Source organism: Lampetra fluviatilis, chromosome 2, assembly GCF_964198595.1.
Source record: "Lampetra fluviatilis chromosome 2, kcLamFluv1.1, whole genome shotgun sequence".
Classification (NCBI taxonomy): domain Eukaryota; kingdom Metazoa; phylum Chordata; class Hyperoartia; order Petromyzontiformes; family Petromyzontidae; genus Lampetra; species Lampetra fluviatilis.
Window position 1 is genome coordinate 12975597 of NC_136276.1, and position 121896 is coordinate 13097492.

Below are 121896 nucleotides of genomic sequence, written 5' to 3' on the forward strand. Positions count from 1 at the left end.
CTCCGAGGGCAGACTGTAGGGGCAAGTGCTGTTAGCGAGCACCTATGAAGGTCGGAACGGTACACGAGGGGGTTGGTGGCAAGCACCACGCCCGAACGTCTTTGTCTCCCCAGTGGCGATGTTTACACACCGACTAATTTGAGGCTGAGTCGACCTAGGGGAGGCCCAGGACCGATTCGGATAATCGTCACTGGGTGTTGGCCGTGAGCGGGAATCGAACCCGGGTCGCCGGGTTCATAGCGCGGCGTAGCGCTAACCGCTACACTACAGCTCCCCCAATGCGATAAATTCCGAGGGCAAACACACACACCTGATGATGATTGCTTGTGTTACAATCGAAAGGTCGTATGCTATTATTTAATTAAATTTTTCTTTCTACGTGACTTTACCGAAAGAACCAAAGAGTATTTAGTCAGTGTCTGGTGGACAAATTCTTAAACACGGATGGAGGAATCAATGAGTGACGTTCATGGGAACGGTTACCATGGGAGTAGCGATACAAACGTGATCAGGTGGCAGCTAATCGTTGGACTGCTTTACATGACAACGGGATTACAACTTTGGCCAAATGTGTCTTTGGGTGACTTGTATTAAGAGTATGCTTTGAGGCAGAACTCAGGGCTTTGGTTCACTTGGTGGCTGAAAGTCACTTTACAATCACATTTGGTGGAAAAAAGCCAAAATCCAGTTTTTTAATTTCGTATTTTCCATCGATTTCTGCCAACACCATCCCAGAATTCTCCAACTGTGCCCGGCACAAAGCAGAAAAAGTGTGCGTGACCTGAAAATAACAACGAGGAGAAAAAAATGGTGGTAGTAGTGCTCACATGATGATGGCAATGATGACGATGATGTTGGAAACAACGCTTTCAGCTCCCAATCGTGAAACGAACCAAAGACAGACGCGAACGATGTTGAGGACTCAGTTCAATCGATGATGCAAGTCTGTCTGGGTTGTTGCAGCAGCCTACCTTCCTGCACAAGGTCACTTAAGGGGAAAATATCTGCCCGTAGTGTTTGCTCATGCGGGGGTATGTTGGCACATTGGCGTGTGGCTCACAGCACACGGTATTTATCAATGTCCTCACAAGAGAGGACATTTTTTTTTGTGAATTGTGCAAAATCACCGACTGTGCGAATTCAATGATTTTCGAACGCACGTCGGCAGGTGAACGTGTTCCGACATGAACGCGACACGCGCGCGCGGGCAGTCGACGACATGCCCACGGTGCTGTTGGCTCGACACATCCCCTCGCTGCAGGCACGGGCACGAGCCGCCACTCAATTATCTCCGTTCCGGTGGGGCGTTCCAGGGGTTTCGAGGCTCGGCCGAGCCCGCGAACCAACGTGCGCGACGGTGGTTAACTTTCACAGCTGTCACGAGGGGCGATGATGACCGACGGTTAAGAACAAGGGTTGAGCGCCAATGGAGGGCACGCATCGCCTTGGAGACCGTTCGCCGAGGGAGACGGAGCGATGAAATTGGCTTGTGTGCGGCTGCTAAGATGGATGTTACATCGCAGCATCGTGGGGGGGATGGGGGGGGACGGCTTGGAGAAGCCCTCATCCAGCAGTGGATTGATCATGGCTGATGAAGATTTTCTGTTCGGTGGAAACGGATGAACTTGAGTCGTCTTGCCCCTTGTCATCTCCCTGGCCGCTTAGCACCGTGGCCACATTGAGGGCTTCGTTCGGTCACATTTATTGTTGTTGTTTCGCACGTTGTAGACTTTAAATATGTTTTTTAATGAAGGCCCCACTGAGACGGGAGGGACACGTGCCAGCAGGACACACGTCTGAGTCTCTTGGATAATGACCCATGCTACAGAGAGCACCGTCTGTGTACGGAAACCAGTGCTGCATTCAAATCTGGTGCCAGAGCTTTGTTCACGTTACAGGTACGCTCTGTCTAAATTCTAACTTAAGGAAAGGTGCATTTTGTATGATAATTTGCAAATGGGCTGTGAGCATGATATTGAACAGAGAGTTGTACTTTAATAAAAGTTAGGAAAATATGCATTTATAATCTAAAGGTCCCAGACATCTCCATATAAGATATATCGCCAATAAGAACAGTACCGAACATTTTGGTATTGGTTCAAGCAAGCTTGATTGTTGCAACTGGTCTATAGTTTAATTGTGTTGAACCGTGCTCTCAGAAGGTCGTGTGGCTATTGCGACGTGTACCAAACATGTTCTACGTGGAGGGACAGATACGTGATGGAGGCGAATTGCCTGCTCAATAATTTGAATCCATCATTGGGTGATTAACCAGGCCATTGTCATGGATCCACCTCTAACAATCGCAGCAGAACTCTCCCAGCCACTCTGTGCTCTTCCTTCAGATTCCTGGCAAAACCAGAAACAGTAACAACCATCACGATTGTATGGATCGGTATGGGTTGGACTCAGGGATATCATAAGCGCTGCTTAGGACCTTGACAGAGACATCGGCCTCCTGAGTCACTCAGATAATGTGTAACGTTAGCCACGTCTATCTGACCTTCATCTGTTTGGCCTGGTCGTGATGCCACACATCATTTTCACTCATAATCGCAATATTTTGCGTTTGTATATCGAGTCACGGCCACCATCTCTCATCAGATGATAAAGTGAGTGCCACTTTGTGGCAGACTGGATTTCACTACGGCAAAGTTGATTTAAAAATAATACTGTCGTAATGATGCAATATATAACGTGCACAATATTTCACGAACTTAAATGACCATGACTGTGAGTTTGCAGACCACCTCCCAGTGCTTATTAGAGCATGGAGTCGTTTTCACTTAGACTGACGATCTTGATACTATGTATAGAAACACGCAAGGAAGCCACACACACATGAGTCACAGTGAGTGACTCTCTGTATGGTTAAAAATATATCACAGATCAAACAGTGCACTCATATGTTGTACTTTGCAATATCTTTGGTGACATGGGGCGGAGGTGGAGGGGGCAAAATCTAGTTCTTAAAATGAAATCGTCATCCATTTCTCCACTTCAGCAATTGATTTGGATGTCAACTGAGTGTATCACACACGCACACAAGATCGCAAATGAATTGCAAGCGTTACATTCATCAGAAAATATGTCATTGGGCCGGGATGGGGGGGGGGGACTTAAATTGCACTCGCAGTAAAAATGAATCTCATCAGGACCGCTGATAAATTAAAATACCGGCCGCCAGTCAAAGGTTGAAGACCCCACGACACACGATTGGTGACCCCGAGAGACAGGTGGCGGGAGCGTGGCTCTCAGCAAAGCGCGACGCTTCATGAAACGTTGGGTCGTTATTTTTAGGTTTGTTATTAAATCGTGACCCACGCTCTCCCCCCCCCCACCCCCCAATGTCACGTTTCTGTGGCAAAGGCAACGGTCACAAACCTCTTCACGTACCTCGCACAAAGCACGCGATATGCCGCGGGCTCTGAGCAAACAGTGATAGCCTGCTGCCTTGCTCTTGGCATGCCCTCGGCGATGGGAACGACTCGTTGCGAGTGCCATGTGGACACTCCGTGTTGCCATGAAACGTGAAAAGTTGCACGTGCACCATTGGAACGTCATTTGCCAGTAGGAAAATGTGATAATAGTTTTTTTTACCATTTTTTCTGGCAACAAAACTGACACCTTTTTTACAAGGAGTCATGTTTGCATAGACCACAATACCTGCAGTCGGAATGCAAACAAAAAACATAACTCTGATAGTGTATGCAGGGTAAAAAACCAATTATCATATTTTTCTACTGGCAAATGAGGTTCCAATGGTGTAAATGCTTACCCCGAGCTCTCATACTCTGATGGTGCATTGTCTTTCAGTTGTGCGCCTTTTGGCGTCATCTGGTCCAACACCATGTGAGACTAGGCTCTAAGGAAAGCTGTCTCGGGTGTGGACTAATCAACTTCAAGGACATTGCATACATTATCAGAGTTATGTTTTTTGTTTGCATTCCGACCGCAGGTATTGTGGTCAATGCAAACATGACTCCTTGTAAAAAAAGGTGTCAGTTTTGTTGCCAGATAGAAGGGTAAAAAAACAATGATCAAGTGGCACGTGGTTTGGAGGCAACTCTGTTGGAGTCCACCCGCTCTTCAACTTGACACACGCACGCACCGACTTTCGAATTTTATTCCCCCCCCCCCATACTCAAGTGAAACATCTATTGTTGAAAATGGTATACGTCGATTAACTCATCACAGTTAGCCCTTTGTCATTCCACTGCTGGATGAAGGTTTGTCTGCCTCCCGCCGTGTCGATCTTTCGCGAGTTTTTTTGGTTGGCCATAACTTTTCTGCACGAGGGTTACCGGGACCGTTTCAGGTATCACTCGCCACTGACGTCAGCCGTGGTCCGAAATCAAACTCGGGTCGCTGAGTTGATGTCGTGTGTATGTTGAACTTCTGTCGCACCGTACGTAACCAACAGTGCTCATTGGAGCACTACACCATTCTCACAATAGCGTTGCAATTAAAACACATTCCTGCGGAGGGAGCTGGTAGGAACGTTGGGTTGATCGGTCAATGGCCTGCAGGGTCAACGGCGGCGTGGTGTATTCCGCAAATATGCCCGACTGTGAGGGCGGGCACAAGCCGGCGTGAGTAGGTTAAACGTTGAGTTTTATAAGGGCACCACGGGGTGACCAGCCCCTCCCCACCCCGCCCCGCCCCACCACTCCCACCCCCCACCCAGCCCCTCCCCACCCTCCCCACCCAGCCCCTCCATCCCCACCCAGCCCCTCCGTGCACGACGGACGGACACAATAATCCCCTGTGGGCTGGTGGAACCAGTGGGTTCCTACCAGTACAAAGCATACCTTTAAAAACTGTTTGGCTGAAGACCACTACGCATATAATATTTGAAACACCCCCTGACTTTTTAGAATGCTGAAAATTACTTTCACCTGCGTAAGTGGAATAATTTCTCTTGTAACCCCTCTCAAGCATGGGGATGCGCGAAATCGTCGAACAAGCAAGAAAGTTACGTTCAGCGAGTATTGTCGATTTATAAGGCAACGAGTCTTCTTTAAAACCCTAACACAAGCGTCGCGGTGGGACTGCAGCTATGGTGGCCACATCTGAGGTATGGGGCATATCACGAGAAGCGGACGATCTCACAGTGGCAGAGGAGGGGTGAACTTCGTGAAAGCGCATTATCTGGAGTGATGGATTGTTACGCAGCTGACCAAAGCCGGAACGTTTCATGTGCCCCGGGAAGACTTACAGATTACCAAGGACAGCTTCCTCAAAGAGAGGACGATCCTGGGAAAACCATGACAGGTAGCAAATCTTAACTGCACATGTGACAATGCCTGAGGCTTGTTTATGGAAACAATTTTGTCTAAAACTCCGTATTTTGCTTTCAACCCGCATTGAGTAGAGCGGGCGGAATGCAGGCAAACACAAGGATGGCTTTGAAACGAGGGCGACCGTGACCTCACCTGACTCGCGACTCTGACAAACCCAGTGTGTCTATGTGCAATAAAGAAGGGCCGTTGCTCCAACCGTCTCCCATTTTATATTGCACATTTTAAGGCGGCGGTGTTTGTTGACGAATCGTCCTTGTGCACCACTGCCAATGCAGCAGCATTACCAAAATAATAACAGCATATGGAGCAGACGCCACTTTCTGTCTCCGCACCTAGGCCTCACTTCTGGAAGGCAGTCAGCAAGAACATGCAATTCATAATGTATAGAGTGTGCAATAAGCTGGCACACACACGCACAAAGACCCCCAGTATAGCCTGAACAGACTGCTGGGGTCAGCACTGCTAGCGAGCACTGCTGAAGGCTGGTACACGAGGGGGCATCACGCCCGGACGCCTTTATCTCCCCAGTGGCGATGTTTGCACACCTCACCAGGTACTAACTTGAGGCTGAGTCGACCTTGGGGAGGCCCAAGAACGGTTCAGATAATCGTCACCGATGGTGGCCGTGAGCGGGAATCGAACTCGGGTTCCAAGGTTCGCAGTGCAGCGCCCTAAGCGGTTGCACCACCGCTCCGCACGCAGACACACGCACACGCACTCATGTGCACACGGCACACAAAAAGAGCCAAAATAAATAAACATTGAATGTGTCAACAAAAGCCACCTTCAATGGACTGCTTGGACGAGCTTGTTAAACATTTGATGACCTAGAGTCCATAGGATGAGCCAGCACCACTCGTGCAACATTACATCACACCGGCAGGCATTCCTGCTGTGTCAGCAGTCCGATCGGACGCGCTATATATGGAAAAGCTCACTGCTGCTAGCCCAGCCGCCGTGGCCGTCACCACACTGACACCAGCGCTTCACTGCCTCTGCGGGATTAACTTCGATTGTCGCTTGCTTGTCCACGTGGCCTCCGAAACGCGATCACATAAAACCGACCAGGTCTTCGTGCCTTATTTGTATTAATATAAATCAAGAGACCGCTGCGACAGCTTAAATGGGTTTCACGAAATACGTGCGGGTTATTTTAAAACACATTGCATGTAAAAATGTTAAGCAGTTTTAGATTTCTAGATTTTTGTTGCTATGTTGTCATAATTAAGATATTGCTGGGAGACTTGCGACGATAGGCTGATTGGCAGGCCAGTTACTCGACAAGTAACTTTATAAAACACTTATAGGGATCCGTAGGCAAATGTGACTATGCTCAACCGATCCGTACACATTTCCCGTCCCACTCCTCGTGATACAGCAACCACTTCACTCTGATTCACTGCACATGTGGGTGAAAGTTCACTCACTGCGCGAGGAAAGTCGTACATTAATTCCCTTTCATCAGAGCCCAGGGTAGAGCGGCAGATGATCACAAACCACATCTGGTTTAAAGCCTCGCTGAAGTTTTTTTTTCCACTTGATAAGTTATCAATTTCCAGTGTTGGATCGCATGATCGCATCCCACCGTCAGCAGATAACTATGGGGGGTAAGGGTCGCTTAACACGCATTCCGTGAGTGCGGAGGCAGCTCTTGCCAACGCTGTGTTTGGGCCACACACTGACAATGTTATTCATTAATCCATGTATTTATCTAGCTCCTGTCTGTCTATGAAATCTAACAGATTTGGCGGTCGATAATAATTATTTTTACTGTCTCCCCACAGTTGTGGCAGAAGTGTCCCCTTCACTGTGCAATGGGTCATCGAGGATATTATAATATTGCTTACAAAGAGTCAGGCACCATCGTTATCATCATTAACCATAGTCATTCCACCGCTGGATGAAGGCCATCCCAAGCCACACGTCCACCTTTCGCGAACCTGTGACGTGGCAATACATCTTGGCACCTGCACAAGAGCGCTTTGTCAAAGTCCCAAAAATGGTAACAAAAGTCATTACCATCCCGACAGAACGGGTCACGTGTAATTTTGTTTCCAAAGGAGATATTAGTGGGTTCTTGTTTAGTTAAATGATGGATAATAATTTGGCATTGCACATGTGGTCCTCGTGCACTAAACTTGTTCTTTTTTTATTGCAGGATAGAGATGAGCTAAAAGTATCGATATATCGGTAACATAGATGTTTTGGGTCGGATATAAACGGCGTTTTGACATCAATTTTGATCCCTTCGATAAACATCGGAACGTCGATGTTTGCCTTGTGATGTTTTCCATTCGATGTATTTTTCATGCCGTCAAAAAAGTGGAGATATACAAAATATTCCGACGCCAGTCCAGCCAACTTAATGTTCGGCTCTTTGAACGTGAAAAAAGTCCCTCCACAAACGTCGTTGACACGCGCAGTAGGTTATGTACTGCAGATAGATCAACAGTTCATGTTCAGCAGAGTAGACCTACGTTTGCTGTTGGTTTAGTGTCCTGACATTTGGGCCACCCTGTATACACTTGGCAGGTGGGGTTGCCGATGTGGCGATGGGGACGGCGGGGGGTGACCACTTCAGGTCTGTTATGGAACAGGTCACGTTGCAATGCATAAGTTGATCAATCATTCAAGAGAGTTACCTTATCGCATCATTAATTTTGCATTGGCCATATAAATAAATGCATAAATCATGAGCACGATAATTTACCCAGAAAATGTGCACCGTTGGGCCAACATTGGCATGCGATTGAAACCGTTGGACCATCCTTGGCTCCACGATGGCCCAACGCTCCAGCACAGATGGAACTCACAAGTATTGCAACATTAGCTCAAGGATTCAAGGGAGATGCTTGCATTTTGTGTGGGCGGGGTGAGGCGTATGGGAAAGGGGGGGGGGTGTCACCTTGGCGGGGGGGGGTGGGCGATGTCGAGCCCCCCTATTCGCCAGGGGGCAATAGTGAGCTGGTGTCACTACAACGGAGACCGCTCACAAACGCCGCTACCATGGACAGCGCCCAGACGCGAACAGGCCCCATTCGTTGTCGAATCCTGCACCTCAGTACATCATCTCGTCGTCGTTATTTATTTATTCACCAGGCGGCGTTTCGTTGACCCTCGCGACGATTAACCCAAACCTATTCCATATGCAGTGCTAAGTTAAACCAAAGTGACCAATATACCACCGGCTCCTTGCTCAAAACAGCATTGGGGGCAGAGGTTGGGTGGCTGCTCCTCTGAGATGGCGTTCCTGAGCCACTGATGACGAAGTCACGTTCGTATAGCGGGGCTAGTAACTTCAATACGTGCTGCGGTTCATTTCTCATTTGCTGCATTGCTGACATTGGCTGAAGTTTATAAGCATCCAGAATTGAAAAGCGATTGGTAAGTAGCATAAAGCGTACATTCACCCGTAACAACGCGTGGGCTACGGTGAAACTATTTAAGGGAATACATGCATACTTACATCTCGAGAACGCACCGATGTAGTGTTGTATTGGTACAATCGCTCATTACGGCAGGGGTATCCAGCCATGGGTCGTTGGACTCTTGTTTGTATTTACGTTGAATGCATTGAACACCGTACTGTAAGTGCTAATCTTAGGTGCGATGGAAAGACATCACATTTAACACAAAAAGCAATTCTAAAGAAATTAGTTTTCAATATAAATGTATACGTGCATAGCTCCAGTGGCTTCCTGATGTCGGAAGGAAGAGCGTTCCAGACGGCCGCAGAAGCACGCAATGCAGCTTCGATGGTTAGCCAAAAGCCACAGCGAGGCTGACCGAAGTTTGCGTGATAGTTGATGCTCATTGGCCAGATCGGCAAGCTATTCTTCATTACGGCTGGGAGTATCCAGACGTGGGTCTTTGAGTAGCGAATACAAGCTTAGATGCACTGTTGAGGGAGTACACTCAGTGGTGAGGGGTCAAGAAATCAATATTATGAAAATGGACCGGTATTTTAATTACAAAAACAGTGGTCGTGGTAAAGACATATTTCACGAGTGGAACAGGCAAAAAGCATCGATCATTAAAAAAACTAAATATTTTAAGATTGTGGCAGTAGGCGTTGGAAAGTGTATCAATGGAAAAGCACGTGCATCTGTCGATGCGATTTTGCGTAAAAGTCATCCAAGGTGGCCCTAAATCAATTCGAGCAGTGCTCTGAGGTTTGCGTCGTAAGTAAGTTCTACGTATTCCCGTACATCGGAAGGGGTCACGATGCATACACATGTTCGGCTTACACCGACCAGGATGGCCTCATTCCCTGTGAACTCTGGTAACATCTCCTGGCCGCCTCACAGCCCTGCAGGTTATCATTCGTGTGTGATGCTCCAACGCCTCCACTCCGACATGCCGCACTACAGACGCATCACCACCGAGACTCCTCCACACCCTGACAAAGTCGACTTTCGTGATTGAGGCGTTCGGGAGGAATATAAGTTTTGATTCTCGATTTAAAGCTTTCGTGACTGCGGGGATTCATCTTCTTGGTTCTTTCGGTAAAGTCACGTAGAAGGGAAGCAATAAAATAATAAAAATAAAACATAATAAAATAATTCTCACGACGTTTCGGCCACAACGCAAGCAGCCGTCCTCAGGTGAAGAAACAGGTCTGTCGAGAAGACAGCATCTTCTCGACAGACCTGTTCATGGTAGCTACCGGGGGTACGATCTAAAAAAAAAACTACAGAGCAGACAGCGTCTTCTCGACAGACCTGTTTCTTCACCTGAGGACGGCTGCTTGCGTTGTGGCCGAAACGTCGTGAGAATTATTTTATTATGTTTTATTTTTATTATTTTATTGCTTCCCTTCTACGTGACTTTACCGAAAGAAACAAGAAGACTTTTAATTCTGTTTCTCTTTGACATTGTTTTTTACCTGAGCTTCATGGTAACTACCGGGGGTACGATCTAAAAAAAAACTACAGAGCAGACAGCACAGTCTCTCCCTGAAGACCACTCGAAATCGTCCACTGGCTGATGCCCATCCAAGATCCAAGGGAAACCTGCGAAGAGCAACCCTCTGAGTGAAAACGCACAAGGACAATCTTGAGGTCATGGTTTGGTCACGGTGTAGCCATCTGTGAAATTTAAAGATCAGAACTGGATTTCATTCCTGTTTGTTCTGCCAATGTGATGTTGACCTTGTGAAGACATCCAGAGGTATATGGATACCTAATTAAGGCTGTAAGTCACCTAAATGTTCGGTCCTTAACATTCTCGATTCACAGCGCAAGTCCAGGAGAGGAAATGAACACAATGCTAATTTGTTTTCCAAATTTAATTTTATTCTCATGTCATAAGTAAGTGGTGCACTTCACCTCCAGATGACCATCGAGATTTGTTTGGACAATTAAACAACTCTGATAGCATTTGCAAAGATCAGGGTTAGATTTGAAAGTGGCACGAGAAAATATTTTACAATCACTGGAATTGAGAAATGAGGGCATAATCATACATTGAGATCGCATTTTCATCTCTGATTTGCTGATGATATAGTCGTTATAGCAACCTATTACATCAATGAAACTTAACCCGAGGACATTATTACACTTTGCGCATTGAAGGTTGCAAAGATGGCCTCAAGATAAATAAGTACAAAAAGACAGTCACGTACAATGAGTTTGCGAAACCAAAATAAATAATTAGTGCAGTGGCACAAGAAGGAATATTTATACCGAGAGGGGGTTAATAGAGGCACTGGGTCTGTACAACAATTGGAAAAGGGTCAAATGACAGCGGGATGGAGTGCTTTTGGAAAACTAATTTTGATTATGAAAAGAAACGTAGCAATGTGCCTAAATAATACACATTTCACTTGCTACATATGACCCTTGGGTTTCGGCAGAAAGAGAGAGAGAGGGATGCACATATTAGAGATATACTGATGACTGTTAACGACATTAAGTGGGCTCGGGTGGGACACATGATAAGGGATGATGAATTATGGACAAACTGGTGACAGAATGACAGCTAAAGGAGAAAAAAAGACAAAGCTCCCCCGTATAGCATTTCCATACGTTTTGGGACAAGAGCTGTTAGCGAGCACCTGTGAACGCCTGCACGGCACACGAGGAGGTGAGTGGCCAGTACCACGCCCGGCTGCCTTTGTCTCCCTAGTGGCGATGTTTACCCATCGCACTCAGTACTCATTTGAGGCTCAGCCGACCTAATCGAGAACGCACCCAAGAGGACACCCACCGTGGAGATGAAGCAATAACATAAGCTGATGTGAAAGATGGTGATGGTGTGGGCAGGCCTTCATCCAGCAGCGGATTGACCATGGCTGATGACGACTCTGAATGATATTTGAGTTGACTTATATTCATTGAAACGTTTCAATGAACTTCACAAGAGCGTGGTTAAGAAAACATGATTCCTATAACAGAGTGGAAGGGTTGTGGAGTGGTTTGGCGGTTATTTATGGTGATGCATTATGGGCCGGGTTAACCTCAGTGGTAACTGGGAAACGAACCGGTCCTGTGCCCCCGCTTCGCCAACACGCACTGACCATTTTGGCAAAGTATGGTTAAACAAACCTCGTGACTAATATAGCGATGGGAGGCCTTCATCCAGCGGTCAATTGACAGATGGCTGAAAATTAAGTACTTGATACAGTTTAACAGAACAATTAAGAACTTAATTATTGCTTTACGCAACAGATCGGATTTTAGCACATTATTAACAATGTACAGTCCATTGACGAACCACTGCTGGCTGAAGGCACATTGGCAACCCAATAGTTGCCGCTGTATTTTGTATTTGGAAGTTTCCTGCTCGCTCTGCCATTTACCCATTTGCCCCGAGTGGAGACTATGATGACACACATGTGGATGTTTAATTTGGCCCGAAAGCAGCATTAAGTGAATACATCGTGTGCCTTAGCCTCCCCATCACTGCGACTGCTGCCTAACCACAGTGACCGTGCTGATCCACGGGCCCATCGAGAGTGAGTTTCAAGACGCAACGTTGGCTGGGCGCACCATCCCTTCCCAACCCCCAACGCAGTCGCCAAAGGGAACTTATCTCCCCTTGGCCCTACAAATATAGATAGTGTTTCTTAAAATTGCGACACAGACTTGACGGAAACTTATTTCATCAGTGAAATAGGTGGCTGAGGTTACAACCAGAATATCACACTTACATGTACCACGGGTACCCGTTCCCTACCCGAAATGAGTGACAAACGGTGACTCACCAGTGACTCACGGCCTACCCGTACCCGGCCGCACCAGGGTCGCAAACGGGTACCCGTACCCGTACCTGGCCGGGTACGGGTAGCCGGGTATCGGGTAGGGTACGGGTATCGGGTTACCCGGTTGCGACCTCTGGGCGTCACTCCCGACAAATCAACAGCAGTCACGTGACCGAATCTAAATACTTTTTTTCGAATAAAAAAAAGCTTAAATTTGCTGCTGGACAGCCCAAGTCACAACCTAGCTACAGATCTACAAAAGAGCTGTACGCGTGTGTCTGTGTTTTTTTTGGAGCTGCTTTCCTCGTGCTCCATAATAGCAGCGACTACAGATGAAGTCGTTTTCAGTATTGTAAGATCTTGCTGCATTTACGCTTCATTTCGTCCAGCCTTTGGATTTACTTCAACACGTTCATTCTTGTCCAAAAACAGAGGCCAAATCCCTCTCATGTGCTTTGGCTGTAGTGCTACGACGATGTTGTTGCTGTTGTTATGTGCACATTGGCTGTCATGACTTCACTGTGAGGGGAAAGATGTTGCGTTCGGACTCGGTATTTGTCATGCATGTAGTTGCTGTTAATAACCATAAAACACAACATGAGCAATTGACGACATGAGTGACAACATGTACGTGCTTACATTTGCAGCAACATCATTATCCTAGTGAAGAATGAGCGTCGTGGTTTTTACAAAAGCTTTCATTGCATCCTCTTCCAAATCACACTCTTTAAATTCTCCCTCGAAAATATCCTTGGCAGAAGGACCTTAAGAATATAAATACAATCCTTACAATCTCCGGAAATGGTTGTGCACGTTGATTTGACATTCGTTTATGTAAAATATGATGGAAAGAGAGATGAACCACTCAAACATATTTGATTATAAACTGCACATGGGCAGAGGACTAATTTTAACTTCAAAGCCCCTCAATTCAGCTCAAACTTGTATGCAGATATCTTCATCAAAGAAGGCGCTGCGACCAATTTTCCACCGGTGTGAAAAATGTCTAAATGTCTGCTTCTTAATGTCAGCTGTCTGGCTAAAAACGAAGATGAATCGGTGATATGCAATAACAAAACATCGTTTCCAGCGCTGCTAGGCATATCATAGTGCACACAAATCATTATCATCATTATCATCATCCATTCACTGCTGGATCAAGCTCATCAAAAGCTGTCACCATGCCGCACGTACTTATTATGCAACAATCCATCTAGCTCCTGTCCACGAGATGATGTCATCGCTGCATCCACCTTCGGTGGGCGTGGTCTCATGCGCGTCCCCTCCTGGGGCTGCCAATCACGACCATCGGACATTGTCCCTTCGAAGTGACGCGCCCTGCCGAAGCCAACTTTTCTCGACAGCCAATGTGATGTGATTGCAGCCGGCTCGTGGGTTCGATCCCGATCCTGACGCCTGTATATTTGGAGGTGGCATGTTCTCCCCGGGGTCGCGTGGATTCTTCTCTGGTCTTTCCCTCCACATTTAGAAAACGTGCGTTTAGAGTATTCGGCTGCTCTAAATATGCCATGATGAAGCCAATAATAATAATAGGGGTTTTCCTCTTTTTTAAAGGTTTCAGTTTTGTTGCCAGAAAAAAGGGAGAAAAAAAGGGGAAAAACCCTATTATTATATTTTGGTACTGGCAAAGGAGGTCTAATGACGATGAAGCCACTTCGTTGAGTTATACTTTTTTGACCAGGTCACTTTTGAACAAGAGCTGTATAGCCGAGTGGGTCCTAGTTTAGTTTTGATTTAGTTTCGTTTAGAGACGTCTCTAACATGTGTTTGTTTTACTTTGTTGTCCTGCCCCCACACCACCGATTAACACGGTTGGCTATGTACGGTGTGACAGAAGTTCAACATATATACATTTGTTAACTGATCCACGTGTTCCTCATTCTATATCCCGATGTAATTCCCGGCATGCAACTGCTCAGTGCTTCTTTGCGCACTCTTCAGCCTTTGTTACATCTTCTCTGCCAATGTCCACACACCACTTCAGGTAATGTACACTGGTTAACAACGAATTTGTTTTGGCAGACCGATGGGTTTTTTTTTTTATCACGATGTTCAGATTCATGGAAACACTCAAACCTTACCTGCCTCGCCGTGAAACGCCGTGATTTATTATTTATTTTCTACCCACGTGACTTGACCGAAAGAACCAAAGAGTATGAATCCCTGCAGTCACGAAAACTTCAAATCAAGATCTTACCTGCCTATTAATTGCACCCTACATGTAATAATCTGGTGTGTTTTTCCAGTTGTGTCCTTCCAAAATAATTCCTTCAATTGTTTTGCTTGTTGTACATGTTGGGTTTGTCTTTTAAATCTATGTTTTTCTGTAGTTCCATGCCGTTCATTTGCATTGGGTTGTCAGACATGGTTCATATTTTCTCTTGTGCTGATGACATTATTTCTCAATATTATGATAGAAAAAGTTGTCTGTCACTGAATGCATCTGGCGAAGGCACGCCTCTTTGTCCCACTCTATGTATCTATTATGCTACTTTCGTCATGAAATCTAAGTAGAGCTGTTCAATTTTTGTGAATTTCTTGTTTCCCCTGTGACTATAATTCCTTCGTTTTTTTTATTCCAACTTCAGATCATAAGAGCTTGGATGACTGCATCCATTTCCACTGAAGTAAAATGCATTTTCTTACCATACAACGTCTAGACCAAATGGTTTTTGATATTCATTTCTGTTTCCCAGAATCCGATTGATGGAATTGTACATTCAAAACAACAAAATATGAAAATAATTATTTAAAATAATTAATAATTATGATATAATCTCATTTGTGCTTGGCAGTTTTGTGCATGGGCTTAATCCCATCACATGTGCTGTGTTAGCAAATGTATTCTTACACTACTCACATGTGTGAGTGTGTGAGTGTGTGTGTATATATAGAGAGACTTGTGCTGTGAAGGACTCTTATAGATCAGCCACCAGGATTATTTTTGCTCATGGCAAAATGCACTTTAATGGGCCTGGCCTTTTGACAGCCCAAGAAGCTGGCAAATATGGTTTTAAATAAGTGTCTATTGCACGGCATGTGGAGCCATCGTTTTATAGATAAAACCAGGGAGAAATTCGAGAGACAACATTTTAAATCAAAGCCTTGACATGCCTTTCACCAGTCTCAATGCGCGTATTACATATATTAGCACTCTCTTGACACACGTTGTGCAACTAACAGTGCCATTTGCCTAAACTGTTAAAGCACCCGTTGCGTAGATCGTAATGGGAAGGGGGTAATTTGCATGTAAGATCGACACGTTCAACAGCGTTGATTCGAGGGAGGCTGATTGCTGGCGAGACGCTGTGTGTGGAAACCGGTCCAGAGTTTGCTTGTCCTGAAGCGATGTTGCTGAGACGACGGCCGTGCCGACGGTGGGTCGTGTCGTGCATATTTGTAATCACGTGGAGAGATGGTTGTGCGAAGTAGACATGTTGTCTGCATATTCTTGGCTCTTTCGGTAAAGTCACGTAGAAGGGAAATAATGAAATAATACAAATAGAAAACAATACAAATTCTCACGACGTTTCGACTGCAACACAAGCAATCGTCATCAGGTGTGAAATCCACAGCAAGAAAATTTGAAAAAAGTGGCGGTGTTTCAAATTTTCTTGCTGTGGATTTCACACCCGATGACGATTGCTTGTGTTGCAGTCGAAACGTCGTGAGAATTTCTATTGTTTTATATTTATATTATTTTATTATTTCCCTTCTACGTGACTTTACTGAAAGAACCAAGAATACGAATCCCTGCAGTCACGAAAGCTTTAAATAAAAATGTTGTCTGCGTGTTTATTTATTTTGCTTCGACGAGGGGCATTGGAATCCAGCGGGGCGCCTCAATATAGATCACCCTGTGTACATCTTGCGAGTGTACCATGGCACCGAAGGATCGTAACCTTATCGTGGTGGTGGGGTTCGCGGCTTCCAATGACCCTCAAAGCTATGTCGCCTGGAGTCTTGTACTCCTGGTAGGGTGTCCCTTGGCAAACAGGTCTGGGGGGAGGTTCCATACAAATGTAATAAAGGTCGTGGAAGAAACTTCTGGAATCAGGTTCTTTATTTCTCTTTCGTTCACAGCTCTCTTCGTATAACTCTATCACTGTCTTACTCCTTCACGCTGTTGACCGACAGCGTGAGAGGGAGGGAGAGAGAGAGAGAGAGAAACTCTTGCTGCCACGTGGCAGGCCTGGACCCCCACTCCCGCGTGGCCTCCTCCTTCGTTCGTTCCAGATCTGACCACGTGTTGCCCGTCTCTACCCCTTTTAATACCCGGGTCACGTGGTACCTTTCCACCAGTCCTGGGTAACCTCCATGGAATCTTCCAGATCCCATCCTACGATCCCAGGACCACGCCCCTAACTCGTCCCCCCATTGGTTGTGGCTAAAGCCAGCAGATCCAATCATCTACTTCCAGGTGTCACCTTCCCATTACGTCAGGGCCACACCCCATTGGCTATGGGCCAGGACCGGTAGAGCCAATCATCATAACGAGGTGTGATCAATCAACCACCCGGATATACCCTCACATTATATAAATAACGGTCCATAAAATAAAATCCCCTCATAAATGGTTCCTAAATACATAAAATCTGAGAAACCTCGCCTGGACAAGGGATACCGGGACACACCCCTGTAGCCAGGCCTTGGGGTGGTGCTCGCCGGAAAGCGCCTGCAGGTGGCCGGGTGACCCGGTCGGGCCCAGCGCGGAATGGTTACGTGGCACCGTCCTGTGTGCCCACCAACCGCAGGACGGAGGGTGAGGGGCGGGTGCAATGCCAGTATGGCAGGGAGAGCGATGGGCTCAGACGGACTGGACCTTGCCGATGGACACTAAGCTAATGGGACGTGGAATGTCACATCACTGGGGGGGGGGGGGGGGGGTGGAAGGAGCCCGAGCTCGTGGAGGAGGTGGAAAGGCACCGACTAGATGTTGTCGGTCTCAGCTCCACGCACAGCATTGGCACTGCACCCAAACTTCTCGATCGGAGGTGGTCTCTCTCCTATTCCTGAGTAACCCCTGGTGAGAGGCCCCTGGTGAGAGGCCCCGGGCGGGTGTGGGAATACAATCCCCGGCTGGGCGCTGGTCAGTTGGAGTTTGTCCCAGTGGATGAAAGGGTCGCCTCAATGAGACTTCGGGTCTCAGAAAGGAAAACTCTGACTGTTGTCTGTGCTTATGCACCAGACAGCAATTCAGAGTATTCGGCCTTCTTGGAGATGGTGGGGTGCATTGCTCGAGGGAGTGCCGCCTACCGACTCCACAGTCTTACTGGGCGACTTCAATGCTCACGTGGGAAACGATGGAAATACTTGGAGAGGTGTGATTGGGAGGAATGACCCCCCCCCCTGATCTGAACCCCAAGGGTGAGATGTTATTGGAAACCTGCGCTTGTCACGTAATGTCAATAACAAACACCGTGTTCGAACACAAGGATGATCATAAGTGTACGTGGTACCAGAGAAACTTTGGCTGAAGGTCAATGATTCACTTTATAGTTGTATCATCGGACCTAAGGCCGGATATTCTGGACACTCGGGTGAAGAGAGGGGCAGATCTGTCAACTGTTCACCACCTGGTGGTAAGTTGGTTCCAACAATTGGGGCACTGACCAGATAGGCGTGGAATGCCCAAAGGAATAGTGCGGGGTTTCTAGGAGCGTTTGGTGGAAGACCCAGTGCAGAAAGATTTCAACTTCCACCTCTGGGAAAACTTCCCCTGCACTCCCAGGGAGGTCGTGGACATTGAATTCGAGTGGACAATGTTCAGGACCTCGATTGTGGATGCAGCTGCGAGAGGCTGTGACCTGAAAGCAGTTGGTGCCTGTCATGGAGGCAACCCTAAGACCCGCTGGTGGACACCAGTGGTTAGGGAGGCTTTCCTCTGAGCTATGCTCGTAAAAAGGTCTCCTGACTCGATTGAGAGGTGCCGGCTTGCCAAGAGGGCGGCAGCTGCAGCAGTCGCTGAAGCGAAAGCCCCCGGGGGGCATGGGAGGAGTTTGGAGAGGTTATGGAGAGGAACTACTGAGCAGCCTCAAAGATGTTCTGGCAAACCATCCGACGCCCTTAGAAGGGGTCGACGGGACCTGGCCCAGGCTGTTCTCAGTAAGGGTGGCATAGCATTGAACTCAACTAAAGAGATACTCGAGACGTGGAAGGAACACTATGAGATGATAGGACAATAGTCTGAGTCCATAATTGGCAATAAGTAACGGCAAAGCGGTTATAAGTGACTCACAGCATTGTGCGCAGTTTCGTATACAGTTCACGACTTCCCTGAAAGCAAACACCTTCAGCGAGCGCGATGCCGATCACACAACGCGGTTCGAATTCGACCCTCGATCGATGGCTGCGCCATTGCCGCACACGCGTCGAATAAAAAGCAAGGGACAAGTCCTTACTTACTAACAACTCCCCCCAACCTGAAAAATCCTGGCTCCGCTATTAATGGAGAGTATCCACTACGGGGGCATGGAGATGCCATCGCTGCTTTTTGCAGACGATGTTGTCCTCTTTGCCTCGTCAGTCTGTGACCTCCAGAGTGCACTTGAAAGGTTTGATGCCGAGTGTGAAGCAGCGAGGATAAGGATCAGCACCTCCAAATCTTAGGTCATGGTCACTCCCGGGAGATGGTGGAATGTTCTCTCCAGGTGAGGGGGGAACAGCTGCCCTCAGGGTTTCTTTCGCGAGTGATGGTAATTGGGAGCCGGAGATCGGCCTGCGGATCGGTGTGGCATTCGCAGTGTTGCAGGCGCTGTACCGATCCGTGGTAGTAAAGCGGGGGCTGAGTTCTCGAACAAAGCTCGCGGTTTACAAGTCGATCTACATTCCCGCCCTCACTTATGGTCATGAGCTTTGGGTAATGACCGAAAGGATGAGATCGTTGGTATAAGGGGTTGAAATGAGGGTTCTCCGCAGGGTTGCTGGGCTCACTCTCCGAGATCGGGTGAGCAGCTCGGGAATCTGGGAGGGCCTCAGAATCAAGTTGCTGCTCCTCCGGTTCGAGAGGAGCCAGTTGAAGTGGTTCGGGCACCTGGCAAGGATGGCCCCCTGTAGACTCCCGGGAATGTCCCTCTGGGCGAAGACCCCGGGGCCGGCCCAGGACACGCTGGCGGGACGATGTCGCTCTGCTGGACTGGGAACGCCTAGGAATTCCCCAGGAAGAGCTAGAGTCTGTCACCAGGGAAAAGAGGTGTGGACCGCCCGACTCAACATGCTGACGCCACGACCCTCACAAGGACATCCGGACTGAGAAACGAACGAACGAGCATTGTATTGCAAATAAATTTAATACTGCTATGTAATGTCTGTTTTGAGAGATGCCTGTTAATTTTGTTTGGAGACATTTATAAACACAGCCTGCTCCATCTCCCCTAATATTCATTCAACACATTCCTAAACTTAATCACATGTCAGTACACTGCTGGATACATCAGAGTACCCCCCCCCCCCTCCACGTTACGCTGAATTGTTTCGTCCGTTCCTCACCACGCTTACAATCAATCAGGGCGGATCTGGTGAAAGGGGGAAGGGCCAGAAACAGCCCTGAGGGCTCTCGACACTGAAGTTAGCCGTGTCCAAGCATCGAACACCAAACCAGGTTCACCGGGTTCATGATGCACTGCGCGTCATTAGGCTAAGGGGAAATTTAACTAATTGTGTCTTTATGCAGCCATTCTCTCCTTCTGTCTGATCTCTGGAATGGCCAACAGACTCGATACGTGAGGTCGCTTTGCTCAGTATTGCTGAACCGACACGTGTTCCAGCAGATCCAGTTTGCCTATTGCACTGATCCAACACAGCGTGAGCGTGTGCATGTTCTACAGAGTACCCACATTGTGGTTTTCCTCATTTGACGTCAACGTCTCGGGAGTACGGTATGTTTAGGAACGTCAATGCATCGTGTTGGACACATGCCTTGTGAAAAGCATGCAGGGATCTTGTTGCAGCCTGAAATTCGCTTTCGATGTGTGTGCAAGGGATCTCATTGGACGAATAACGTATACGGCACTTAATTAAAGCATAATCTTAGGGTTTTTTCGGTAAAGTCACGTAGGTAAAATTTTTTAATTTAAATTAATAAAAGTAAAATAAAAATAAAATAAAAATCACGACGTTTCGGAGGCAACACAAGCTTCCGTCTTCAGGTGGAACCGTCACAGCATGATAGCTGTATCAGCATGACAGCTGTATCACTTGATACTGCTACGTGACTTTAACGAAAAAAACCTAAGAATATGAATCCTTGCAGTCACGAAAGCTTCAAATCTAGAATTAATTAAAGCAGGCGACGTGGTGGTCAATTTCATGTCTCGCAGTGATTCTTGGCCAAGGCGTGATGTAAGCGCTCAAAACTCGCCACGGGGCAAGACTAAATGGCATTAAGCACACGAAGCGACTGTAATTGCCAGTTGTCCGCCTTTTGCAATGACACGGATATCAACGCTTCTTCTGATCAAAATCATTATTAAGCTATACTCAGATTCTTTATTTAGACTGGAGGAATACAATGAGCTAATGCGCTCTCTCACCCGGGTGTCCAGTAAAGTACTGGGCTGATGTACCTGACTCATTCATTACTCCTACTTTGTTTAAGTTCAAAATCTTCCGAATCTTATTATAACATGGTTAGCCGAATTCGCTGTATGTTTTATGCAATCAAGAATTATTGCCTCTTTGGGGAGATGCTTTTTGAATCGCTTTTGCCAACGCACCGCAACAACAGATTGGATCCAGGTGGCATTCCCCATTCACTCCAGGGCCCATTTCTCCCTTCTCTTCTTTCACCCCTAAATTCCATCTTTTTTGGTCCATTCCCAGCAGCCGAACTCCTGACCCCCACCCCCCTCCTCCTCCTCCTCAAGATCTCTGCAGACTCAATCTCTCTCCGCCTTTCCCTCTATTCCTGGCCACTTCATGCACCCCCCCCCACCCTTGCCCTAGCCTGACTCTGCTCTCTCCCCACCCTCTCCTCTCCCCCCTCTCCCCCTTCCAGGCCCGGCCCTCCGCTGGCAATCCTGCAGGGCACGCGGGTGTCACCGCCTGAACACGCGGCGCCGCGTCACGCGCGGCGTGCGCTGCACGCGCCCAGCACGCAGCACGCCCAGCGGCGGAGAAGGCGAGGAGGGCGAGGAGGAGGAGGCGACCCGTCGGAGGCCGTCGGATTGCGAGAAGGGCTGCATGCAGAACGAGAGAGAGCGAGAGAGAGAGAGAGTGAGCGAGAGGTGGGGGTTTACATAAAGCAAAGTTTAAAAATGTAAAAAAAAAATACGAAATGACGAACGAAGCAAAGTGTCGAATACACCGAGCATCTTCTTGTTTCCACTGATTGTAAAAAAAAGGGAGGCGGGGAGACACTGACGGAGGCCGGGCTAGGGTTAGGGATGGGCCTACGGGTAGGGCAGGGGGTCTTCTAAAGACTGCTTCGTGACGTGAGTCATGAAGACCCGCCGTCTCGTATTCGCCACGTGCATTGCGGCGCTTGAATGTTTTTTTTTTTAAACCGAATCTGGAAAAAATGGATTTTCTTTTTATTTAGTTTGCCGACCCCTTGGCTAGGATTAGGGCTCTGGATGGGGCTACGGTTATGGTCTGATTTGCTTATGTGACCGCTGTAGTGTGGATTTAAAGCTTTCGTGACTGCAGGGATTCATCTTCTTGGTTTTTTCGGTAAAGTCACGTAGAAGGGAAATAATAAAATTAAAAAAATAAAACATCATAAAATACAATTCTCACGACGTTTCGGCCACAACACAAGCAGCCGTCCTTGGTGGTGCTCATTCAGACGCTGTCTTTCCGACAGACCTGTTCTTCACCTGAGGACGGCTGCTTGCGTTGTGGCCGAAACGTCGTGAGAATTGTATTTTATTATGTAGAATTTTTATTATTTCCCTTCTACGTGACTTTACCGAAAGAACCAAGAAGACGCTGTAGTGTGGTTAGCGTTACAAGTCTGGTTGGCTCGTGTTTGTTCGGGTTAAATATAAGGGTTAGGTCAGATAGACTAGTGTGGTCAGTGTTCTGGTTATGGATAGGGTCTACTTTCCCAGTGTCATTATGGTAAGGGATATGCCTATAAGGTCTGGCTAGTGCGGTTAGGGTCAGGGAGTACGGCTAGCGTCTGCTTGGCTAGTACTGAAAATTGGCAATGTTCTCGGCCTTGGTCAAAAATCCGAAGCCAAACAGACCGAAAAAATGCTACCTCTAGAGCAGGGGTGGGGAACGTCCGACCCACGGGCCGTGTGAGGCCCGCGAAATCATTTGGTCTGGCCCTGCCAATGCAACCGCAGGCGGGACTCGAAATTCAATAAATCTAGAAGCAAACCTGGAAAAGCAGTTGCGAGTGGCAGCAACATCATCAACACCAGATAACATCACACGCCTCGCCAAAGAGAAGCAGTTCCAGCCATCACATTAGGGGTGAGTTAATTAAACGTTTGACCAAATATAGCAGGCAAATCTTTAAGTTGATCATTTTGTATGGCCCGCAGATGATGTTATACATATCCAAATGGCCGTTGGCAGAAGAAATGCTCCTCGCCCCTGCTTTAGAGGCTCTTCTAGTTGCAAGGAGCAAGTGTTTCTACTCTGCCACCCTGCCACTTTTCATAAAGTCAAGTCTTATTTTGGCAGTGTAAGGGAACAGACTGGATACATATAAAATCATTGGCATGAATTTTCAATTCCAACAATATCTTCAGCCTATTCTGTTCACAAAACTCTTCATTTATAAAATAATAAAAATAAAACATAATAAAATAATTGTATTATATTTTTATTATTTTATTATTTCCCTTCTACGTGACTTTACCGAAAGAACCAAGAAGAGGAATCCCTGCAGTCACGAAAGCTTTAAATCGAAAAAAATATTCATTTATAATTATTCCAATGGCAATAGCCATCCACGGTAAGGAAACAGTCACAGAAATAAGTTGTTTTAATCGCTTACATCAGAATATGTCACGATACAGATGACGTCCACATGACAGTTTCCATAACTGGAAAAAACATTCCATAATTGGGAATGTTACCCCTGGCCCCTTAATCACCTCAACACTTAAAACGATTTAAACTATTTTTAAATCCTTTATATTAAGTTCACTTGCTTGCTTGCTTGCGTGCTTGCGTGCTTGCTTACTTGCTTGCTTACGACCGTGCAAATCTTTCGGTAGTTTTTTAACCCACTTCCCGTGATCCAATCGAGCTGACATTTTGCACACAGACTCGTTGTGCGTGACAATTAATTTTCGTGAAAAAAAAATTCCCAAATTTTACACTGTTTAGGAAAAATATAAATTTAATTACCAATTGCTTAATGCTGGCAGACAATCATCTGACCCATAGGTGGCAGCCATCTCAAGCCAGAGGACGAGAGGACTTTAGCCGCCCCGATGCCACGCATATAAAGGATTTATAGTGAAAAACTTTGTTTTTACGGGTTAATTTTTTACTTTACCAGGTAAGGCCCACTGAGTTGTATAGCTTTTTTTCAGAAGCGACCTGGTCACAAATGAAAGCTCAGCAAAGTGGCTTATCACGTGAGACGTTCTAGCAGCCAAATACTCTAAACACATGTTTCTAAATGTGGCGGGAAAAAACGGAGAACTCAGATAAAAATTCACGCAACCACGGGGAGAGAGACACACCAAACTTCGGTTTAATCTCCAAATGATGCAATTTTCTGTGCTGACTATAGACAAAGATGTAACATACCTTGGAGTTCAAATCACTCATAACCTTTTGCAACATAATATTTACGTTCATATTTATATTTCGGGAAACCGAGATTACTCTTTCAGCTCCCCTGATTACATCGTGCCAAGTTCGCAACGACTTCAGATGCAGATTGTCCCAGATGTTCCCAATGGACACAATAAACACATGGCCACGCTTGTTTGCTATACGAGTGTGGTTCAAGTCAAGTCCCAGGCTGTATGCTCACAGACAAGAGTTTTAATCCTGGGATCATACCAGCAGCTCGCCTATTTTTCAACACAGTCTCCATTCACAGCGCATCACTTTCTCTCAGTTATGCACACGTGCCTGAATGCCTGATGCAGCAACAGAAGGTGGGGTGAACCATTTCAGGACACGTCTTAAGGCACTGCGCTTTTTTTGGAAACCCATCTGACAGACGCCTTGTTCAAGTGCAGGTGGGAATGCATCCACAGTTTCAACACTGCCAACGCTCATTGATGTTTCTGCTGCAATGTATTGCAATTCTAGATTTGAAGCTTTCGTGACTGCAAGTATTCATATTCTTAGGTTTTTCGGTAAAGTCACGTAGGTAAATTTTTTAAATTAAAATTCATAAAAGTAAATATATACCCCCCCCCCCCCCTCAACCAGTATATATACGGGGTAGTACCTCTTGGAATCTCTCATTTACTTGATACAGCAAGCGTGCTGTGACGGTTCCACCTGAAGACGGAAGCTTGTGTTGCCTCCGAAACGTCGTGATTTTTTATTTTTATTTTACTTTTATTAATTTTATTTTTTTACCTACGTGACTTTACCGGAAAAACCTAAGAATTTATTGTAAATTGCACGCACGTCGAACAGCCAGATCCAGGCTTTCCACTCGCTTAATATTGGCATCCGTCAAAAAAAACACTCAGCTCGGACCGGCGGTACTCAACACGTGTCGCATACCAATCAGGCACTGCCGATTGTCTGAACTGCGTCCAAACTGTGAATCCCGGCTGGCTCGATGCCTTTCCCGACAGAGGCGTAGCTAGGGGGGGGGGGGCAGGGGGGTACATATGTCCCCGGGCGCCAAGGTAAAGGGGCGCCAAAATGAGGGTTACAACTTTACATTATAACTTATTGCGGCGGGCGCGGCAGCCTGAAACTACTGCACAAATCTACACCTCAACCTAAAAGTTCATATATCCCGCCACACACAGCCTACATGTCATGTAATTACATTTTGGTATGTGATTAAACGGTGGGGGGGGGCGCCAATTTTATAGTTCGTCCCCGGGCACAAATGATCCTAGCTACGCCACTGTTTCCCGAGCAAGCAACATCATAGCTCGGCTCTCCGTTGCGCGACTGGGGTAACCCCTCGCCACTCGTCATCCTTTCCCACACGCCACGTCGGTGCTCCAATGGACCTCTGCCGCCCGGTGCCACTTCTCTCCAATGCCCCTTGTGCGCTAGTTATCACTCCAGCCTTTTTGGACGCATCAGCTGCCAAGGAGGTCGTGTGACTCATCGCCCCACTCTGTCGCAAGATCTCCGCGAGGACGCAGCGTGGAGGCGTTTCACTCGCTGCTCTCTGGAAAACCACACCACCACCACCACCGCCGTGCACGGGCTGGCGGGGACGCGGGCAGAGATTGGCATGCCTGCTTGTACGAATGCGCTTATTGGCCCTTACATAATCGCCGTCTAAACTGCGCATGGTGAAATATGAATTCCAATTGCACAATACAATAAGAGAACACATTGCATGTGCTGTGTCTGCAGATGGGTGTCATAAAAACCGCACTGGATTACATTTGTCGGCTATGATTCACGCATTTGTAGCATTTGATAATGATAACAATAACACTGGTCTTTTTATTTGCCCTTACATTTATTCTGAAGGAATGCCTTGATTTGGCTTTTACAGAGGCAGGATTTCAATGTTGCATTTTCAGCACCACGAGCCAAGCAACGATGCATCTGCACCACACATCATTTGGGTCACGCTGCAGCCAGCACTTGTTCATATGCGTATGAATACACACATCAGGAAGTGTATTCACTGATTATAAATATCATTTGGTGCTTTGGCCAACTGGTCCACTCAACGTAGGTATTTTGAATTGGCACTTGTGTCACAGCTACGCTGTGGAGGCAGGGTGAGTGAATCACACAGAGGTGATCTCATGCTAACAGGTGGCCAGCATTTCATTAATTAATAACACTGAAATAATAAGCTAATTCCATAATACATTTAAATTGCATTTTATTATACTTCTTATATAATATAACTATATTCAGTAATACTTATTACTGAATAATTATTACCGAATACTTATATGGGTGTTCTCCCATGCGGTGAAAGTTTCTATAAATACATATGCACACACACGTACAATAATACATATAATTCGTATATAACTTTATAACTGCATGGCATGACTGTGTAGCGTGTGTTTCTGTGAGAATGGTTTTCACCTTTGCTCTATTTATGGGCGTCATTCATGATGTGACATTGCCGCTGGGCTGTTCTGCTGTGGTATTTGTGGCTTAATTCGGGAACCCGCACATGCTTCGTGACAGCGCGTCTCCATAATAGATGCCACATGTGAAACACTTCAATGATTGCAGGTTTACCACTTGGCCAGCCCTCTCAGTTGATCACTCAGCCAGCGACTGCATCATTTACCCAGCCAGCTACCCAGTCATTCAGCTAGCCATTCATCCAACCAGCCAGTAGTTCAATTATTCCACCAGCTGTTTAGCCAACCAGCCACCCATCCACTGAGCCAGCCAGCCGGCCACTTAGCCAATTCCACAGCCAGTCAAATCACTCGGTCAGCCACTCAGTAAACTATCCAGCCACCAGCCATGTAGCCCACAATGAGAGTAGAGTTACCGGTGACTGTAAACAAGGCAAGTTAGAGGACAAATCTTCAATTTCGATGTAAAGCTTTCGTGACTGCAGCAGGGATTCATCTTCTTGGTTCTTTCGGTAAAGTCACGTAGAAGGGAAGTAATAAAATAATAAAAATTAAACATAATAAAATAATTCTCACGACGTTTCTGCCACAACGCAAGCAGCCGTCCTCAGGTGACGCTGTCGCCTCGACAGACCTAATTTTCACCTGAGGACGGCTGCTTGCGTTGTGGCCGAAACGTCGTGAGAATTATTTTATTATGTTTTATTTTTATTATTTTATTACTTCCCTTCTACGCGACTTTACCGAAAGAACCAAGAAGACACATATTCAATTGCATATATTTTGTATGAATGGGATTGCCGTGTTCTATTCCAGCTATTTATTTGCATGTGGAAATAGCAATTTTGTATTGGCATATTTAACGTTGTCATAAACAGAAATAGCTAAGTAATAGATAGGTAATTAAACAAAATAGGACTTAGAGTAGGAATGCCTGATGTATTCTGAGAATACTTGAAAGTGTTTATTTGGCAAATAAGATTACAACATTAACTTCAACTAAAATATTTTCACAATTATCTACATTCACACGTAATGCTTTGTGATCTCAGCCAGTGTCTGCTTAAGGGAGCACACAGAGATGACAGGTTGGAGATTCCAGGAGTAGATGACACCAGATGGTTCTTCAACATTGGATCTGGCACGGAAAACTAAAAATATAAATATATAAACGATCGACATACAATTTAACACACGTTACAAGTTTTTTTTTTATTGTATTGTAATGGTTCTCACATATATGACAAATACTTATCCTTTCTATTGCCAATATCTTGCCTTATCAATGAACAAAGCCTAATTACTAACTTTTCCCAATGAGACATGGGTAAACTCGAATTTTCTATTCTCCTGCATCCAGTAGTGGATTGAGAAAGGATACAAAGTATGATTACAGTATTCTTATGTATGTGCGTGTGTGCCTCCACTTTTCGCCCCGCGATGCCTTTTGGTACGACGTCTTGAAACGAATTTTGCATCTATAAGCCACGCGAATCCCAACTGCATTGCAGCTGGATTGATTACTATTATAATTTTAGCAATATATCAATCACGCGGGCAGACGGGCGTGCAGCGGTCGCAGGAGACGGACGGGGTGATGTGGGTTTGTGTGTTTTACGATTTTAGCTCCAGGTGAGCGGCAAAGGGTGGGTGTGAGGAACCCAGCCACCTGTCACGCAGCGCACAGAGCCGCGGGGGAGGCGTCTCGCGAACACGGGAGTCTAACCGGGCACGCCCATGCTTCAGCGACATCTGATGCAATCGTGCAACAGGATTGAGCTATTGCACGATGCGACAAACTGCCCGTCTCGCTTCGGTAAAATCACCCACGCAACTGTCACGCTCGGCCCTTCCCAGCTGCCGGAGTGAACCTGGTGACACCGTCTCATTTCATGTGGTTTATTTTTAAATGTATGTATGTGTTAGTATTATCATCGTCGTCGCTATCATCACCGTTGTCGTCGTCGTCATCATCATAGTCACCTGTATTTCTGATGCACTTCCCCAGCATCGTTTGTGGAGGTATAATTGGCCCTCTGTGCTGGAAAGCGTAGAGGACAGTCTCAAGACTCATTTGAATGAGGGTCCTGCTACGTGATGTTTGGACAATTTAATCGCGAGTATCATCTAATCGCGAGTATAATCAGTCATCCAGAGTGACACTTTGTGGCACAGCAGCAGTTGTCGTATGGATAGACTGTCCACCGGCCATGGGAATGTGGAATTTACATTATTGGCTCAGGGCCGCCTATGGTGATGATTGCCAACCGTGTTGTGTTTCAGCAAGAAGGCCTCTCGAGCTTTGACTTCATCACGTGGCAAAGACACCAGAGTGCCCAGGGAAACCCCACAGACATGACGAGATAGCACTCGAAAGTCCGCTGTACTGCCATGCACTGGGCTACTCATTGGTGTCTCAGATAGATGATGACCTCTTCATGATCCACCAAGCTCTCATCCAAAGTACCGGATGCTGGGTGTGCGCCACCACTGCTGCCTGCGACAATGACCTTGCTTCTCTATTAGTCTGTTATATGACCCCCCCCCCCCTCCCGAGTTCACGGCCTGCACACTACAAAGACGAAGATACCGCTATAGCCTCAACAGACGTTTTGGGGCAAGTGCTGTGAGCTAGCACCTGTGAAGGCCGGCACATGTGGAAGCCCTATCCCTAAGCCTGAATATCCTTGCAAACGAGTTGGTCCATCTCCAAGGGATCATCCAAGTAAGATGTGTAAATAAATAACTATATATTTGGTAAACGTATCATATCACTTGTTCTATCCAACAGCCACCCTTGGTATGACTCTCTTGTTCAAGAAAATGCCTCTGCAAAATGATGTCTGCGTGTCTTAAACCATCCCATTGTGTTGGTCAACATGGGCACGAAACAACCAAACCAGATCCAGAAGAAGGTCAATTTGGAGCCATTAGAGCAGGATTGGTGATGAATGGGTGATGGATGGGTGATGGACAAGCACCGACAATGGGAATTTCTGGCTAAGTTTAGGCCCTTTTGATCCAGCAGTCCCACCAACAAGAAATTACCACAACTTGGAAGTGAATGTGGCTTCCAGATCAAAATTCTGAACGCGGGATTTTTGTTTTGTCGAGATTCCATATTAATAGATTTGTGGTGGTTTAATTTTTTTTAATAAACGACACAACAGTTATTTGACCTCAATATGACTATATTGACTAAATTACTTTACGTTCTATGTACTATGGTAAAATGAGCGTGACTCAAATGTGTGCCATTTTATAAATGTTGAACTGTTTTGCTTGCTATCAAAGGAAGCTTGCCTGTTAGAGTTTTGAGTTATGGTGCATTTTTAAACCATACTTTACCAGCATTCGCCCTCTAGTGGATAATGCCACATACACCTATTATAAAAGCCTCGCGTTCCGTTCATCCGTTTGTCCATCAACTAAATTGTGAGAGACTTTCAGAAGGCCTGAAACAAAAAGTTATAGAAAGTGGACTGCCCCAGGTGTGCGGGTTAAAAAAGTTGATTCAACAGGTTACCAAAAATCGTCGACCCCCCCCAAAAATGTGTTTTCACTCTCCCAGCCCCCCTAAAATACATTTATTTTGTAGGCAGATATGCCAACATCTGCCCCCCCCCTTCACCACTGTTCAGACATGTCTCAGTATAACTTGTCGGTTACTTTTGGTCAGGGCTGGTGGTAAGCAGGTGTTACTCTTTTTAAATAGTACTGTGCATAAGTACCAGCGAATAAAAAACTTCACAGAAAATTTAAATTTGCATCAGACGCTTCAAAATTTAAGGAAATCAAGAAGACCCATTTGGTGCTTGGGAGACTGACTAATTCCACAACAAGTACAATCAACCTCATGATTCTTGATTTGAAGCTTTCGTGACTGCAGGAATCCATACTATTTGGTTCTTTCGGTAAAGTCACGTAGGTAGAAAATAAAATAAATCACGACGTTTCGGGCGCAACACAAGTTTTTTCATTTCATTTCATTTATTAGGTATAGCCCTGTGAGCCATTCGGCTCTTGAATCGGGTGCAACCGCAACAAACAAAACAAAAACATGAACAAGAAAACATCTTAAAGTGACTACATCTTAAAGTGACTATGTGCAAACGTCCGTCAACCTTTTCAAACAGTCTGCCTCAGCAGCAGGCCGTGCTTTCCCACCTGATGATGGACGCTTGTGTTGCACCCGAAACGTCGTGAATTATTTTATTTTATACCTACGTGACTTTACCGAAAGAACCAAAGAGTATAACCTCATGATTGTTTCATCCATTATCCAGAATTACATATTTGACATTTATTGAGCATTTATTTAGAGTTTTGATAGTTGCGGTCATGGATGGAGGGTGAAATAAAAACATATCTAATTAACTTTGAGGTACACCCCAATAGTGTGTCTACACACATGGGGGGGGAGGGGGAGAGGACATCAGTGGTGGCGACGGGGGAGCCGTGAAGCGCAGAGAAGCCCTCCGCAAGAGTTAGAATAAGGTGGCCAGAGGCAGCCGTGATTTCAGCTTCATGAAAACGAGACTCTCATCCATACCACTGTGGCTTTCAAAGGAACACGATACAATAGGCAATGTTTTGGGCAATGGTCCTTCTTCATAAAACATGGCCCTTCGTCATAGCACATACAGTAGCACACATCACCGATGTGTATTCTGTTCTGTAAAATCCTTAGCGTTTTGCTGTTTAGCTACAAATATAATGCAGATGTATCAGCCTTAGCATGGCTTCCTTGAATAAGCTTGGTGTCGAACATTAACAGAACTTAAATTCCTGGTTACCCAAGAAATCTAAAAATGTTGATTCCTATGCAAATGACAGAGTGTACATTGCAAGTTTCAAGTTAATTTTGTTTAGGTGAGCACTAAATACACTAGGATGAGTCTCATTTGCAGGCATAACCTATAACAAGCAAAGGATGTGCTGCTCACAAACAGCAGGAAGCGACGACTCCCATCATGCCTTGCGTGTGCATGTCATGTGACCACCGTATTGCATGTACTATGCTCTAAGCCTTGTCTAGATCACCAACTCAAAAAAGAGCTGAGCATTTGGCCATATTATTGCTTAAATCGCCACCCTAAAATAGGTTAAAGGTTGACCGTCGCTTCAGGATTTGCCCTTGTTTGTTACAGGAGGAATATGGGCCTGTGTGGGAGGCATGGTGCGTTTTTATAGGGCTGTGAGCTTGTCAGCAAATGAACACATTCCTGCGGAGGGAGCTGGTAGGAACGTTGGGTTGCTCGGTCAATGACCAGGGTCAACGGCGGCATGGTGTATTCCGCAAATATGCCCGACTGTGAGGGTGGGCACAAGCCGGCGTGAGTAGGTTAAACGTTGAGTTTTATAAGGGCACCACGGGGTGACCTGCCCCTCCCCACCCAGGCCTACCCCTCCCACCCCCCACCCAGCCCCACCCTCCCAACCCAGCCCCTCCGCACCCTCCCCACCCAGCCCCTCCCCACCTCCCCTCCCCACCCAGCCCCACCCCACCCAGCCCCTCCCCACCCAGCCCCTCCCCACCCTCCCCCTCCCCACCCAGCCCCACCCTTCCACCCAGCCCCTCCCCACCCTCCCCTCCCCACCCAGCCCCTCCCTCCCCACCCAGCCCCTCCCCACCCTCCCCACCCAGCCCCACCCCTCCCATTTTTGGATGCACGACGGACGGACGGACACAATAATCCCCCGTGGGCTGGTGGAACCAGGAGGTTCCTACCAGTAATATTCAGCATCTGTATCCAAGCAATGAGAAGACGTGTAATATATCTGTGCGTACCAATAAACACAACCTCGCGTGAACAGTACATCTTTCTTTGTTTTTTATTAAAATATTGTGCGATACACGTGATCAAGTATAGACGCTTAAGTGTAAAATGCCCACAAAAGCAAAATAACAAACTTGCATTGTGTAGGCGGGCTTGCTGGTGTGAGCACGTGGTAAGATGTCTTACACATTGTTGTCACGCACAAGTGCCATGGTGTCAACGTTATGAACAAAGTTATTACATATATATAGTTATATAAAAACAATCTTGTACTTACGCATTTGAAGATTGTAATATATACTTAGCAAGAAATACAAAGTAGCGAAGTATGTGTTCATTTTCAATGAACCCAAACATTGCTCTCTTTTAAATACGGCCTGTACAAGGTGTCTTAAGTGAGCTAGCGCTCTGCTATAACGGAACAACTATAGTTACTAGAAGGACAAATGCATAAGTTACAAAAAAATCAACCATCTACAATATTCAACAGTTTCATCGGTGCCAAATGTTGCAAATTGCTTTCAAGTGTTATCAGCTCGAATGTGGCTCAGCCTAGACAGACAACACAACCCAAACAACGCGGCCCTTGGATTTGTTAAACGGCTACCCAAAGGCGACGCGTCGCTGGCTGTTCGACCGTGGCCTGCAACTATATTGATGATCAAAACGTAACTTATGGTAACGTTTACAGAGTGCTCTTCTCGTGTAGTGAATTCTAGACGTTTGATGACCCCACATCACTTCGGCGAAAAACGCTCGAGTGCTGTGAATGTGCTGCCGGAAAGTCACTTTGTCGGAATTTATTTCCGCGAACGAAACTTTGTGCTTGCGCTGGGGATGCGTGGCATGCAGCCTGGGTGTGCACTTGCGTCTACAATATAAGAGCCGTTTGCTTTACAGTTTGCGTCCTTCCTTTAAGTGATGCACGCAGCCAAAAACCCCTCGTTCAAAGCACAGTCCAGGTGCAGTGCCGGTGAGGTGGGGTTCATTCAGCCGGGTTCCACCCATCAGATCCCACCCGTAGGGTCCTAGGAGTAGGGGTCCCTGTTGTGAGATCCCACCCATGGGGGTCACTGCCACGGGGTGCGGGCACGCGTGGGTGCCCCACCACCCAACGTGATGAAGCCGCCGCTTCGCTCTCCACGTGCCCAGAGCGGCGTCGCAGTCTCTCGCGTCAAAGAAAAGAGTCGGCGCCGCTACGCGCAGCCGCATTCTTCCACCACCATGTCGGGCACGTCCTTCTTGATGATGTTGTTCTGCTTGTCCAGGTACAGCATCGACATGGAGGTGAGGCGAGTGGGCACGCAGCACGGGTTCTTGGAGGCCATGGGCTCCACTCCGCGCAGCCTGTACTGGTTGATGATGGCGTTGTGGAAGGACGCGGATGCCCCGGGCGTGCCGGCCATGTAGAGCGGGCACTTGCCCAGGCAGAAGTTGCTCTGGTAGCCGCTCGGCTGGATGATCCAGTCGTTCCAGCCGATCTTGTGGAAGTCCACGAAGAAGCGGTGCAGGCAGCACAGGTCGGAGCGGTCGTCGCACTGCAGGTCCCGCCTGCTCACGCGGTGTGCCGCGTCCGAGCCCATGTGCAGCAGCAGGAAGGGCCGGTAGTCCGAGTCGGGCGAGTCGCCCCACCGCGGACCCAGGGTGGCCCTCACCCCGCCGGCCCCCTCGCAGCCGTCGCACGTCACGCGCACGCTCAGGCCCGCCGCGCCCCGGGACAGCGCCGCCTGCACGGCCTTCGTGAGCGGGAAGGTGGTCCAGTGGCTCCGGCTGGAGACCGCCACGCGACGCTGCACGGCGGCCGTGCCGGCACCGTGGCGCTCCCGCACGTGGAAGGTGGCGGTGCCGTTGCCGCTTGAGCCGCTTGAGCCGCCGCCGTTGCCCGTGTGCACGTAGAGCCACAGGTCTGCGCGCAGCACAGGAGGCCTCTGCTCGCCCGACTTGGAGAGCGCAAAGTGGATCTCCGATGAGTGGCCGCCGTCTGCAGGGAAACGCACATCGCATGAAGTCAGACGCAACGCCGCAACGGAGCCACGTGTTGCTGTGACGTGCGTGTGGCTCGTTCGCCTGCGTGTGTTGTTTTGGTGATATTGCGCTCATGTCTCCATCACAACGGCGGTGTTTCACGGATGTAAGTTTGACCCAGAGCGTCTTTCATGGCTCAAATGAGCAATGGGGAGGCGCTCGTTGACTTTAGTGGTTCTGAATCAGTCGTGAAATGTCCACGTTGCTATGGCTGGGACCGATTCCTATTAAAGGACACCCATTTTCGGCTTCCGACGAAATGAACCTCGGTTTGTCAACCCTGAACAGGAGTTGACTTCGTGGACCTTCAGATTGTCATTCAAGCTGAGCTGGATACGTCAGTTGAAACACGATGATCGTGGTGGGTGACTTTTGTGCAACGCGACAAATTTCCCAGGGCGATGCCTTTGCTTGCACACAAACACATTACTTGTGCCAGGTGGTGTGTGGTCGAACACCTTACTCGTATTTGGAAAATCGTGATTTCCAATCACACTCAGGGGGTTGAATCAGCTCGTCGGCAGCCTTCCAGGGTGGATATCCTGAGCGGCGCCTTTTCAAGAGCTCACAGTGAGTTTTCTAGGGCCCTTGCCATAGGAATGTGGAATTTCCACCACTGGTTCATGACCGCCATCGGACATGAGCGCTGCGCTATGCTTGTTTGAGTGTGGACACTCTCTGAGTGTGTGTTACGGATTGTTTCTTCTGTCTGTGTTCTCGTTGGTTGAAGGTTTGAAGTCGCTACGTGAATGGTGATCCATGAGGATTGTAATAAAGATGCAAAACATTGTCAGTGTCTCTCAGCGATTCTATAACCTCTAAGAATGTTCCTCGACATTGCACAAGATAAATTATTAAATGTTGCAGTGTTCCACAAAAATGAAGAAAAAGTATTTAAGCAAGAACAAATCTGCTTAAAATACGGCTATTTTAAACGAAAGTCGCACAAAAAATGAACGCCCATTTGTTTGCATGCGGTATATCTTGGATGACTTCGCTCAGCCTCGTCAGAGACCACAGAGACGTCTGTCATCACTGCCACGACTGTGGGTTTATTGCTTACAGTAATGGAATTTGTGTCAGGCCACGTACCATGGGTAACTTTGGTGGAAGTGTATCCCCTAGTCTCACTCCCTTTCTAAAATGTATGCTGACCCTTCATGCAATTGGGGAGGCCTTCAGCCAGCCGTGGATAGATCCAGCACTCACTAATTCACTCCAGCTACTCGTTCACCGGCGGTCAGTTACATTCTATCGTTAATCCCATGGTCAATGCTCCCATGAACTTCACTCATTGACTCCTCCACCCGTGTTGAGGACTGGGTCGAGCAGACTGACTGCTTCATCCCATCCCGACTGTGTTCACACACCACACTGCAGGTCACAATTCCTTCTTTACTTGCACGTCTCGACTTGGCAATTCCCTCCCACTACCATCAACATCATCATCATCTCTTTTCTCAAGTTCTCACATTAATCTTCTTGGTTGTTTCGGTAAAGTCACGTAGAAGGGAAATAATAAAATAATAATAATACAACATAATCAAATAATATAATAACAAAATTGTACAATTTATTATATTATTTTATTATGTTTTATTGCTATTATTTTTATTATTTTATTATTTCCCTTCTACGTGACTTTACCGAAAGAACCAAGAAGATGAATCCCTGCAGTCACGAAAGCTTTAAATGGAAATTCTCACATTAACCTTGCTCGATTCAAGAAGCGTATCGACTCTCATCTGTTACAACCTGAATCGTGCTGGTTGTTGCTGGCTGCTTGGCATTCTTGGCCTCAGGTCCTGTTCTCAGCAACCGTGATGAACAAAATAAGATCACGGCTGATTTCTGGTGATGACATGTGATGGGAAGCTGCGCCTGTGCAGTGCATGATTCCTCGAGCCCCCAACCCACGCCCACAGCGGTTTTTATGTCAGTCCTGTCGAGATAATTTTATCGTAACTCGTGACCAGGCACCCCAAGGTACAAGGAAGTATGGTAATCGTGTTAATGACCGCAATTAATTAATTGCGAAATAAATACCAGCTTGGAAGTCATTCCACGAAACACACATTCAGCAAAATTAAAACTTCCACGAATGTGCCTTTCTCAGATGTGTCACAATTCGCTGGCATTGTGTAATAGGAAAATGCCACCAGAGAAATGCACAATAATTGCCACCAGGACACCCAGTCACGTCGCACGGGCATTTCCGTCTGTGCTCGTGACATCCGTTACATTGCAATCACACGGGTGTCAAGAGAATGATGTTTCTCTCCAAAATGTGATGTCTATTAGTGTAGCTATGTCAATTCGGGGTAGCTATTGTTCGATGCCGCGGATGCACATTTTTTCAATTAAAATCGTGATACTCAGCCGAGCGATATCATAATGCAGGAATGCAAGGCACATGGAGTTTTTTTTTTGCAATGCAACGCAGATTCTCAAGACTCATTTTCACGAGGGTTCCACTAGAAATGTGTGGCCAATTCATTGAAACTGGAGTGCCCAGAGGAAGAAAAAAACACTTTCTGAGATTAAAAAAAACCCTTTAAGGTTAAGGTGCATCCCTGCACTTGCTTGCTCACGTCACTGCCGACAAAAGGGCCTTCGCTTGAGAAAGCTCTACAATGTATATTTTTGGCCTACTCTTCCATGCTGGCCAGACGTCTTGGAAGAGGTTGGAGTCCCCACATTTTGCCGCACCAGCCACCATGTGCCGAACAACTAACTGTGCTATGCCCATTTATACGACCCTGCTGGAGGTGTGGAGGGGGGGGGGGAATTGAAAAACGGATCCTTGTGGCGGTACCCCGGGGTAGCAAATAATACAACATGTCCGAGGCAATGAAATCTTGTATTTTTGAGATACTTTTTTCCAGGGGTGTAATTAACTCCGCGACTGGGGTAACCAATTAATCCGAAATCAGTGCTACTCCGTGATGTCGAAACGCCAAACGTTCGCATAAAAAATCCGTTATCGAAAATTTCAACTCTGAATATTCCATCGTGTACAGCTCGTCGAGATGAGTCGATTGCAGCATCGCCGACCATCAGCAGACTAAAAATGACTGCATCACGGACATTATGAGGTTCAACTGTCACAATTGTTTTAACTGCAGCGGCAGAACATCGAACCGGTGACCTCGATTGGCATGTATGTGTACGTATGTTGAACTTCTACGTAGCCAACCGAGCTAATCGGAGTTTTGGGAGGGGGAGGACAACAAAACTAAAGACAAAAAGCAGTTCTAAAGAAATTAGTTTTCGGAAAAAAATTAGTTTACAGGTGCAGGGTGTTAAACATCACACCACGGCATCATCCCATACTCGAAGATAAAAATCGAGCACGCCTAATCGGCATTCATCCAATGGCCAGACTGGTTCCCGCCATGGTAAGGTGGAATTACAATGTCCTGTTCAGAGTAAACACCATACCCATTGCTCATATGAGCAGGTGCCCACTTGGACATAGCTTGACTTCAGGAGTATTCATCAGGAGTTGCCGAAGGGATAGACTGTCGCGGCTTTCGAAACGTGGAATTTGCAGCCTGCGATGGAAATTTATGAGCATTGCCCAATGAACGTTCGAGCGTGGAGACACTGATCGTGCAAACTAAAAGATGAATTACGTCATGTTTGTTTATTTATTTGCCAACAGCCCGTAATCCGCGGGTGCACGGATGTGAGAGGCGATGTACAGGTGTGAGTGGTCATGGGCAGGGACGAGAGCGCTTGCACGTGCGTGCTTGTGCATGCGCGTGTGGGAGAGTAAGTGTGAGAGCGCATGCACGCGCGTGAGATTACGCGAGAGCGCATGTACGTGCGTGAGAACAAGAGTGAGAGTGTATGAACGTGCGTGGAAGCACATGCACGCGCATGGGAGTAACAGTAAGAGTGCATGCGCGCGCGTGGGAGCGCACGCACGCGCGTGGGAGTAAGAGTAAGAGTGCATGCACGCGCGTGGGAGTAAGTGTGCATGCACGCGCGTGGGAGCGCACGCACGCGCGTGGGAGTAAGAGTGCATGCACGCGCGTGGAAGTAAGAATAAGAGTGCACGCATGTGTGTGGGAGTAAGAGTAAGAGTGCATGCACGCGCGTGGGAGTAAGTGTGCATGTACGCGCGTGGGAGCGCACGCACGCGCGTGGGAGTAAGAGTGCATGCACGCGCGTGGGATTAACAGTAAGAGTGCCTGCATGTGTGTGGGAGTAAGAGTAAGTATGCATGCACGTGCGTGGTAGCGCACGGACGCGCGTCGGAGTAAGCGTGAGAGTGGGTGAAAGCGCGCGCGCGCGCGAGTGAGAGAGAGTGCGCGCGCGAGTGAGCGAGTGAGTGAGAGAGAGTGCGCGCGCGCACCGAACTCGGCGAAGCTGATGATCTCCGAGGAGTCGTGCGCCGCCCTGTCGCCCTCGTTGCGCCGCTCGTCCCAGTTCTCCTCCTGCAAGCGCAGCCCGTTGAGCGCGGCGAGCAGCGCGGAGCGCGGCACGGGGTGCGTGATGTTGGGCCGCTCCTTGAGCCCCAGCTTGTCCAGGATGTGGCGCTTCACCGCCTCCACGAGGAGCTGCTCCCCTTGCTCCGAGTCGGAGAGGTGCAGCGACGCCGTGGCGCAGGCGGCGCACTCCGCCTTCCTGTGGCGCGCCTCGCCGCTCGACTTGCTCCGGTCGCCCTCGTGGTGCCTCGCGTGCGTTTCGCGTCCCAACCAAAACCTGGCCGGGTGGGATGGCGCTGCCACGGGAGATCCCTCGGCCAACGTGGTGGCCAGTGGCAGTAGCAGCAGCAGCCCCAGAGGCAGTCCCGCCGCGCACACGTGGATGCTCACCGCCCGCATGTCTGCCTGCGTGCTCTGCACGAAGTGTCTCTCTGCGAGGCTGCGGGCACTCTGTACGGCGGTGCGTAATGTGCACAGTTGGCTGCACCGATGAATTGTGCTGGGCATAGAGCGTGTACCCTTGCTGCTGCTGCTGTCTGCTGGAAATATATACTGTCAGAGCATGGGTCCAAATGCATGCTGAGAGAGGAGAGCAGCCCTATAAGTGCGTGCGGTTGTTGCGAAACACTTGGATGGTTTCCCATGTCGCATGCGCTGGCCCCGGTGTGCGCGCGCCGCATGCCGTGTCGGCAATGCGCGCTACGTCCCGACGCGGGTGGGGGCCGGCCTGGGGAAAGCCTACACACACACACCCGCACGCACACACACACACACCCACACGCACGCACACACACGCACACGCACACACACACGCACACACACACACACCCACACGCACGCACCCCCACACGCACACACACGCTCGCACACACACGCACACGCACACACACACACGCGCACAGCACTCCCCTGCCGCGGGCCAGGGAGGGGTGGGGCAGGGGGTGGGGAGATGAGGCTCATCTGAGTCCGGCTCCTCTTCCTCTCTGTCCCTGCCCCCCCCCAGGCCGTCCAAGAACAGCAAAACCGCTTCGAAGTGCAGGACATTTGTTTGACTTTCAGGATCAAGTCAAATGTCAGTGTGTCTCCCCTGCTCAGGTTAGTCTGGGGGTGTTGTCGTGATCCTTGTGTTTGAAACGCCACGTGTTCTCTATTCCTACAGTCGGGGTCAATTTATCGGCAACACAAGCGAGTCGCATTCGTTTTATTGACCCTCAGTGATCGACTTTAATATGCTGTATGGCCCAGTATATCTTAATTATTGCGCGAGTAATGCAGTTAAACCAGAGGACAATCACTCAGTGCTTTATTTATTTGATCGCCCTCACAAGGATGATGGTCTAAGCCGACCCCTAACCAGATTGCCCTGAGCTCAGAATGTCAAACTCACAGCGCTCTTGAGAACCGTCGATGCAGATGGATGTTTTTGCACAAAGTTCTAAAACGTATTTGTCTATGTGTGTTCGGTACAGTAACAGTGGCGAATAATTGAACTGGACCTGGGCCTCCCCTAGGTCGACTCAGCCTCAAATGAATACTTGGTGGGATGTTTAAACATCACCATGAGGGAGACAAAGGCGTGGCGCTGGCCATCCACCCTCCGTGTGTGACGTGCCGGCCTTCATAGGTGCTCGCAAACAGCACTTGCCCCGACAGTCTTTTTAGGCTATACGGGGGATCTTTAATAATAGTGTAGATAGTATGACTGTTGTATGCAATAGCAATTGGTGTGTGCAGGGTGGTTTATTTTACAATTCCCTTCCGAATTTGTGTTTGCTTTGATTGGGAGGGAGCCAGAGCACCTGGAGAAAAGCCACCGTGCATACGAGGGAGGAACACTCAAAGGTTAACACAAATCGGTTCAATTACCAATGTTTCGCACCGCTGTCCTCTGGCCACGTCACAAGTTAGTCGTCAATTCACGTCTGCATTTTTAACTGCGTGTAAGCCTCAAGGTATGGATGACATTCTGACACACTGAGAACCATTTCACCTGCGTAGCGTTCACAGGCTTCGTCACAATGTAGGTCAAAGTTAAGGGTCAATCGATTGGGTGCAGTTTGTGTTTGCCTGCGTGCATTATGCAAAACAACCCACGCCTCATTCTGGTGCCACATGGTAATACAGTACTGTGGTATGTTGTGAAAATGTACACTGGGGAAATAGCAGCAATACTTTTAGCTGCGCTCATTGCACGCTCATTTGTGCCACAGTGGCAAACGGGGCTCCAATACGGTGCGAGGTGATTGTAACACCTCCGCCTTACATTGAATCGCTAAAGGACCACGAAGAGAAGATCAAAGAGTGTGCCGAATGCCCCGAGGGTACACGCATCCTTGACGCACCCTAGACAACCCCTGTTTGGTGGTGGGGCTTCCAGAAACAACAACAACAGGGAGTTGCTATGGCTGGCCACACGGATTGCCTGAACGTCGCTGGAGAAGGAGATGCTGTCATTCCTCTGTCAGGAGCTGGACCAAAAGCACCTAGATTGTTGTGGGATGCAGAACATCAGAAAGGTTACTGTTAAGAGTGGACCATTCATCCCATCTGGCTCGTTCGGGTAGGAAACCAGATACAAGCTGGACCGCAGCCAGAATTTGGCGCCATCAATTGCCAATGCCCTGAGCTGGGCCAGTAGAGGGTGGGGGGTGTGGAGGATACTTGCGATGTATAATCCTAATTGAGTAATTTTTTTTTACTTGACTAATTTGACCCCATGACGCCGGCTCGCAAAGGCCTACTCTTGCGAAGAACGTCACGGCATCCTTAACGTCTGCTGTGATGCAGACGGTGCGCATTTTCACGGTTCATACGCCCACAGTATTAATCAGGGAGGCCTCTGGATTCGAACTGTGAACTGCTGCGACAAGCGGCGAACGCGATACCGTTAGGACACTTTACCGCCCCCGGGAGGTGTGATGGGCTGGTTACGGCCCCTGCCGCCGCGAGGGATGGACATTCTTCTACGCAGCGGAGGATAATGTTAAACAACAGGAAGTGGTTGTTATCTATCTTCTATCTATATGCAGTATATAAAAGGGAAATTTGTGAATATGTGTGTCTGTTCGAAATGTTTAGCATACTTCCCAACACAATGTAAAAAGTATCAAAATAGACTTTTATATTTTTGGGGGGGGGGGGAGGGGGGCGCAATAATGGATATATTTTGCACGGCAAGTGAGCTGTGACGTCACATCTGTCATGCCACCCGCATGCGGCAGCGTCACGCAGTGTGCCTGCTGACGTCACGCACCCCCTCCTCCACCCTCCACGTAGGCCGTGTATTCATCCAAGACAAGAATTCAAGACCCGGGCGAAGCCGGGTAGAAAAGCTAGTTTTAAATATAAGAATGAAGAGGGTGTGAGAACGTGGCGATGCGCTACGGGGAGGCTGTGAGTCCCAGCTTTTTGTGGGCTCGCCTCCCTTATTAACAGGAGGTGAGGAATAGTTAGTGGTGGTCGCAGGCTCAAGGGACCGCTCAGGATAGCCCTCTTACTGGGTGACTTTAATTCCTGAGTGGGTCATGATGCTCGCGCTTGAATGGGAGTACAGTACTTGGAAGGCATTGTTCAGATCAGCTCAGTAATATTGGCAGGAAGCTGCTCGATTTCTGAGGCCCGCAGATTTGTAATCACCAACACGTTCTGTCATACAACCTCCTTAAATGCATATCGAGTCAAGGCAAGAACATCTGGTGGACTATGTAGTGGTGGAACGGTGCATGTGAGCCCAGATCTTGACATCAGGCTGTACCATAGAGTTGAACCGCCCGCTAACCATTCATTCGCCTGCCATCTGTAACACACACTTGATGTTCTTAGGTGTCCACATAAGGCCCCATTGAAACCCATAATAGCCCGGTAAGTGTCGGTCTGGAATGATATCAAGAGCTTGGTATCAGCCAGCTGTCAAGTGGGATGCTGCGCATTGCTTGCAACTGGAATCACATCACCCCCCTCCCCCCCCAGACGTCCTGAGCCTATGAGCGACATTCAGGAATCTCATATTCTTTGCGTCTTTCGGTAAAGTCACGTAGATAGGTTCAAAGAAAATAACAAAAAAAAACTACGACGTCCACCGTTTGTGTTGCGATCGAAACGTCGTAGTTTTTTTTTGTTATATTCTTTGAAGAAAATGAATTCCCGCGGTCACGAAAGCTTTATAAGTCAATATTTATTCCGGAATCTTGTTTGGATTGGGCCAAGACGACAAAAGGATAATAATGCCCGGCCAGGCCGCTCTTGCAGACGTTCCCCCCTCTTTCAAATAAAGTCGCATCATATTGAAAAGTAAGTAAAAGTAAGTGAAATAAGGAAGAAAAAGCCGCGGCGGCAGCAGCCAAGTGCGGCTAACATATCCGCGGCATGCCCCCCCCCCCCCCCTGGCACGTGGGAGCCACGGCACGCGCTGAGCTGATGGCTGCCTTGCAGTCGCGTCGTGATGTCGGTCTCCTCCTATCCACTCCCACTCACCGCTCCCTCTCACCTCCATGCCCCCCCACTCCCTCTCTTTTCTCGCCCTCATTGTCCCTGCACATTTACCCCGCTGCCGTTCACACACAATCTCCCCCCCCCCACCTCTTCTTCTCCCATCGCACACCCCACCTCGCTGCTTGAGCTTTCCTTCTTTTAAGTTCACAACGAGCTGATCGTGTTCAGTCTTAAAGCGTCAACTGGGGGGGGGGCGGTGTTGTTAAACGACGATGGAACACATTCCTGCGGAGGGAGCTGGTAGGAACGTTGGGTTGCTCGGTCAATGGCCAGGGTCAACGGCGGCGTGGTGTATTCCGCAAATATGCCCGACTGTGAGGGCGGGCACAAGCCGGCGTGAGTAGGTTAAACGTTGAGTTTTATAAGGGCACCACGGGGTGACCAGCCCCTCCCCACCCAGCCCCACCCCTCCCACCCCCACCCAACCCCACCCTCCCCACCCAGCCCCTCCCCACCCTCCCCACAAAGCCCCTTCCCAACCTCCCCTCTCCACCCAGCCCCACCCCTCCCATTTTTGGATGCACGACGGACGGACGGACACAATAATCCCCTGTGGGCTGGTGTAACCAGGAGGTTCCTACCAGTATAAACCGGTGATCTTTTTAGTTTGGAACTGGTGAACGCACACGAGCTGCCCATTGAACCACTAGAGGCGGGGGTTGGGTGGAATTAAACAAAAAAAACACTTTGCTCCATTTTTATATTCTTGGTTCTATCGGAAAAGTCACGTAGATAGAAAAAAAGCAAAAAAAAAGCTTTTTTTGTTTTATTTATTTATTTTTTATTTTTTATTAATATAAAATTTATTAAACTTACAAGCAAAAAACCGGTGGTTTTTGCTTTAATTTTTAATTTTTATGTATTTTTTTATTTTCTATCTACGTGACTTTACCGAAAGAATCAAGAATATGAATTTCTGCAGTCACTAAAGTTTTAAGTCAAAATTTTGCTCCATTGTTTCAGCTGCCGCGCCGGGAAATTGAACCGAAGTGGGTGCCGCGGTGGCGAGATGTTAACTCCCTCACCTGGTATGCAGGAGGCCGTGGGTTCGATTCCGACCCTGACGCCTGTATAATTTGGAGTTTTCGTGTCTCTCTCCCCGTGGTCGGGTGGATTTTTTGTCCCAGTCCTCCGGTTTTTTCCCTCCACATTTAGGAAACATACGTTTAAAGTATCTGGCTGCTATAAATGTCAACATGACAAGCCACTTAATTTGGCAATCGTTTGTAGCCAGATCGCTTCTGACAAAGAGCTCAATAGCTCAGCGGGCCTTACCTGCTAAAATAAAAAAAATAGTTTATATTTTTTGTTTAGCTGCTCTTGGAATCTCTGTATTGTTTGCCCAGTGTGCTGCACACCAATGTGACAGCTCCCTTCGTTTCTCATTAAAGGAAGGCTAAAGCGTGTTTAGACAGGCTTGTGTCTCGATATTCGTGCGGCAAACCGGAAACTGCGGTGTTTCGTGCGATTTGCCAGCAATGCCAGAAAAAAAGATTTCAACAAGGCGAAATATTAACCAGCAATGCTGGCCTCATTGGCGAGAGACCAACGCGTGACCCTTCACCTACTGAAGGTGCCCAGGATTAAAAGCGTGGAGAAAATGGAATTTCATCACAAAACATTGCTCGAAAAAACGCATTTCGAGCAAATGTATGAAATCGATATAATGCGCAACATTTGCAGTGCACGTGACCGACAACATTAATGAGACTTGAATGGGTTTGAGAGCGGTAAATTGAGTTTAACACGTAGGCTTTCGCGACCAATATTATTCATAATAAACGTTTTTGGGTTAGATCGAGTTATTTATTAATGTGTCGTAACCCTCCACCACCCGACACGGCCAATCAGCAAAAAAAAGTGTCACGTTGACAAAAGACAAATAGTTCACTACTTTAGCCCACCGGTGTGTTGAAGAGTGAATCCACAACATAAAAAAAAAATTTAGTACGACGCTTCGCTAGTAATTACATCCAGCATCATCGGGCAATTCGCCAGAATGGTGGTAAATTGTACACATGCACACATTTAGACTCCTGTTTTCTACATCATGAGCCACGTTCTCTGCACTGCTGGATGAAAGCCTCCGCACGTTGTCGCCATCCCTCTCGTTCCTGTGATTCCGTAATCCGCCTCTCTCCTCGCGCGTCAACTGATTGTATCCCCTCCCCTCCAACGTGGTCGTCGTGCCAGGTGTCTACTCTTCTTTCCAGATTTGAAGCTTTCGTGACTGCAAGGATTCATATTCTTGGGTTTTTTCGGTAAAGTCACGTAGGTAAAAAATTAAAATTGATAAAAGTAAAATAAAAATAAAATAAAAATCACGACGTTTCGGAGACGGAAGCTTGTGTTGCCTCCGAAACGTCGTGATTTTTATTTTTATTTTACTTTTATTAACTTAAATTTAAAATTTTTACCTACGTGACTTTACCGAAAAAACCCAAGAATACTCTTTTTTCCCATTTGCTTCCATGCTGCCATCAGTCTCATCCATTGGTCGTCATCCCTTCATGCGAATGTTCTGCTCAAGCCCACTCGACTACTCACTTATCTTCAGGCAATGCGACGTCTCTATTTGCAAAACACATAGCCGTGTCCCCCCAGAAGCAAATGAGTGTTGGGCAAAACACTACATTCATATGATAGGTTCCAGTTTACTCATAATGCTATTTACAATTATTCTGTGTAATGTTTTCTTTGTTATTTTATGGACCTGGTAGAAATAATGGGCAGACGCGATTCTTAAGCTGGTCAGGAAATCGTGACCTGAGTTTCACGGGGGTGCTTTGCCCCAACTAATAATGTAATATGCACTCAAAAAACCACTCATATTTTGCGAGATATATTACGTAAATTAAATATATACCTTTATTTAGTCATTGGTTTATACGTGATTAAATACATTTCTTGCGGTCTTTATTTAAAATAGATCTTATTGTTCTCTCAACTGATGACGGACGCTTGTGTTGCGACCGAAACGTCGTGATTTATTTGATTTTATACCTACGTGACTTTACCGAAAGAACCAAAGAGTATAGATCTTATTTGAACAAATTAATGGTGGTCTCAATGGGCTCTTATCTGGTTAAGAATAAATGTCACCGATGCTTATTAAAAATACAGACGTTTGGTCAGTTAGATTTTTTCATCAGCTCATCCTCCAAACATTCACGCATTCCTTAAATATGCTTATATATTCCCAAAATAAACTCAGAAAGGCCCAGGTACTATGCTTCCCTCCTCCAACACCGACAACACTCCTTAATGATTTTGGCCAAACATTTCAATGCAGGACTCTCCTGCATTCAGATTCATTGAGCTTTTCCAGGATAAATAAAGTACATTATTCCTAATGTTATCAGCTATAAACATTCTGTCTGCCCCTCTAAGCTCTTCGTCAAGTACACGATGCACACCCCATAGTTTGCATTCGTGCACCCTCAACCATTTTCAGGCAATTGTGGGATAACTCAAAAATTCAGGCAGACTTGTTCGGGCAAAACTTTTTCACGCAAAACTTTCAGCCAATCGGAACGGACGCTGCCCGACATTTTCCAACGGTCTGCATGAAAACATCCAGGCAGTATCCATAAATGTTTAAGCAGTACACCCGAACGTTGAGTTTGTCCCTGAAGAGAGCCCGAAGCACCTTGGGAAATGTAACAGGACTTCTTTTAACAGTGTGAATACACACACGAGATGAAGAGTTGGCCCACAGACCTCCAAGTGCGGGCCACACAGTAGCCGACGTGACCCAACACGCCGTCATTTTAATTGTCAGACAAAAAGTAAGCTCAAACGGCGAATGTAAACTGAAGCCACCAGGAGATGCAGCAGCAAGCCCAGAGCCCCTTTGACCCACTTGGCAAGCCGGCCACGGTGAAATGTATTTAAGTGTAATCTCCGCTGACGTGTCCACCACAAACACGAAACATAACCTTTGTACGGAAGAAAGCCCCCACCCCCTACCCCACCATTGTCACCCTGGGTGCATGCATGTGACAGGGAGTTCACAATGACCCCTGTGTTATATTTACAGTTGACTCTGAACTCATTTTGGAAACGTAACTGTACCTTGTCCCGTGAAAATTATGCAGACGAGGGCATGCCAAGCACAGGAACGAGTCAGGGTGCAGACGGTCTCTTCGCTTTATAAATAGAGGCACACATCGTACTATGATTACATGTCATGCCACTATTACTGTACACACTGTTGGCATTCTCAGGATGGGTTAAGTGGGCATCAAGCGAATATGTCTGTCTGCGTGTCTGTTCCAGCGTCAGCGTTCCCTTCCTACAAATGTGCGAATATTTTGGCCAACATGACTGTTGATGGAAGGGTCAATGAAAAGTTTATTGGTTGGCCCATCTTAGACGTGTGCATGTGTGTTGAACTTTTTTCGCACCGTACACGGCTAACCGTAATAATTGTAGGTGCGAAACCGTGCTAATCCGAGGTGCGATTGAGGAACACACATTTCACTTGAGGAATACATTTCCGCATGAAAATGCAGCGTTAAACAACTCAAATAATGCAACAAAAACCCTTGGCGATTTCATGTAAAGTCACGATTTTGAGCGGGTACATAAAACGGCTTCTTAATGGACCTCGTTTGGTTACCAATATCCTGCAGTTGACATTTCCCGTCTTGAAACAAACCTACGTGTGTGGCATACGTGCACTGTAATGTGAGAAAATTCCAAAATGTTAAAACACGGTCATAGCATTGTTACCTGTGGGGGCCGACGCCTGCCTCCCCGTTCCCTGTGAGCGGGCGGGCCGCGACGTCCACCCCCTCCACTCCCCCCTCCTCCTCGTCAGCAGCCTCTCGCCGGGCCCCCGCCGATCGTGTGATCGGCCCCCGCGTGCCAGCGCCCTCCTCTCTGGGGGACATGGCTAAGTGGCTGGCTCACCACCGCCCGGGGTTATCCCGCACACGCCCACGTACACCACCACACAAGCGAACGCGTGCACGCGCGCGCCCCTGCACACGCGTGTTTCCCACACACGCTCGTAAACACGCGCAAGCGTTGGCGGCCGTGTATGTTTTAATACACGCACGCCTTACACACACGCTCATATTACCAACACCGCGCCGAGGTTCCACCCACACACACACATCACACTGCGCCGACACTGTACTAAAGCTTATTACCGGTGCAAATACACACTACCTGGGGGGGTGGGGATGTTTCGCGATAAGAGCTTAGCCTAACTCTGCCTATGAACCCAGTTACTCAAACGTCCTACCACGTACCTCGAAGCTGGACTCACGGCGTCCCACATGGGAGAAGGACGGGAGAAGACTTGACCTATCACTGTCTTACAGCAGCACTCGCTTGCATCTCACGGATGCTGTGAGCGGCTCGAAGAGGCAGGAAGGCAGTGAGTGAGTCTTGACGGCCCGGGGGTTGAAGACAAGAAACCGAAAATCGTCCCCGGCTCCTCTTTTTATTCTCTAAACTTCAAAGGCCCAGGGTGACGTCGTACCGCGCAGCCAATCTTGCGCTCACCTGTGGTTACCCCCCTCCGCCCCTGTTACCGGCGAGCGGGGTGGCCACCCATTGTCCCTTGCTCAGGGTTCCTTCCTCCGTTCTCCCCCACCCCCCACCCCCGAGTTGTACCTCATTGCGGTTGGCCCAGGGAACCTTTTCTTTCTGCGCCCATACAATTTTAAACCAATTTTAGGGGCACTGCAATGTAATCTGCCGTGCGAGGTTGTCCAATCTCCTGGCACCGGGAAACCGTTGGACTTTCCCTCTAGGGGCCCTTCGGATTAAAGCCCGATGTGCCAGGCAACCCCCCACCAGGGCACTACGTGGGTGCGCTGCATGTGGCGTGTTTCGTGCAGGGGCCGGGAGGGAATTGCGGCGCTTGCGGAGTTGCTCCGCTGTCGTGGCACAACACACCCATAGCCAACAGGACAGAGAATCAAACAATTCGTTCAACATAGAGCATCAACGAATTTGAATATATTAGTGTTTTTTTCCCAAAGCAGCTCGTTAAATTGACCAAACGTGAGAAAACGTACCTTTTTTCATATTCCTTTACAATTTTGCGTGACAATTGAACGGTAAAATTTCGATTTAAAGCTTTTGTGACTGCAGGGATTCATTTTCTTGGTTCTTTCGGTAAAGACACGTAGAAGGGAAATAATAAAATAATAAAATATAAAACATAATAAAATAATTCTCACGACGTTTTGGCCACAACGCAAGCAGCCGTCCTCAGGTGAAGAACAGGTCTGTCGAGAAGACAGAGTCTTCAGACTCTGTCTTCTCTACAGATCTGTTTTTTTTTTATTTTCATTCTACGTGACTTTACCGAAAGAACCAAGAAGATGAATTGAACGGTAGGCTATGAGCGGAGGTCGCTTCGGCATAGTTATACTTTCAGTCAAACAGCTTCAGTCAAAACCAAAGCCACAGAGTGATAACTGACGAGTTTATGCAGGAGACTCAAACGTTCGATGCAGCGTACATCAATCACTGACACTCGCCTGGGGGGGAGAGTGAGCGTGCCTCCATACAGCCTCACCCTACGGTTACAAACAACAACAAAAAAACGACTCGCAAAATAAACCGAACACGGCAAGGAAAAGCTCGAACAGAATCGGACAATAGCACCACCTGCTGTTCGTGGCGACTCAGGGAGAGAAGCTGGCGCTGTTCAAGGGTTGTAATGATGAAGCATTTCGCGTGCACGATGGGTGTCTTCTTCACAGGCAATGAAAGTCGAAAGGGGGCGCCCGATTTTCATAAAAGCAGGAAAATAAACAGGACCCTGCGGGGTGGGCTGGTAGGAAAAATACTAATACCGGTACAGGGATATCGACCGCACACACACGCGCACACACGCACATACACGTACACACGCACACACACACACACGCACACACACCGCACACACACACACACGTACACACACATGCACGCACGCACACGTAATGAAGTTGTGTTGCTACGCTTCCAGTTCGCTGTGAATAACGATCCGAAGCCCAATAGCGCCCATTCATCACGCCGCTCGAGTGGGCCGGACACGCACACACGCACGCACACACACGCACACAGTCACACATATACACACACGCACGCACACACGCACACACAGACACGCACACACACGCGCATACACACACGCACACACACGCACGCACGCAAACACACACACACGCGCATACACACGCACACACACACGCACACACATACACACACGCACGCAGGCGCACACACGCGCACACACACACACGCACCTCTCACCTGCAAGGCAGCGGTCGCCGCTTCTCCTCCCACATCTCTCGTCGCGGCAGCTGTAATTATGGTGCAAGTTTGTTTTTATCATCAATTCCTCCTCCACCCCTCCCCGCCACTGTTCACCCACCAGAATAAATGAGTTCGCCCATAGTCAGTCGATCAAAAAGTTTCGCCGTGAGGCGCCGGAAGCGACGGCCATCTTGTTTAATTCACAGATCGCAGGGGGAGCGGGCGGCCATCTTGTCGGACAGGGTCATGCCAAGTGTTTGCAGTAGGGGGCGATGTTGATACACGGACGGACGGACGGACGATATAATCTATTGGTGGTCTGGTCCACTTCGTTCCTACCAGTATAATGTACATGTATTTATAAGGCGCCTTCGACTACGGTAATGTCTCAAGGCTCCCAAATTCATGTCCAGGCTCAAGACATTCCTTCTCCCCCCCCCCCCCCTCTATGTCCATGACTGACAGTCTCTATTTTAAATCGATATTCATGGTTTTTTGTACATTCCCAAGACGCGCTCACAGCTAGATGCTATAACACTATGTAACACAATTTTTGTTCCTTGGTACGAAGTGTTATATTTGAATTGCTTATGCCTAAAAAGTATAGAAAATGGCTGTTATTCCCCACAAACTTTGCTTTTGTGACCAGGACTTTATGTGAAGGAATGACACACATACACACGTTTTCTCATTGAAAATATGTAAATTTCAAAATATCAATGTCGTGGTCACAAAAGCAAAGTTTGTCGGGAATAATAGCCATTTTCTGTACTTTTGAGGCATAAGCAATTAGGAAATAACACTTACTATCCAGGAACAATTTTGTTTTGTTACAGTGTCATCAATTTATCCGATTGTATTTGTAACGAGGAGACTCAGAAGTCAACACCAGTCCAAGGCTCTGCTGACTCAACACATGTTGCTCGAAAATAGCTTATTTTTGCACATTCTTGTATGACATGTTTTTAGGTGTTGTTAGATGTTTTTTGTAAAGTGTTTTGCGTTTTTTTACGACCTGAAATTTTGAAAAACTAATAGACAGAAAATGTATATCCTACTTTTAAAAGTTACTGTATTTACCGTATTACCACTCCAATCTCGAATACTCTGCATGGGGTGATGTGTATATACGTGCAGTATTGTCATTGTTGAAGTTGGTGTATGTAGTGTATAAGGGGCCGTCCATATATGACGTCACGCACCTGTGGGGAGGGGGGTTGAGAAATATGACGTCACATCAAAATGCGCAACTTTAAATATAAACACGTTCTACTTAATTAAATAGACTTTTTAATAAATGTTTTCTCCTACAACATCAGAGTGCAGCGCCACATTAAATACGCACTACAATGACAATAGTTTAAAGCGATTTGAAGCATAAATTTTGATTTAAAGCTTTCGTAACTGCAGGGATTCATATTCTTGGTTCTTTCGGTAAAGTCACGTAGAAGAGAAATAATAAAATAAGAAAAATATTAAACAATTAAATTCTCACGACGTTTCGACTACAACACAAAGAACCAAGAATACGATTTGAAGCATGTTTTATTTGGGGGGGGGGGGCAGAGCTTTGTGACGTCATATTTGAGGGGGGTCTGACTTTTTGTGACGCCGTGTGACGAGGGGGGGGGGGGGCTCAAAATCGTCTTAAATCGCGTGACGTCATTTATGGACGGCCCCTAATGTACTGTATATCATATTTAACACTGAAATCGAGCAGAGCTACGAGTTTTTGTCACGGACGTGGTGCCGATCACGGATTGGTTGCAGCCTTCGGAGCGGTTTTGCCGGTTTCGCCAGATCGGCCCGGTTCCACCGGGGAATGTTGGAAGCAGCCGGATAATCTCACGCCGGATAATGATCGATCATCAACTGTACAATTGATCGCAATTCATCGCAATTCATCACCATCAGTTTGTGGGCGAGGTGGATAAGTGTTTTCTAGCAACGTGTGTGGAGTCAGCAGAGCTCTGGGTTGGTGTTGAATTTTCCGTGTCTTCCTGGTTACAACTACAATCGGATAGATTTATGATAGCACTAGCTGTGAACGCGCCTTGAGAATGTACACAAGACTGTGAATATCGATTTAAAATAGAGACCGTCAGTCATAGACAGAGGGGGGGAACTTTCAATATGGAGCCTGGACTTGCATTTGGGCAGGGAGTCGACAGCACTGACGTCTGGTTAAAAAAAAGAAGAGTTTGGGTACCATGGGACCAGCAGAGGAGAATGGGTGATCTCCCACTTAGCGAAGGTTGCCTGGGGGCTTCGACAGAAAGTCAGGTTGCTGGAGCAGAGAGTGTATGGAGCAGGGAGAAGCGCGAGATGATAGGTAAAGTATCCAGGGGTGAGCCCAAGGAGGATCTTGACGATGGCGAGTGCGACATTGAGCTGCGATTTGGAGCCAGTGGAGCGATTTTAGTACATACATATTGGGTCGACGTGGTCTCAGCTTCGGATTTGGGTGAGAGGTCTGAAAGGTGCATTTTGAACCACCTGGAGTGTGGAGTTGAGGGATTTGTTGAGCGTGTCGGGTTGCAATAGTCACGTCGGGATGTGACGAAGGTGTTGATGCGGCTGGGTTAGGATATGCTGCGAGGTTAATTGACGTCATCAGCAATAAGCCCACCAAGAACACTGCAGCAGAGTGATAAAAAAACGAGTACTACCTTTTGGAAGTGTGACCAAGCCAACGCAGCACTGAGCCCCAGTGACCTCCACCAGATGGGTATTGCGCGGCGAATTTATCTCGAGCACAATGACTGATGTCTTCTCACAAAGTAGTCATTGTTTTTGCCCCAGTGATTTGAACTCATGACCTTCCGAGAATGTGAGTCAAGCGCACGAACCACTGTGCCAGTTTTTAAGCCATCTTTTACTGCTCGATTCAAATAATCTCGAGAAGTTGAATCGACCAAAACCATCGCGTAGAATAGGCACCTTGCAAATATATTCCTTCCCAGAGTTTCCCTGCGTGCGGATAAAATAAAATCAGCAGCCGATGCCATGAAAGTGCAATGTGACTCGGCTTCCACAGGTATTGTGTTTGTAATGTCTTCACACATTCTAAATATGGTTTGTGTTGGTCATAGCAGTAGCGGGGGGAGAGGGGGGATCACGCGGGTTGAAGGGAGTGTGATGCCGCCGCCACGAAGCCGTTCGGCAGGCGCCCAAACCCCCGACTTCGCCACCACCAAGCAACGGAGCCAACCCCGCGTCCCCCTCACCTCACCTCACACGAACACACCCGCACGCATTTCCCCCCCCCCCCCCATAGAGCTCCGAGGGGAGGTCACCTGGCCGACCGGTTTTTATCCGAGAAACCCTTATCGGGGTTAACTCTCACGGTTTCCGGCGATCAGGGAATTGGACGACCTCCCCCGTGCTACGTTGCGCCGCGGCGCTGCGACCAGCCGTAATATGGTGTGGTCGCGGCATGGGGCATTCGGCCACCGCGGTTGAGGTGCATTTTCCCCCCACACACACCCCCACGGGTCGACGGGGCAAGCAGGGGAGGGACGGGACAGCACGAATAGCGGGACCGCAGGAGCTGTTGCGCATAGTCATGGAGGGTTGGGATAATTACGCTTGAGCGCGCAGGCACCATTGTTAGGGGAGTTTAAGGATAAGGCTATTAGTATAAATAATTGGGAGAGGGGAGGCGCGCGAGGAGCCATGCACAGCTTCCCACGACGGGCCTTTGTGATGGACACCGCCGCATGAACCTCGATGATGGGGGCCTGCGTGAGAAAAGGATTGATTGGAATTTGCGCCGTGCAGGTCGCTCATTGATTAGCGGAACAAAGGCACCGCGGAGCTGCCTGGCCCGGGCGAGGGGGGCGCGTGCCATTGTTTGGAGTTCACGCCGCGCGGACAAAGGATTAATTAGCATAGCGAAGGCGCACGGTGCGTGGGAAGGGGGTAGGGGTCCGGGAATCAGGACAAATGGGGAGCGCAAAGGGGAAATCGGGCTCTTGTCTCCAGGCCAGCGGACCCGCAGCAGCTCCAGCCAGCGACCCGGACGTCCGTGCGACGCGTCGAGGTGCGCTGTTAGCACCGGGAGCAGCGAACCACCGCGGGCACCAAACAGTGAGTGGGGGGGTGAAGTAAAGTAGCGTAAGCCGATAAATAGGGAATAGGTACAGGTTTGGGTGGAATAGGCCAGCCTCGTCGACTCACTGATTCAACATCAATTCGCAGGTAGCATATAATAAATCATTAATAGCGAAGCGTGGTCTCGCGTGATCTTGTTGAGCAGTGTGTCGCGTGGGGAGCTGCGTGTGTGCGCGTGCGACCACCCCGTGTGCGATACAGGTGCGCGATCATAACGTGAGTTGAGTTGGAGTGCGCGGAGCGGCGTGTGTGTGGGCGTGCGTACGTTCGCTCCGTGTGGGTTGCAGGCGCGCGATTAGGACAGGGAGGTATCGTAGTAGGGAGGGGCAGAATACTACTCGGTAATTAGCCATGCCGGCTACGCGGACCCGCGGGGGAGGGGAATCCTCGGGCGATGGTTCCCACGCCACGGGTGAGGAACCTAGCAGCGGGGGGGCGATTGATGATGCTAGCCCGGCCGTTAGCATTATCGAGGGAGGGATCTCGGGGGCTAGCGACCCTCACAGGAGCACATTTGATGTCGCTTCTCGCCCAGGATTTGGTATGAGTGCCCCGATCCAGCACTGTTGTTCCTCAGGTCGACAAGACTCATGCGTCTTCGCCACGGCAAGTCAGTGAGGAATTACTAGGGTGGTCGGACATTGTCAGTCAAGCCAGAATTATTCATGGCGACAGTATATTTTCCAAAAGTCGAAGTGGAGAAAGTAGAAACAAAGGTATGTATGTATATATGAGAATGGCGAATACTGTCCATTAATCATTTCAACTTTGAGGATGACAGCCAGTGGCAGCATCTGACGAGAATTAACTGCATCAAATAGTATAACTTAATAGAGCTGCAAAGCTCGGCTCAGGATAAATGTGAATAAAGCAAAGGTCATGCACAAATTCCCTTTATAATTGGAGATATCGGTCAGAGAGACACGACTGGAAATGACAGCAGAGTGTGTGGACCTCGGGCTGCTATTAGTTACATTGCGACAGCAAAAGGAACACGGATTCGAGCAGATATGCAAGTTAATCATAAAAACTGTCATGAACAAGAAGCTTTGGCAGAAGGGATGCACGATGAAAAATAATGCAAGCATCCAAGGGGAGATTAAATTAATCTGCAGGTATGACAGATTTACACGGCAAAGAAGACATCTAATTAAAACTAAACCATTTGCTTTTGCCACGGATCCAGTTTGAATGGAATTGACACTTGCACTCCCATGGATGCCTGCTCATACTTCAGTGCTCCAAATATTCCATGTTGGCACATTATGGAATGGAGTACAGAAAATGGTTTAGTAACCATCTCCTCGGCTGGTAACCCAATTTGTGGACTCGTTATCCTAGGGTTTTTTTCAGGGTGTGTAAGTTTTCTATCACATGGAATAAACACTCGAAATGGGATTGTCTCCATAGCTACGTGACTTTACCGAAAGTACCAAAGAGTATGGATTCCTGCAGTCACGAAAGCTTCAAATCAAGATTGTCTCAATAGTCCTAACAGAATACTGCCGAGTTGTGATATTCAGCGATATTTAGCAGGATGATCTCTTGATCTGAATGCCCAGCAATGCAGAGTAATATCGTTCGTCCACCTGACATTATTTTGAAAATTATATTATCATTTGCTTTTTAACAAGCACCATTATCACTGTGAGTATAGATTTATCAAGGTGAGAAATGTAAAGGTTCAACTTGTTATTCAGGTTTCCTGCGTAACCTAGCTTAAAGGTAATGAATCAACACAAAACTGCTCAGATGTAAATTCTTTATTCCCCCCCCCCCCCCAAATAAACTGGTAAACGAAATTGTTAAAACACTGTACAATAATTCTAGTCAATAATACAGTGAATTAGACAAATGAGATGAGAAGACAGCTTCCTCTGGCTACCCATGTAAATGTGTGCTCAAAACTAACCACCAGCATCTGGCCACAGGTTCACAATTTTGGTTGCAATCTTGTCAGGTAAGCCCAGTTACAGAAGGCTCGACTCTGAACCGGAAACGTTGAGTTTAAATCCTGCTCAAGGGTCAACGTAACGTGCCATCCCTCCTTGGTTAATCAAAACGGTACAGTCCTACTTTGTGAATCAACAGTGGTTGCCCTATAGAGACTATCTTCCACCATGAGAATGTCGAATTTATACCATTAACTCAGGGGTCAGCAACAGACACAAGCAGCGTCCCACGCTCTTTCCAGCACACAATTTGACTTGACTGTCATCCGATATGCAACAAGGAATACCCCTTATTACAGATTGACACAAAACAACCCACGCGTAATTATATTTTGCACATTTGTGTTAATTCTATCATACGATTACTATAAAGCACAAGCATAGTTATTTGCACAAGTCTCAACAAGTGCAATTCCTGTTGCAGAGATGGTCTTAAACAACATTCAAAACGGCACTCTAGCACACAAGACTTTGCAAAGTGTTAACCCGCTCCGTTTAACCAACTTGGTCAACTGTTTGGGAAACGTTTAAAATGTCCTTTGGACATTTGACAGCACGAGCAGTCTCCGGACTCAAGTGTTTGTCACCACACCAGGCTGTGAAGTTCATTGACTGGACATGCTGAAGAAATGCTCCAGAATATTCACTCTCAATCCACAAAACTAATCACGAAGAAAAAGCATTATAAACAGTATGTTCATGAACAAAAAAAAGGAATCTAAAATCCAACGTGGTGTTAAATATTGTGTATATATGATGAAGAAGAGCTTCATAGCTCATCGAATTCTTCCAGTCTAAATAAAGATTCTAAATAAAGATTCTGAACTAGCAGGCAAGTCACACGCCTGCTTGGGTTGAAGGTGAGTGAGCCCACAAACATGAAAAGGCAAGGTGTGCATTTTACAAAAGACCACTTTCCAGTAAAGGCAAATTACCTTCTTCCCACAAATACAAAACAGTGAACACTTCTTGTGACCATTTTCAACAGGCGATTTTTCCATTTCTTTTTTACACAAGAAACATCACAAGAGCACCTACGCAGCACAAAGCACTGTAGATGGATGTGCTGCTTCCTGTGGTCAGAATGACATCAATATCCATGCATCAAGATGTTCCCTTGACGGAGCTACATGATTCACTCACAAGCGAAATTAAGCAACTTGGAAGCGATTTCACATTGTGAAGGCATTACTGTAATTATATTTTTCTCGGTACGAATTTTGCCAGGTGTGCTGAGCAACCGAAACATTGCACAACTTCCTCAAAGCCACTTGAATTGCTTTTTAAAAATCTCAAGCTTAACCCACCAATCTCAGTGGTGGGGATCTTTTGATTATTGGCGAGACAAGGCCTTTTGGATTGGAACACTTTCACAATCCCACATATCACCTCTACACCTACATCAGGCTATCAATGCAATTTGCTGCCGACGAGGCCACTGCAGGAATGTGCTACCTGTTCCTCTCCTTAAGCTCTTAGATAGTCACATGAACACACTATAATGAACCTGCTATACATAAACATTGGCGCATTCAAAAGCCACATTTCTGTTTGTGCATTTTGCTGCAGTGTGTATTGCCAATTTGTTTTCCAGTTTGTGTTCCTTATGTGATGTGAAAAGAAAAATCGCATATTCATAATAAACAAATGTAAATTCAATGGAATGAGGGACTCAGCCAAGGATGTGGTTTCATGTGCAATCGTGTCAGTGTCTGACCGAGTGCTTCGGCAGACATTAGAACAGAGATCAATTGCAGATGATATTTACGCGGCTTGCCAAGAAGGGTCGGTGAGATTCCAAGCCAGGATAGTTAACTCCAATGGAATGTATGCATTGCTAGGCGAGGTGGATTTAAAGTAGTTATCATTAGGGTATGAATGATAAACATTGAGAGCATGGTTGAAGAGGCTGGGATATGGTGAAATGGGCCATGGTTATGGTTCATAGAAAAATGCAACACAATAAAACCAACGAGTTGAATAGCTCTTATGTCATACACTTGTACCTTCACTGCATGTCCTGGGCTGACCGAGAAGAATTTGAAACTTCATTAATGCGAAAAAGATTTTAAAATGACTTTCAAGTGTGCCACCATAGTGCTTTGTTGACGTCACTGCAGCGACACTATAGAGTACAGCAGTCATACAACGGTGATATCACTCGACTGCTAAGCGAGCTCTGAAAGTCACTTGAAAACATGAATGACGCATCAAACTAATTTCAGCAAAACCCAGCACACACACACACACACCCAAAGTAGGTATCTACAAGATAAGAGCTACGTGTTTCTAGTTGGAATCGTCCTTTTGAAGGTCAGGCCGACAGCGATGCGGATTCTCACAGCAAGCAGCACCGCTCTCGCAGTCTCTGCAGCAGGCTCTTGTTCGGCTTCACTTTGCCGCTTTTGTCCTTCCCCTCGTCCATCTTCCTCTTCCGAACGTCCCGCAAGAGATCAAAAAACACCTATGCAGGAAAAAAACCCCACAAAGTTGAGCAAAAGAATAAAATAAAGTAATGCACATGAAGAAATGCCAAAAATAGGGTATGCAGGTCATTGCAGGCGAGATATGACTCGCCAGAGTTTTACTCCATGTATATTATTTGCGATAGTAAACTGGAGTACCACAAATTAATACTTAAAAAGACACACAAGAGAAGTCAGCAACCCCACTTCCTGCACAGCCACCCTCACATGCCAGCTCATAATCCTGAATGTTGACTCTTTCTCACACAATGACCTCCAATTATCCACCATCACACTCACTTGTACATTCACGAATGCCCTCATGCAACGGTCTGTGGTGCTCATGTCACCGCCGAAGGCAGCGAGCGAATGAACAACCAAACAACACGGATATTTATTGGTTTGCGTGCTTCACCTTGTCGACGTTGGCACGGGTTTTAGCCGAGGTCTCGACGTAGCTGACCCGCCACTGCTCGGCGCGCGCCCGCGCCTCCTCGGACGACACCTGCCGCCGCTCCTCCAGGTCCGACTTGTTTCCCACGAGCAGGAACGGCACACTGTCGTCCTCCTTCACGCGCAAGATCTGCTCCCTGTGGCCGTGATTCAGGTGTGGTCTCTTGTTACAGGGTCTTCACATACAGTTGTGTTGATATGCATTCAAATGCCGAGTGGATACGTGCCTTTATGATGTGGACCAGTTTACTATAGAATGCCCTGATGATGGATCCATATGTTAAGTGTTCATTAAATTAAGCTCTGAAGGTAGACCAACTGGTTCCTACTTGACTCTGCTTAATGGAATCCACAGTAAAGCATCCTGGTTTATTGATACTCCTATGCTCACCGGTTCACTCCAGTCACGCTCACACTATCGTTCAAATGCTTATGTATCCCTGGTGACTATACTTACAAACTTCATGCCCTAATGCCTCTGCCAATGTCAAGGACTTGTTCTACCAGTCCGAAAGCTGCCTTATAGCAATACTGTGTTCATATACTGTGCTGCGAGAAAATCACCATTCTCTCATTCCCATCGCATTGCTCCACTTTGGAACTCCCTCCTGTCATCTCTTCCCAAATTTGCTATAACCTTTTGATCACTAGCTGCTTTGTGTTATAAGCCTTCAGGCCTACAATCATCACATACATCCAAGTAACTTTAACGCTTGCATCACTAAAGGGCCAACTTCTACACACGTCCGCTGGGCTAAAATTGCAAGCCAGTTGGTTGAGGTGAGGGAGTGGGGTGAGGGAGTGGGGTGAGGGGGGGTAGAAGGGGGGAATGCACACCTGAACTCAACGGTGGCGGCGAACGATTCGTGCTCACAGATGGAGAAGACGCACAAAAATCCCTCGCCGCTGCGGAAGTAGTTGTCTCGGATGGCGGCGTACTCCTCCTGCCCGGCCGTGTCCAGGATGTCGATCTGCACCTCCTCGCCATCGAGCACCACCTTCTTGCGGTAGCTGTCAGCCTTGGTGGGCTCGTAATCCTCCACAAACTTCAAGCCGGGGAGGAAGTGGGACAGAGCCAAAGTTGCGAGTTTTGCCCAAATTATCACGTTTCGGCAGATATATTAATGGAATTGGCCAAACATCGCAATTACAAGAACCTGCTGAAAAACAGTCTTAAGAGTCGGTAAGCATTAGAGGATAACTTAAGAGCACTGTTAGTCACACCTCATGTGTGTACAAAAATCCGACAGCCTGTGCCGCTCTGTAGAGAAGCACAGCATGACCACAAAGTAATAAAATAAATGAAAGACATTAAAAGGCTCAACAGTGGTAATGTTCCCAAGGAGAAGTTAAAATCCCTGACATAAGGAAGACTGATGATACTGAAGTAATAGGTATGCTGGAATAAATACATCTATTAAGCAGGTGAGCACTTTGGCTATATAGAGCAGCTTTCTTCAATGTTAGACATTTTACATAAAAAAATAATTTCATTTCTTTTTTATCTTAACTCGTATGTCCAAAAGGTAATGGCATAAAATGATCGCTCTCGAAAAGATATTTGGTGAGACTGCAAGAAATCAAACCTGCACATGTAAAGAACTTTAAATATAAAAACTACACTGCTATGTTGATTTGAAGCTTTCGTGACTGCAGGAATCCATACTCTTTGGTTCTTTCGGTAAAGTCACATGACTTTACTGAAAGAACCAAAGAGTATAAACTGCTATGTTTTAACACTGGAAATTATTTTAATATTCAGTCCAAAATACGATTATATTGTCACGTCAAGAAGACATACATTTAAAGAACGGAGTTTTTTTTCTAACAACAGAAATGTAGTTCCAAAAAGTGAGGCAAACCAATGACTACGGTGGCTGTGATGTGGCTCCGCTGCAAAAGCGAATCGTAAATCGGACCAAACCACCAAAGGCCTCACCTCGTCATACATGAACTGCAGGGTGAGCGCCGACTTGCCGACGCCGCCGCTCCCCACCATGATCACCTTGTGCAGGGCCGCATTCTGCCCCTTGGCTTTGTTTGCCGCCATTTGTTTTGTACGAATGAGATGCCTGTGAATGGTTGATAATCAAAAACAAAGAACAAACATTATTACTTAACTTTGTAACGCAAAGCTGACAAGGAGTTGAGCCTGCGATAGTGCGCGTAGCAGGATGGTCCAAGCCTTGTAGCGACGCGTGTAATCACCAGCAGCGGAACCCGGACGAGCGACCAATGTGGTTTTCGGTGCAGTCGGTAGAAAATAGTGTCCCTCGCGCGTCAGGAAATCCCTGCCTGCCCCTTGAGCTGCCCGGAAACCAGGCGCTAGCGTTGTGCTTACAGAGGTCTCTTCAGCCCACTTCCAGCCCTATTGTTTTATTTTGCACTCGACTTCCTGTGCTGTTGGGAGAAACGATTTGAGAGCTGCAGAATGGGAGGGAGGATGGACTCGGGAAGGCGTGAGCGATCACGAGTGTTTAAAAAGTCCCGTTCATTTATGCTCGATATATCTTAGGCGGTATTTCGCCTTTGCGTGAATCTGTTGCTTTAGTTTCAAACTCAATAACAGTCAGCACACTGTGCATTACGAGAAAGCACCACACTTCAAGTATACAATGATAGTCATCTGTAGTCCTTGGCAGTTGAAGACATTACCTTAAAAGATGAGGAAATAAGTGATAATAAGTGTGTGCCGAGTAAGAAACTTAAAGTAGAGCAAATATTTCAAACAACAAGAAACAGACCTCCTCTTGCACGCTGAACCAAAACGCTGCGGCATTTGACTGCGGTTGCACTGAACAGCGGACAGGTTGGGTTGTGTGCTTTTGTAGACCTGTCCTCAACGTGACGTGTGCTGTTTGTGAGAAGGGACTTTTCCAGCACCGCGAAACAATTTTACTTTCTGAAATTTTTTCCGAGAAACATAAACATCCGCTTAAGAAATATATTTTCGACAAAGATATTGTTTTTCTTCAACTCACGCAACCTGTAGCCAGGCATGCGAAACAGCACAGTGACCTCTCAGACTTTTCCGCCCATTTTACATTTGACCATAACTCAATCCCTTCAGGACAACTCCACTTTTGCCTTTCCTTCCCGAATCCATTATTTAGTTAAGACTCGGTTAATTATGTTGAAATGAACATATTTGAAAATCTTAGATAATAACGCTCTATTGTATAATCCTCGTTTTCGTTTACACAGCCCCCCATACCTCCTTTCACACCCAAGAATCCGATTTTCCATCATGAAAACGTTAAACCTTGGCACGAGTGCCGAATCCTGGTTGAAATGCAATGTGACGCCATGAATACAAATGGCTGGATATCTACCCCCCCCCCCACATCTAAGAATATCACCAAGGAGTAGAGTAATGGGGAAAGGCGTTTTTACTACAATAGTAATGCTTTTTAAATTTCCTCTGTTAATACATTTTCAGCATTCCATCGTCGACAAATTCTCAATGAATGTAGCAGACATGCGGCCTCTCAAAGAAGATGAAGTAGAGAGGTGCGCAGGCCACGGTGTGGATGCACTCACATGAACTGACCTCTTTAAATTGAAGATAATTGATAGTGAATTATGCTTTTTGCAGAGGCTTGTTTGGATTTTTACATGGACTTTGCATGCGTGTGCGTCTGTACCCTATAGAATAAGCCATGTTGCTTATATGTTTTTATACAGCACCACATCATCTGATGTGTAAGACAAATCCTGCCAGTCTTTTTTTTTACCTGAGAGCTTTGAAATAAATCTCTCAATCCCAGGTCTCCTGTCCAAATCAGATGTAGCGTTGCAATGTTGTTGCATATTTTGGTGAAAATAATTTATGTTTATTGGAAGGTAGCAAATGTATTATAAACTTGCGTAAAAGAGTGTAACTTACATGTTTTCGTAAACTTTGCAATGTTAAATATGTATCGTTCAAACTCTTATTTTATATCTACGTGACTTTACCGAAAGAACAAAAGAGTATGGATTCCTGCAGTCACGAAAGCTTCAAATTCAGATTGTATCGTTCAAATTTACTATGAAATTATCATTTGCAATATAAGGTTTAAGGGCTAGCAATTACAATCAGGTCTGAAAAGACTGCTGATATTATAGAGCTATTGTTACAACTATATTCCATTGGCCTCAATAGACAATGAAAACCAAGCAGGTATACGTTAATAGTATAAATGTTGCAGATCATCATGTTTACCTTCACTTTAGAGGGCTCCCTGCATTCACACAATGACTCACCTAATCTATGCTAACTGGGGCTCAAATTCAGGGGGTTAGGGCCTAACCGTAGGTTGAAATTTAACCAGAGAATCATGGAGAAAACTTTACACGTGACTGCCATAAATTGGTGAGCATCAGATGTGCATGATGTGCTATGAATGGCAGCAAACGCTGTCGACTAGACAGTGGTTCCTAACCTTTCTGGACCTATGCATCACATCAATCCTCAAAAACCTTTGAGGACCACCATGCAGCACACATTTTTCTAAATTAAAATGACCAAAAAGCAGTAAAATAGTAAATATCCATGGAAATGATTAACTTACTCTTTATTCACTAATCCCAACAGTTGTGCAATGAGCAGTAAACAAATGGTGTTTTGTAAAAAAAATCGTAGTGTATGCAACAGTTCGAGCTACAACTTTTCACGGCCTTGCAGACCACCGGTCGGTGCTTCGTGAAACACTCACTGATTGGGAAGCCATGCACCTCCGATTTGCATGGTTGGCTACGTACGGTGCGAAAAAAGTTCAACATACATACATCCATGCACTACGCGCCAAAAATTTGCACCCCCGCCTCCCCAGCAGCATGCACATTATTTTTACATTTCTTTTTACCATTTCATTTGTAAGGGTAATAATTATCATTTACTTTTTTCGGCAAAGTTACATTTAACCTCCAGATTTTTTTCAGATGGACCATAAAATGGGAGAGTGTGTTTGCTAAATTCTATAACGAAGAAACCAGAGTAACAAGCAAAAATCATTGAGGTGGGGAAAACGCTTAAAAATCCACAAATGGGCCCACAACAAATGTACTGCATTGCTATCTTTTGCCCACCTCACAGCTCAGCTGGTCTGGTAGTCTCAAAAATCTCTATGATCCAAAAACGCTTGCCTATAAAGTGCTGGATTACGGGTGTGCTCGACTATAAATTTGCCTCTATCTAACTTAAATGTGGACTAAGTTAACTGATGGCTGAAATAAAATGTTTCTGCTGTCATTATTGAAAGGGTATCATTAGTCGGTGATCACAAACCTGGCGAAAAGAAAATTACTTGTAATGTTGTCTTGAAGCCAGCACCATTTGGGTGTTAAGCCCTGAGGCTACGTGACATCACCATGAATCACACTGCGGAATTCCCCACCCCCATGTGAGGTCATTGTGTTGACATGTGCTCCTGAGCAACCAACGCTTCCGTTGCTTGTTTCAGTTCTCACTCCACCCTGTTCCACTTCTTCCGCACATTCGGACTAAGTCTCCAATTGCGAGCAGATAACAAGTGTTCTTTATGACAACGCACCTAAGCAGTGTTTTGGAGCATTTCTGACAGCAGCCTTGTTGACATTGGTATTTGTCAAGGTAGGGTTATAAAGGTTAACCTGAGTCTATCACACTTAGGAGAAATAACGTGTGTAAATAATGTGTAAAAAAAATAATTAACAGCTTTCAAAATGTATACATAGCCTTCATGGTAAGGTGGGAACATTCTTCCCACGAGCTACACAGGACTGTTCTCTCATATTGCCATTCTTAAAAGCAAACAGGCAATCCATGTGCACACAAACATTGGTCACTGCAAATAACAATAGCAGCATAATTTACACCTGGAAAGGTGCTTGTAATTTCCCTTGAGGTCATATAAAAAAACATCTAGAGACTTGGAACATAAAAACCCCCGGCTACAATCACACATTTACCGTAGTCACAGCAGAAAACCTTGCTGTCGTGTGTTATTTCCAATACGTTTCAGTTTCTCTCGATGTGAGCTTTGTGACCGAAGGCAGACTGGACAAATTACAATCTCAAACGCCCCGCTACCAGCTTCCAACCACAACATGTCCACAAACGAAGAAAGGAGTGGGGACCTTTCAGGAATTCAACAAGTCAAAATCGAATTTCTCTTTGGCACCTAAATTCAACTCCCGGCCACGGAAAACACATCAGTAAATCGATCCTGTGTCCTTGCCAGCCGTCACTCCATCAACCCACAGTGACCAGCGTGGTGACGTATAGCCAACTTCATACATGTCCACCCCAAAGGATTCAAATAACTGAGGCCCACGCCATCTTCAATACCCTTGGGGGGGGGAAACCCACCCAATAATGTGAGGCAGAAACCCCAGAAACCGAGAGAGACACACGAAACTGAGGGAACCCCACGAATCTGACGCACAGAAACCTTTAACTGTCACGTAGGCAAGAGCGAGCACACTGGGAAAAAAACGGGGGAAGGGGGGGGTTACTAAAAAAGTTTGCGTAGCAGCAATACGCGAATGTAAACCATTTCGTGAACACGGCCTTATTAAATGGAACAATAATAATCTTGGACAGACGTTACGAGTTTCCACACTTTTCTCTAAGTAAAGACGCAACTTTTGGGAGCTGACCTTCACATAAGACCTGAATCATCGGCCAGCAGCCGGTGCGACTGCAATAAACAGGGCTTTGTTTATTACTTTCAGGTAAACAAAAGAAATTGAAGATCCAATGGACGGCCGCGAGACACTCAAAATTGTGAGAAACCCCGAGTCTCAAGAGTAATCCTTGAGACTTGACACGTGTTCAATCCCCATAATTGACACGGCGTGATGAGGCCGAGCAGTGGCTTGATAAAGGGCCGTACACACTGTACAAGTCGTCTTTTACCTGTCCCCCCGCTCTGTGCCAGGAATGTGGAGTGCAGAAAAGTGTGCCGTCTTTTTGTGTGTGTGCGTGTAGTTCGGAGGCTGGGAGGGGGGAGCAATCCAGGTGTCCAGCAGGTTCGGGCACGCCAAGCTCCGAGCCCCATAGCGCAGCTACCATCAACCACCGCCACTACCAAAGGGACCCACCGCCTACACAGAGCGACCGTCTCGCAGTGCAATTCCCACCCGTGGCTAAGGCAAAGCAACAAGGACTGGCTTGCATATCACAGTTTTTTAAACAGTGCAGCACAAGCCTTCGTCTTCCTTGCTCAAACGAGCACGGAGCGGACACGCAACGCGTTGTTTTTTGGCGAACCTGAGTCAGTCAGAGGTGGACATTCTGCAGTCATCCATAGGTCAACTCCTATTGCTGATTTTTCCCAAAAAGTGTCACATATACTGGTCTGTATTCGACTCTGAATGGATATTGCATTGTGCAGACTTCGTGCTGTTGTATTAATTTATTCATTAATTTGCTATTCTTTAATATTATTCCAAGCTGATCGTCCCATTATTCCATGAGGGAGATACTTTTAAAATATATTTCTCTACGCACGTCAATTCTGTGCCTCTTCTTCAGTCAAATCCACTATCCTCTATATCTCGTTCCACCGCACGCTTCAATCTGACCCTTGGTCTCTGTAAATTCCATAATCGTTCTAATTTATTTCGATTGTCTCTTCACAGCACATGCCTAAATCATCTTAAGTCTGACGTGCCTTATCTTCTCGAGAATATATATAAGTAACAGCCTTTTTAAAGCTCCAATTTATTTGTGTCTGCCTCATGTGCTATTCATGAATCAAAAACTGTTGGTTTAATGGCATATTCTCGAGTACATTTATCATTGCAGCATGCAGGGAAATCACTCGTGAAAATAAAGCTTTAATGGAAGTGCAATCAAACAAGGTCTCCTCATGCATCACTTGCAACGAAGACACTGTGGTTGCAAGCGTGTGAATCTTGGGCCTGCTGCATAGCTTTGTCCAGATACAGAAACCCATGGGATCAAACTTCTGCAGGGAAATATGTAACTCATCAAACGAGGAGGATAAGACCAAAACACCAAATATAGTTAGTTGGAGGTTTCAAGTTGAATTTTGTTTTTAACCAGCCGAGACCTCACGAGACCAGGATGGGTCTCGTTTATGCAATGCGCCCAATGCAATCACACTTCGGAAGCTAAGCAGCGTTGAGTCATGATCATGCTTTAATAAGTGACCACCAACCACAAAAAATTTTGCAGACGTGGGCAGTTAAGAGGGAAGTGCAGAAATCCATTGTTCTGCACTTGCCTCACCTTCAGACCACAATGACACTGCGCGGTGAAGTGTGGTGAAATAGCTCTCATCCAGCAGTGGAGTTACACACGGGCTGTACACTACACTGGCAGCCCTGCTTGTTGTGAAGAGGCAGCGTCGTCGGCTGGGCTATGTGGTTCATTGCGTCAAATTGCACAGATGCAGTATCATCCTTAACCGGGCAAGAACCAAGCCAAGTCCGTAAATCATTACACACAGACACACGCCCGTACACGCGCAAACATCCCTGCATTTAAAGCACAGATACATTACTGTACACACATGAATGTGCACACACACAACACGTGTACACACTGGCCTGTATTCTGCACACATGTCCTATGCAGTATATGACTTCATTGCTGTATTTAAATGTCGTTGTTTTGCTCTTGGCATTCGGACCCAAGTCACTCCTGCAAATGAGATTAAGCCTGGTCTCTTGAGTGATCACCTGGTTAAATAACAAACAAACTTGGAATTTCATATACACGAAATGACATGAAATTATGGGCATAAATATGGACTTAAATACTCGATACACATATTGCAACTATGTTCAGCGAGAGCTGTTTGCGAGCATCTATTAATGTTGTATTTGCATTGAGAACACGTGGCGAGAACCACCGGCACAATCGTACACGTGACAATGTACACGTGACACGCTGCTGTGTATGCATCATAACATACATAAAGCGTCAAATACACAAACACGCTTGTGTACACACGTAAACAATACACGACTTTCACAGGCACATATGTAGTACTCAATACAGTACATCTACACAAGTATACATTCAGTACTCTACTATAAAAGTACACAGTACACACTCTGCAAACCCACTAATACTGTATACACAATCTGCAACACACACACAAAACACTGACATAGTTACACATTTACAGATGCACAGAATCCATACAAGCTACAAACACTATACGGTACAGTATAAACGTTTAACACTATAAACGTACACGTTCACACAGCTTATTTGTGGACACATCCCACACAAGGAGACACTTGACATTTTGGTGACCAATGCCACTCTTGCAAATTAAACTATCCTGGGTCTCTTGAGATCTCACCTGGTTTAAACCAGTCGCTATTCGCCCCCAAGTGGCGGTGACGTCTGTCCACACGGCTCTCGTGCCAGGCTAGGTGCACCTCGAGGCTGTCACGTGAACCGCGGCAGGGTTTCGTTTGGGGCATGTCACGGGACAGATGACCGGCAGATGACGCATTGTAATACACGTGTACGTTGAAGTGCGTAACTACTATCCATGTACACACACACAAGCAGACACCCCGTATCAATTCACCATGTCAACTCACGCACACACCACACACGCACACACCACACACACGACACACCACACACACATGACACACACCACACACACTCACCACCACACATGCCACTCCCTACCGCCTCCCCCCGCCACTCGCCCCACCGTCTCGCCGCGTTTCTTCTCGCCGCCGAAGGAGACGTGGGGTGGGGGGATAAGAAAGAGGCGGTCTGGACCGACACGGGCTACGGGGCTCGCTGTCCGTAAACAGCAACACGCGCCGCTTACCGCCTCCTCCTCCTTCAGCAGCAGCAGTAGTAGCAGTAGCGGCTCGGCTTCACGACGTGACGGGGGTTCAGCGGGCGCCGTGCTTCATCATCGCGGGCGAAGGCGGCGAGACGCAACCACCACAGCAAGCGGCCGCTTTGTGTCTCGACAACGGCGGGGTTTGACGTCATCCGCTCAAACACGCGGCGTGACGTCACGCGACGAGCCGCGCGAGGTGTGACGTCACGACGAAAGTGTGACTGGGGAGTGACGTCCGCCGTCTAAATTACGTCACAGTGAAACGGAGGCGTTCTCAGAGCAGGTGTGCTTGACTCTTTAGTTTTTTTTGTCGGTAAAGTCACGTAGGAGGCAACGCTTCCGTCTTCAGGTGGCACCGTCACAGCAAAATTACTGTAGCACTTGATTTAATTTACTTTAATTTTATTTTTTACCTACGTGACTTTACCGAAGAAAAAAACGAAGAGTATGGACCCTTGCAGTCACGAAAACTTCAAATCTAGAACAGGTGTGCTTTGTGTACTGGAGGAATATCGATGGAGCTGTAAAGCTTTTTTTTCACGGATGTCCAGTAGTTACAACAAATACAAAAAAAACACGATAGGCGTGAAAAGTATGGGAAAGTTAAACAAATCACTTTAACAAAAAAATATATATCTTCAAAATAAATAAAGAGCTTAATCCGTATGTCTCAAACACCTCGAGGGTACTTCCCGACAAGGGAGAAAGGTGAGATTTGGTACATAGGCAGCTTTTAGAACCCAAACAACAGGGGCAATCTGACAAATTCGAGACTTTTTCATTTTAAGACCCCCAAATCTCGATTTTAAGTGCCCCATAAACATATTTGTGCGTGTCATTCAGAAACCGTTGAAAATATAAGATTGCGGGTTTTAAAATTTTTGATAGAGCGGTACTCATTTGAGGCCGAGTCGACCTAGGGGAGGCCCAGCACCGGTTCAGAGGTGACGTCACCGCGACGTTCCAGCCACCGTAATTACACGCAAGCACAACCATCGCCACCTACCGGCACACGAATGCCCACATTCAGGCTGGTGCCGATCCAATAAATAATACTGGTAGGAACCTCCTAATTACACCAGCCCACAGGGGATTATTGTGTCCGTCCGTACGTCGTGATTCCAAAAATGGGAGGGGTGGGGCTGGGTGGAGAGGGGAGGGTGGGGAGGGGCTGGATGGTGAGGGAGGGGCTGGGTGGGGAGGGTGGGAAAGGGCTGGGTGTGGAGGGGTGGGGCTGGGTGGACAGGAGTGGGGCTGGGTGGGGAGGGGCTGGTCACCCCGTGGTGCCCTTATAAAACTCAACGTTTAACCTACTCACGCCGGCTTGTACCCGCCCTTGCAATCGGGCATATTTGCGGAATACTCCACGCCGCCGTTGACCCTGGCCATTGACCGAGCAACCCAACGTTCCTACCAGCACCCTCCGCAGGAATGTTTTAAAGCCACGGTGTAGTTGACCAATGTGTTGTGGTTTTTGTTGTTGTTCACCACTGCCAACGCAGCGGTGACAACAGTGGCGAGCTATTTACTCCCTCGCCTGGTATTATACAGGTCGTGGGTTCGATCCCGACCCTGACGCCTGTTTATTTGGAGTTTGCGGTGTCTCCTCTCCCCGTGGTCTGGTCGCGTGGATTTTTCTCCGGGTCCTCCCGTCCCCCCTTGTACGCGCCTTTAGAGCATTTGGCTGCGATACATTGCCACACAATAAGCCACTTTGTTGAGCTATCATTTGTGATAGCCAGGTCGCTTCTGAAAAAATGGCTATGTATATAGATGTGGGCTTTACCTGGCACAATCAACGATAGCATACCTGTCAACCCATACGGTGTACCGGTATTCTTATTGAGTGTTCGGGTCCATACTGCGTACAACCGTTTCATTTTGTCCATTAGTTTGTGCTTCTCCCTTGTGATGGGACTGTCGGATGAACGTTGAGATTTATAAGGGCACGGTGTGACAAATTCGGTCTGAATTGGTCTGTAATACGGCGAGGGGTTGAACAGGTAGGCAGTAAACATATTCCTGCGGAGGGAGCTGGTAAGAACGTTGGGTTGCTCTGTCAATGGCCAGGGTCAACGGCGGCGTGGTGTATTCCGCAAATATGCCCGACTGTTAGGGCGGGCACAAGCCGGCGTGAGTAGGTTAAACGTTGAGTTTTATAAGGGAACCACATGGTTACCAGCCCCTCCCCACCCACCAACCAGCCCCACCCTCCCCTCCCCACCCAGCCCCTCCCTGCACGACGGACGGACGGACACAATAATCCCCTGTGGGCTGGTGTAACCAGGAGGTCCCTACCAGTAATAGTTTCAGTGTCACCACCAAACAAGTTCCGTGTTGAACTTTGCGAGCGAATTGAAGTCGCTGGCACCACGTGCTGTTGTTTTGCGTGCCCCTAGCACGTGACGTCTGTCCCCGCCCTCTCAACCAATCAGCGATCGCAATTCGGCCTCCAGGCATGCCCCCCCCCCCATGTGCTGGAAGATTCGGTACAATTCGTCAACATCAATCACGGCTTTAACACGGCGACGTTTCGGACAATATCCCTTCAGGAGCACATAAGAAAGCCAGGCCTTCCTCACGCGGGAGTGTCGGGGGGGGGGGGTCACGTGACCCTCCGTGAGCGGAAGTGACGTCACTTGTTTGGGATTGGGGCTGGGAGGGAGGGGTTGGAGAGCGGCGCGTGGTCTGCGCGCACGTGACCGCGCGCACGTGACCGCCCGTCACACGTGTGGAGCCGCGAGCCAATGAGGCGCCGAGACACCGGGCCGCTGGTGCGCGTTTCCGCGTGGCCGGCCATCTTACGTGGGGGGTGGTAGTGGGGGGGGTAGTGGGGGGGGGTAGTGGGGGGGGTAGTGGGAGAGGTGGTAGTAGGGGGGGTAGTGCGGGGGGGGGGGGTAGTGCGGGGGGGGGGGGGTAGTGCGGGGGGGGGGGGGTAGTGCGGGGGGGGGGGGGTAGTGCGGGGGGGGGGGGTAGTGCGGGGGGGGGGGGTAGTGCGGGGGGGGGGGGTAGTGCGGGGGGGGGGTAGTGCGGGGGGGGGGTAGTGCGGGGGGGGGGGTAGTGCGGGGGGGGGGGTAGTGCGGGGGGGGGTAGTGCGGGAGGGGTAGTGCGGGGGGGGGGGTAGTGGGGGGGGGTAGTGGGGGTGGAGGGGGGTAGTGAGGGGGGGTAGTGGGGGGGGCAGTGGGGGGAGGGGTAGTGGGGGGGTTGTGGGGGGTGGCGGGGGGGTGTTTGAGAGGAGGCCAAGTGGCGCACTGCGTACGGAAGTGCCGCGCTGTTGAACGCGACGAAGCCCCGTGGCGTTTCTTTCGGCTCGTCGTAGTAAAAACACACAAATCCCCGCACATTGCATTGGTGGGGTGGATGTGAACTCCCTCGCCTTGATATGCAAGGAGGTCGTTTGGCTCTATACCGATCCCAACACTGACGCCTGCTGTATATTTGGGAGTCTGCATGTCTATCTCTCTACCCGTGGCCGCGTGGATTTTTCTCCGGGGTTCTCCGGTTCCCCACCACCGTCCACCCCCCACCACCCTCCACGTTTAAAATCAACATCCACGCGTTTGGCAGCATTCGCTTGCAATACATTTCAACACCATCATGCCACTTTCATTGAGCTCATCATTTACGATAACCGGGTCGCTTCTGCAAGCAAAAAAAAAGAGCTATATAGCTCGGTGACCCTTACCTGTTCAAATAAACAACAACTACCTAGATTTGACAAACAATAGTTTATAGTTTAATAATCCAAAGCTTCTGTGCTTTCCCCGCAGTAATTTGGTCGCCCGAGTTTGGTGACGTCACGCGCGATCGAAGGCGACCCCTGCGAAGTGGAGGGGGGCGGGGTCAGCCGCTGCGCCCACGTGACACCCGCTGGGCCAATGAGCGCGCGCGGGCCGGCAGTGCGGCTGCGGAACGCAAAGACGGCGGCAGCGGCAGCACGAAGCGGCGGCGACGTCTGAAGCAGCAGCAGCGGTGGGGGAAGAAGCGACAGCAGCTGAAGGCAGTAAAAGCAAGAGCAGAAGGCGCCTAGGGACATGGCGGCAGCGCGGGTCCCGTCCGCCCGCGAGGCGGGAGCTGCCGTGCAGTCGCCCATCACGCTGCCCCCGGAGCCGCGCACAGGTGACGACGACGACGCTGGTGGTGGTGGTGGGAGGGGGTGAAAGTGGTGGTGGTGGTGCATAGAGTTATTGGTGGTGCATAGAGTTATTGGTGAGGATTACGGGGGCTGGTGGTGAGAGGATGTGGGGTGAGAGAGAGAGGGGGGTGGGAGCTCAGAGAGCGGGGTTTGTTGGTGAGGGGGGTGAGCGGTTTGGTGAGGGGGGTGAATGGTGAGAAGAGGGGTTCACGTGTGTCGGTGGGTGGTGAGGGGGTGAAAGTGGTGGTGATGCTGGTGGTGCATAGAGTTATTGGTGAGGTTTAGGGGGGCTGGTGGTGAGGGGGAGAGGATGTGGGGTGAGAGAGAGGGGGAGGTCGTAGAGAGCGGGGTTTGTTGGTGAGGGGGGTGAATGGTGAGAGAGAGGCGTTCACGTGTGTTGGTGGGTGGTGAGGGGGTGAAAGTGGTGGTGATGCTGGTGGTGCATAGAGTTATTGGTGAGGTTTAGGGGGGCTTGTGGTGAGGGGGGGGGGAGGTCGTAGAGAGCGGGGTTTGTTGGTAAGGGGGTGAATGATGAGAGAGGTTCACGTGTGTGGTGATGGGGTGAATGTTCAAGTTCATGTATTAGGTATAGCCCTGTGAGAATGATGAAGCATTTGGGTGAATGAGGTGAGGGTGAGTGGTGAGGTGAGTGTGGTAAGGTTTTGAGGGTGGCCAGGCTACATATGAATGCTGAGAGGGAGGTGAGTGGTGAGGTTTCGAATCAAAAGACTTGGGGAGTCCGATGAGCAATGAAGGTAAACGACTAGTTGCGAAGGTGAGAAGTTGGTGAACGTGCAATAGGATGATTGGTGAGGGCGTGAGTGGTGTGGCTATGAAGTGGTGAGAGGAGGTTGAGGGTACAAGTGGTGTGTAGTGGAGGGGGGTGAGGGTTAGAGTGTGGTGAGATTGAGAGGATAGTGAGTGAAGAGAAAGTGCAAAGGGATGGTGGAGAGTTAAGGGTCTATTGTGAGGGGTTCAGTGGTGAGGATGGTGATGGTACAGAAGGGTGAGGATGAGTGGGTCGTCCTTGGTGGGCATTGTGTAGAGGGTGAATAGGTTTTAAGTGGTGAGGGCGAATGTGGAGAGGTTGCGATAGGTGATGATGGAGGTGCTGGAGAGAGGGAATACCTGAAGGTGAGGATGCAGTGGTTGGTGAGTGGTAATGAGGGGAGTGAATATTTGGTGGGTGGGGAGTGGTAAGGATTTGTTATGTAATGATATTAATGAGCACTGTGTGATGTTTTTTGAGATGAATTGTTGGTGTAAGAGTGATAAGTAATACGTTATTTACTGGTGAACATTAACTCTAGAAAGTCCGTGGTGAGTAGTAAGGGCTGCATTTTGCTGGAGTCCATATTATTTCGTCTCAGCTCCAAGCTCATGCATGCATGCATTTCACCGCTCCCACTTAACGACTGTGGTAAACACTGGTAATCTCATTTCCGTTTTTTGTTGGGATCCAATGTTATGAAAGTGCAGACCGGTGCAGCACTATAGTTTTATTCGCTCGCAAATTGATGGTTTGTGCGCCCCGTGTGGCACAGGTTTGTGTATGCCACCTGGCTACTGCTGCTACTGCCACTTTGTGCTGCACCGCATCCACAATGAGCTTACCGCAGGGAACAGCACCAGGACATGGTCATGGTGATTGTGGTGGTGGTGGTGAGAATGTGATGGGTGTGTGGAGGTGGTGGTGAGAATGTGTTGGCTCTGGAGATGGTGGGGATGTTGACGGGTGGTATTGAGATGCTTGCTGCAGAGGCTGTGTTCATGGCAACAATTGCATTCATACCATGATATATTTTCTTAATAGGACAATTCCAAATAGTACAGATTGAATTGAAAACTAATTTCTTTAGAACTGTTGTCCTTTCCCCGCACCTCCGATTAGCACGGTTGGCTACGTACTGTGAAAAAGTTATATTGAGGATATTTTCAAATATTTAAGTTCATCACTAAGATTGGAAGCTTTGGAATTTCCGATGCTTTATTTTGTTTAATGGGAGTTTCAAGATATAGCCACCTCTGATTTCATAAACTATAAAATGTGTTTATAAAAAAAACATTTGTATATTTAAAAACAACATTTGCCAGTTGAAATCACACACAAACACACTAGCGAACTAGTGTGTGTGTGATAATTGTGCATAACAACCTGCACACAAGCACATTAACCCACAATTAAATTAGAGTCATGCATTTAATTGCATTAAAATTAGATCCCCTTGGATGCTGGCCCATTGGCTGCGTCACGTGCCCTAACGACACAACATTTTAAACGTGTGACTGCGTATTTTTGCACACTGTACGTTGGAGATAACCAATTGAGCATTTTTTTTGTATCACGATATTCACCAAAACGGTTCACTTTCAGATACGGAACGCCTTGATCAGGTCAGCGCTTTAATGGAGCGGCTTCGAGCCAAGCACTCTGTAGGGAGGCCATGGTCCGACACCTTCAAGCTTGTGCGGCAGGCCATGGTAAGGATCATCAGGTGATGGTGACCATCTCCTGACTATGGTGCTGGAAAACTTTGCCTTGCCTCTCTGGTCACTATGCTCTCACCACAAGATGGCACATCCTTGAAGTTATCGGGATCTGCTTTTGCCACATCGAAAGTGGTGGAGTAATCTTAAGTTCCCACAATTTATAATATGGAAAATAACAAATCCCATTTGTATATTTAAGTGGAAGAAAAGGTTAACAAGAACTCTGGACACAAATTTCAACCAGTATTGTCATTCATTGGCATTAGTGAATTCATTCTCAGTGAATGGGGCCAAAGGCAGGTGGCTCAGGATGGTTTTGGTTCTGCAAAATTTTGCACACACTTGATCATTATGATAAGTTGATCAAATATGTTGCTTGATACCAGCTTATTGCATATATTTTATATATTTAAATTAGAATGTTTGAATTTGAAAACAAAACTAGTGCCTGTCATGGGAGAATGGATCACTTTTCCTGAACACCTGGCAGCTCATTAGAGCTCAGTCACGCAAAGACATTCAACCTGAAGCTGCTTGAGTCAATAGTGTTACATTACAATTTGCAGCCAAGCAGACGTGTGTTTGTGTATCCAAGTGTTATTTTGTGCTTTATTGCATCTTATGTGAGAATGTGTACATGTTTGTAAGGAGCCAAAGACAGCTGGACGTGGTGCTGGTCACATCACCCACTCGTGTTCTGTGCCGGCCTTCATAGGTGCTTGTTAACAGCACTTGCTTCCAGTCCCCTATGTAGGATATATGAAGGATCTTATATTTCAGCGTGTATACTGTATGTGTAGGTGGAGCGATAGCCTAGTGGTTTGCATACTGCACCCCGAACCCAGCGATCTGAGTTTGATTCCCACTCATGACCAACATCAGTAGAGAATTTCTCCTTTGGTGCGGTATGTAGAACATCAGCACTTGGGAGAAAAAGGTGGGCGGGCATGGTCTTGGTCACACCACCCCCTATAAACAGCCTGTGTAGGACATATATAATATGCACAGGTGCTTGCTAACAGCCCTTGCCCCAGCAGTCTGTTAAAATCTATATGGGGGATTTGTGTTTCAGGAGAAGCGCATGATGCCGGAGTCAGGAGGTCATCAGCGTCTCCTACACTGTCTGGAGACCATCCAGAAGGTGATCAAAGGTAATCAACTCTGCCACAGTTTTCTTTTTTTTACACTGCATTTGGTATGAGATGCATATCAGATGGTAAATTTTTGTTATATAAACTCATTAAAATACAGTAAAATCTCTTGAAACAGACTGCAGCAGGGCATAATTTGGGGTAAAGCAGAAGGCTTCCGAAAATACACGTATAAATATGTCACGAATAAACCAAGAAGCTCCGACACGAATGCTGTTTGCTTGCTAATTAAGCTGTGAGCGCTAGATTATGGTGTGCATGTGCACTCGTGGTTTCAAATCTAGACACTGTAATTAAATGTTATGTAAAATTAGGTCAACCTGTTCCCTTGGAAATCATGTCCTGCTCGTTGCCCCCTTGTTTTTGACATACATTATTTTATATGTTACAAATTAAGTTTTTCCATCCCGTCAGAAAAATCTCCTCAGTGTTCTGTACCGAGTGAACCCCTCAGCCTTCCTGTCCTTCGTTGTGATGGTGACTCAGATGAATCTATACTGTAGTGATTATTTAGCCTTATTAAGTTAGAAATATTACATTATATATAGGTAAGTATTTTTAAGTGGTAATTTAATGTCTTCATTACATAACATTTTTATACAAATTTAGTGATGAATTATAATTATTTGCAGTATTCCCAACATCCCCCATAATCGAAAAGACTTGCCCAATTAGTCCGGCTTCAAAAGGTTTTACTGTTATTCTAAAACTAAATTGTAACGTAAACACTTCAAAAAGTCATCCATATCGTCAATGGCAAGAAATATTTACTATTCATTCCCAAAAAATTTAGAAAATCTAGATAAGCCAGGTCATTGTGACTTTTTTTGTTTAAGGGGTTTTCCTGACCATTTGACCACCCCTTGTATATTTACACACATTGCAACATAACTGATTCCCCATGGCATTTTGGGTACTAGTTAGTTACTATCCGATACAGTTATTTTCCCGATAGATAATTGTCACAAATACACTCTTTGGTTATTTCGGTAAGTCACGTAGAAAGAAATTAAATTAAATAATAGAATACGATGTTTCGATTGCAACACAAGCAACCATCATCAGGTACAAATGAATGAGAAAACAAACATAGTAAACTTAGAAATATAATGCAATACAACAAACACAGAGAGTCGGCCAACACAACAGTCAACACCCCACCTGGTTGATTACGTTCTTCCAAAGATTGCAAAATTGTGAGAAAGAGACAAAACATAGACACGGAGACACACAGACAGACACACAAGCAGAGAGAGACTCACACAGAGACAAACAGAGACACACATAATTTAATTTCTTTCAACGTGACTTTACCGAAAGAACCAAAGTGTAATTTCTGCAGTCACAAAAGCTTTGAATCTAGTTTGTCACAAATACAGTCAAATAAAATAAAACTCAAACACGAGCACTAGAACAGAAAATGTATTGTCACAAAGTCATTTATGAAAATCCTTGCAATTTTCACAATATGAGATTATGTTTATTTATTTCAAACAGGTTCTGAATTAAGAATGTAATAATTCACCCATTGCACAATTCATAATCTATAGTGGTATACATTTGTAGAAGTTACTTCGAAGTAAACAAGATTCTAAATAATCAATTATGTAATTCATTGTTCTTATCAATAATGTAAGACTATATTAATTGTTATGTCCTTATTTATGAATGCTTGTTAATGTAAAATTGATGATGGTGCAAGCTTTAAAACGGCGCTGCATCTTGTGCATGTGCAGTGAACTCCCTCCCAGGAATGGTGGATCGGCTGGAGGCTTTGGCCAAGCACAACGGGTGAGTGGGGGTGTGAAATATGGTGATAACAAGCACATTTGCAGTATTTTTAGATTCAGTGCACTGTAGTGATTGCAATTAAACTACAGTTTTTCATGATAGCTGCATTTATGGTCTATTTAATATGCATGAAAAAGAGGAAATAATTAATCTTACTGAATTAACTGCTGAGACTGTTATATGTTTATTACAGTTATGAAAGGAATGGCACTGGCTTCAGCTGTCCTCTTTAGCACAGTTTAATGAAAACACTCAGCATTGCCAGTTATATATGCTTTGTGTGTATTGCTGTGAACATCCACATGCATCGTTCTTTTTTAGGCAAGTAGGTTTGTGCGTACATCCTTGTCGTGTGAATGTGAACATTTGCATATACACTGTTTTGCATGTCATTTTCATTGGTAAAATGCACACGTTTTGAAAACATTAAGGGCTTCATGGGCTTATTTATCGAGTTATTTTGTTACATATATTTTACACAATGCCATCCTATGCCCCTGCACACCCTTGCAAAGGATTATCCACGTGCAATATTTTATTATATATATATTTTTAGATTTCTGCCTGTGTTTTGTTGTATTGGCTGTACCTTGGGAATATTAAATAACTTGTAGAAAAATCCACTGAGGAGGCTGTTATCAGTTCAAATTTTCATTCTCTATACCCATGTTTTTTTAGCGTTTTTCTTTTTCACCATTCCAGGTAGAGCCATGATATATAGCATAACAATATCCCTGACAGAGAAACATCCTTCCCTCTACAACACCAGCTTTTGGACATTTCTCCAATACATCCTATCCTGACTGGAATATGAATGCATTGCTGTTTTCGTGAAGGCCACTGACCACGTAGGGCCTAATTTACTTGTTGCTTCATGTTCTGTCTCATCTGATTATCTCTGCAATGGAAACGTTGCAGAGATTAAATAAAAAATAATGGGGCAAATGTGAATCTGGCTCCTGATATTGTATGCGTCATTATTCATAAAGGCATTTAACTTATTGATGGGTAGTTCATGAAAATTGTTTAGCATAAAAGGTTTAATTGTGCTAAAGAATGGTCAGCCATTCAGCATGGCGTCCCTTTTAAAGGATCCTCGATGACATAATATATATTAATGACACATTTCTCCTTACACGTGTACTAAAAGTAATTTAATAGATCAGTAATACCACAAAAATACTTTGTAATTGATAATGTACAAGATGTAATCATGGGTACACAAGAGCGTTCATTGATGGGCCCATGAAGGTGAGCTCACGAAATATATATTTATATATAGAATATAACAATACAAGCTCGTGAAAATGTTTTGATATTGAACAACATGTACCTCAAGGCATAGACATCTCCTTAAGGGTGGCCTCTTTGATGTGTGCGACACAGACTGGCGTCCCACCTCGGCCCCACGGGAAAAGAGTGCTATATCACTTCGGACATGTTCTACCTGGAGGTGCAGATGGAGCCGTCTGGTGTTGTGAGCGATGTGAGGGTCGCCCATCATGGTGAAATCAACCCTGCCGTGAGTTTTCTCTCAGCCTCTGGCCGTTTGTTCAGTGTTTCTCATCCCGAGTGAATTCGACAACCAGTAAGTGACATGGGTCTTGTACCAGCAGTTCAGTAGAATGCACCTCTCCTGCCAATTGACATGAACCCTGTTTTTTTGTCATGGATTTCTTTCAAAATACTAATGCCCTTTAGCCTTGAATGCCTCATGAATTCTCAAGATCTTTTGTTGTGCTCTATTTTTTTAAATTTCTTTCTCACGGTTTTGAAGAGTGCTGTGCATTTTATTTTTTGTTTGGAATTTGCTTTTTTTTCTCTCTTCAACTTATTAATAGTGGCTTTAGATAACTTGTTCTGAATTATTCTTTGGTTCTTTATCTTTTTTGCTTTGCCTTCTCAATTTCAATGCACTGTATTGAAATGTTAGTTATTTAAATATCGATAGTGGTTACATCGATTTCACATTTTGCTCTGGAGATTGAAATCTCGTGCTTGAAGCCAGTCGAAATTCTCTGACCCCCAAAACTAGATTTCTGATGTCAGCTGTCTTGTTTTTGTTCTCATGTCGTTCTCACTTCTAATTCTCCTAGAACTTTCTGCTGCTTTTTCGACCACTCTATCCTCCCAGCACACTTCTCTCTTGGTATCCCTTTTACCCCTCAAGCTGCTCTTTATGTTTACAAACAAGTACTGTTCTTCTCTCGGTAAACCCACGTGCTTTGGTGTCTCACGAGGTTCCATCTTCAGCCTTCCTGCTCTTCCCAATATTTTCTCACCACTCTTTGGAATTAATTTGTAGTTTACATGTTGACAAATGTTTCAATGCTGATGACACCCAGCTTTATACGAACATTTAATGCATGAACCCGACCTCAGTGTCCACTTTTGCATATTTTTGACATGGTCTTGTCTTGAATTGGTTCTAATTTCCTCCAGCCAGCTGTTGCCAAAAATGAAGTACCCATAGGCTAAAGTCAGCTCTCAACGTAAAGATGCCACTTTGAGTATAATAATACTCGTACAACAATAATCATCCAACTGTTACAGTAATACTTGACTCACAGTTGACCGCTGAATCTAAATATAATAGAGTGCTATTCGAATTGCATATTCCCAGATTGCCTTGAATGCGCCCAACCTTGTCGGATATCAGAAGCTAAGCAGGAAACGAGTAAGGATGATAGATGACCACCATGCGTACACAAATGGTCACAGGGTTTTTCAGGGCTACGTGGTGGGCAGCAAAGGGTAGTGTAGAAAAAAAATCAAGTGTTATACATCTGTGATCCCCCCCCCGCCCTCCTTCATCAACCCGCATGAACCAATATGGTGACGTGTGGTCACAACTCCCATGACCCCAGCAGCTTGGGGAGACTCGCCCAGCAGTGGATTGACAAAAGGGCTGTATACATATACTCCTAGAATGACTACAATTATACTCTTGCATGTGGGAGTATATCCAGGAGCTAAATGTCAATGGCGAGGTCTAATAGCCATGTGAGGGCTTCAGAAAATAATTTGTAGTTTTGCTATTCCTCCAATGAAGGAGAGAACACTGCAGTGTCTCCGCAACAGAGGAATATCAAAACTACATGAATAGTAAATAATTGTGATAGGAATTACTGTACACAGCACTGCTATAATAGTGAACTCACGTTTATTTGGCGTAATGGGGAAGAGGAGTGCCGGGATAATGAAAAACATCTAAGTGATGCTTTAAAACAAATGTATTGCTCAAGTGTATATAATCGGGATGAAGATGTTGATTGTGTTGTCTGTTTTTATTGATTCTTGAAGTAATCAGTTTATTTTGTACAGTTATCTGTTTACTTGCGGAAATATTAAGTCACGTGAGCACTGGGTTCCTGACCCCAGATGAGTGAGGAACAGCTTAGTTAAACCAGCGTGCACAGAAAATGTGTTTTCTTTTTATTTGCGCAAGACGGCTAATTGACAACGCGGAGAATCCACCCATGGTTAATGAAACTTAACTATACTTCCTACTTCTGTTGTAGCTGAAGTATAGTTATATTATAATTTTTTCTTCTGATAAACAAACTGTTACATAAAGTGCTAGATTTTCTACTGTATACAGTATTGTAACTGTCGAAAGCTCGGAAGCTGTGCTATGTAAATTAGTTTACATTTTTAGATTCCCAAACGATTCTTGAACAAACTTCATTTATATTGCTTCATATTGAAGATATACAAACCTTTAATGTATATTAGTGCTGAGCATTATATACACATTTTCTAAACATTAAAAATATGTAGATTCTAAAGAGCCCAACTTTCTGTACTACCATCTACTGGCCATCCTTTAGTCTTTAAATGCTAACAATCATGATGACCGCAATTTCATAATTTCTTAAAAGCGGTTTCACAGTTGCTCATTTGTGTGCTCTTGTAAGGAACATGATGAGCTTTTAAAACTCTTAAACGCATACTGTATGTTGACAGAAGTAGTAAATGTGGAGCTGCAGCACAGACAATGTTGGAATTTTACATTTTACAATAAGCTTGATATATTTGCCAATCATAAGGATTGACTGAGTGATAAAGAAGTCTCACCATGTTTATAAAGTACTGTACTGGGGGTAAAAAGTAGAGCAATTCCATTTGTCACTGTCTCCAGCTTCCATAGCAGTGAGCTATGCAGGGGCATCGTAATTAGATTAATATTCTTCATGAAATAATGAACAGATTCCTAGGTTTATTAAATTGGGTTGTATTTCCGAAACAAAAGTATTTGGTGTGCACATGTGTAATAAACTGTTAATCCCTCTGACATTGAAACAATTTACTTCCACATGGTGTAGTCGTACAAAGTAAACTCTCATGGCTGACTGCTTAATCCGTAGATTTGACATTGTATGCATTGTGTTAGAAGGGCCAATGCTGATGTTGACATTTTGTTTGTGTTTTTTAGAGTTGTCCAGAGCTGACGCAGATACTGAGGTAAGCAGCTTATTGAATGCAGCTGTAGCTCGCAGTAATGTTGGTTTCTACAGTTCCGATGTTAACGGTATAATTATTTTTCGAAAGAGTATATTGAGGTCATGGAACCCTTTAAAAAAATGTTTTAAATCAGTGTCAATTCCACAAATTTAATACGAACAATATTTACGTCTTACACTGGTGCTTTCATCTGTCAGTTAAAAAAAAACACATTTATATTATGCCATAAATGTTCAACATTTGTCACAACATGTTTATTCCTATGCTAAAAACCGCACCAATGTCTTTTTGGGAATTTAAGTAAATGTTTTGCGTCTACCCAGGTTATTAAGTTGTTCACCAAATACGTTCTTCATTGCATGTAATCGATCATTGCTGTCAAAGTTCTACAGGTGTCTCAGCACTTGGCAGCGCTGCAAGAGATGCTGGCAGGCGCACCCCACATTACATGTGATTAGCCTTGCGCGGCTTGTTCACACTCGGACATTGTTAGCTTGTGCTCGCTGATGCGTCATGTGTGCTGCAATGTGTTTTCATAGCGCCCATAATAGAGCTCTTGAATTGTTTATTAAACAGATGACCGTCTTTCGAGTGCATGGACATGATTGGTTGTCGTATAATAATCAGCCAGTTGCACGCACAAAACTGCTTCCAGCTGAAAATGTTTCAGGAAATTTGAAACGACTGTAAACTGTGACATCACAGCACATGATGGAGTCTGCAGCTGGTATATAGACACATTGGTTTCAGTTAATTTCTTGACATTTTAATCATGATTTAGCTGTCATGTTCACTGGCAGATCCAGTGCATGCTAGGACATTTGGTATCATTAGGTGCAATGCTTTAAAGTAGTGTATAAGTACGAGCATTATTAGAAACTAAATGAATGTGACTTGAGAAGGAAAACAAGAATAATATTGTTTTTTGTATGTCACTGTTCATTTAGAGATTGGAATGGAGCTTAATGATCACATTGCACTGTGGTGAGGCTCACTTTTGATGCTGCTGTTGTCTAGAGAAGGGAATTTGGAGGAGTTCTCCAAGCATTTGGAGGGGCTGGCAAGCCTCTACAAGCTGCCAGGAGACAGGTACTTGCACTTCACTGTTCAAGTGCTCCATTACTCCAGCATGATTGAGAGGGGGAGCCAGCCATTAAGGTTTTCTGGGGATGTGGAGCTTTTCCATGTCTGGCAAAAACCACTCAAGGGGCCCGGCAGTGTTGAATTAGCCTCAACAAGAGGCGGCTTAGGGGGCCCAATGTATATTAGAGTACCATGTCATTCATGTAGCACAGGCGTGACATTACTGGTGTAAGTTAATTAGAGATTGTTAATTAATCAAGATCTTTGTGAAAGATAAAATACAATAAACAGATGGTGTACCATGAAACACGAGGTTCTGCTGCCAAAATGAGTTAGACAGTAAAAGTGCATCGCATCATAGCTAGAAGCTGATTACAAATGCAAAATAGAATTTAGTGGTGAAAAATGGCATAATTTGGACATAAGCACACCCCTTGAGTGCAAGTCGAGATTTGCTTACATCAAAGTGTGTTTGTATCAGAAGTTGCCCTCTGTCTCCCCCCTCCTGGTATCATGTGAGAATGTGTTTCCTATACTAAAACTGTTTTAATATTGAGGTGTGCTCATATCTAGTTTCTACAGTCCCTTGGTCATGTCGAGAAGATGTGTCAAGGTGTGAATTCCTTGGCCCTACATTGGTACGAATTTGGCAGAAACTGCTAAATGGATAAAGTATGACATTGAGGCTATGCATTCTAGAATCAGTTTTCATTCTTGCTGATTTGCCATGGGATTGGGGAACGCGCACCAGGGCTCAGTGTTAGTTCATTGGCTGTAAGAGTGGCCCTGGCACACGGTCTAATTTGCTTGTGCCTCTTTCCAGAGAGATAAGCCGTCTGAAATATGGTCTGTGTTTGTTTTCTGTAGCAAGCTGAAAACAAAGGTGTACCTTGCCCTACAGTCCTTGGAGATGGACCTGGCCAAGATGGCTCAGATGCACAGGTTAGGATTGTGCCAAGTGCGGTGATGCAAGGGTCTTTACGTCAACGGATTTATGTTTTGTTATTCCACATACTGGTCTATAGCCAAAAATAAATGTTGGTCTAATGTTACTACCGTCAAAATTTAAAGAAAAAGTTATTTATATGGAGCATTCACAGTGACGGCTATTGTGTGGTGTTTATGCTTGGTAACAGGGCAGCCACCAATGTGAGCATAGAGGAAGTGATTCTGCAAGGCGTGGTGGGGTACGTCAGCCCTCGCATGGGAGGTAAGATGCTCGCAACCTGAACAGCTCTTACTGTTAAAGTTGTCGCACAGAAATAAGTGATGTAGAGAGTATTAATTTATTTTACTGATGTTTTAGTATGTTTTACACTGCCTGGCTTTTGCTAATGTGGGTTGGCTAATGCATTGGTTTCTGTTCTGTATGACCTTGCAGGCCACCTTATGACCCTCAAATACTTTGTCTCGCCATACGACCTGCTGGATGAGAAGACAAAATCCACTGTTACGTTAAACGATAACAATGGTAACCTGCACATCAAGGGACAGCACTGTTACAGAATACAATTTCAACAGCCATACCAGACTGCTACTTGTGAAAGCTATATTTATTGTGCATGCATTTTAATTATATTATCAATGCAAGATGTTTGTTTTATTAAAAAAAACCTGTTTTGGAGTTATCATAACAATCTAACTATGCCAATTGGAATTGATGCAGGATCGATACACAGTTCACAACTAATGCCCGACACATGTACTGCACTAAACATCAACAGAGGTGTACGAGTGTCACATCTCATGTGGAGGTCATTGTAGATGTTCGGGGTGTTACCTTCACCTCCGTGCCCATGAATACGCATGTGGCATAAATATTTGATCAAAGTCCAGTGGCCACTGCTGTAATCTCACTTTGAGCCTACGCACCCCTCCCTGCACACTCAGTGCCTCGTTTACTAGGCATGAATGCGCACGTGATGATCGAAGCGGCTGCAGGGCCATTCAAGCTGCCCATCGCGCCTCTCATCGCTGGCACCCACCCTATAGACGGCACCGGGTGAGTCTGCTCTGGGTCAGTGTTTGCTGGGCGTTATTGAGTTGCAGCTTAAGGTTTGATGACTTGGAAAGAAATATAGCTTTTCCTGGACCCAGCTTGGAATCCGACACTCGAGAGCATGATACACGTGTTCATGTTACAGCACAGTAAAAGAGCGGAAAAGAAAACTCCCATCTGCCATAATTGCAAATATTTGGACCAAATGCACCATATAAAAGAATAAAAAACGTGTCGATGTACCTAAATAAATGTCTGATCACTGTATATTGATTCCATGTTGTAATTTGTATCAGAATCATAGACTGATAAGGGTATTTAAACGAGCTAAAAAGTGCACGACAAAATATGTCGAGAATTACTCTGAGAGACAGAAAGGGAAACACATCGATCAGCGAAAAAATGCATGCTTGGGACATATTAAGGGGCCATCCATGTTAGGGACATAGTACGTACGCATGGAGGGGGGGTGGTGAAGCCTCGATAATAATTTGTCTACATTGCCCTTCAAATTAGTTAATGTTATTAATCCTTGATCGTTTCTGCATGGATTAAATATCGGCCGTTCTTTCGGATTCGGGGGGGGATGCGTCAAGCGTACGTACGCAGGTGGGAGGTGGGGGGGGGGTGTAAAAAGTCCGCGTGCGTACAGGGAGGAGGGGAGTGGTCAAGTTTTGACAGATTTTTGCGTTCGTACTAAATGGATGGCCCCCTAACTGTTCATAAAAGTAAGTTGTACTTGGACAGAACTTCGGTGGTTGAGACTTCATAACAGTGGCAGCTGTCGGAGGGAAAGTCCCTGATATGACCTCCACCATGGAGATGTATGGATGTTGGACTTCTTTCGCACCGTACATAGCCAACCATGCTAATCGTGTGCAGGAGCTAGATTGTTGCATGGTATAATTTGGATTGTGGGATGGTGACGGCGTGGAAAGATCTTTCTTCAGCAGTGGAAAGATTGACCCGAATGATACGTTATAACAAAGTAATATCTCGATCTTGTCATAATTATCTAGGGTTGCGACTCAAGTGCTTCTTAAACGGATATCATAAAACCAACATAGTATTTTAAGTTCATGACTTCGGAGCTATATTTTGCTTTGAAATGTTTTCTATAGGATGTGCAGTGGTGATGCATAGAATGCACAGAGAATTGCAGTTTTGGTGACATACGGGAGTGTGTGCAGTTCAGTCATGCAACCATAGCAACCAACAGAAACAATGTTAGTAAAATATAGAGAAATGTCACATTGAACTTCACATGAGTATCATCATGAATTCTTATGCTCCGTGTTATTATTTAGTATGCTAGAACAAAAACATCACTCACGGTGACATTTTAAAGAAGACTCAAGAATCAGCCACACTCTTGACGCCTCGTGATGTGTTGTGGCTTTGCTTTGGAATGCCATCTTCAAAGTGACATCTGCTCGACTTGAGTGACTGCTCATTAATCAGCGAGTGTTTTTCCTCTCCCAGTATGCCGTCCTTCTCCGCCATCTCAAATGCAAACAGCATCGATCTACCGGCTTGCTTCTACCTCAAGTTCCCACAGCCCCTGCCTTTGTCTGACACGGCCATGCAGCAGATCCAAACCAAAACAGGTGCAGTTGAAATGCACATCTTAGTCATGAAGGATTGGTTCACGTCAGTATCGTGGTGTTTTAATTTCCACTGTTGTGTTTACATTTTATACCTCAAATGTACAACAATCCCACATTGCCAGTTATATTCAGTTATCTTCATTTGATTTTTTCATATCCATAAAGAGTGATATATTTATGCAGGTTTATGGTCGGGAGTGAGCGCAATGGTTCATGTACTGTACTTTGATCCCAATGACTTGGATTCCATTCCTGGCTGTGCACAATGGCAGTGGTAATTGTCGTCTAAAAGTGGCATGAGCCGGCACAAGCTTTCCTCTGCCGAAAACAAGTACCCTTTGCAGTGTGTAAACATCAGCATTATGGAGACAAAAGGCTAGGCATTGGGCTGCCTTTCTCTCTAACAGGTGCTCATTAATACCACATTTCCACGGATAGCCTTCTCCAGTCAGCTTGAGTGTACTCAAGTTAGCCTTACCTTAAGGTAGCCTAAACTTGAGTTGGTTAAAAAAAGTGATTTCCTGAGTTATTTGAGTTATAACATGAGTTGGGGAGATCTTTCCCAGTAATGTTTGTGAGGAGTAAAAGTCCAAGCTCACATTGCTGATAATATTTAGTATTTAATTCTACATGTTAAATTAAATGCATCTATAAATGCACTTTTTCCGACGAGATTTCAACTCGGTGAGCTGGGCTCCGCGCCTCCGAGTCGCCTTCAAGCTTTTTTGTCCATTTGCAAAATTGTGCGATGTTATAAATCGTCTGTTGTATGTTTCTGCCACCGACAGAATTTTGTATTGACGCTTGGTGATATATTTCTGCTCGGCCCAAATTTTGATGTAGGAAATTCACATGAAGCAAAATCAGCCCAGAAAATTTGGATGCCAGGTTATATAATGGCAGCCAATTTGAGTTGACAAAAAATATGAAAACATGGCAATTTGAGTACATAGGCGAGTTCTGTGCCATCAACTTTTGCCCCAGTAATCTACAAGGCTCAACAGTGTGTTTTGTCTGTGCATGCTCATGCATCCCTTGTGTGTGTTATGTGCTTGTGGGTTCCTCATTGACAGGGATTCCTGTGACGCATGTGGATACGATGGGGCCTCTCTTTGAGCTCATCGGTCACTTCACACAAGGACAGACACCACCACCCCAACCGGGGTCTTCTACTGAACATGCAATGTACTACTGTGTGGTGGGTTCATGCCAGACCAATACATATGATTGTCCATGTGTGCACACTGAAGCAATTTAAATTACTTGGGTTGGAGTCCAGCTGATGCATATCATTGGCTCAAAATTTGTTAATGAGTATCTGGTGTGTTGTGTAAGCATCAGCACTGCTGAGACACAGAGGTCTAAGATGTGGTGTTGACCACAATGCCCATTGTGTGCCTATATGGGGACTTTATAGAGGCTTGCTTAACTTGAAGAATGTGAAGTATAACACGTGAGAAATATAGCATTTAAATGTTATGAAAAATGAGTTTGATTTCCATACTCTTAGTTCTTTCGGTAAAGTTCCACCTGATGACGGAGACTTGTGTTGCCTCCGAAACTTTTTTTATTTTATTTTTTTACTTACGTGACTTTACCGAAAGAACTAAGAGTATGAATCCATGCAGTCACGAAAGATTCAAATCTAGAATTAGTTTGATTTCCATTGAACTTTTGCCCTCAATTAATTTGGTGTGCACTTTAATGAGGGGAGATGCACACACTGATGGCACGTTGTATGTGTGAGTGCACAATCATTGGTGTATACTTTATATGTGCACACCACATGCTATTTCATGTTTGGTAAAAAAAGAGATTTGTGAAATAAGGAAACATTTTTAGTTTGGCTGAAAGTTCTTCCTCAGGACATCCTGTATAGATAAGCACAATAGCATACAAACAATGTAACATTTATCAGCACATGCAATAAATAATAAGATGACAGTGTTATTTTCTTTGACACAATTTACTTGCTTGGTTGACTCATTTCATCCCTGTGGTATCCAGCTGCTTCACTGCATGACAAAATACTTCCTTTACTATTATAGCTCCCCTTTGGAACTTCTTACATCTGACCTTTCTATTAACCCAATTTGAATCAACAAGCTTGTCAATTCAATATTACATGAAATAATCTATAACTTACTATTCGTGCAAATTATATGCAAATGAATGCAGATGAATAAACAAAACTGTAAATAAGACAAAAACCAAGATAAAACAAATTATTTAGTAAAAATAGAAATATTTTATAATTGAATAAATTTGGACCCTAAATTTTGACCATTCCATGAATCACTGGGTTGATAAATTCTTCTAAATTCCATCCACAAATAAACTTTGAGCACTTTTCCCATCCCTTCCTAGCACTAGGCCAATAGGCCAATCCCTTTTTAAAACGGCGCCATGCAATCTGTGCGTGTGGCGAGCAGGTCCTTCCGGACCAACGGCACTGTTACTTCCTGAATAAGCGAGCAGTGCGGCAGGATGGGCGAGAGCTGGTGGGCACGCTCGTCAGACAGGTGCCCTTCTCGCACCCCAGCCACGTGCCGGCCGTGCTGGCGGCCGTGCGGCGCCAGCTCATCTACAACGCCTTGCTGGACAGCTGCATGCGCCGCTGCCTGCGCACTGGGATCACCGACGGTGAGAAGCATCCAGTTCAGCAGCAGGGGTGACCCTGCAGATGAGGCAGTGTAACAATGTAACCCTTTCACAAGTCGATGGCTTTGAGCTCACGGTTTTCGTCACGAATAATTGTTTTGCCCTCGTGCATTGATAGTCTATTCAAGAATAAAAATACATGTGTATGTTTATATGGAACTTTTTTACCAATCCACTGCTGGATGAGGGCTTACCTACACCATACGGGTTGTTGGAGTAATTTGACCATACTTCACCATGGTTGTCAGTGCAGGTTGGTAAAGGCATTGAGCATCGACATTTGGAGTATGATACAGCGTAACAATTTATCGTGCCTCCATAGCAATAAAATTAGTACTACTTGAGGGAAGTCATCTGTGATTGTCCTTAAGAGAGACGTTTTTATCACTTGCTGAGCACAGATCCAAAGGCTTAAATGTAAGTTGGCTAGCAACAAACAGCACTATGTTATTAATGAGAGTTAATATGTTTAACAGGCAAGGAAGATAACCTTATACTTTAATGAGAGTTATTCGAGTTGTAAGTCTACGTCATTCTGCTGTAATCCAATCATTATTTTTACCTAAGTTGTATAAATATGGCTTTCACAATATAAATAGCCAGGGTGCTGTAATATATTTTAAAATTTTGTTAAATAAGAGATGTTTACCCACATTAATGGGTTCTTGAAATCTATAATTGAAAAACTTAACATTAAGCATACATAAAACCTATCTCAAGGTTCAATGGTGTGTTGGGGATTTAGGCTCGGAGTTTTACGACAATGTGGCTCTTGTTAATGTCGCGATGTGAGGAATAACAGATGCAACAAGTAATGGCTTGCACAGAAGTTTTGTGTCGTTTACATTTGCAGAACCAATAGTGAAGGTAACTTTAATTAAAATCACAGGTTCTGAAATTTATGGATAGGCAGATGACGTGCGGAATGTGCCTGTTCAGGCTTGGGTGAGTGATTTGTGTGGATCCCGAAGCAGAGCTCTTATCAATTTCTTTGTATGAAAATGCCACAGAAGTGGCTTGAAGCACTCATAATCGCTTGAGCATGTGTGCACACTAACCGATAGTGATTGATGCTCTGTCATTCCCAGATATGTCTGACTACTACCAGTTTGAAGTGAGTCCCCTTGCGGACTTCAGCTTTACAGTCACCTTCCAGCACCCACTAACGGACAGCATGGCCTGCGGTAAGCTCTCTCTCCACTACACAGTATGATCCACTGGATATATATTTTCTTATATAGATTTATATTGCACCGTAATCCAAGGTGCTTTAAAACAGTTATACAATTGTATGTAAGATGATAGTGGTTAAAATAAAGAGTGAGGTTATTACAAGTGGTGGTGTAGTTGTGGTGACAGGAGGATAGGTGGGAGTAGTTAAAGTAGGGATTGGGGTACGCCTGGTCGTAGCTTGGTGGGGGCAGGGCAGAGGTGGGACAAAGTCATTGTTATGCAAGTCACAAGTAAGTCTCAAGTCTTTGCTCTCGAGTCCCGAGTCAAGTCGAGTCAAAGATGAGGCAAGTCCAAGTCGACTCTGAAGTCATCAAAATCATGACTCGAGTCTGACTCGAGTCCAAGACGCATGACTCGAGTCCACACCTCTGAGGTGGGACAAAGTCATTGTTGTGCAAGTCACAAGTAAGTCTCAAGTCTTTGCTCTCGAGTCCCGAGTCAAGTCGAGTCAAAGATGAGGCAAGTCCAAGTCGAGTCTGAAGTCATCAAAATCATGACTCGAGTCTGACTCGAGTCCAAGTCGCATGACTCGAGTCCACACCTCTGAGGTGGGACAAAGTCATTGTTGTGCAAGTCACAAGTAAGTCTCAAGTCTTTGCTCTCGAGTCCCGAGTCAAGTCGAGTCAAAGATGAGGCAAGTCCAAGTCGAGTCTGAAGTCATCAAAATCATGACTCGAGTCTGACTCGAGTCCAAGTCGCATGACTCGAGTCCACACCTCTGGGGCAGGGAGAAGCAGTTGTAAGATGGGCATTGTGTGAGAGGCTTAACATTATCCGGACTGCGGCATTTTGTCTGTTGGAGAGGAGTAAAGGCGTAGGCAGGAAGGCCGAGAAGAAGAGAGTTGCAATAGTCAAGTTGAGTTATACATTTAGCAGATTTTTCCTGTGATATGTATCTAGAGCATTGATCCGTGACTGTGTGTGCATATGCCATGCTTGTAGACATTTTAAAATGTTTGCTCTACGAATGTCCTTTATTTTTCTCTTCAGTGGAAAACTGCATAAGTGTCCATTTCTAACAGGTTTCACTCAATTACCTTAAGCCATAAGATGTTAGCATATCTATGAATGCAAACATTACGCATTCACTTAAAATAAATTCTTGCTTTTTGGCCATAAACATGTTTAAAAAAATATATAGTAAGAGTTGAGTTCTTGGTATTTCCTTCTGTAACAAATATACTTAATTAAAACTTTCGTGAGAATATATATTTCAGGAAATAGACTCGAGGAGGCCCTCATCCAGCAGTGGATTGATCATGGGTGACGATGATGATGTATTCTGCCCACATGATGTCATGAACCGTTGTAATTTCCTGTTGTAACTGAAATCGAAAAATGTACCACTGTGTCAAAGTATGGAAGATTACATTAAGTCACTTTTATTATGCTCGTTTTAGCCAGGAAAGCCTCACTGAGTATCACGGCTCTTTCAGGAGGGTCCTGCCACGTTTTCACAGTAGGGGTGATGATTTGTATGTAGATTACAATTGAGTAATTTGCAGGTAATATTTAACACAGCACGCAATTTCCTCCTCTTGCGAATTATATCACGCGATCTTTAATGTCCATTGTGAACCAGGCAGAGTGTATTTTCACGCGTAATACAAATCCAGGTTTAATCAGGGCAGCTGCTAGATTCCAACATTGTCTGCAATAAGCGGCGAATGCACTGCCGCGAGGTCACATCACTGCTCCTTTAATACTTCACTGACAAATTATGTGGAGCAACCTTAAATCTTCTGCAAAAAGAAATGTAAAGCAGTCGGTAGCGTACAATGCTGCCAGTGCTAGTAGTACGATTGTGCCAACACAGTCCCATACATCGTACTTGAATTGCCCCTTGTTGGTGATGAATACAGTCGTGGTTGATGTGACGGAGAGCTGGCAGCCATGCTGCACAGTGCACACCGGGCTACTCGACCCCCCCATCTGCCCCGACCTCTACCTAACCAGGGTCATTCAGAGGCAAGTGCCACGGCATGATATCGTCAACCCTCTTCCTCAAAGTGTCCTGTCACCACTTACCACTACGTGAACGATGGTGTCAATTGCGATAGATTTCATGTACAATTCTTTTTAGGGTTGGATTTGGCCATAGTACAAAAATTCACATGTTAAGTAAAAAATAAATGATAAAAACATACTTTTCTTGAAGAAGACCAGCTGGCTATACTCATGAGATCTTTTTTTTACTCTCTTGGCAACAGACAGTATTCCTATTGTGTTACTTTTCTTGATGTGTACATCCATAAAACACCACATAAGTCAGTTTGGACATTTTGTCAATTATAGATATAAAAAAACACTGATCTAATGCAAAGCTTATTTTGAAGCTCATTTTTACCAACTGTTAGACTCCTTTGAATCCTGGCTTTGTGCAGTAATCACGTAATGGAATAAGTGCGTTGACGTAAGGGGGGTGACTTAAAAAGGGTAGCGAGTGCAGCGTGTGTTTTGATATCGCTTCCACAAAATTATGAATACCCTTATGAGTACATTTTAGTTATTCATTAACAAATGTTAAAAACAAATCTTAATTACAATTTCACGAATGGTCATGTTTACACTTTGGAAGTTTACAAGAAATTACTCCCTGTGGAAAAATGGATGGTACCTTCCAATAAATCTGTAGAAAAAGCCATCATATGCAGATTTATTTGACCAAACAAGAGAAGAAGATTCATATTTGGTGACGATTATATTCGTGGAGTCACGGACTTACATTTTGGCTTTGAATAGTTAATTGAAAGCGATAACATTTTTAAAATGGGGCTTTGTGCAACTGGTCTTAAGGCTGCTCTTGTCCCTCTACCCTCTTCAGGTGTCTGTCCGTGCCAGTGGCCATGCGAGCAATGAACAGGAAGGCACTTGAGATCCAGGCATCTGCGCCCGAGCTGCAGTCCCGGCCGGAGACTGCGTCAGTGCTGGCCGCCATGGCCTCAAACTTGAGCGCAACGTTGGAGAACCTGGCTCGCCGCTCGCCTGAATGCGTCCCCCCACCTCCAGTTCTCGGTGGCACCCCCCCGATGCACTATAGCAGCACAGCCACCGGACATACATCCACCCCCGAGTTTGCAAATACACAATCTGCCGCATACTCTGGCTCTGCGTGTCCTGCCTTTCCTACCGGCATGCACTCTCACAACCAAAACCATCTTCACCAACAGAGCAAGGCCGTCGTTCCCGGAGGGCACCAGCAAGAGTCTTTACTGTCACTTAGTGATGTGGATCTTTGCAAGGTGGCACAAAACCCAATCCTAACGAGCCTCCTACAAGTGACGGGTGGGCTGGGTGTGGCACCTGCTCTGGGCACTCAGCAGCAGCAGCCCCACAATGCGCAAACGCCCTCACCGACCTTACCCACCAACACAAAAAACCATCCTATGCTGTTCAACCTACTTAAGGACTTCTCATCTCCTTACTCTGGGTCTGACCGGCCAAGTAGTCACAATACTGCAAGCCCACCCAAATTAGAAGTGTCGGGTGGGGTCTCGAAGTCCAGAAAAAAGTGGCGGTCCCGCTCGCACACGTCCCCAAGAGACCAGAATGAAGAGTTTCCAAATGAACTGTGCTCAATGGATATGGAAACAAATACCGAGATATTCGACATGAATGTTGATGGCACGGAAATGGAGCGGCAAGAAAGCGACAGTGGTGGTGACACGGACTTTCCGAGCTCACCTTGTGCTCACAAGCCTGGCTCTCTTGCACGTAGCTCCCCGTGTGCACGAAGATCAACGCCACCATTGTCACATGTGCACCTTCCCTTGCCTGGCTTTTCCATAAACTCGCCCCATCCTGCACAGCAGCAGCAGCAGCCAGTCTCCTCCCTGCCTCTACCACCTTACACCAGTAGCCCTCATCCAGCCTTGACATATCCAGGTGTTTCTCAAGCTACAAACCAGTTGCAGCAAGGGTTGGCCAACATGGTTGCCAATGTACCAGATTACCTCTCCGAGATACCACTGCGTCCTGTGAGCGACCCCCAAGGAGAATCTGCACATGTTCCTTCCAGCCACGTCAGACTTTCATCTCCTCTTGGTATTGGTGTTGCTCACCTGCCACTTGATGGGACAGAAAAAGGAAGTAATTTGCTTGCAAAGTGTTTAGCGCAATGTGGGTCAGTGTCAACATGGGATTGGCAAACAGTGCGGGAAAAGGACAATTGCATGTCTCCTGCAGAAAATGTGCCGAGGACTGAAACCTTACCTCTTGACGCAGAGGGGTTTGAGGGGCCGAGCACAGCCACAATGACGTTCACGGATCCCTCCCAGTTCCTATCAGGGGCGGGAAGTGGCGGAGATGAAGATTCTCAATCTTTCCCTGAAGCACTCGATTTTAACAGCGACGCACTTAACAATGCAGAACCCGACGGCAGCTTCATGGACAACTTGCTTGATTCAAACTCTCAAGGCGGTGAGAACGAGGAGAAAGGGCTAGTTTTCGGTGTGTCGGTCACAAAGGCAGAAACGCAAGCATTCACCAGTGCCGATGGCAGTAGTAGGGTGGAGGTGGCCACCGGTGGCTCTCAGTCAGCAGTCAGTGTCTCTCACTTGGACTTTAGCACTGCATCGGGTTCAACATCTGGACAGGAAAGTAAGGTGTTCAATATTTCGTCTGAATCTACACCCACAGGGCATTTAAAAACGGAGATGACTCAGAGTTCAAAGGATTCTCGCAAGGTCACGGAGAAGTCAACCACACCCAGTACAAACAAAGCAAACATAGGCAGCATTCAACGTGGTGGCAGCAATTACGATGGAAAAGGAATGAAACGCAGCCGCTCCTCTTTACCTGATGCTAAAGCAAAAGATAAAGTGCTAAAGCACAGGCGCCTGGATGGGGACGGCAAATCCATGTCACACAGCATGGCCACGTGTCGCTCGTTAACTCCACCAGCAAACATTGGCAGTGAAAAGTCACCTTTGACACTTCCAGGTCGCTCACAGACCCCTCCTGCTAGCTCGGCCCCACGAATCCCAAAACTTACCATCCAACGCTCGGCTGGCGGCTTGACTGTAAGCAAGACTTCACACAGCGGCTCCAGCGGCAGCAGCAAGCCTGGCGCTCCACATATCTCTTCCTCCTCACCGCTCAGGCAAAATGTAGGCAGTAAAGTCCCCTCTCAGTCTGGTCCAGCTTTTTCCACTGCTACAGCACGGGGGCAGCCTGGAGTGAGACTGTCCTCTCAGAGCTCCTCTCCTCGCCAGGGCGGTCCTCAAATTAAAGTCAAAACCAGCAGTGGCGGAGGCAACACCAAATCAGGCACAGGAAGTTCTGGGAACAAACCTGGTCCCGTATCACACGTAGCCATGGGCAGCAATAACGGTAGAGGTTCTGTGTTTGTGTCGTCATCGCATGGGACCAGCGGCAGGACTGTGCAGATGGCAGGAAAGGGTTTATCCCATTCATTGCCAACAAAGCAAGGTTTCTTGCAGAAGCAAGGCAGCGGGCCCGTAAGCTACGGAGGTGGTAGCAAACTTGTCAAAATGAAACCTATAGTAAAACCCTCTACCTCTGCATCATTGTCTACAAAGCAAACCTCCTCTCCGTCCCGATCCAAAATCCCCATGACGTCCGACCACTCTGCCGCTGTGAAACACACCCCTAACATTGCCAAGAGCCCCAAAATCCGTGTGCTCAACACTTCTCCAGCCTCAAGTGCCAATGGTGGCTCAATTGCGAACCCAGAATCCAAGCCGTTATCTTTTACAACTACATCGCAGCCAATCAAGTCAGGCTTTGCTTCCCAGGTGCCAAGCGGGGGGTCCTCACCTGTACCGTCAGTCGGGGGAGGTAGCTCCAGCAAGGTTGGGAAGTCATCAATTCGCCAACGTAAGCCCTCTCTAACAGCTGTGATTGACAAGCTAAAAAACGGGGTCACAGCAACTGGGGCTGGATTGGGAGGGGCAGAAGAATGTGTGGATTCAAAGCCAAGTGAAGATACTTCTCCAAGTTCCTCTCGAGCACAGCCAGCTAATGGTGGCCTTGCACAAACAGTACCGAGCTCTGCACCGCAGAGAATTTCACCATTTAACGTTTCTGTCAGCAAATCTGACCCACACAAGCGCAAGGAGGTTGAGAGGGAGGTCAAGTCGAAAGTGGTGCTGGGATCTGCATCTTTGTCGACAGCATCTACTGACGGTCTCAAAAAGACTTTGGAACCAAAGGTCGGGAGTAGTGGCAGCAGCAGTGTTGGGAAGATAATCATCTCAAAGCCTGATGGCGAAGGGTCTCCGAGCATCAAAAACAAACCGCCGACTTCAAAATCTGTGGACAGCACCAACCAAGCAACCAAGCAGGGACCGGCGAGTTTGAAACAAGCGTATGGATCACATTTTATTTCTGAAAGTTCTACCCCCAAAATGGACCGGCCCTCGCCAAGTTGCATCAAATCGCCAGCATACCCACAGCCAGCAGGTGACAGCTGCAGTGAGTCCGAGTCAAGCTCCACATACGACAGCCTGAGTTCAGAGGATGGAGGTAATTTGCTCATCGACCTGTCGGGAGAGCGACCTTCTAAGAGCAATAAGAAAAGGAGAAACAAAGAGATCAGCCGTGCACAAGATCAAGAAAAACTACTGCACCATAGCACACAACCAGAAAACTACCCCAAGTCTCCTCTTCTCAGTGAACAGCCTCCGTTATCCAACCTGTCTTTCAGATCAGGGTCTGGTACCTCGCAGCAGCCGAGCCCATGCGTGATAGATGATGATCTTATGAATGAAGCTTTAATTGGCAGCTCTACGTGAAGTTATACGCTATAGCCTAAGTAAAAGCACTGTGCAAAACCCCCCTTTTTAATCCTACTCTCCAATATTTATGTGGGTAATACTGTGTAGCACTTAAAATGTATAATAGTTAAATGGAAAAGTCCAACTGATGTTAGGAAGATTTTTATTTTTACACCTTTGGACACCAAGTGTGAAAAGGCCTTGTAAATTAGCTTGGTTTTTAATTAAACCCTGAGCACTTTTGCTAGTTTCCCTATACACATGCAGTAGTTAGGCTCGTTTACATGACAGGCATTTGAGTAGTGAACATGCGTCCTCATTCCAGTACCACTATGCATTGCTGCATGGTTTACAAGGTGTGGTGTGTGTGAGTTTTCAAGGTTCAGCTGTGTTTAAAAGTTATGCCTCAGTTTTGTTGGAAGACAACGTAAAAAAATGTATTTTAATGAATGTTTATATTTGTATGCATAAATAAACTATATTGTAATTACACATAAATTAAAGCTATGTTTGTTACTGTGATAAGAAATGTCGCAATGTTTTCATATAGATCTGTTTAACGATGCATTTGAGACTTGACATTTGAGGATTTTCCAATTAATTTTTATTGCTTTTCGCATTTAAACTTGGCACATTTTCAGTGTTAATGTATATTTGATTATATTTATACTCCGAATTTTACGGTAGATATGGCAAATCACACAATTTCAGTTCCAAACTTGCTCGAAACAAAATGACTGCTTCACAACCTGTCGCCAATAAAAAAAAAAGTCCGATGTGGAAAAAAAAACACCTGGCTCTTTTCACTCATGCAGTCTTGGAGAGCTGTATCACAATAATATAAAAAAGCACAATGTCCATCTAATTAATGTTTTACACTTCAAGTATTGTTTAATATGTTCAATTACCACGTGTGAGAGAACATCCTATGTTGTCCATTGTCCTATTCGCATTTAATTTCCAATGTGTTCACACAAGATCAGTGCAATATTGTCTCGAGTCAGTCCAGCTTGGCCCAGCAGTGCTTCACACCTCTCGCGTAGCTGCTGCAACCTCATCTGCAATTCATTCCATCCAACGCTCCCATTGCGGGTGCAATTGTGGACAGATGCCAGCTCGCTTTTACAGAAATCCAGAGGGTCGCACTCATTTTTGTTCTCTTCAGAGTATGCATCCATGCCTTGTGTCCGCGAGGGGTCGGCAAAGCCACTGCCCACTACTGGTGGACAATCCACATCGCGTGCTGCAGATTGTATGTCCATGCTCTCTAGGGCCTCGCCCAGGTCGTCAGCATCCATGGTGCCATCGCACTCTGCACCAACGCAAGCCATCATGGCCTGTCCCAACTCGCTAAACGCAGCCTGCAGTTCCTTTAGCTCTCTCCTGGTGTCCGAGGCACCAGCGTTCTGATCGTTCCACGACTCCAGCGCTCTGCAATGTGTACGCATCTTCCATTTGGTAAACAGCACAACCAGGTACATGTACTCTAGAACACAAGCCATCATTACAGTCCGCAGCATTGGTGAACTTAAGCAGACTGAGTGCCCCCCTGCTGAATGCTCAGCTACTCTTATTGTTTAAAGTTTTACATTAAACGTATGCTCCCCCCATCCCACAATTTTAATAGGGTAAAGCTATAGGTATGCATGTGGTCTTTAAATTGATGCAATTGTTTTCAATGACGATTACACAATGTAATTGTAACATAACTGCATAATGACCATTGTGTTGACCACAATGTGATGAGTTTAGTGGTGATTGCAGAATCAGTGATTGTGATGGTCAGTGTGATATTATATGATGATTGAGACCATTACTTTACAATAATGATGTGATCGTGATGATTTAGGATGAATGTGTTAGTATTGTGATTGACTACCATGTAATCATGACCGAGTATTGTTGAAGACTGACGCACAAAGAAGCATGGAGGGATGCATGCTTGGAATTATTGAGCCAGAAAGGAACACGTGGATTAGACAACATACGAAAGTGATGAGACGTTATGACTTTAGAAAATACAGGGGGACTCCTCTGCTTACTAACGAGTTAGGTTCCAGAGGTCTGCCCGTAAGTCGATTTTTTCGTGAATTCAAATTGATGTAATCATATCGTACTCTATGTACACTAAACGCAGGGAATGGCTTTAACACATTCCTGCGGAGGGAGCTGGTAGGAACGTTGGGTTGCTGGGTCAATGGCCAGGGTCAACGGCGGCGTGGTGTATTCCGCAAATATGGCCGACTGAGGGCGGGCACAAGCCGGCGTGAGTAGGTTAAACGTTGAGTTTTATAAGGGCACCAGGGGGTGACCAGCCCCTCCCCACCCTCCCCACCCAGCCCCACCCTCCCCACCCAGCCCCACCCTCCCCACCCAGCCCCACCCTCCCCACCCAGCCCCACCCTCCCCACCCAGCCCCTCCCTGCACGAAGGACACAATAATCCCCTGTGGGCTGGTGTAACCAGGAGGTTCCTACCAGTAAAAGTTGCATAATCTCCTGTAAATGCCACTGGTTCTTCATGTCCTGCAAATGTAGATGCCACACTGCCATCTTTTGCACGGCGGTTGACCTTACGACTGGACATGGGGCAAGTTTATTCCCATCTCTGAAAGTTCCTAAGTCTGATGTACGTAAGTAGAGGAGTCACTGGTAAGTAGAGGAGTCACTGGTAAGTGGGATTGTGTTGGACAAGATTTACAATGGACTCGCAGCCAAATGATGTCCAAAGTCGAGACGGAGAAATCACAGAAGCTCACATACTTGATGCACCGCAACACGTATAGCGTCAGATAGCGATGGGGTCGGGAGGCCTTCAAGCAGCGGATTGATCATTACCGATTATGATGATGATGATGGTCATCTGATCGTGATTATAAAGATGACTGCGCGGCATTTACCGTAGCGCCCCACTCAGCTGCCACGTGTGAAACGCCCTCTCGACCGCCCGGCCGAAGCCCAGGTTGAAGCCGCTCTGCAGGGCGGCTTCCTTGCCTTCCTCCAGGCCGGCCACGTAGCCCTCCTGCAGGGAGTTGTTCAAGTTCATCGATTAGGTAGAGAGCCCTGTGAGCCATTCGGCTCTTGAATCGGGTGCAACCGCAACAAACAAAAAACATGAACAAGAAAACATCTTAAAGTGACTATGTGAAAACAGAAAATCCAAGAAAAGACAGCAAAATATTGCAGGAAAAGCACCGCACACCAACGCTGTGTGCAAACATCCCAGTGGGATGCAAGTCAAGCAACAACTACAAGACAACTTAGATTAAGGCCATCAGTCTAACTCTGTACTACAACAAACAAACATGGCCAAACCAAAAAACTTTAAGAAAATCACCAAAATAAAGCCATAAAAGCAATGAAACAGTGATCATAGGAACTGACGGAATTTTCGCAATAAACGACGAACAACATGTACCACCAAAACCCTGCAGCCATAGCTGGCTGCATGAGTCACTCCACAACAGCAGGAGCATCAGTCGGAGTATCAACATTTTTCAATGCACCTTTAAGATCAGCACACTAAATCAAAACACAGATCATACTTTGCAGCGATCATCCGGAGCGAAACATTGTATTTTAGGCCACTGAATTGAGGGAGGATTGGATTGAGGAGGTGGTGGTGGTGGGGGGTTAGGCAATCGCCTGTGAACAACACCGAGAGAGACACGAGAGAACCACGTGGGTGCCACCAAAACTTAAAAAGTCAACAACAAAACTAAAAGGGGGAATGTAGAGCACTGTAGATGGAGGTTATGGGTTTGTAGATGGAAGAGTTTGTGCTCGGGACTAGTTGGTTAAAGGTTTGAGGTAGGTATAGTGCTAGTGACTGATCGGCTAAATGGTTTGGTTATGAGTCATTGGTAGAGATAGTACTCCTGTGGCTGGTTCATGAGCTGGTTATGGCGAGTCGAGATGCTTGTTGTAGGATTCGGGCTAAGATGACTGTGTGGCAGAGGTCGCAAACGGGTTTTGATTCCTTACCAGTGCCCGTACCCGGCCGCACCAGGGTCGCAAACGGGTACCCGTACCCAGCCGTACCCGGCTGGGTACGGGTAGCCGGGTATCGGGTAGGGTACAGGTATCGGGTACCCGATTGCGACCTCTGCTGTGTGGATGCCTAATTGTTTAGAGTTAGGGCTAGGACTACTTATCTGGCTGGCTAGTTGGTTAGGCCCAAAACAATATAGATACCAATTGGAACGACATGGCTATCATTACTGTATGGCTGGCTACTTGGTTAGGGTTAGAATGACTTGTCTGTCTGACTGACTAGTTAGTTAGGGTTAGAATGACTTGTCTGACTGGCTAGTTAGTTAGGGTTAGAATGACTTGTCTGTCTGTCTGACTAGTTAGGGTTAGAATGACTTGTCCGTCTGTCTGACTAGTTAGTTAGGGTTAGAATAACTTGTCTGTCTGTCTGACTAGTTAGTTAGGGTTAGAATGACTTGTCTGTCTGACTGACTAGTTAGTTAGGGTTCGAATGACTTGTCTGACTGGCTAGTTAGTTAGGGTTAGAATGACTTGTCTGTCTGTCTTGACTAGTTAGGGTTAGAATGACTTGTCCGTCTGTCTGACTGGTTAGTTAGGGTTAGAATGACTTGTCTGTCTGACTGACTAGTTGGTTAGGGTTAGAATGACTTGTCTGTCTGACTGACTAGTTGGTTAGGGTTAGAATGACTTGTCCGTCTGTCTGACTAGTTAGTTAGGGTTATAATTAATTGTCTGTCTGTCTAGTTAGTTAGTTAGGGTTATAATGACTTGTCCGTCTGTCTGACTAGTTGGTTAGGGTTATAATTACTTGCCTGTCTGTCTGACTAGTTAGTTAGTTAGGGTTAGAATGACTTGTCTGTCTGACTAGTTGGTTAGTTAGTTAGGGTTAGAATGACTTGTCTGACTGACTAGTTAGTTAGTTAGGGTTAGAATTACTTGTCTGTCTGACTAGTTAGTTAGGGTTAGAATGACTTGTCTGTCTGACTAGTTAGTTAGTTAGGGTTAGAATTACTTGTCTGTCTGTCTCACTGGCTAGTTAGGGTTAGAATGACTTGTCTGACTAGTTAGTTAGGGTTAGAATTACTTGTCTGTCTAGCTAGTTAGTTAGGGTTAGAATGACTTGTCTGTCTGGCTAGTTAGTTAGGGTTAGAATGACTTGTCTGTCTGATTGACTAGTTAGTTAGGGTTAGAATGACTTGTCTGTCTGATTGACTAGTTAGTTAGGGTTAGAATGACTTGTCTGTCTGACTAGTTAGTTAGTTAGGGTTAGAATTACTTGTCTGTCTGACTAGTTAGTTAGGGTTAGAATGACTTGTCTGTCTGTCTGACTAGTTAGTTAGGGTTAGAATGACTTGTCTGTCTGACTAGTTAGTTAGGGTTAGAATGACTTGTCTGTCTGACTGGCTAGTTAGTGTTAGAATGACTTGTCTGTCTGGCTAGTTAGTTAGGACTAGAATGACTTGTCTGACTAGTTAATTAGTGTTAGAATGACTTGTCTGTCTGACTAGTTAGTTAGTGTTATAATGACTTGTCTGTCTGACTGGCTAGTTAGTTAGGGTTAGAATGACTTGTCTGTCTGACTAGTTAGTTAGTGTTATAATGACTTGTCTGTCTGGCTGAACTAGTTAGTTAGGGTTAGAATGACTTGTCTGACTAGTTAGTTAGTGTTATAATGACTTGTCTGTCTAGTTAGTTAGGGTTAGAATGACTTGTCTGTCTGACTGGCTAGTTAGTTAGGGTTAGAATGACTTGTCTGTCTGACTAGTTAGTTAGGGTTAGAATGACTTGTCTGACTAGTTAGTTAGTGTTATAATGACTTGTCTGTCTGTCTGACTAGTTAGGGTTAGAATGACTTGTCTGTCTGACTAGTTAGTTAGTGTTATAATGACTTGTCTGTCTGTCTGACTGACTAGTTAGTTAGTTAGGGTTAGTAATCGTGTCTAGCCGGCTGAGGCTAGGGGGCCAGCTGACCCCGCGGTCTCCCCGCTCCACGTCCCTTGGGCCACGACTCCCCACGGAGCTCCACGCGGCGTCTCCCTTCGGCGATGGCCCGGGTCGTCCTCTTCGCGACGAGGGGGTTCCTGTTGGGAGGACACGGGGGAGGAAAGACACCACCCCAACCCCCCTTCGTCACCTTCTCTCTCTTCGCCATGAGGCCTCGCCACTCCAACAGCCTCACGTCCCGCTCGTCCCCCTCTTCATCGAACACGGGGTCCTCATCGGGCTCTGGGGTCCCGGAATGCCGAGTCCAAGCCATGGATGGTGGGCGGGGGGAGGAAACAACACCGGGGTACGCCTGGGTTTGTGGGGATAGCGGAGTGTTGTCTGTGTGCGGTGGCTGTGTGTCGCGGTGTGCGGCTTTGTGGAGTTGTAACGAAACGCGCTCATTCATAAACAGCGACACCACGTGGAGTGGAGTGGGCACCGCGCACGTGGCCGCTTGGATGCGTCCACACTCCACGCGAGACATCTTACATGCCGGTGTTTATCATTCTTCGGCTAAAGGGAAAACCCTCATTGGAGGATTGGATGCCTTTCCAATTCGCCACAATTCTCCCCAAAATCTTGCGATGTAATAATGATCCACATGGTGGCTGTGCACGAGCTAATTCCATCGCTCCATCTCCTCCAAGGTCGTTTGCTCTCTCACGCGCTCTCGTTCCTTGGTCGTCATTCCGAGATGAATTTTGACCCTCTGCCCATCGTATCTAGCGACACAGCCCAAGCTCTCTATGTTCTGAACAGTTATACTTGCTGTGCTTAACCTGCTTGCCTTCTAATCCATGCGCTGAGTTGTATGTTAACGTAATCCCAAGCACACATCATGTTTCTTTGCACGCTTTGGTGAGTTTTTTGTTGGATTCGCTTCGTGAGTGACGATTTTTACGATCCGTGTCATAGCTGTATGGTACCACATCACTTGGGACATGTACATGTACAACACGTGTTGATTACAACACACAGCGACACCACGTGGAGTGATCCGTGCATGCACCACATTCGCAATGTTCGTTAACCCGACTTACAGAACGTACAAATAACACAACACTCACCGTGCATATGCAACGTTTGTACGTACACATTTACAGCACTTAGAAGCGTGTATAGCCGTAATACAAACACGTATACAACATACACAATGCAATGATGCCACGTGGATTGGTGTGTACCTACAAAGTGAACAACGACACAAGCCACACATGCCCAGAACCCAGTAAACATGGCTCCGTTTGCTGACCCAACGTTGGGTATGGGTTCGAATCGTTGGACAAACGCTGGTCCCAACGTCCCAGATGTCCTGGGTCGTTCTCACACACGGTCAGCAAGCACCACGTGGATTGTCGCGAGTAGGTAACCCTTCACAAATATCATGCTTACAACACACAAAGAAAACAACATGCACAGCGACCACATAGGATGACTGAATTTGTTTTGTCATCTGCTGTGACAATAGTATTATTCGATATACAGCATTTAATTGGCTCTAAAGCCCAACTCAAAACCCTTTAGTTTCAAACAACACAAGGAAGGACCTTCTGTGAAGGATGAGAAACTCAATAGACAGAAATGTGAACCAATTGTAACAAATCCCACCTCTCACAAGCTACATCACTAACCATACAATAATGTAAAGTACAATGTATAATTTTTTTTGGGTTAGATCGCGTAAATATATCAATGTGTCGTTAAACCCAACACCACCCGACACAGCCAATTAAACAGAACGTGGCCAATTCGGTATTAGTACAGCACACCGGTGTGTTGGAGAGCAAAGCCACAAACATTTACAATCTGAGCACGACGTTTCGCCAGTAATTGAAACGAGCTGCATCAGGCGACAGCCAGATGCGTGGAGAAATCCTCCTCCTGTTTCGTTCCTTTCTCCACAAATGTGGCTGTCGCCTAAATCACTGCGAGACCCCGGGGGAATCTCCTCTCTGCGCTTGTGTCCTCGATGAAAATAAAAAGATATAGGTCACGTAGATAGAAAATAAAAATAAAATAGAGATTAAAATAATAATTTGTAATCTATTTTTAATCTATTTTTTATTATATTTTCTAATAAAAATAAAATAGAAATTCAAATAATATTCTACAAATCTATTTATCATTTATTTTCTATCTCCGTGACTTTACCGAAAGAACCAAGTTAAACACATTCCTGCAGAGGGAGCTGGTAGGAACGTTGGGTTGCTCGGTCAATGGCCAGGGTCAACGGCGGCGTGGTGTATTCCGCAAATATGCCCGACTGTGAGGGCGGGCACTAGCCGGCGTGAGTAGGTTAAACGTTGAGTTTTATAAGGGCACCACGGGGTGACCAGCCCCTCCCCACCCAGCCCCACCCAGCCCCACCCTCCCCACCCAGCCCCTCCCCACCCTCCCCACCCACCTCATCCGGCCCCTCCCCACCCTCCCCTCCACACCCAGCCCCACCCAGCCCCTCCCTCCCCACCCAGCCCCTCCCCACCCTCCTCACCCACCCCATCCAGCCCCTCCCCACCCTCCCCTCCACACCCAGCCCCTCCCTCCCCACCCTCCCCACCCAGCCCCTCCCCACTCTGCCCCTCCCCCCCCAGCCCCTCCCGGCACGACTGACGGACACAACAATCCCCTGTGGGCTGGTGTAACCAGGAGGTTCCTACCAACAATGTAAATTCCTGCTGCCATGAAAGTTTCGAGTCAAAATTTTGCCCTCGACGAGTGTCCACGATGGCGCCCTCTGGTGGCCGTCAGAGCGGCGGCGGCATTGTCGTCGTCGTCGTTCTCGAGCGGGATCCTAGAGCGGACGACGACGCCGACGACGCAGAGGAGCAGAGGGAGGGAGCAGCAGGGCGGCCTCCATCCTGCTGCTTCCTGCTGCTGCCTGCTGCCCCCCCTCTCCACTTCAACTCGAGGTAAACACGACGAGTGTCATCGCTTGTGCCGTGGGGAGCGGTGGCGCAGCGGTTAGGGCGCGCCCCCGCCCCCCACTCCCAACACCACCACCACGAACCCAGGCGATTCGAGTTCGATTGCACCCGCACCAAGTCTCAGGCGCCCCCCCCCCCTCTACACACACACACGCAGATCGACTGGGCTTGGTGTGTAAGCAACACATCGACACTCGAGGGAGACAAACGCAGCCGGGCGTGGTGGCTTGGCCACCCACCGCCCGCTCGTGTGCTGTGCCGGCCTTCATGGGTGCCCGCTATAACAGTCTGTCAAAGTTTAATGGGGGTGGTGGTGGGGGGTTGTTGTTGTGTTACGTTCAGCCCTAACACAGAAGCAGTGGAGATGATGGGGTGAGAGGTGGGGGGGCGCTCTGGTAGTGATGGGTGGCGCAGCGGTTAGCGCACTTAGACGCCGTCAACTCGAGCTGCTGCGCGATTTCAGGGGTGGTTGGGGTGGGGGGCTTCTTCCCGACCACGTCGAACAAGAACGTCGGTCGCGATCGACATCTGTGAATTCCCCGGTGACGTTAGCTGTCTCAGTCAACACAACCCGCGGTGACCAGCGAGGTGAAGTATGGTCAAACCTGCGTGGGGGGCCCTTCATTAATTCGGCAAGTGTATTGACAAAAATGTTAAATTTCGATTTAAAGCTTTCGTGACTGCAGGGATTCATCTTCTTGGTTCTTTCGGTAAAGTCACGTGACTTTACCGAAAGAACTAAGAAGACAAAAATGTTGTGATGATGATGATGATTGTTACTGGGTACGCTTAGCCGGTGTGTCTGCTTCTAGCTCTGTGAATGTTGTGTGTGTGTGTCATCTCGATGCTCTTATCTGCGGGGTTTTTGACGATTGCTTCCAACTTTGACTCAAACTCGAGAGGGGAGCAAAGCGACTCTTGCGTGTGGTGGTGATGGCAGGGTTGTTGTATAATACAAATCTGTCAACCCCTTATCAGTGCCCTACCTCATTACAGACCAATTAAGACCTTATTTGTCACCCCGTGCCCTTAGAAATCTCAAAGTTCATCCTATGAAGTCACATCACAAGGGAGAAACATAAACAAATTGACAAAAAAAACGTTTTTTTGCCCCTATTGAAACGGCTGTGCGCCGTATGGCCATGAAAACTCTATTTCCCTGTACAAGAATGCGGGTAAACCTCATGTTTTTGACAGGTATGGAAAGTATGTTTGACTCAGGTATACTGAATAATGTATTACCATAGAAGACTGTGGTAGTAAGGTGTGGGCAGAATGCAGTTGTGTAGGTTATGTAATAGTGATAATACAGTACATGTAATTTGCTTATTTGTTCACCGATTCTTCAAGATTCGTTTTCAAGAGGGATGTTTGGACACATCCATTGGTGAGAGACTGCCCACAGCTGATGATTGAGCAGCATCCAGAGAAATCGTACGAGGAGGTAACGCTCACGCACCCGCACAGATCGATTCAACAATCCATCGCTGTTCGTTATTGCCATGCCCTGGCCACCTTGCATGTGCATACGTGATGATACGATATCGTACGGTATCGTGTTTGTTTCTCGGCTGGGTGACAGCCGAGGAATAAACAGTTACCGCTTTACGCAACTCTGTTATTTAGTAATCTATTTGTTTTGTGGTTTGTTTACGATCTACCCGTAGTCACATCTATAAGGAGAGGCGGCCTCTCCCGATAAGTGATCGAATCACTTTATCCAAGTAAGTTAAACGGCCTTTTATGTATGTCCTGAATGTTGACCTTATTTCGCACCGTACTTCTCCAACCGTGCTAATCGGAGGTGTGCGGGGGAAGGACAACAAACGGAACTATCGATCCACTGCTGAATGATTAAGACCCTCCCCATGCCTTCCCAGACTACCGTAATCACGCTTTGGGTAATAATTGATAGAAAGGTTTTAAAACGCAAAGGCTCTTTTGATCCTCGGTGTCCCTTGTACCATATAGTATAGGGGCCGTCCATAAATGACGTCACGCACCTGGGGGGGGGGGTCAGACATTTGTGACGGGGGGGGGTGTTTGAGAAATGTGACGTCACATAAAAATGCGCAACTTTAAATAAATGTAGACAACACATTCTCCTTAATTAAATAGACTTTTTAATAAATGTTTTTTCCTACAACATCAGAGTGCAGCGCCACATTAAATACGCACTACAATGACAATAGTTTAAAGCGATTTGAAGCATGTTTTATTTTTTGGGGGGGGGCAGAGCTTTGTGACGTCATATTTGAGGGGGGGGTCTGACTTTTTGTCACGCCGTGTGACGAGGGGGGGGGGGGTCAAAAATCGTCCAAAATCGCGTGACGTCATTTATGGACGGCCCCATATGCGATCTGATCCATGTGTTCCCCTTTTTGTCTCTCGGTGTTCAGTACTGTAATATGATTCAAATAAATGCACCTCTCCATGCTTCTGTTGCACACTTTTCAACTTGTTCCATTTTCGTTGTCAATGCCCATGTGTCTGATGCTTGATGTTGTAGACGTTCGTAGACAGATTAAAAATGTGATCGGCACATTGGCGTGTTGCTTTTAAAGTATATTCACACTAAAATTTATGTTAATCGAAAATGTTATACTTTTACATTTCACACTGAATTCTTGAAATGTCTATTAATCATTTATTCTTATTTGTTAAATGTTCAATTTCACAATGATCAGTTAACTTATTCAGATGCTTTAACCGTTTAAATGATTTACATAGGTCCAAGCTTAGTAAACATGGAATGTTCGGAAAACGTTTGTCTAACGTTGCCAACGTTGCATGCTTACTGGGTGTCTCCCTTAAAAAGCAAACTTTTGATCTCACTGAAGTTTGTGCATCTTAACCAATCTCTAGGTCCGCGTTTAGTGGTGGTGGCGGCCTTGGGAACCATGCTGCAGGAGCCTGGGACGCCAACTTCCCTGTGCTGGGAGGTGGTGGGCCCTGCAGAAGGGGACACGGGGCTACCCACTCATCGCAGCAAACATGCGTGCACCACCTGGAAGGGCCTACTCTACGTGCACGGGGGCAGGGATGCGCGCCACTCACTCGCAGACCTCTGGCAGTACGAGCCAGGTATTTGTGCTGTTGTCGTGACCGCATTTGCTCAAGGAAAGCCTTATTGTTCCAATCCAAAACGTGGGAGGTACTGTATTTCGGAATCAGAATCTCTGTTCATACTGGAGGAATCCGATGAGCTATACAGCTCTTTTTCACAGATGTCCAATAGTTTCACAGATGTCCAGTAGTATTTTAAGAGGACAAGGGTAGCAACAATAGCAACTTGTGGAAGGAAGGCTGTACCTATGGGAAAATACCTAGTGAGCACAGAAGTATAACACTGAAATGTGGAAGGATAAATGTGGACAAATAGGCATGATGCTACTGTGGTGTAATGGTTGGCACACTGGCCTTGCAATCCACATGTTGCCGTTTTGGCACCGCAGTTGAAACAAGAGTGCAAATTTCCAAATTCCCCCCCCCCCACCTCTGTCCACCCAGTACACTACAGTTCGTCGATTAGAAGGTTGCATGCAGTTGGGTAAAGTGTGGGTACTCACACCTTTTCCAAAATGTCCGGCCAGCAGGATAGAATAGGTCAGATAGGGATGTACAGAGCTTTCATGTGGAGGCCTTTCCACTAATCGTGGCATGAGCAAGCAAATGCAGGGCTGCATCTGTATCTATTACTGTTTGATATTTTCGTTGGGCACATTGTGAGAGGACAGGGCTGTCTGCTCAAGTACTGGAAGGAAGAATGGATGGGAGAACACCGATTGGAGACAGACGAAAAGCATTGCTAGATGAGTAGAAATAGTTGAAACGTGGACATTAAAAGCAAAGGGTCAAATGTTATGGAATGGTAAAGTACAAACATTTTTTGAGTCCCAAACCTGCATTGAGGCCAAACATTATTGATTGAAGCAGAGGCTCTAGGTCTTTAATGGAAAGCGCCAAAACATCTGCAGACACATCATGCTTGCTAGGCATCCAGAGCACGTGTGTAGTCGTTGATTCTGAATGGTATTTTTCATCCTGTTCTCTGTGACTGTCTCCCCCTGTTTGTTTTGCGTTTTGAGATGCAGGCTAAAGTAAGGGTAGTAACTGAGAGCTGACAGGTTTCTTAAATTGAGAAGGCTTATATGAAATTGCGAGGAGAGCTGAAGGGAGTTGCAAAACTGAGCTATGTGAGGAAAGTAAGAGGAGGAATGCCACGTCTTGCTGTGGAGCAGCTGCCCACAGTACGGATGACAGGAGTCCTAGAAAATAATTCTGTACACTTGATTTGCATCTACACTCTTAACAGGTTTGCACAGCAGACACTAACCATGAAAGAAAATTCCCCTTGTGGAACATGATAAATTGGACTTCAACTCTAATTGAATTGAATAACCTTTTGCCTCTGAAATAATATTTCGCTATTCAGAAACTGCAGTCATAGGCTTATGATGGTTGTGGTTAATATGTTTGGCATGTGTGGCTCGACTGACCTAGGTAAAAACACGTGGAAGAGGCTAGATGAACGTACGCAGGCATTTGCGGCACCGGCTTTGCATGATCATACTATGGTGGCAGCACAGGTAAGGTATCAGCACAGCCACATGGTCATATATACGGATGAAATTTGTTTACCAATTTGGCTCATTGCGTCTGAGAAATACTATATCGCAAAACAAAAATGCTTGTCTTTTCACACAAATGCAAGCAGAGGTCATGCAGTGTTTATAACATTTTGCCTCAGATGCACTCGATTTGGTTGTGGTGGTGCATGCCTATAATTCAGTGCTTTGGAGGCAAGGGTCAGAGAAACAGAGAGATTTTGAAACTCCAAAACCCATTGGTCTTTGAGTTAGCCAGCAGATGGCGGTACAACAAATGGATTCGTCAGCCATCTGTGTGGACCTTTGAGACATTTTTTTTGATGCATATGCAATTTGTGAGTACTCACGTATTCTCCCACATAAAACACTACTTAAAATGGAAATGGACAAACATCCCAATGCTGGGGCCTTGTGAAAAAGAGGTCTGAGGTTCACTATTTTTTGGGGAAATATTTTTTATAAACATGCGTATATCGAAATTGCGTATGCAATTGCACATTGCCCCTTCACTATTCAGTACATTGTCCCTAATCAATAAAAAAATATTTCTTTCAACATTGCAATGAATACAGCTTAACAGCTTGGAAGTAAATCAAAACATTAACATACGAATCTATAAAGATTGAATCTTACACAGTTCATACATCATGAGGCTCAGAATTTATATTAATAGATAAATCCCACTCCTTGTATTACTTTACTACATTTATGTTGCCACCTTGTACAAATGCTGAGCATTGCTATACGACTATAATGAATGATTTTCTCTAAATTACAGGGCCATCTTTACCTGTTTGGTGGATTGCTATGCGATACTGACCATACGCCTCTGTGGGACTACAACATCAGTAAGTTGGAATACATTTATCTCTTAAACAAATGTAAAATCAGTATAATCTGCATTTTCTGAATATGTGATAACCATCACCATCTCAGGGCACTCTCAGATCACATGGCCATGTTTTCAGAAAGCGCTTTACATGACCTCATTTGGGCAGAGATTTTATTTCACGAAAACATTTGTCCAAAGTTACTTGCATTTGTGCCATTTTATTTTGAAGCTCTATCCCGCAGGCCTATTATTTGTCTAAGCCTGAGGGTCTCTGCTATTATAAACATTTGGGCCACAACTGACATTAAGGGAAAATCACAGTTTTACAGTTATTGCCATTCATGTTAGAGAATTGTACTCAAAATATGTTTTGTTGTGTTCATATCTGCAGACGAGTGTTGTTGGGAAGAATTTAAAGGAACTGACTTGAAAGCTCAGGTAAGGGTAGTTAGTCTCTAGTCGATGCAGTCTCTTTTTTGGCCAGTGCAGGCATTCATACTTCACTGAACTCTTAATGTATTAGTTGTATACCAAACAAACAACCATTTCTTCTTCATACAACAAAGTCAGAAGCCATTTCAACAATGTGTCTCTTTTTTATGTATATATGTATGTTGAACTTCTTACCTGGGGGCAAATTGAAGCGTTTGAAATATTTGAATGAGCACTAATGCATATCATTACATTACAGTTGAACTATAATACAAATGTAATGGGTAGTATGAATGCAAAAATATGGGATCATTGGACCTGGAATGATGTGGACTTTGAATGTTCCATTTTGTTGACCGAATATAAAAACATCTCAAGATGCTTTACATTCTAGAGCTTAACAAAAGATATAAACATTGTGTCTCAAAAAGAACGCAGATATACACAGTAGCTAGGGTGTAAGCATATATTATAAAACTATACATTTTGGTGTCATGTAGTAAATATAATTTTTTTATTCATTAAGGCACTTTGGACAAATGTGGGGACAAATAAAAGAAACACGAACTGGAGGTGATGCCCAGGGCCAATGAGACCGGGACAGGCGCAACAGCCTCTCTTGATTTATTGGTGTGAGCATTTGCAAGGGCTGTGTGGTGTATACACTGGTACGTGTGTGGCCTGTCGACAAGCCGCGAGTCGTCCTGGCCACACCACCGCCAACGTATGCCGTGCCGGCCATCCATAGGTGCTAGCTAAGAGCACTTGCCCCAAAAGTGTATGAGGCTTTTATCTTTGTGATTTAGGCAGCCCCGCAGAACCGGCGTGACCACACGGCGGTGGTTCACCGTGCAGGCATGTACGTCTACGGTGGACACCGTGACATGATGGGGCCGACAAGCGAGTTCTGGGAACTTGACTTGGGTAAGAGGCTTGAGAGAAACAGTGTTGTGCTTGCTCGACATGAAATACAATGCTCTTGTATCTATATTTAGCGAAGTAGTACTGCACGGACAACATAGCTGTGGTTGTCATCAGTGCATTCCATTACAGAATTCATTCACGTCACCGTAACGTGGCTTAAACATGTTTTCCAGCCAGAGCTGAGGAAAAATTATCTCTATTTAATATTTTGATTATACATTACAATATTTTGCATTCTGATATACTGTTCATAAACAACGTTAGTTAAAATAAGTGAAGCATTGTGCCTATGTGTAAGTAAACATCAGGGGTACATATTTGCATTGGCCACATGTCTCTCATGTGTTGACCCCATGACCTCACGACTGATTTTGGGCCTGTTAAATTGGCTTGGGCCAATAACACTTTTCCTACTGTGCAAATGAGTCGTGCTGCACCCGGGCCCAGGTTGATTCCCAAGCCGTGCCATTGACAGTGTATGCCACGAACGCATCGAGTCACGTGTAGATGATGTGGTAATGCTATATTTAAGTGTACTGGACTGACGCCAGATGAAATGAATGCATTATCAGCCCAGCCCCGCGAAGTGCTCAGACCTTAGCCAGATTTAAATGTCTTGAGAGGCAAGCATATCATGGTTTAGTTTCGGCTCGGCATGGCCAATAGGCACTGGCAATCGCCTGTACCGTGAAGGACCCACGCTTGCTCGGCTCGGATGTGCCAGTGGAAAAGAGGCCCAGTATTGGATTGCTGTGGAAACTCAAGACTAACCCCTTTTCCAAATTGTTTGCAAATTGGGTCAGCTCACTTCCAAGTGGCCGTGGGAACATGGCATGCGATACTCAGATGTACAGGGCTGCCTGGGCATGATCGGTCGTGTGGGCACAGAGAGCCGTGTGTGGCGATGCCGCTCAACGGAAGAGGCGAAGGGCAATGGGGGCAGCCCTGGGCAGAGGTGCGCCCACTCGGCGACCTGCTGGCGCGACCGCATGTTCGTGTACGGCGGGCTCGAGCGCCTGCGTGTTCTTGACGACTTCTGGGCATGGGACTTCACTGCAGAGTACTGGATGAGGCTGACGGCCAGGTACAGTGGACTCTGTGAATCGAAACCCGTGTTTATGCATCGCACTAAATGTGTTAATGAATGTTCAGTGCGTTATATTAAAATATGTGAACAAGATTTTCGTAGGAATAGTTTTTTCAAAGCAATCAATTAAAATATTTAAATGGGTTCTTACATGCTTACAATACTTGCATCGAATCATGTGTGTGGTAATCATTCATGATATATACGTGACGTATACAGGAATTATACACCAATGTAACATTCATGAGAATAAAGTAAACAAAATAGTACAAAAAGAGGTGAAATTAAAGCAATATAAAAAAGACAGTAAAAACTCCATTAAAAAAACAATGGATTGTCATCTTAAATTGTTAAATGAACTTGCTTGGCAGTGTGTCATTACATGCTTACCATGTGTACTTATAAATGCTACCTATATGCCTGGGCTTCTCTGGATAATCCCACTTCCCTCCTAATATTAAATTATCCAACCAGTAATTGTCCAGACATTACAATGCAGAACTTTGCACCAAAAGTATTAAAAGTCAGTTATTTTACAATTTACAAATTATGTTGTTCATAATGTTATACTACTGAATCAAGAGTTTAATGCTTTTTTATGCAATTGTATCCCTAAGTCCATGCATGTGCGTGTACACGTGTCTATGTGTGTTGGTGCATCATGCACCAGGTCTGATCCAGGCCAGCTGCACCATCACGCAATGTGCATGATTGGTGGATGTGACGGCAGTGCGCTTTTCCTCTTTGGTGGTAAGAGCAACAGCCGTGTCATGGGCGATGCATGGCTCTACCGCTTCAAGCAGAGTGCCTGGAGAAAGGTGCGGACAACTCCGAATGAAGAGCTTCCTCCTAACATGGCCCAGCATGCTCTGGTGTCTTTCCTCGACCGAGATCCGAATGGCAACGGTTCAACCTGGAACATCTCTACCACGAGTTACGAGTGTCGGGCCTTCGATCCAGGGAGCGTGTGGGAGCACGGGTGGTTGGACCTGGCAGGAGCTTTTTCATTTGTGGACATGGCTGAGTGTGGAGGGCAACACGTTAAGAAATCCACAAACTGCTTACCGAGTAATGGCAGAGCCAAATCTGTCAGTTATCCCTTTCTTTATTACCCCCCAGAGTGGGATTCATCCGAAATCAACGATGGTGAACGGATGGATCCGAGAGGTGCCAAATGCTCGACTGCTTGCCAAAATATGCGACGTACTCTCTCTACATCAGAAGAAGATGGAATAAGTGTGCACTGCTCAGGGATATCATTGGGCAGTGAAAAGCAGCTCAAATCGCCAAAGACAGTCGGTGAGACCCTGTCTCTCCGGGACGGCAAAGGTGTGGGAACTTCGGCCCTTGGAAGTGAGGTTGGAGATCTCACAGGTGGAACTGTTCGGAAAATGGAGATGCTGCTGATTGGGGGGATTCATGACACAGGGACTGTGAGCATCTCTGCCAAACCCATCTTCATGGGAAGATTTACAATATGCTAGTCCACTATGTTATATTCCCAAGGCAAAATGTGTAGCATTTTATTAACTATTAATCCTCACATTAAGCGGTTTACAGTTGAAAGTGCCACCGATATTATACAAATTCAGAATGGCTGTTGACATGAAAACTAATACTGATGTTTTAAAACTTATTTTTAAATATAAATAGGGTATTAGCACTTCAAGGTTTCATATCTTAATGAAGCCATGCATATATGGGGCTTGACTTTATTTTTTGTTACAAAAAAAATATTATTACTGTACGTTCTCTTTACCTATCGCAGTACTGTTGTATATATTGTATAATAAACGTAAAGCCATCCAGTTGGACATACAACTAAATGTATTTGTTCAATTGTAAACATTGCCTTGGGCTGCTTGGGCATGGTGGCAGATTGTCAAGAGAAATTACGTAAGTCGCGGTCGAGGGGTGGAGGGGCGGGGCTCAGGGTTGGAGGGGTGGGGTTTAGGGGTGGAGGGGTGGGGTTTAGGTGTGGAGGGGTGGGGCTTAAAGGTGGAGGGGTGGGGCTTAGGTGTGGAGGGGTGGGGCTTAGGGGTGGAGGGGTGGGGCTTAGGGGTGGAGGGGTGGGGCTTAGGGGTGGAGGGGATGGGGCTTAGGGGTGGGGCTTGGGGGTGGAGGGGTGGGACTTAGGGTGGAGGGGTGGGGCTTAGGGGTGGAGGGGTGGGGCTTAAACGCGGATGGGCGTGCTTTGTCCCGCGTCGCGTGGACTCATTCGCGCATGCGCAGCGAGGCATTTGTAAGCACACGTCACGAGTGCGGCCCGGTGAGAAGAAGACACGCAGGGACTTGAAGCTCGGCCCAGGTGAGGCCGCTACGGCGGCTACGGCGGACCCCGCACGCTGATGCCCTCCTCAAGGCCAGGGGCTTGGGTCAAGCGTTAGCGCCATGGCTAAAGAGCCTTTGTGTTCGAGTTAAGCCCTTTGGGTTGGTTAAGGGTTCGGGTTAGGCCCAAGGATGTGACCGTATACGTGGTACACGGTACGTGTTGAAGGGTTTACGGAGTTCGTGTTTGGTTCGGGTCATTACGGGGACCCCGAGGGTACGCGCCGGTCTCGGCCACTCACCTTGTTAACATCTTCATCCCATCGTTACGATCATGAACGCCATCCCCACCGGCGTCGTGATCAACATCAGTGTCATCGATCCCATCGATAACGGTGTTAACATCGCCCTCCCTACGCGGTCATCATAATCACTGATCCCACCGTCATTGCCTTCAACAGTACGTCACGGGTTTTGTTATATCATCATCACCTCCATCATTAACATTGTGATAATTTATTATCGCCATGTCGTTAACATGACTGAAGGAGATGTTGCTGATCAATGAAGACAGCCCCGAGTTGGATCTCAACCATCGTCGTACTGGCGGGGGGGTGGCGATGGGATTTGGGATTCGTGTGGGGCTTTTGTTGTATTTGTTGTTCTTGGGGGTGGTGATGATGATGATGGTTGCGATAACGAAAATTATGACGTTCATGGTAATGGTGGCGGAAGTGGTAATGTTTGTACCGAGCTTCCTGTCCCATCATTCATTATCCTGATGTAACGATTTGGTATTCCTGGTCTTGAATAGTGTGCAAATATCGACGCTCCTGTGTCTCGTGTGATGTGTGTAGAATGCATGTCCGTGGCTTTGAGTGCAACAATACGCAATATTAATCCTGTGAAAAAAATCGATTCCTTTGCACTCGATTCTGTAGCCGTTCAGTCATCGACGGAGTCGTAGAATCGATTCACCCGTCGTGCTCATGTGCCACGTGGCATGCGTAGATTCACTGTGCGGATGCATTTACTGTTTAATTATAACAAAGAAAACCTCTTACATTATAAAATGCATCTTCTTGGTTCTTTCGTGACTTTACCGAAAGAACCAAGAAGATGAATCTCTGCAGTCACGAAAGCTTTAAATCGAAAATTATAAAATTCATCCAAGATTGGAAAAAATATGAAACAAACTTTAAACTTGATGGTTAAATAGTAAAGATTTTGTCAAGTATAAGTGTAATCGTGTCCAGCGTGTGAGTGGTGTCGTGGTTTCTGGTGCGTCAGTGATGATTGGACATTAACATTTAGCTACCCGCCTCTGCCCCAATGTGATGTATTTCCGGTCACTTCTGTTACACGATTATGTTGCGTATTTTTACGATGCAGTTAAACCGTATAGTTTACATTTCATGTCATTTGTACTCTGTCGTGCCAACATGAGCATACATAAAATAATCGTTCAGCAGACTTTAACGAATAAAATAAGTAACTTATTCGCACCCTGCGGCCTTCATGTGAGTTTTGATCTTATTTAATGGATGAATATTTGCATACAAAGTGATCACGGACCAGGTGAGAACTCCTGAGTGGAAGCCAAAGGAGGGAAAGCAGCCAAAGAGGATATTTTCCACAGTCGTGGAGTGAATGAGATGGGCTTCTGTTCAGGTCCTGGGTGGATTGTTTCATCATGGGACCAACTTGGGGGGAGGCCTTTATCCACCAGTGGATTTATTTTGACTGATGATGACATTATTGTTCCCCTTACCAGGTTAAGACTAATCCATCATGGACCAGGTGATGACATTCGTGGAGCCAGGCAGGCAGTTCGCCAAGGATTCCATCCGGCTCGTGAAACGTTGCACAAAGCCCGACCGCAAGGGTGTGTGTCCCATCATTCATTATCCTGATGATGCACAGCTTCCAGCTGTTATGGTTTTTCGTATATATGCTGAACTTCTTTCGCACCGTATGTAGGCAACCGTGCTAATTGGAGGTGTGTGTGCTTATATTGGGGTGATAGTTGTGGCCCAGGATTGAAACCATGCCAATTTTAGGTGACTGGTTGGCTCAGCACTGAGCTAGTACCACTAAGATCCCTTGCTTTAAATCCAGGCAATTGCCCCATTATTAAGCTGAGTTCTAAAGTGTTATAGTCTGAGCCCAGGAACAATACTAGATTTTGCAACTTAACTATATTCCAGCTCTGAGAATTGTCATACGACATTAATCTTTGTCCATTGGAGCCTGGCAAGTGGGAAAGTGCTACCCCACAGTGCGAAAATGGTCAACATGCAGCAAACACCTCATGACTGACACGGAGTTGGGAGACCAGCAGTAAATTGACAAAAGGCTGTACATTTTGACATGTACATTTTTCGAGGGTCTTGCATTTGGCCAATTTTTAAGAGTGTTTTCCATGCGAGTGCAAACTGGAGTAACCGCATAAACTCAATCATGCATGTGAGGATTACACTCAAGAGGTCTCTGCAGCAAAGCTCACGAACCCGCCTGGTGTACGGCAATCGCCAGGCCAGCTCACAGCCCAGTGGCTTCGGAAGTTCTAAAAATATGCACAATCTATAAACCCTTGCCTCCAAATCGCTGGACCGCATGCGTGCACAACCAAACTCGGCTTAATTGCAGGGGCACATGAGACTGAATCTGGTAATACTTGGAAATACAAATGCTCCGCCTTAATTCAGCCTAAGTGCACTATCTTGATTACAAATGTTCAGTGCTAATTATTGCACTTAAATTTTAAGTCCTCTTATCCGTTAATAACTAATTATTAAACATCTAAATTTGTCTGAATTTCTTTAATGGTAAATACTTTTGTTGGGTAAGTAGGAGGCTTATTGGAGCAATTAATGATTACACCTTTGGTAAGGTAAGCTTATGTTTTGGATATAAAACGTTTTAAAACTTCTGTATAAATCTATCACTTTGTAGTATAAAAAAATAATCTGAAAAAGTGTTTATTATTTATTGAGACAAAGTACGCTCAAGGGAAGGTTGTATTTCTCTGTGTAACCTCTGCATCTGACTGCTGATGTGTAAATGGCTTTGTGTAATGCTGCATCTGTTGTTAATGCAGAGTTTCAGAAGATCGCAATAGCAACGGCAATTGGCTTTGCCATAATGGGCTTCATCGGCTTCTTCGTGAAACTCATCCATATTCCCATCAACAACATCATTGTGTAAGTGGAGTGGAGAATTTCCAAATGTCCTTCATTTGAACTCTATCATATCACACTTAAGTGTTAATAGCACTGCACAATTTACTTGGGTGTTATATGTTACACCTTGTCACGGTCACTTTTTTTTTTCTTTCTCACTGAATTATTTTTCATGAGTTGAGTGTTGAAAGAGGGTGTTAATGTGATAGACTCCTTGGTGTAAATTTTGTTTAGCAAACACGTTATAATGATTTTAGAAATGTTTAAAAGAATAAGTTTGTGAGCCACGTTGATGAGTGCTGGCTATCCTTTGGCACATGCTTCAAGGTGTTCACCTTAAATCATTCAAAATTATTGGATTGTGGGTGCCAACTGCATATTTGAGTTGTGTGTTTGTGTGTTTTTTCAGTGGCAGTTAAGATCAACTGGAGTTCTACTTTGAAAGAGATGCTGTCACTTCTGGAGTTAACTTTATATCGTCAACAGTGAAATGCCATAATGTTGAAAAATGTGTCCAATGTTTTACCAGCCGTTTTTGACATTCAGTTTTGTCTTGACTTATGAATAAAGCCCATGTGAGTGATATGACTGAAATGTCTCTTTTAATGTACTGAAATACACTGACCACGGCTGGGTGAAGGTCTCTCAACATCCATGGTCTTGCAATGTTACAAACCATCTTACCCTGCGGTACATGAAGTGATTTAATCTCGATCAAGTGGTGGTGACTATCCTCAGAGTGTGTTTCTGTCCTTTGGCTGACATTCCATAACCAGCCTTGACCATTGACAGGCCAGTCTTCCACGAATCGGGAAACATGCAAATTAG

At 46.1% G+C, this 121896-nt stretch overlaps 6 protein-coding genes across 9 annotated transcripts; 3 read left to right on the top strand and 3 right to left on the bottom strand.

Moving 5' to 3' along the window:
* Positions 1-33672: 33672 nt before the first annotated feature.
* Positions 33673-39441, bottom strand: LOC144937833 (inhibin beta B chain-like). Its single transcript, XM_078865344.1, has 2 exons — positions 38862-39441; positions 33673-34457 (listed from the first exon to the last, which is right to left on the bottom strand). Exons 1-2 carry the CDS (start codon positions 39439-39441, stop codon positions 33673-33675), a joined length of 1365 nt encoding a protein of 454 aa, XP_078721470.1.
* A 17120-nt stretch (positions 39442-56561) lies between these two features.
* Positions 56562-69628, bottom strand: LOC144943002 (ras-related protein Ral-A-like). 2 transcript variants are annotated; one of them, XM_078870123.1, is made up of 5 exons: positions 69463-69628; positions 61611-61743; positions 60509-60717; positions 59634-59808; positions 56562-59217 (listed from the first exon to the last, which is right to left on the bottom strand). In XM_078870123.1, the coding sequence occupies exons 2-5, from the start codon at positions 61719-61721 to the stop codon at positions 59092-59094; spliced, it is 621 nt and encodes a 206-aa protein (XP_078726249.1). In that variant the 5' UTR covers positions 61722-61743; positions 69463-69628; the 3' UTR covers positions 56562-59091. The 2 variants fall into 2 exon arrangements, with proteins under 2 accessions (XP_078726249.1, XP_078726257.1); XM_078870131.1 differs by lacking the exon at positions 69463-69628 and adding an exon at positions 61880-61941.
* Positions 69629-73315: 3687 nt separating this feature from the next.
* On the top strand, positions 73316-99451 carry MED1 (mediator complex subunit 1). Of its 2 annotated transcripts, XM_078870143.1 has the most exons (17): positions 73316-73599; positions 75990-76096; positions 77178-77256; positions 78993-79047; positions 80434-80569; positions 83483-83511; positions 84529-84600; positions 85462-85536; positions 85731-85804; positions 85976-86065; positions 86485-86596; positions 88076-88200; positions 89274-89398; positions 90633-90843; positions 91950-92045; positions 93957-94062; positions 94919-99451. In XM_078870143.1, exons 1-17 carry the CDS (start codon positions 73515-73517, stop codon positions 98847-98849), a joined length of 5508 nt encoding a protein of 1835 aa, XP_078726269.1. In that variant the 5' UTR covers positions 73316-73514; the 3' UTR covers positions 98850-99451. The 2 variants fall into 2 exon arrangements, with proteins under 2 accessions (XP_078726269.1, XP_078726276.1); XM_078870150.1 differs by lacking the exon at positions 93957-94062 and having other exon boundaries at positions 94919-95095.
* YAE1 (YAE1 maturation factor of ABCE1) lies at positions 99413-105293 on the bottom strand. The gene is made up of 3 exons (XM_078876321.1): positions 104958-105293; positions 101731-101852; positions 99413-100262 (listed from the first exon to the last, which is right to left on the bottom strand). The coding sequence occupies exons 1-3, from the start codon at positions 105291-105293 to the stop codon at positions 99785-99787; spliced, it is 936 nt and encodes a 311-aa protein (XP_078732447.1). The 3' UTR covers positions 99413-99784.
* A 2217-nt stretch (positions 105294-107510) lies between these two features.
* Positions 107511-117412, top strand: LOC144943029 (leucine-zipper-like transcriptional regulator 1 homolog). Of its 2 annotated transcripts, XM_078870179.1 has the most exons (10): positions 107511-107718; positions 109084-109177; positions 109401-109457; positions 110599-110817; positions 112237-112322; positions 113122-113191; positions 113567-113613; positions 114414-114531; positions 115420-115615; positions 116289-117412. In XM_078870179.1, the coding sequence occupies exons 4-10, from the start codon at positions 110634-110636 to the stop codon at positions 117100-117102; spliced, it is 1515 nt and encodes a 504-aa protein (XP_078726305.1). In that variant the 5' UTR covers positions 107511-107718; positions 109084-109177; positions 109401-109457; positions 110599-110633; the 3' UTR covers positions 117103-117412. The 2 variants fall into 2 exon arrangements, with proteins under 2 accessions (XP_078726305.1, XP_078726316.1); XM_078870190.1 differs by lacking the exons at positions 107511-107718; positions 109084-109177; positions 109401-109457; positions 113567-113613 and having other exon boundaries at positions 110684-110817.
* A 385-nt stretch (positions 117413-117797) lies between these two features.
* Positions 117798-121651, top strand: SEC61G (SEC61 translocon subunit gamma). The gene is made up of 4 exons (XM_078870164.1): positions 117798-117926; positions 119661-119771; positions 120987-121089; positions 121478-121651. The coding sequence occupies exons 2-4, from the start codon at positions 119678-119680 to the stop codon at positions 121485-121487; spliced, it is 207 nt and encodes a 68-aa protein (XP_078726290.1). The 5' UTR covers positions 117798-117926; positions 119661-119677; the 3' UTR covers positions 121488-121651.
* The last annotated feature ends 245 nt before the right edge of the window (positions 121652-121896 follow it).

Bases quoted from the DNA above. Each gene is read 5' to 3' on its own strand.
- SEC61G (XM_078870164.1), top strand. From the start codon at position 119,678: ATGGACCAGGTGATGACATTCGTGGAGCCAGGCAGGCAGTTCGCCAAG. The intron at 119,772-120,986 runs GTGTGTGTCCCA...TTGTTAATGCAG, and splicing joins CACAAAGCCCGACCGCAAGG to AGTTTCAGAAGATCGCAATA.
- YAE1 (XM_078876321.1), bottom strand. From the start codon at position 105,293: ATGTCTCGCGTGGAGTGTGGACGCATCCAAGCGGCCACGTGCGCGGTG. The intron at 101,853-104,957 runs GTGACGAAGGGG...AACTCCCTGCAG, and splicing joins TCATGGCGAAGAGAGAGAAG to GAGGGCTACGTGGCCGGCCT. The intron at 100,263-101,730 runs GTAAATGCCGCG...TACACATTGCAG, and splicing joins CAGCTGAGTGGGGCGCTACG to AGCGCTGGAGTCGTGGAACG.
- LOC144937833 (XM_078865344.1), bottom strand. From the start codon at position 39,441: ATGCCCAGCACAATTCATCGGTGCAGCCAACTGTGCACATTACGCACC. The intron at 34,458-38,861 runs GTGCGCGCGCGC...GTTTCCCTGCAG, and splicing joins CATCAGCTTCGCCGAGTTCG to ACGGCGGCCACTCATCGGAG.
- MED1 (XM_078870143.1), top strand. From the start codon at position 73,515: ATGGCGGCAGCGCGGGTCCCGTCCGCCCGCGAGGCGGGAGCTGCCGTG. The intron at 85,805-85,975 runs GTAAGATGCTCG...ATGACCTTGCAG, and splicing joins CGTCAGCCCTCGCATGGGAG to GCCACCTTATGACCCTCAAA. The intron at 88,201-89,273 runs GTGCAGTTGAAA...CCTCATTGACAG, and splicing joins GCAGATCCAAACCAAAACAG to GGATTCCTGTGACGCATGTG.
- LOC144943002 (XM_078870123.1), bottom strand. From the start codon at position 61,721: ATGGCGGCAAACAAAGCCAAGGGGCAGAATGCGGCCCTGCACAAGGTG. The intron at 60,718-61,610 runs GTGAGGCCTTTG...CCCGGCTTGAAG, and splicing joins TGCAGTTCATGTATGACGAG to TTTGTGGAGGATTACGAGCC. The intron at 59,218-59,633 runs GTGAAGCACGCA...TTTCCTGCATAG, and splicing joins CCCGTGCCAACGTCGACAAG to GTGTTTTTTGATCTCTTGCG.
- LOC144943029 (XM_078870179.1), top strand. From the start codon at position 110,634: ATGCTGCAGGAGCCTGGGACGCCAACTTCCCTGTGCTGGGAGGTGGTG. The intron at 112,323-113,121 runs GTAAGGTATCAG...TCTAAATTACAG, and splicing joins ATACTATGGTGGCAGCACAG to GGCCATCTTTACCTGTTTGG. The intron at 115,616-116,288 runs GTACAGTGGACT...ATCATGCACCAG, and splicing joins TGGATGAGGCTGACGGCCAG to GTCTGATCCAGGCCAGCTGC.